At 39.6% G+C, this 128,733-nt stretch overlaps 1 protein-coding gene across 8 annotated transcripts; it reads right to left on the reverse strand.

Annotated features, from left to right (window-relative positions):
- Positions 1–7,467: 7,467 nt before the first annotated feature.
- On the reverse strand, positions 7,468–72,453 carry atp2b2 (ATPase plasma membrane Ca2+ transporting 2). Of its 8 annotated transcripts, none has more exons than XM_070903268.1 (22): positions 72,255–72,453; positions 51,142–51,342; positions 47,669–47,926; positions 46,576–46,701; positions 44,751–44,876; positions 44,259–44,288; positions 41,951–42,043; positions 39,343–39,384; positions 36,476–36,640; positions 34,910–35,124; positions 33,917–34,159; positions 24,184–24,425; positions 22,938–23,172; positions 16,609–16,788; positions 16,341–16,428; positions 15,978–16,084; positions 14,440–14,631; positions 13,740–13,953; positions 13,418–13,629; positions 13,217–13,324; positions 12,865–13,047; positions 7,468–7,779 (listed from the first exon to the last, which is right to left on the reverse strand). In XM_070903268.1, exons 1-22 carry the CDS (start codon positions 72,451–72,453, stop codon positions 7,468–7,470), a joined length of 3,771 nt encoding a protein of 1,256 aa, XP_070759369.1. The 8 variants fall into 8 exon arrangements, with proteins under 8 accessions (XP_070759369.1, XP_070759368.1, XP_070759371.1 ...); XM_070903267.1 differs by having other exon boundaries at positions 44,259–44,291; XM_070903270.1 differs by lacking the exons at positions 41,951–42,043; positions 44,259–44,288 and adding an exon at positions 10,841–10,933.
- Positions 72,454–128,733: the final 56,280 nt, after the last annotated feature.

A 128,733-nucleotide genomic window follows, 5' to 3' on the forward strand; every position in this document is an offset into this window, starting at 1 on the left:
TCATTTAATAATGTTTGTTTATATGTTGAAGGTAAGTGTCTGCTTCTATACATCTTACATAACTGGTTTAAAGGGTCAGGTCACCGCAATTACAAAAAAACATAGTAACGTTTGCTAGAGGGTTTCTTGAAAAGAGCTATTCAATTTGGAACTAACTGTAGGGAAATGGAGACAGTGTACAATCATCAAATTAAATTATTACAACCAAATTAACTAAATTACCATGTTTTTCAAAGCTGTGAGCACCACAAATAAAATACCATTTACCTCCATTGTACTGGGGTGGAAGTAAAAGTCTCAGAGTCTGGACAGATAGGAACATGTGAAGTAAGCCTTTTGAAGTAATGCTGAGTTAAGTTACAATTGTAACCAGCAAGCTAGCTGTACATGGTAACATTTGCTGCTTACATTACATTCGAGAAGACAAACATTCTTTGCTGTTTTAGGCTAAAAACAGACATCATCCTCCACACTCTTTAGATGCAGAGTATCACTCTCACTAGAGCCTCATGCAAACCACTTATGCATGTAAATGCAAAGCTTGACAGGCCTGCTGTGCAGAGTTGCAACTGCTAAGTTATGATTGCACAATCACTGTTCAGGAGAGGGGTGTAGCGAACATTCAGTGACTGAATGGCTCATAAGAACTTACTGACTGGGCTTTCTCTAATAAAGTGTGTTCCTCTGTCTGGCCGTTTCCTTTTCCTTCATTATTTATTTAAATCCTGTAGGATTTGAACATTTCTGACCCTGGTGACTCCTAGTGGTATAACCAAATAAGACACTGTGGCTAACTGCGATGCACACGTCACTTTTCACTTGGATTGTTTCAATTGTCTGCAAACAAAAATTTGTGCCACTGGAATAATTTTAAAGATGCTGAAATCACATAAAAATTCCACACATGGGGGCTTTAAATGACCAAACACTGACAGTACAAGCACACACAAACACGTGATGAGTGATAGTCATTGCCGTGTATCGACCTGCAAACAAACTCCATTCATTATAACTATTCACTGACCCTATGTCCTCTGCCTCATTAACAATGTTCTGAGCCTGGATCTATTTCTGCTCATTGGCGGTCGGTTAATAATCCTCATCTTATTTTGCACTAATAGCAATGGAACAAACAGCCTGCACCTTAATTATCAATTCATCAATACAGTTTCCTTCATTTGAAAACTAATATATGTTATATATAACACCCAGGACATGGTCAAACCAAACACCCCAGCCCGACCACTACGTTCTGCTACTGCCAACCGAATCACTCGCTACTTCCTTTACACATTTTCCGTCACAGACTGAAAACTGACTGCAGCTTGGCCCTTTCTTTATCGTTTTTATTGTTTCTAAATGTAGCACTTGATGAAGTTGATATACCTGCACAATTCTTGCAATTTTTGGATTGCATCCACATGGTTGAAATGCACTTCTTGTAAGTCGCTTTGGATAAAAACATCAGCTAAATAAATATAATTTGAAAGGGGTTGCTCGGCAACCCAGCAACAAATTTCAGACAGACATACTGAGCAGCTAGCTGGTGAACATAGCAGAACATTTAGAAGCTAAAAAGCCAGATATTTACCTCAGGAGTCGGTAAGCGCTGAAAAGAGAGTGAGTATTGGACTTACACACGACTTCAAATAAATGCTAATAAGCAGCTGTGTGCTAACACGTTCATGTTCACCAGAAAATCAATTAATGCAGATTTAATCATTTCAAATCTTATATAGTGCTTTGAATCTGAACCACAATGAAGTAAAAAGGGCAAAAGCATGAGGAGTGAGACTCCATTTTAGACCAATGTCTTGCCACTTCTTGTCTTGAACAACACTGATGTTCAACCTAATCAAGTCCTGGAGACTGAAATGATAAAAACAAAAAAAGACAAGTGAGAGGAAGGTGCTCAGGATTTCTTATTCCACGGCCTCTTCTGTTTCCTTTGCACCACTCACAAGAGACTGAATCATGATGATCTTTGTTTTGTAATTAAAGAACATTGATGCTGAAGAGACACTAAACAGAGATCTTTACATGGATGAACAGGAATGTATTAGTGTCTCCAGCTATCTCTGGTGAAATACTGCCCTCCAGTGGGTGTAGACATTTAGATAAAACATCTTCTATGACCTTTCTATTATACAAGCCCCATCTGTCCCTCAGATATTTAGTAATCATGTCCTCACTGACTAAACTGGGAGGAGTGTTGGGCTGGTGCTTGGTTTCCATCCATCTGTCCCTCGTGGGTAAACAGTTTGGGCTTGTCATCATTTTTGGAAGATACAGTCAACTCAACATGCTCAGCAGATTTGTGCAATGCTGCTCCATTTCAAACGGGTCTAAAACCAGACTGATACTGGCAGGCATAGTCCCATTTTAAATCAAATGGAAAGAAGATTAAGTCGGTGCTATGATGTTCTTCAGACGCCATCACCCATCCCCCCACAAATCATAAACTGGTTGAGATCAATCCTGCACAAAGCTACTTTAGCATGCTGCAGGCATCAGCAATTTTAAGTCATGAAGGAATTTGTCGATGTATTTAACCTCACTACAGCTCTTCAAAATCCCAGGAAAGCTTTCAAACACAGTGGATGACAAGCATTGTGTCGAATTTAACGACTTCAGGAGTGAAATGATCCCAACACATGAAATATAATCACAACAGTAACATATTAAAAGAACAGGGCTATTTCGGGCAGTGCTTCCCAACATGTGGGTCAGACAAATCAGGGCTTGACCCTCTCTCATTACCACTGCTGAAGTGCCTTTGAGCCACAGATCAGACTGTGGTTGTAACTTGAGTAAATGTGAATGGGATGTTCCTGACAAAGGAAGCATTGCTCTCAGAAAAACCTCCCTCAATAAATAAATGTGTAAACAAATATATTAATAATGTAAATCTCAGATGTTGTGAAATTATTAGAAGGGAGGAACATAAAATTATATATATGTTTTTCATCTGGCAATGTCGGCACTTTGGTCCAGACGGAAATATCTCAACAACTAACCAGGATGGATTGCCAAGAAATTCAGACATTCATGATCTCCAGAGGATGAATCCCATTGACTTTCATGATCTGACTTTTCATTTAGCGCCACCAGCTGGTCAAAATTTCAACTTGTCCAATACTTTGGTTTATCGCCTGGTTTATGACCTGCAACACTAATGGCATTCAGTCTCAGCTGTACAAAGACGGTGAACATGGTAAACATTATACCTGCTAAACATCAGCACATGAGAGCATGTTAGCATGTGCTGTTAGCATTTAGCTCAAAGCACCACTGTGTACAGCCTCACAGAGCCGTTAGCATGGCTGCCAACTTTAAGTCTTGTATCTATTAAATACTGGATAGTGTTCCCTCATCAGGCCTCTATGCTAACAATCTCAAATTCACTCTTTGCTGGAACTAAATGCAAAAAGACGTTGCTTTTTTTTTCTCTTTTTACTTTTGTATATCTGTATTGGAGAGTAGACAGTACAAACAGAGAGGAAAAGAGGGAGAGAGACGTGGATGAGACATGCAACAAAGGTCCGCCAGTTTTGAACCAGGAATGTTGCAATTACTGTACATGGTCATCGCCTTAGACCCCTTGGCCATCAGGATACCCCAACATTACCTCATTTCAAGGGGTCATAAAGTAAAAAGGTTTGACGTGTTTTACATCAAGAGCTTCTTTTGACAATCAAACTGAAAACCCCAAACATTCACTACAACCTTTTGCAACAAATCAATGAAAATGGAAAAACAATCAAAGTCAAAGTGGACACTGGTAGGTGAAGCAACAACGAATCAGAACAGGACATGTCACACGGGGCCAGGACACACCATGCTGGGTCATGCTGCTCTGGGAGATTTATTTAGTGATTTTTCGTTTTTTTGTTTTTATTGTTTTTCACTTGCGCTCCTGTCAGGAGAGTGGTAAATGGGACAGTCAAGCAGCAAGAGTCACAGTTCATCATCATCATCATCATCATTATCATCATCATCATCATCATCACTGTCACCACCATTATGATCAACCTCCTCCTCATGGTATCAATAATAATAATTTTCATCATCATTTAACTTTTTCCTCAAGCTAGAAAATAATTTACATCACATTGTTTTTTACTGACTTTTGAGACCACAAACATTCCAGCAACACACTCTAGGATTAAGGGTGGGTAACAATCAGAAAAGCATGACTTTTTGCATAGTATTAAATGAACAAAGACATTGAGTTCTTTATTTACAATTATTGTATAGATAAAAAAAATATCATAAAAACAAGATGAACACGTAAATCACTTACCCATAAATGGCTAAGTATGCCAAAAAGATATCTGTTGGCATTTCTCTTTTTCTTTGTTCCACAAACTGCATGCTGCTAAATACAGTACATCGAGGCAGGTGAGAGTATATTGCAAGAAGTATCATTGATATCATCATTATCATTATCATCAGCATCATCAGCATCATCATTGTCGGTGTCATCGTCAACATAATTATTGGTTGTTACATGTGTTATCATTTGGACGTAATCACGATGTTTCGAAGTGTTTCTGACAGGAGCAGTGATTGATTACATACAGCCAAACAGCTGCGTCGGCAGTATGACTCGTAGTGGTGCATGATGGTAGATGTAGTCAGGAAGTGTTTCCTGTTTTCACACCAGTCCGCATGGAGTTTCTGTCCTCAGTGGACTCATTGCTGTATTTACAAAGATTATTTTTAAACTTGTCGTCTTTGCGTCCTCTTAAAGCTGAATGTCCTCCTGGATGTAAAAGTGGTTCGAGAATGTTGGCTTAAGTCTCTTTTATTATTATCATTGAAAATGCTGTCGTTGCTGTTGTTACGTTTTGTTTATTGTTTTAAATTTTTTACAGACAAATAAACAAATAAATTGTCAAGTTAAAAATGTTGGAAAGGAAACAAAATAAATCAACAGCTTCTAAGCAGAATATCAGAATCCAGACTTGTTTTTTTTCCAACTTAAATAAGACAGATTTTATTCAAATGGTCCATGTTACTTTTACAACACGCCTGAGCTGACTGGTAAAGCTTGTGCACCCTCTCCAGATGGACGGATCGACTGGGAAATGACAGAGGAGGAGGATATAAAAAAAGAAAAAAGATAGAACTGCTCGGATAAATGATTGTATATACTGTAGTGTATAGGATTTTTTTTAAAGTAGAAAAATTGACAATTTTTTCAAGTTGCATAATGAGCCTATCACGTCATGCTTGCCAATGACTTCGGTTAGTAATAGAAATAACAATAGTACAGACTAGTTAAGTGGCCTTGTCCTTCTGAGTGCAATAAGACAGAGTAAATGTGCCTTCTGCATGTAACTTCTCTCTGGTAATGTCTGATTGGTCAAAGCACAATAAATAGTTTACAACTAGTGAGTACAGTTGAGATGCTAGAATACTGTATATTCTGTGACGGCAGGAAGACAAGCTTGGTTAAAACACACAAAAGCACATCTAGAATTACACCACAGAAGTTTTCATTCATAACCAGATAGTGCAGAAAAGGATCGTCTTTTTTATATATAGAAAAAGAGTCAAAGCAACATTCCATTTTTGTTGTAATTTGTTGTTTTTTTGTCAGTTTTTCCTTTTTTTTTCTTTTGATGTTAAAAATGCCAACAGCTTTGTGGGGCTGCGTGTGTCCCTCTGCTAGAGGAAAAGGAAATCGTTTGAACCAAAAAAAAAAAAAAATCTAAATTAAATAAAAACATAAAACACATTATATTCCAAATTTTAAGCAAAAACAAAAGAAAAAGTCTGATTTCCGTGCGGCACAGATAAGCCAAATATAACTTTGCAGATTTCTAATATGACTCGATTGCAGCCTTTTTGATGGTCACACATATTTTTAAAATATCAAGTCCTTTGAACAAACAGGTTTATCTAGAAGACAATTCACTGTAAAGGTCCTGATATCAGCCTTTGACTCGAGCCCTGACCCCAGGCCAGCGCTGAAGCACAGAAAAAAATAAAACACAATTAAAAAAAAAAGAGTTAAGAAGAAGAAGTAGTGAAAAAAGAATTAAATATTCCCCCTCTGTCACAAAAAGGAGGCCTCCGTTTAGAAAAGGCAAGCCACTCCAACTTGATCCCAACAATCATATAGAGTTATACTAAGATTCCACATTTACTACGTATTCCATTATATTTTGGTTTCTTTTTGTTTGTCAATCCTCTAAAAATATCTACAATATTTGAAAAGATAGCAGGCAAATTCCAGCACATGGTTTTTCAGTAATAACACACCAACACAGCTCTGGTCCTTCTGAGCTTCAGCCTCGCCTCTCTCCTTCTAGAAACCAGGAAGTTTATCTCTACGAGGTTGTAAACAAATTACATTCTCTTTAAGACATAAATAAGTCAAAGTATTTTGAGCCATTGAAGCAGGAACAAGGCAACATGCCGACAAACAAAGATAAACTCTCTCTAAATATATTTATATTTATAGAATATATCCCATAAATGCTATCATCATCATTATTATTTTGCGTTCCTCTTTTCCGACAGGTGCAAAACTACTGTGCAAGTTGAGCCCTACCACCTCGTTACACATTTCCGTTTATGGATGAAATAAATTTTTACAGTCGGGTACATGTTCATGCCACACAGAAGAGGGAACTTTGCAGGCCAGGAACTCATAGAAGCTGTCTTTAAAATAGTAGTCCGCCACCGGGCCTAGCCCATCAGAACGAAAGAACTCCAATAAAATTAAAACCCTTTTAAATAAAACTTGGGTAATGTACATTCATGCAGGAGCAACAATAATAATAACAATAATAATCAGAATGAGAATCAGAATAATAACAATGTTTTTCAATTTAATTTAAACTATTATCAGTATTGACAATGTTATTGTTGAGGAGAGGGAGTGTATGGGGAGTTTAGAGTCTGTCCTGTTTTGCAATTTTTACTCCTCAGCAGTGTCTCCCTCCTCATCATCGTCCTCCTCCCGGTGCCACTAAAGACACAGTTCATACACATGTGCAGTCAGCGACACGCTAATACAGTACATGCTAACACGCATATAGTCATACACACCACCGTCGCCGCCACCGTACACATACAACCACAAAAGCAGGATGGCTGTGTAGGTTTTGTGGCTTTGTTGCGCTTTTTTGATTGTATGTTAAGTATGTTTTTCTTTTCACCTTGCCATATTACTTTAGATTTTCTCCATTTCAAGAGGAGTGGAGAGCTTTAAGAGCTCAGGGTTAACAGGGAAGATGAAGATTTTAGCCACAGGACCTGTCCTGTGTAGGCGGTAAAAGGAGGTTGGGGGGAGTGGAGGGGCGGGGCCGTGAGATGAGAATTGGACTGGACTGGATGAAATATTGGGGGTGACAAGGTGTAAGGTTGCAGTTAAAGGTCTGGAGGAATTGGAGGAGCTGCCCCCAGACTGCAAGGAAACGACATTAGAGGTTAGAGCTGAGGTTAGGATCAGGGTTAGAGGCTGGTCTCCAAGCTGTGAAGAGGACTGGCGGGGCTGGAGGAAGCGGCTGATTTACTGGTGTCGATGGTGAGATTGATGCCACTGTCGATGGCGTTGTTATTCTTGTTGGGGGAAGAGGGCTGGCTGGAGTACTTCCCCCTCCTCCGAGCAGAATCATCGTCTGTGTCGTCGATGAGGGGGATGTTGGGCGTGGAGTCTTCTATCCTAAACTCGGGGTGTGTCATGAAGTTGTGGATGGATGATCTGGAGTCTGGTTTTTCCAGGCCTTCATAGAGGGAGCTACGGAATGCATTCACAACGCGGATCTGTCGTGAAAAAAAAGGAGGAAAGAGAAAGAAAAACGATGAGAGGTGATGCCAGAGACAAAATGGGAGGGCTGGAGGGACCCTCGGGATGAGAGGAAAGAGGGAGGTAGGACAGAGAAGGGACAGAGGGGAAGGAGAGAACCTCTCAATGGAGGATAAAGAGGTGAAGGTGAAGGAGCAACAAGAGAAAAGGCAACTGCAGTCTGTGTTCTGCTTTCACAAGATGACTACAGTTCACAAGTCACTCAATTTTGGCGTGCACTAAGAAAAGCCGTGAGGAACACAATCGTAAAAGAAAAAAACACAACAAAATCATACATTTCAAATACCAAAGCAACACAAACGCTCGTTGTAAGTATACGCTTTAGTCCAATGTGCTGTATACCTAGAAACAAGCCACGTTAATAAATGGAATGCTCACAGAAAAAATTAAAGGAGAATATCACATGCAGGTTTGAAGAAATCTGGTGGAGGAGGTCAGTAAGAAGGAAGGAGGTTAGATCTGAGAGATCCAATCAGGTGGTTTAAAAACTTCTGGAGGTACCAGAACACTGTCTGGGACAATAGCCACACAAGACTCTAAATGGGACACACAAACACACAAATATAGCACAGGGTGGGTAAAGCATGGTCCCAAACAGGGCAATGGAGAGAGTCGAACTCAAGCCTGCATGAGGAGGTTGGTTCGAATCGAGCATTGCGGTGTAAAACTCACAACAAAACGACACATCCAAAAAAAACAGTGGCATTTAGACAACGAGCAAACACAGCAGGTTAAGATATTATGAACACAGGAAGTAAACAAGAGGTAAAAACAAACAACATGCAACAAGACAACAGGACGGTGAAGAAGTGGACACCGGCACACAGACTGCTGACACAAAACACATGGAAGTGAATAATGAAAATAATAAGTTTACTGTCAGAGGTCTGACGGTCAAAGCATGTTTTCAACTCCATGCACGTCTAAATAAACACTCAAGTATACACCCCAAACAGCTATGTGAACCTTTAGTATCTGAATGTCAGTTCATTCAATTTGTGGATTTTTAGGAAAGTGTTGTTTTTACGTCACAAAATGACTTCGGCTGGATTATTTTGTGTTAATTCCATCTTGTTTTTAAGGATTTTTGTGAGCTGAAGCCATTAAAATGTTTATTATAGCAACATTTTAACCCAATGTTACTGAAATACATGGTCTAACAATTATTAAAATGTCAGTGAAAATAGTGAAAAAAGCTCCCACAATTTTAAAAATCTAGATGTGACGTCTTCAAAATGCTTGTTTTACCCAACCGACAATCCAAAACCCAAAAGCAATACATTTATATTAATATTAAACAGTAAATCCTCACACCTGCAAAGCTGTAACGAGGGAATGTCCCGTGTTTTTGGTTGATAAATGATTTAAACCATTTATCAATTATCACATTTTTTTTTCTCATCAATCATTTTAGCACTGAATATTTTGAATCCAAATTGCCTCTAAGTTGGCCCAAAATCTTATTATCTTATTATAAAATATCCCAACATTTTTTGTATAATATTATTATAGTTTTACTATTTTCCATGGGAAGTTGTACTAAAACAAATGCCACTTTGCACTCATATTATATATATAATTAATAAATAATAATAGGTTATGCACCCCAGTGTATTGTTGTACTTAAAATTACAAACATGTGTTTCATTAACAGTGCTGACAAAAGCCTCAAAGATATTAGGTTTTCAAATGTATGGGAATACTGTGAATAGTCTAACTGTAACTGTGGCAGAGAACGGTAGAAGGAGACAAAACAGATAAAGAAAAATAATAAGAGGAGGCCGTCTGGATGAGTGCATGTGACAGGATGTCTGACAAGTAACACTGATGGGGTGTCAGAAAAGGGTGGGGGGTTGAATTTACGTCGCTGGTGCTGCAGAGGATCTATGTCTGTAACTATGGCAACATGACAGTCAACTACACCGACAGTATGAAGCGACAAGACGGGATGAATTATTGGTGCAGTACTGCTTTATGGTGATTCTCCATTCCTGTCCACAGACCCTAAGCAGAATTTTACATCTGATTTTCATCAAGTAGATAAAGATTAGAGACAGTGTGCGTGAGTGTGTGTGTACAAGAGAAAGAAAGAAAGAAAGAAAGAAAGAGAAGATGGAGGTGGACAAAAACATTAAGTAGAGATAGTCCCTGACACTGACAGTTCCACCCTTGTGGGTAGATTTTAGTCGCACCATTTGGGGTCCCCATTTGAAAGAACATTTTGAAAGCTTGCAAAGTGGTTGCAAAGTGGCTATAGTTGGGTTTTTTAAAGTCTGCCACACAAACTGTAGCTTCCTTTGTGTTTTCTTGTCATTGAAGATGATGTGTCAGCTGGAGAATACATGAAATAGCAGGTAAAATTTGCTGCAGCTCAATTCAATGTGATTTCTCACAGATGAAATAAGACAACAGTGCGAGTTATACTTGAATGTTTACCCAGTCCCTTAGTGAGTTGATTGGAATTAGTTAATATTAATGTCTGTCAAGACATAACAATGGAAGGATTGGAGGATGGGATGTTTGGATGGGGGATGAGCAGAGGGAGACAAACTCACAACCTGAAATGTCACGCCGTGGGTATCACCCTTAGTCCTGCGCTCCTAGCACTCTGAGGAAACAAACACACATTCACCGATGAGAGGACAGTACACCCAAGCATGGGAGGAGATATCAAGATGAATTTGAAATCCAGTATGAACAGAAAAAAGAAGAGAGGAAATGAAAAAAGCAGATAGCAAGGAAGAACAAAAAAAAGACGAATCTTCAGAGATGCCAACCCCAAAAGGGAGATTGTCACAGTAATTTGTTTTCAGAATAATAAGCTGGACAATGTGCAGAGAAAAGTTACTTTTTGTTCACGACATGATGGCACCCCTGAAGTAAAGAGAGCAGAGAAGCAGACTGACAGAGTTCTGACTCACGGCCAGTAGTAGGAGGAGCAGTAGCAGCAGTAGTGCTTGTAGGAGAGGAAAGGGCATTGGACAAGGACACGTGACTAGGACTAGAAACATTGGTTACATCCTGGGTCTGGCTGGTGGTGGATGATTGGCGTCTCAGAGCCCCCGCCCCCTGAAAGGAGGTGCCACTCTTGAAGGTGTTGACTACATCAATCTGTGGGAGGAAAGCAGGACAGAAGAGGACAAATGGCTGCTCAGAGTGACAGAGACCAAATGACAACACAGGCTGACTGGTTGGGTGACTTTGGTGGTAAAGGGAGTACGAAGTGTCTCGATCATGACACAATGAGGGGGGGGGGGGGGGGGGGGGCAGCGAAAGGTCAGGGTGTAGTATCCCCTCAACGAAATGTTGAATTTGACTCACTCACAGTTCACCCAAATTACAAAAAAGCATCTCTTACCTCATCTCAAGATTTCTGCCACCACCCAAATATAAGGGCGGTGAATAGGTATTTCAGTTGTGTTGCTCACAGCATTCATAAATTACATTTAAAAACAGCAATGTGTCTTTCCAGACATAATGTCCTTCTCTCATTACTGTTTTTAATTGGATTACTTTGTACTGAGGAAATATAAAAACTACTGACAGTATATTGGGTGGATTATCCAGAGTAACAGGGACATTTTTAATGTTGTCAGCACCTCAGAAAAATGCCATTCACCTCCTTTGTATTGGGTGCCTGAAGACAGAAATCTCCAAACTTAAACAAAAACAAAACTATCTGCATGGCTAGATACCATAAGAGGTAAGGCAGAAAATTAGTTTGCTAATTTGGGTGAACCGACCCTTTAAAAAGACTTGCTAGTAGACGTATAGCATACAGATGCAGCCATTTACATCATTCAAGGTATTTTGTTTTGTAGTATCTCTGATCATTTTACTTCAGGAATCAGAGAAAAATGTTTATTACAACTTGGGTTTGATATTTTTGTAGCTCCGGCAATCGGTTCTATTGATTATGACAACATTGTACTCACTAAATAATAACTCAAATCTTGGAGTTAGACTAAAAAGCCAAAAAAATATTCCAACAGAGCAACAGGGGCAATGATTGGACAGGTTGTAAACAAGCTAAGTCAAACTGAGTGTACCCACTGTATTTGGTCGCAACAATCCGCCATTGAGTAGGAAAACCAGTGTTTACAGCTAGTTACAGCAAGTATAGTAGGTCAAAGATGAACCACTCTTTGCTCTGTAACCTCTGACGGATGTTTCAACAGTTTGTGTTGTAATTTTATAGTTTGCCTTCTTTTTCTCTTCCAAATAAATCTGCTTGTTGCCATGTTGGACTTTTTTTAGTGATGTCACTGCGATTCAAAATGTCAGCAAATAACTTGGCGAGTAACGAGTACAGTGTTATCACTACCGATCAAACCGATGGCTAAGCTCTGACACACAAAACCCAAGTTTTCATTTAATACTGAAGACCTGTATTTTTACTGTCTGTTAACCATGTTTGGCAGCCTCTGTAGGATGCTCGTGTCAAATTGTGGGATAGCTTCACCCTGGACCATTAGTGACACATCAGTGAGACTGACATCAAATCCAACACTCAGGCAGAACTGTCTTGAATATCACAGTGATAACGGTGTGCAGAGTTGGTCACAGTGAGAACAATTCAGTGAATATGTCCAGTTGTATTTAACCCCCGAGGTTTGACCGTCGATCTTCCACAGGTCCACTCTGGTGATTGCTTCAGTCCAGCGAGAGAAAGCTGCATCTTCATGTGCCTAAATAAATCATCTAGAGATAAAAATTACTTTAAGGCTGTTACTGACTAACATGAAGAACAAATAACATAGTCTAGCAGCTTTTTTCTTAGGGGTGAGCTTCTCAGGTAACGTCTGAAGTGGTGTGACTTCCTACTGAAAATTGATTATATGATAAAGACAAACACACAGTAAAACAAAAAGTCATGTTTTACATGTTGTTTATGCTTAACTGTCTAAACAAGTGTTTTTTTAGTTCAACCGTTTTAAATCAAAATTTGTTTCAGGTGGTATCAATCCAGCAAAATCTCTCTGTGAAGTGAAACAGCAAATTGCAACATGGGAATTGAACTTGTGTCCGTCTCGTGTCCTCACCTGGGTCTGAATGCGGTTGAGTCCTCTGAACCAGAGGATCTGTCCTCTCCTCAGCTCCCTCTCTGCATGGTCAATCTCTTCATTGTCTTCATTTACATCCTCCTCTGGTAACTCATCTTTCTGAGTTAACTGGCCTGCCCTCCGCAGGAAGCGCAACCTGCTGTTGGGTATGGTGGCTATCACCTAACCCATAGAAAAGACAGAGCACTGGGTCAAAAGGAAAGATGACAAGCATACAGTACAGTAGAGATACGCTGAGGAAGAATAAAACATGGTAAACTACAATAAAAGCAAGAAAACAAGCACAGCGGGAAAATAGAAAGACAGAGAAACAGATGAGTTTGCATGTTACCTGTCCCCAGACAAGCTCTCCCAGCCCGAGGAAAACACACCACATCCACTTTTCCAGGTCCAGCGGTTGACAGCTGAATGGCTTCCCTCCAAACTGCACAATCACAATCTACACAAAGCAAAGCATGAGCCATGAAAATACATAGAGAGGAAAAATAATGTAAATTTGACATGCAAAATCAAATTATTTGCATCTGCTTACCTGCATAGCAAAAGTGCCAAAAACAATAGAGCAGAAGATGGGGTTCCTGAAGATACCATCGAAGACGTTCCTCTCTCCGTGGATTTTGCGGGCATTTATCTCATTAAAGAGCTGCATCATGACGAAAGTGTTGAAGATGATGGTGTAGTGCTCAGATGGAGGAGAGTGGAGAGGAGCATTGCGCCCACTGTCAATGTCAAAGATCTGCTCACCTACAGGGGGAAAGAAAATAGACAATTACTATGATGTCATTGACCCATATTGTCTCATCATTGAGGTACAGAACCCCTGATGTACCGTAGAGCAAAATTATAGTCCGTACCAACAAAGAGCAGAGTGAAGATGATGATGAGCTGATAGACTCCGTGTCCGAGGATGTTCTTTGTCATGGTGCTGGAGATGAGAGGCTTGTTGCGACCGTATGGCTTCCTCTTCAGCAGAGACTCTGTGGGAGGCTCCGTCGCCAGGGCCAGAGATGCGAAAGTATCCATGATCAGGTTCACCCACAGCATCTGCACTGCCTTCAGGGGGGAATCCTGGGAAAATGCAACGGAAATAGCAATTAAGAACCAATAACTTCAGTACAACCAGGGGTAGAAAGTAACTAATAACCAGTACTACTATAATTGATCTGTATTTCACTATCTTCTAAAATAAGCAATATGCAAACTGGGGACGTGGCAGTTCATGGTTGGTGCCCCAACTCCAAGGCCACCAGGGAGCCCCGTGGCACTATCAGTCAGAACAGGTGCACCCCAACAAGCCATGACAATCTCAACAGCAGAGCACGAAAAGTAATTCCAGCCACAGATGGACATATTAACAAATCTTTGATTTAGTACCTGAGAAAATGTGACCCTGAGCAGTCTGCAAAAGAACTACTTTTCATGCCGTAGTATTTTCATTGTAGTAGATCTGTATTTACCTACAGAAAGGTGCTATTGCACAATTGCTCATGCAAAGTTGTTCATTTACTCCACCCCCAGATGCTACACATGCCCACACACACAAACCCCTCTGACCTGTGTGATGCAGGCACCAGTGAAAGCCACTATGACGGCCACAACGTTGACAGTAAGCTGGAACTGAAGAAACTTGGAGATGCTGTCGTAGACGTTCCGGCCCCACATTACTGCCTTGACAATGCTGCTGAAGTTATCATCAGTCAGAATGATATCAGACGCCTCCTTGGCCACATCTGTACCAGCAATACCCTGGAGGAGTGCAAAAAAAGGTGGTCAGATAGAAACTAGGGTTTTCTAGTAAACAACTCTGGTAATTCTAAATTTGCTGATCATCTATTGCATCATACTGCTCTATTCCTCAGCTTTCAACATAAAAAATTGAAAGAAATCTTTCAATTAGCCACTGGACACGACTCAGCTCTGATGATGGATAATAATGCTGACTAATTAAGGGGTCAGTGTGTGTGTGTATGTGTGTGTGTTGGTGGTTTGATGACGGGAGGCTCCATATTTATGGGAGGAACAGGACATCCTTTCTGATCATGTTTTATGTGTTATGGGATGAGTGGCAGGATGCAACACCCTCATAAACAGTAGTGAAATAAAAATTATGATTTGTGTTTAGGAAAATAAACATACAAATATGATTATAAAGTCTGAGGCTGATCTTTAGTACATTTATTGTCACAATAGCCAATTAAAGAGAGGAGTTTTCTTATAAACAAACAAAAGTTATGTTTACATTCAGTGTTTTTCACCAAAAGGCATTGTGTGTATCCTTGAGGTCTGACAATTGTGATAAATGCATTCCCTTCCTCATAAAACATTTACAAAGTTTGAAACCTGCATTGTTTACATTCATGTTTACTAGCTTGCAGACTTCTACTGTCTTTGCTGGCACATTGCTGGATTTCTTGGCGCATTACCACCACTGGTAAATCTGTAGAATAGTGTGACACCATCGGCAGGAATGTGCATCGTGTCACCCGTGTGCACCTGCGTGCGGATTTGCATCCTCATGTGCATGCGTAAGACAAATAAAATGGGACCCACTAATTTAAAAAACTGCTCCATAGTCCTATTAGAGGTCAAAAACTCAGGATAACTTAAACTACCAGCTACAACAGGCATAGGACATGCCTCCTTCAAACCTTAGTCGTAACAGAACTTGCTGTGATTGAGAGAGTATGAAAAGTAGTTAACAAAAAAGGTTGGGAACCACATCCTTATGTTATTGGACAGAGGAGGAAATGCTGCTCTGGATGAGCCAAATTATTTAATTTGTGAAGGGAGAAGAAATAGAGAAGGAATGGCCAAACAGCCAAATAATAAATAATACAAATACATACAAAACAGTGGGTTACACAACAGAATCAGTATTGTTTATTGTTTCCAGTAGTCTGTAGTCTGAAAAATATAATGTACTGCAGAGAAATTGTGTGATATGAGAAATCCACTAGGGGGAGCTCCTAATCTACACAGCCAGAGGCAGATTGCCTGAGAAGAAACCCCAAATACTGCAGAGGTGAGATCAATCTCTAAAGAAGGCAGGAAAGATACAAACAGAAAAAAATTGGAAAATTGGGTTCGCTCACCATGGCAAAGCCGACATCAGCTTTTTTTAGTGCAGGTCCATCATTGGTCCCATCTCCTGTCACAGCCACCACCTGCCTCTGGTCTACCATAGTACTGTCAATAATACCTGTCAAACGCACATAAACAAAGCAGCACATGCAGCAGTGCACATACATTAAATACAACAGCCCTAATGATAGTGTGTACTTACAACAACAATCTTGATCAGAAAAATATCAGTTATTTACTGCCTTTGCAAAACTCTGATAATTTCTATGCTTGGTAAAGTATGTGTGTGTTGATGAACTGATGAACAATGTAAAAACAAGGTGAGTTTCATCTTGATCAGCAGTAATTAATATGAAATAGTGCAACCGGCTCACCTTTGACGAGTGTGTGTTTGTCGGTTGGGGAAGATCTGGCCAGAACTCGGAGTTTTGGCCAAACCTTGTCAATACGCTCCTGTTCCACCTGGACACGCACACGTATGTCCATACACACACACACACACACACACACACACACACACACACACACAGAAAGAAAAGGACAGGTGGTTGTGTTTTAGGTCTAGGTTTAGAGAGGTATCTTTCTCTCTCCTGAGCTCAGCCTCTCTCACTCTCTGGCTCACTTGGACAGTAGTTACTGTACCTCTCCTTTCTCGTTGCGGATCCTCCTGTTGAACTCTTTGCCATCGATGCAGAGGAAGTCCTCTCCGGGGTGGATGATGCCACACTTGATGGCTATGGCCCTGGCTGTGTTTATGTTGTCTCCTGTCACCATGCGCACTGTGATGCCTGCACGCTGGCACTTCTGGATAGCATCGGGCACCTAAAGAGTTATACAGGAACACATGCGCAAAATGATTTGGAACAGCAGAAATATGTATAAGGATATGTATGTAGATAGTGCACACACACAAATAAACCTGCAATAACTGATGTGTTGGCCACTTGGGGGCAGCGGAAACAAGCTGTAAACACAACACTGACATATTATCATCTTCTAAATTGATTTGGTGAACTTGTTAGCAAACAGCTACTTATTTACACATCCAGTAGACATGGATTAGCATTCAGTTGCAGTTGTATTTCTAGCCACCTGGTGGTTTTGGTCTCCACTCATTCCTGAGACAAATATCTGGCTCTTGCTGCTAGAAGCTCCACTGTGTTCACCAGCTAGTCGCTTACTTTGTCAGTCTGCCATTTGGTGCTGGGTCGGTAACATACAGTCAGTTTTATCGCTGAAAAAAAAAGACAACGCTACAGTATGAGAGTGGTGAGATTGAATCGAAACTGTGGCTTCGAAAACCAAAACAATGAGCTGAAAAACGCTATAAAGTTCAGTAGATCTGAGAGGCACTGCAGAGCTGGGTGATAATTCTCTTTGTCACTTCGAGCAACCCCTTTCACATAAAAAGAAGAGGAAGAATTACTTTTATCAAACCACCTTGGGGGGCATTTCTTCACTCCATTTATTATTTTTTACACACACACACACAACACACACACACACACACAGGTCCGAAATACACACATGCACAAACAGGACCCATACACATGCTGTTAGGGAGAGATGTTAGAGTGATGGGGCTGCCACATAGTTAGACGCCTAGAGCAGTTTTGGGGTGTGGTGCCTTGCTCCAGCTGCCAGTCCACACTCTGCACCATGGACCGTGCTGGACTTGGACTGCCCACCCTCTCTACAGACTGAGCTATTGCTGCCCCTGAGCTACTGCTGCCCCAAGTAGTCATGTGATCCATTGTTCCAATAAAAATATTGATTAGAGCCACTTTAAGAACATACCAACAGCAACAATACTGCTATCTTTGACAGACAAAACACACACATACAGGTATACGTACAAAACAAATCTAATTCCATTATATAATTTTCTGCCACCTTTGTCCCTTTTTGTACTAACGAGATATGTAACGCATTTTATCTCCAGATAGTAGTCCAGTAGAATAACTGGGAGACATTACCGTATGGAGATTGATTTGTGGTGAAAGCAAAAGCAAAAGCAGAGTAATAATTCAGAAACACATCTTCTTCCTGACAAAGGTCAGTGTGGGCGAGCACTGCTCTCCAAACCCACACATAAACAAACGTGTGCACACATACAGTAACAGAAACTCACATCCATTTGCACATACACGCAGGCCTGGGATTCGCTTTATCTTTTTCTCTCTGACACACAAACTCGGAGGCAGGAGTATGCACACTTTCCACTTCACACTCACAGACACTTGGGCATATTGCACATACACATGGGAGCATGCTTGTACTCACAAATACACACACACACACACACACATGCAAAGTACAACATAGGATGGAAGAGTAAATGAATCCACCAACGCAATGTATAAACATATTGGACATTAAACTGCCGAATCAAGCTGCTCATGTGTGTAAAACAAGAAGGATTTAACTAATTTAAAGGGAGCGGATTACAAAGTAGATCTATACAGTGGAGGAGGGCAGGTCTTTAATGAGCTGGAAGTTAAACAAACAGAAACACATAATTTCATCCTACTTGTAATTTCACATGTTATCATTAAAAACACATGTTGTATGCCTCATCACAGATAGCTTTGATGTAACTTTTGATCGACAGCAGCCACATATGAAATGTATGATATCATTTTAAATACCAAAACCAACTATAAGCAATAGTGGATAAAAATGGAGAGTCTTAAAGTCAATTCGCTGACTCAGTAATGTCCGTTATACAATATGATTGCAATATTTACAACATTTGCTAACATTAGCCACCATAAGCTACCGGTCATACCAAACCAAATAAGGCTATAGCAGCAAAACTATTGACTGTACTGAAGGGAGCAAGGGTGTGTTTTATTGCTTCTAATTTCCACCTTTAATGGTCTCACCTTAAAGATTAGAAGTGCAATGCTTTAAAAAGTACTTCAAATTAATCAAACCAAATTAACTGCTTTAAACTATTCAAGTCTTCAATGGACACCAGTCAGATTATTTCAAGGACTTCAGACAAAAACAACCAAATATAATATATATTTAAAAAAAACCCAATGAAGGCAAGTTAGCTTTTCATCTTATCACTTACACAAAATAAAACACTAAATAAGAAATTTGAATCTAGCTATAATTTTGCACCAATTTCCCAATGAGGAGGAGGTCAAGGAGGTTGAAACTGACAACAATTTATTCAAAAATTATGCACTCAGAGGCCTATTAACACCAGTATTCAAACATGATGTGATGGAACAAAGAGCACAAGCTACATTATTTCATTAGTTGTTAGTTTTAAGTAATGTGATCTGACAAAATACAGAAGCTCCTGCAGTCAATATTGTGGCAAGTGGAGCAAGTTATTACATCCTGCTTTCTCTGCTCTCATCTGAAGTCATTGTTATCAAGATATCAAGTTCCTGTCTGCCTCTCTGTCATCCCTGCTGTCTTTTTTACTCTCCTTTTCCTTTGGATTCACACTGCTCTAGTTGACTGGTCACCCGAAAGAGGAGGTGGAGAGAAGAGGAGAGAAGAGTGGAGGCTTATTAAAAATACAATCTGGCCCGACAGAGGAAGAGGGTAGGAGGCTAGTAGGTGAGACTGAAAAACAAGCCTCTCGTGTCTCTAATACAGATCTGGTTACACTCTCGCTTTCCTCCGTCTCTCTCCTTACCCGTCTTCCTTCTCCTGCGGCCCATCATCCCTCTGACATGAATCCGATTTTGAATCTGTTTATCTTTCTCTGCCTCTATCTTTCCGTCTTCTCTTTCTTTTCCTCTTCTCTCTCTCTTGTCTCTCTGGGGGCAACCCTACAGAGCAGCCAGTTATTAAAAGAACATCGCATTCTGGAGGAAGAAATCTGAGACTAATAAACAAACCAAAAAACAAGTTTACCACTCTGTGTGACCTTTTTAGCAAAGCTGAGAGTCATCACATTTCCAGTATTAGCCAGTCTTACTAAGAGACCTGGCAAGATGTTACTGGAGTGCAGCGGTGTGCAGTGCACTGCTTTTCCACGCCAGTTATTGAAAATGTCAGATGTTAAGTGACTTCTGCGGTGGAAGAAAAGGGAAATGTCGCAAACTGCCAATTCTGGAGCGATGCAAAGGATTATATTACTGTAACACCTAAAGTGTGAATTACAAATCACAAATGTTGCAGCATTTGCAGAAATCTGCTTTGTTGCATGTCAAATATATGCAATATTTGGCTTTTTTACCTGCAGATTTCTTCAGTTTTTTTTTTTTTTCAGGACATAAAGAATAAAATTAAATAAAGAACATTAAATAACACTGTGATACAAAAGGAGTTTCTTGTTAGCTCGTCTATTTGTTCCAAATATTGTCTGCTTATGCACTTTGAGGACGATGGTTCCTGCTTTTCCTCTTCTTCTCTCTGTACTTATTTATTTTATGTAGGTCTGTTCAGATGCTTACATAACTCAGCTTCAGACAGGAAGAGAGAGCGAGAGAGAGAGAGCGAGAGAGAGAGAGAAAAACAGAGCAACCAGAGAAAGGTGAGATTCAAACCCTACAATATGGAGAGAGGTGGAAAGGAGAAAACATGATGGGAGAGGTTGAAAGAGAGACCTTGTTAGAGAGTGAGGGGGGGGTTGGAAAAAAAGATGAAAGGAAGAAGTTGAATAATGCAGTAGTCAGTTAGCTTCCTGCTTCCCTGTACCTGCACAGGAGCTGTCAAGTGAGGTCAGTTTTCCTACTGTACACCGATACCTCTTTCCATCCGACTTTCTTTCTCCCAAATACATCCCTCCTTTTCTTCAAGTGGAATTCATTTTAAGACTTCTACAGCTGAGGAAGCAGTTTCTTGATACATCACTTATTTTGTTAAATTTGTCTTCAACAGAGCTGAAAGAAGTGCTCAAAGTAAAAATAAGCAATAAGACAATGGGAAAAGTACTATTACTATGTGAATTAAGTGAATTAATGATGTCTTAACATACATACATTTTTTTATGTTGTCAATGGCTCGGGTGGAGTTTAAACTCTAGCAGTGCATCACATTGTCACTGTTATGAGCAAACTTAGGCTCCGAATTAGGACATTTTCAGATTACGTGCTCCACTGCAGAATGAGAGTATATTTTAACCTCTTACCCTTTCTAAAACTGTCTGTCATTGTTCCTTAAAGTTGACATTTTGGAGATGTTTTGTGATCTTATTTTATGCTCGATGTAAAATCTTCATCTGCAAACTGACTAGTAAACACAGCTGTCAAAAATGAAGCCTCCTTATGAACTACAGTAGAGTTAAAGTATACACTGGAAATACTCAAGTGATGTAGCAGCACCTTCACTGTAGTATAGTAAATGTGCTTAGTCACAAGGCTTTTTTGGGGTTTTGGTTTGAACAGGTCGACACTTTAATGTCTGGTACTGTCTAGTACTCTAGTAATCTCACTCGGCATCTGTGCAGTAATGTCCTCGAGCTGTGTCTCACCCAGAAATTGCACATTTGAGGACCCAATATAATAAATCAAAATATAAAAATATTTTCTAATAATACAGTATAAATTCACTATATGTAGCATTGTAACTGCAACACATATAAGTGGCAAGTGCATGTTATAAACTAATATGTAATATTGTGTATATACACAAACTGAGCAGCACATATTCAGTCCTAAATCAGCTAAAGTTGATTGGCCCAGTCTGAAGGGTGCATTTCATAAATCAATAATCATTTAGTGGAGCAATCATCAGTGAAGCAATTGATCATACAGACACCCAAATGTCACGTCTTTCAGATGACACATGAACCCTCTCTGTTAGCTCACTGTTCAGGCTGCTGCTTTGTTCACTCTTTGTCCCCACAGCTCCTCCTGTTTAGATCTGACATTATAATTTATGACATGAGATTGAGATTAAATGCTTCCTCACACAAGTCAACAGAAAAAAAATATTATAATAACATAACCATTAATAAATGTGCAACCATAAATAGGTGAGCTTTCTTAACTGAAATAACATCAAATTCAAATATTTCTGTTCCGTTCAGACATTTTGTAAAGTTTGATTTAAACAAAAGATTGATTACATGGAATGATCGCGATGTTTATGTGTCTTAATCTGGGTTTTCTAGGAAAAAACTGGATTAACTCTGCCGACTGAATAGAGGTTTATTAACAATCCCAGGATTCGAAATCGAGGGAAATTTAAGGAAAACTGCATTGAAGAGGTAATTGAGAGTCGATTCTGTTCCTATACTGTATATAGTTTGTGCAATTAAGTCTTCAAATACTGATTTAATTGTCCAATCTTCCATCACACACATTCTTTAGGAGGCTTACATAGAGTAATTAGGGGTCTATGCCGCCTCTTTCTATAAATACTTCCATCCAACTGTACTACATTAATAACACATGTACTTTTCTCCCAGTCTGAAGCAATTAATTATTTTCGTAAATGTTTCACCTCCTCAATAAATTTCATTCTGATATTTTGAGAAAGATATTAAATTATTATAAAATAATAATCTTTATCTATCTATATCTATACCCATTTCATGCCACACAATCTAGCTATGTAATATTAAACAGTTGTACAGTACGTCTGCTCTTGTAACAGCAAAATATTTTCTATGCCGTCACTCAAAAAAAGATTTTCTACTGACTTTTTCAAACACAGTGTTGACATACAGGATGCAATTGACTTTGCTGTGTATCATGTCTAGGTTGTGTCTTGGTCAAATGTCTCAGTTATTACAGAACTGTATGTAGAAAAGCCTAAATACCCTCACAAATACAGGTATGAAAACTGCAAGCATAGTAGAGAGAGTTGTTAGAGAACACTTGTTTGATGTATGATACTTAATTCGTTCCTGGTGCAGCGTACACAAGTAACACGGAAGAGATACTTGAAAAAAAATTGAATTTTTTTTATATTATAATATGTGTGAATGTATAAATATGCCCATTTGCCCAACATCCACTCCTCTCAGCATGCCACCAAAATGCCTCACGCTCTCCTACCTCTGGCCTGACTGGATCCTCTATCCCAACGACACAGATGGCTGTGAGGTCACTGAGGATGTTGTTTTCATCATCCCAGTTGGGCTCAGGATCACCGGAGAAGTCTCGGTACCCCACACAGATGGTCCTCAGGCCATCGCACGCCATGGGCTCGATCACCTTCTTCACCATCTCGTCCTTGTCCCGTGGACGGAAAACCCTCGGCTCACCCACCTCGTTCAGGACATGGCTACATCTGTAATTAAGGGTGGAGTGGTGGTTTAAAATCGTGTAATGTAACTTTGGTATTCTCAAAGAAGAATCCTGGCCTTTGCAGGATGATCATGACCAGTTAAAGGAATAGTTTCACATTCAATATGAAGCTACATCCAGCAGCCGGTTAGCTTAGCTTAGCATAAATACTAGAAACAGGGGGCAACAGCTAGCCTGCAGCTATATCCCTACAGCTTACTAATTAATGTTAAATCTAGCTTGTTTAATCTGCACAACAAAAGAATGTGTTCAAGTTAGTCTCGACAACATTTTCAACACATGGTTCAAATGGCTCAAGAGTGCCTGACTGGGCTAATTAATGGGAGAGGACCAAAGGCACCATGAAAATTACTATTGCTGCCAAAATACATTAACATGTGCCCTACAGTAAATGGATTTCTCATTAACTAAATAAATGAACATACAAATGGAAGATAAACATGTGAAATGCAATGAAGTGCATCACAAAGAGCTAGATCGAACTCGCCTGCTGTAAGCCATTTCAAAAAGCAAATGAACTGTAATTTGTGCAAAAGTCATTTTACAGAAATGTGTATAAATGTTCCAAGTAACCTAAAGTTAGCTATTTGTAGCTTTATCTGTATTCATGTTAAATGTGTTAAATCCACAGTGTAATGGCTAAGAAACCTACATTATTATTGATTTCAATTTGTTTCATTGTCTTTCATTGTCAAAAGAGAATTTCTGCTCCTTCCTTAAGTGGGTGGAGGAAGCTTCATAACTGAGTTACTCATTTGTTATTTGTTATTGTAATGTACTGTTAAGTGTCACAATTGTGTGACCTCCAGTGGAAACTCAGCCCACTCTCGATGCCTTGAGAATGTGCAACAGGTACAGTACATTATGCACTCAAAATGGATTTGCTATACATTTTACACACATTCAGCACTTGGTATCATATTACTGTACAACAAGGTCATGTGCTGCAATTATCATCAGAATCATCTCGTTTTAATCACAAAACCAGACTCACTTTTTGAGGACGATCTCAGAGGCTCCCTTGCTGTACATGCGGAAGCTCCCATCAGACAACTTGGTGACAGTGCTCATGGACTTCCTGACAGAGTTGAAGGTGTAGACTTTGTAAAGCTTCTCCTCTGGGATCTGGTTTCTTATTGGCTGGTAATCCCGCTTCAGGTCCAAGACCAATCCCAGCAGGCCGCACTCTGTCTTGTTGCCCACCTGCTTTGGCAGACCACCTTCCTTATCTGGGGGCTGGAGAGAGGGAGAGGAAGAGATTTTTCGGATTTTCAGTTCTATTTTCAGCCCAATATTTGCTGCATTATAGCTGTATACGTGATTATTTTCTTCCTGTGGCTGCTTTCCTCTTAACTTCTCATTATAAGTTTTGATTATTTAAAGGTATCTTATGATTGTTTCGTCCTCATGTTATACGCTTCCATACGTATAAGGTTTTATTCCATATATAGTTGTGTTTCCTCATATGGTAAATATAGAAAATCCTGGTATGGAAACTCTCAAGTCTTCAGTTGAACACATTTTGAGAACAAATAGTCAACCAATGTAAGGCTTGAAATAGCTGCTAGTGATAATTAACCAGCTAGCAGGTGAAGGGGCTGCTCTGTGTGGGAGGGCAGAAGAGCAGATAGATGGAATCAAATTTGAATGTTTTATTTCAGGCATACGGCTCAAACCATTGAAATCTGTGATTGTGCATTTGGAAACCGTCTGGTTCCTTAAACATTTCAGTATCCACATTTCTACATGACTACATGGATTGTGTGTGAACGACAGACACAGCTTGTGATGTGTTAAAATGAATGAAAATGAATAAAATATAGTTCTGATATTATCTTTTTTTTTATTACCAATTAATATGCAGATTATTTTCTTGATCGAGAAATTCATTGTTTGTTCTATGAAATATCAGAAAATTATAAAAAAAAAAAAAAAAAAGCCCAAAGTGACATCCTCGAATTTCTTGTTTTGTTCAACTTACAATCCAAAAAGACATTCAATTTACTGTCAGAGAAAACAAAGAAAAGCAGCAAATTCATAAAAGAAGAAGAATATTTGTCATTTTTTTGCTTGGAAAACAATCACTCAATTATCAAACATCGCTGCTGATTAAGTTGCTGATGATTGATTAATGCTTTTAGTCCGAGTGGCAGGGAAATGTTATACAGTATGTTATGTCAGACGAGCAATTTCTCTGCCTCTAAAAGCAGGAGTGGGTTTATTATCAGCCAACAGCCTTTTGCTGTAGATTACGTGTGTGTCTGTTCAAACCTGTGCATGTGGCTGTTCAGGTGCTACAGTATATGCGTGCAATTGCATACACACTTAGTGTATGTGCGAGAAGTGTGTGAGTGTGTGTGCATGTGGTCAGCTTGTGGAAGACTCAGCGTTGCCATGGTAACACTGGGCAAAGCACACTTGGAAGGAGAGACTTGGGAAAAAGAGAGGGTTTGCTCTCTCTTCGCCACTTGGGGATTTTTACTCTTTGGCTCTGATTCTCTTACAGGATTTTCACTCATCTCACTTTACACATGTCCTCGAATCTTTCTGTGTTTCCCTTTTCATCTTTTCCCAGTCCTTATTTATCAGTATTTCCCGAGCTTCACTACGTTTACTCGCTCTCCCTAAATCGTGAAATCACACAGAAATAAATAAATGAAATAAAGCATATTTCTTCTGACAATGCACTGTTTTCTATTGCTGCCACTGTGATAGAACAGTGAAAAAAAAGTGAAAATCCCATTATCATCAATATCCTACACACACACACACACACACACACACACACACACACACACACACACACACTGAGCATTGTAGTGACACTGAGGCTCATAAGTCCGGACACATCTGAGAGTGTGCAGTCCTTACTGTCATTATTAATAACATGCCTCTTCACATAACCACACACTCTGAAGCTGATATTCATTTTAGTTTGATAAAGGACAAATCCTCACATTTGGGGAGCTGGGAGTTTAGAGGCATTTGGCACGGAAATGTTTAATCAATTAGTAATTGATTAATAGTTCATAGTTTGACTGATTGTTTTGACTAATTGTTTCAGCTCTGAAGGAAACAAGCACAATTTGGGCAACATAAATCAAATGTGTTTTAAAACTGTAAATAATATCAAGTAAGTGTTGTTGTATGATGTTGTTAAACAGTACAGAACACAGTCCTGTTTGGTTACATTTGGTTCATTCGGATCCCTATTAGCTGGCACTGAGCTGAAAGCTAGTCTCCCTGAGGTCTTGCTATATAGTAACCACAGTGCACTTGACACCTACAGTCACAGCTAAAGAACAGGTACACACTCTTTCTCTAGCACACACACACACACACACACACACACACACACAACACAGCATGTCAAAAGCACACCGAACAGAATGCTTCTGACTTGCTGCTAAGCAGACACCTTCAGTCTGTGCTATTTGCCCCAAAATAGATTGACTGCAGGCTTGCTATTCTGCGTCTAAACAAGCCTCCAACCAAAGTTAGATTTAAAAGGATAGCTTGACATTTCGACGTTTTGAGTTTTACTTTCTTGCTGTTGTTTTCTTCATGCCGTACTTTGCCGAAAATGTGTTGAGAAAGATTCTGCAGTTAATCACATTAATGGCTTGTTGCAAATGGTGCATTCACTTCCTTGATCTAATGGCCGCTCTTGCCCACCTGCTAACGAGGTTTTGATAGAGAATGCTAATAAACTATTAATACGCATTTTTAAGGTGACTGACAAAGGCTAAAATATATTTCCATGCAGCAAGAAAATATTACTTAACTGCAATCAGTTTAATTAATCATCATTTATTTGTGCGTGGTGTAATTTCACTGTTGCTTTGTCTACTCTGTCTGCTCCTACATGCAACATATATCACATGTCTATCTGTACTGTAGGTCCTCTGTTGCTGTCTGTTAAAGGTTTTTTTTTTTAGGGGGGGGGGGGGGGGGGGGGTTCTTTTATGGTATGCTCCACAGATTGTAAAGCACTTTGAGGTATATTTTGTGATTTGGGGCAACATAATTTTAAATTGACTTGACTTGGATGAGATGTTAGGTTTCACTTTTCTGTGTGTTTTGTAGTTTTGGTTTCAGTAAATCCTAAACATAAAATGAAGCAAATACCACAGAAGGATTCCAACTAATCTGTGGAAATTTGGCTGGACAATACAAACCTGTTCAAAAGCTCAATTCATCTATTTAGTGAGTGATATAGTATCTGCTTTCAATGTTTGTTTAAGCAGCTCAATATTGTGAAACCACAATTTCCTCAGAAACAATGAATATTGATTAATTCAGACTCAGAAACATTTTACAATGTTTAGCTGCAGCTGCTGTGAGCCAGGGGTTCCAGCTGAGAGGGTTAGAGAGAAAGTCAGCTAAAATCTCATTAATCATTAAAACCCAATCAGACCGCTGGCCCATGTTCACCTAGTAATTGAACATTTCTGGTTAATGTTCAGCTGTGTGTCCCACAGACACAGACAAGAGTATAAATACTTTATACAGAGTTTGCGGTAAATAACTAAATTAATGCCTTTTCCTAATGACCAATGATTACATCAGGAAGACACTGCCTGTCATTGGCTAATGAGAGGACGGAACAAATGGCCTCATCTGCACTGTCTGCTAAGTGTCTGGGAGAATAGGCTCCCAGCAACAGGTAAACACCACAGCAAACAACTAAATGTAAATGACCAGCTGACAAACATACTGGATGTATTACAGTTTTAGATGATCATTTATACATAAAAACTTTAGTAAATAGGAGGTGTTTGCAAAAAAACATATCAAAATATGCTACTTCTAGAGGACAAATTTCATTTCAGAAAGCAAGTGTCAGTTATTTCACCTGTTTACTATGCGGTTTACCTTGCTTCATGACATTTATACAAATTAATTTGAATTTTGCGTTCTGAATTCATCCTGTGATTCGTATCTCCATTTTGGAAGACTGAATTTGTATTTGCCTATAGAAATTAAGGTTTTATGAAATGTGGCTTTAATTCCAATACACCTTTTAATTAGCTGTAATTCCAGCACTTTTGTCCCACATGTACTCTAAGACATTTGTTTTCTGGAAATTAGAGGATTTAGGGAAACATTTTACATTAAGGACAAGACATAAATGACATTACGTATTCACCATTCTCTATTTGTCTGTGTCTGACTGTCGATGTCTCTCTCTTTGGTTGTTGTAATGGAGAACAGCAGTAGTAATGAGGGAAAAAAAGTAGTTATCTGAATGTAATGTTATGGCTGCTTTCAAGAGGGTTGATTTTTTTAGACACTGAAAATAGAATTAGAAACACAGCAATAGTAAGCTATAGCTGCATATGTTTAGAATTGTATTCATGTACCATCATCTCATACTCTACTGAAGTGCTCCTGGAGCCACAACTCCTCAGCCTTCATTAAAATCTCAAAATGCAAAAAGGTACACACCACAGTGTTCAGTTTACTCATTATGAATTAGGAACACGTGACTGAAATTCATCTGGCTAGCGGCACAACTCCTGCCACTTTGTAGAGAAACACAGAGACAAACAAAACAAAGCAGGAAGAGCAAGGAATAAACAGAAAATAAACAAACAGCAGACAGCGACACCGCTGCCTTTTATTCTCAGAGATTCCGTTTAGGTTCAGCTTGACGTGGGTTTCTACGCACAAGGACAGTTGCTGGCATGGGATCCCCAACGTTGGCCTGACTGGGCTACGGTTGGCACGTCCTGGGCTGGACGTGGCTGAGGACCAGCTGCCCTCTCCCTGGTCCTTGGGTGCTCCCGCAGGCAAGGACATATGCCAGAGGGAGAGCTGGCAACTTTACTTCCTATTCCACCTGGGGCTCTCCTTAATCCATCCCTCCTGTTCCTTCCCTTTCTCTTCCATTTTCTTCCTCTTCTCTTCACACTCAACCGCACCCTTTTCTCCTCTGTCTTTCTCTTTATGTCCCTGATTTTATACTTTCCCTCTCTCATTCCCTTCTGGCCCCATCCTCCTTCCTCGCTCCTCTTCCTCACTATCAGTTTCCCCAGTGTCTTACAAGGCGCCGCCTCCGCCTTCCTTCTCGTTCCCTCTTTGCATGTAGGAGTGGATGATATTCTTGCTCTCCACATGACTGTACCAGCCAACTGGGCTAAGGCCTGGAGGCATGCTGGAGGGCAGTAAAACAGTCTTCCAGTCCATGATGAGGACACTTGTCACGCGAGTGTGGTTTCTCTCCTCTTCTAGCATAATTTTCCCATCTTCTTTCACTCCTTTTTTTACATTTATCCTTGCTTCGCTTCTCTTTCCCTCTTCGCTACATATTTCACCCTATTTGCTTTCAGCTTCCATCGCTGACCATTTATTTCCTTTATTTCTTCCTATTGTCTCATTGTGTTCTTTACGAGAAGCCCTTCTACTGCAGACATTATATTTTTTAAAAACAATAGGACAAGGCATAAGTCTCAATTTTAAATTCTCATGAAATATATTTGTACCATCGAATATGTGTGCATGTGTTCAACAGTATCTTGTAACAGGGACAATACTGTTAAAGCCTTCTTTGTATACCATTAGTTTTTACCTATATATTAATACCAATACACAATACAGTAACTACATTATTACCATTAGCACTAAGTCTGTGCTTGTCTCGTGTGCTGTTTTCCTCTGCACCGATGAGCGAGAGTTTCCATGTAGAACAGTGATCTCACCTATCCATGGTGCTAATAACAACAGGAATTTGTATCTAAATAGATTTTAATTCTGTTGCTGCTCTTGCCACCATCTAAGCTTTGCTGTGTCTTACTTTAACTTCATCATCTTTATATTTTGCTTTTGAACAGTTGCAAAGTCTATCGTCTCAGACATGCAAAGCTTTGCCCTGGGCATTGCATTTGATGTGTGACTGGCAGGTTATTAATTAGCTAGTTAGAGTGGAGAGAGAGTAGATTCATAACCTGTCTCATATCTTGTACTGACACCTCGTCAGCATTCAGCACTACTCAATTACATGCTGGGATTTATTATTGTGGGAGTTTTCAAGTTGTTTGCATTATTTACAGTATGTGGCCTTCTTAATTTTATTTACATCAAATAAAAACTCCCCCGCTATTCTGACATCTGTAACTTTCTACAAACTAGAAACACAGCCACTGAAAGCATAAAATCTATCATGTCATGTGTGTGAGGGAAAGGCAGGGAACCCATTAAGCCTCTGAAACATCAAAGCATTGTTATTCTAATGTGATGATGATGACGACCATCTCAGCAACACTGTCGAGTCTGTAAGCAAGTGTTGAACACAGAAAGAGAGAACCAGAGAAGAGAAGGACATTGTTCTGCTGAAGATGTCGCTGTCTCTGCTTCTCCCACTGATTCTCTGTCTCTTTCTCCTTCTCGGTGTCCAAAACTATTCCAAGGGAACACTGGGTGCTTCAAGCTAAAGGCATGCAAGACTCTCATCTCTCCTGCATGTTGTGCAAACAAGCACGCAATGTCCAGATGACAAAAGCACTCTGAGCCACAGCCAATTATATCATATCCTCACTACTCACTGCTGAACAAAAACGAGGCAGTTGATTTTAATTACAAACAATAAATTGCTCATTGTAGAGCGACATATTGAGTTTTTTCCTCTTAAACATGAACTGAATCTTCTTTTTCTATTATTTACGTTTCAAAATCAGACACATTCTGTTGAGTCTACTTGTTCAACCACATACTGAGCAACTGTCTTTCCTTTTCCCCAAGCATCTATCTCTCTAAATTGAAGCCATCTGTGTGTGTATAGGTGTGTGTGTGTATTATCTACCTCTCTAGTCCCTGACCGGAATAATGACCTGCGCAGGTGGTTGAAGCAACATGAGACTGAGCTCCCAGGACACTCACACAGCCATGCTAAACACATGCCACTGTGCTGCGAGAACATACACCTGTGATCTGAAAACCTCCTACAGTGTGAGTACGCCTGATATGACAGATGTGTGTCATGATGTATGATATCTGTGTGCAACTGTGTGTGCATCTGCGACTTCATTAGTTTTAAGCTACACTTATGATATTAAGATGGCAATATGTCACATACATAATGAAAAAAATAAGAACGTGAAGTGAAAGTTGAAAAAGAAAGAAAAGAATAAAAGTACAGCTAATTCTACGTTTGCTATGGGGCTCTTGCTACTGGCTATGACGCATGTTCCTTTGATATGACGTCAGTATATTGACGTCACTGAATGCCGTTCACAAATTGCCATGCAGCTTGCTTGACTTGTCATCAAAGGCAAACTGGTGAGCTAAGAATCTACTCTAGTGTGCTTATTCCTATGCATGAGTGCACGCATCCTTTTCAGAATATATGAATACGTGCACATGGATACAGTATCTGAGCATGTTCATGTATACTTTGAGTGCACATATACTGTATGTGTGCATGAATTCATTGTGTAAATGTGTGTGAATTCCTCCCTCGAGGATGAGGCTTCTCCACTACACCAGTCTGTATGTCCTGACAGAAGAAGCAGAGCTATACCACTGGCTGTATTATGAAGCCAGAGAGGCAGTAGAGGGACTGATATGGGTATCAAAGCCTGCCTCTTTGCCTTTGTGCCTTTGTGTGGTGGCCATCAAAGACTTCCATAGCCATTCTGGCATCCCACAGGATTGGCCTCTTACATAAGAACACCCCAGCCAGCATACTGCAGGGCTGGAGTGGCGCTGAGGGAGTGGGGGCGGTGTGGGGGGGGGGGGGGGGGGATGCACTAAATATTCCTCAGAAATTTCCCTTTTGCATCCTGCTTTTTGAGTTCACTTCACTCCTTAATTACATCCTTATCCGTCTTGCTTTCATTTTGTTCCTTTCCTTCATTCTAATAAGAGCTCTCAGTAAATAAATACATTCATGCCGACATGTACTATACCATCTACTATTCATGTACTTTATTTTGTGTTCTGTACTATATTTATTCATGTATGTACTGTGTATTTATGCATGCATGGATGAGCTGATATATGTATATGAATGAGTGGTTAGCAAACTACAGTACAGACTGTTGATGGAAGGTAACTAACAAGTATGCTGATATCATTTGAAGTTTACCCTAAGTTTAACTTCTACTTTGGTGCATGAGGTAACCTCTTTTATGAATGAAGAGATTATAAAACAGACTAAATGTGCCACTTAATCCACCAAGTCTAAGCTGCACTCTGCCGGTGCTTAATTCTGTTGAGCTAAGCAGCTATGGAGGTACAATAGTCTGATGTAATGCTGCAATACATTCCTCCAGGTTTTTAAAAAGGGATAACATCTTGTTAATGTAGCACGTCTTGGTAAAGAAATGTTGTGGGAAAAGGGAAACTGAGGCAACCTTATAGTTCCATCAACAATACAAAATCACCATTTGAACCATGTGGCTGTAGACAGCATTCACAGACTTTCAATAATGTTTAAGACTTATTAAATACGTTTCTACAGTAATTTGTTGCTACAGTTTGTCTCTTGTCTTGGCCACCACTCTCATTAAAATATTTTTAAAAATCACTGTGCTAACTGGCATAAAGCCTGGGAGAAACACAATTATGCTTCTTGTGCTGTAAGTAACGGCATCAAGTGCATCTACTGTAGAGAGACACAAATATGTAGCTCTCCATCTTAGATACCCAGTGACCAACACTCTGTTTTCACCAAGACTGTGATCGTGCCTTGAGGGGTAGGAAGTGAAATCTGTGGGATCCTTCTATCGCAGATGTCCCGCCTGCTCAGCTCATTCCCCATGCAAGTTCCATAAGGGCATTTGTCACTTGGTCAGCCATCAATGAATAGACTCTACAAGGCTTTACAAGAATAGTGACACACACAGGCACAAATGGTGTGTGTGGGTGTGCAGGTGAGTATACATGGTCATGCCAGAAAAATTATTACTCAGGCATGTTGCTCTAACAGTCTGAAGATCAGATCTTGGCAATCTTTGCTTTCAGTAAATTTTTGCCAAATGCTTTATTATGGAAATATTCAGACCTGTGGCCTGAAGGAATATCAGTGCAAACAGGTTTCAGATTCTGTGATTAGAACATGTAACAGTCTGTGTGTTAGTCTGTCTGTCTAAATATTTATATATCTATACATCTATTTCTTATTGTATACATGTCTAATTGGCTTAGAGAAAATCTCTCTCCACCGCATTCACTGTAAACAAGAGATCATCTCCAGCACTTAGACGGATTGGATTCAATTACAGTCTGGTATGCTCTGAATATCAGATAAGTCAAAATTACACAACCGTTCTAAAGGTGACAAGTTGAGTGAATGCCTGATGAATCTAAAGCAGCAGCCAAGGACACAGGCTGCCTGCTTCGCCAAGAAGAAAGCACCGCAGAGCTGTCTCACTGTTTCAGGGCTGCTCTCGTCATATGGTTTCATTGTCACACAGAGGGAGCTGAAATCTTTGCAGCTCACCCAAGATATTTAAGTCTTAACTAAATAGGCTTTAGTATAATAGAATATCTTAAATATAATGAGACAGGGTTCATAGAGAGTGTCACATATGATGTACACTAAAAAAATTGAAGGGGGTTTATAAGGTGTTTCAAATTCCATATGAAAGACCATTTTGTAAGAGATAAATAAATTAATGTGCTCAGATGCAGTAACATTATGTCCCTTTCGTTACATTCATGTTCAACCCCTAGAGGAAAGGCTTATGAAGTGACTTCAACAATGGTTACCATTACAGGTGACTTACCAATATCTTGGTGGTGTAGGCGCTGTTGATGGAGATGGCATTGACCAGTAAGTCCAGCGATTTGGGTGGCAGAGCTCCAGGATCTGGGATTTCTTTGTAGTGCATATCTCCAATGTAACACTGCACAGCTGTCATGCGGTTGGTGGTTAGCGTGCCTGTCTTGTCAGAGCAGATGGCTGTAGCATTGCCCATCGTTTCACAAGCATCCAGGTGACGCACCAGGTTGTTGTCTTTCATCATTTTCTGTCAGTAGGAAACAACATGATGATCATAATGTGTTCCCATGCACATCTGAAAATGCTTTAAAATATAAGATGGATGCCTGAATTAGCTTATCAGGCACTTGCGCTGCCTAAACTTGCCTGGTTATAATGGCTGCGCTGTAAACTGGTTATAATGGCTACAAATACGAAAAGAGGGATGCTTATGCTCATATTTTATGTTCAAATGCTTATTTAACTGACAGCAACAGAAACAAATATGCTTTCCGGACTTGGTCTTCATCAGAAATTGTTTGCTGCTGTGAATCAAATAAGCTTCAAACCTATGATGCATTTTACCTATGATGGAGATATACAGGACAATAACAACAAAAATAACCAAAGCAGACAAGTCAACAAATTATCACCACAAAGACGACACACACTGGGAGAATCAACTACCCAATCCTCATGTATTCATGCAAATCACATCTTTCACTCAGAGTGAGGTTCAGAAGTTTGCACAAGCAAAGTCAAATAATAACAACACAAACTACACAAAAATGAAAAATGTGTAATATCTGTCTTAAAAAAAAAAAAGCCAAAAAAAAAGCCAAAAACAAAACATATCTCAACATATTTTATGGTACACTGTAGTAAAGGTTAGAGAACAGACTTACAATGTATGAATGGACACACTTCTAAATGTGTACGATGTGTAAATGGACAGCCCTGGCAGCTGATGTACAGCAGTGCCTCAATGTAAGCACTGCATGCGTTTGTTCTTCCTCACCTTGACAGAGTAGGCCAGGGAGATGGTGACAGCCAGCGGCAGCCCCTCCGGCACGGCCACCACCAAGACAGTCACACCGATGATGAAGAACTTGACAAAGTACTGGATGTAGATGGGAGTGCACTCCGGCATCCAGGGGCGCTTCTGCATCACAAAGTTGTCAATGGCAAAGAACAGGACCAGGATGATGACTGTGATGGCCGACATGAGCAAACCTGAAAAGAGATACAAAAGTTTATCAGCTGAGCAACAAAATCTGAACATTATAACCTTCATGAATGGAGGATTTATTGCAGGGCAGTTGTATTAAACTGCATTAGTTTAACTTTGTGTTGGTCATTTCTACAAGGGACAAGTTTGTACAGACCCTAATCATAACCATTTGACACTCTTTCTTTCATTCATAAACGTCTATCATTCCACTTTGGTTGCATGACAATATGCAGCTCGAATTAGAAAAATAATGATAATTTTAAATGATCACAGATAAAGATAAGGGTATTCCTACAGAGGCTAGACAGTCCGTTGCTCTGATCAAAGATGGCGGGTAGATTTCTGCTGCACCTCTCCTGGCTGTGTTTGTGTATCTGTCACACAGTAGACTGTGTGACACTTGCTGCTTCAACAGAGGCTGATGCATTAAGATGTACAGTGTAAATGCAACACAGTCAAGTAAACTACACAAATGTCATCTTTCAAGTATATCTGGGGTCTTTATTCCTTCTCTGAAACCTAATGAGGCACACCTGGTGTCAGGTAGACACAGACCAGTGTGGCTTGTTAAGAGTATACAGACAGCAGATAAGCTCCAGTAAAACATGCAAGAGGGTCACAGGCCTTGAAGTCCAAAGATTTTCTGCTAGACCCACAAGAAGGCCATATGATCTTACAGTGCTGCTTGTATGCTAATCCATCCACTGTATTTCATTGTTCTGACACCAAGTCCTCATTCCATCACTCAGGCTAACAGTCTGATGTAACAGCACTGGTGTAAAAATTAGGACTTCTTTAAGGGATTCTCAGGAAATGAGAAACCCGCAACTTTTTACTAAAGAAAATAAGAAATTACTAACTTCCTAAACAGCCTTTAAGGAATATTTTGAGGATAATGTGATTTTGGTTTCAAGAATCCCAATTCCTCCAGAGTGCCCCAGAAACCATTGTATTTCTGCATGAAGTATATATTTAAGTATGTAATATTCATGGCTATCATCTGCTCAACAGTAATCCTACTGTGTTGCTGCTGGGAGGACACCCACAATGGCATGTGGGCATCTGTTACTAAAAATGCTTGCTGGTACAGACCCACTGCAAGTGTTTTAGACATCAACTCCTCTTTGCCATAAATTGCTTTAAATGATATTGCAGACAATTGATTATAATGTGGATTGTGAAATAGTTCCATAAGTCAGACACTTTAGAATTCTTCTGAACTGCTTTGATTGAGGAACCAGTTATCAGTGCAACACGTCGCTTTGATGGACAGGATGATGGTTCAGTACCTCGTTGTCCTTGATTTAACTGCCTGACTGAGTGATGGACTTGTCCGTGTGCAATTTGCTGTACCTGCTTTGCCAATCTGGACAGCCAGTTTGGTCAGCTTCCCTTGCAGCACAGACTTCTCTTTCTTTGGAACGGACACCTTCTTCTTCTCTTTCTCGTCTGACTCTCCACCTTCAGCACTCTTTAGAGGCTGCATCTCCATGGCAGCTGCTCCATCCTGCTTCTTTACTGTAAACACCACAAAAAAAACAGACAACAGCGGCAGCATTAGAAATGTAGATTAGACGAAGGGAGCGAAAAGGAACAGGGGACCAGGCTTCAACACCCAGGTGTTACTCTAGCTCCAGGACATTCAGTACAGACATACAGTTTAGATTTAAAACCAAGAAGAGATCATATGACGTCCCATTACAAGATGGGAACTAATTGGTATGTATAAGGCTGTCCCATACTATATCATAACAAGGATAGTTTATGTTTGTAAATGCATTGTCTTTGTGGTAAACTCAAAGAGACTGCGAACCTTGTTTCTGTATTCAATATTAAAACTAAACATTCATGATACTGTAGGTATGTAAGTATGGTAAACACTGTGTGTCTTATCATACATTCATCACAAGAACATATTTACAGTAATCCATGAATAACTCAATGGTACTACATCCAAGGTCCAGGCCACGTTCATAGGTTATTTTTGCAGAAAATGAGGAAAAGAAAACCTTTTATAATACATTTCACACACACACACACACACACACACACACACACACACACACACACACACACACACACACACACACCAGGAAAACTGTGCTTCAGAGAGAATAAACAAAATACAAAGAACCAGAAAAGAAATGAAAAGATTGAAAAGGGATACCGTGAAAAAAAAAGCAGAATTCAAAACAATAAAAATAAATTGAAGTGGAAAATATATCAGTTTTTAGTCCAAAATAGTCTCAAACCTTCTGAATGTTTGTTCTAATGTGTAGCATAATGTTCAAACATAATTTTTGCTTTTACTCTGGGAACACTTTTCAGACCAGTTTCGAATTATCTTGGGGTTGTAGAGGATTGAAATTCTGAAAGTAAGACAGAAATATATTTTAGCCTTAATCCATTGAGTGTTATAATGGATTAATAAGTATAGATCATGATGTATAGATGTAGAACTGAAGTGAAGAAAGCTTCTATTCTGGCAATAATATGATCACAGAATTGCATGAGAAACACACACATCACTTATGATTATAATAACTACAATAATGACAAGAAACTAATCATTGGAAATAGTAGAACCTTGTATACGAATGTGATCATACATGTTACCGAAACAAAACATCTCAGGGAGGAGGCTGGAACACACAAAACACAATACTGTATGCTGCAGACTGTTACATGCATTTGAAATGACTTTGCCTTTTGACTTTGACTTTGTCTTTGCCTTGCACAAAAAATAAAATTAAATAAAACTGCTTCCACTAGTCAAAAACTCCAACTCCAAACAGCTGTTAATGATCATTTTGCTAATATAAATAGTGATCTATGTATGTTACATCCATATAATCTATCTTCACACTTTCAGATTAATTAATATTTTATCTACTTTATACTGTAGGGACTGTTTTATGGTGTTGCAAAAACAAGATTTCACATTTTCTATAAAAAACACAGTTCAGGCTGTAAAACCAATCCTTAATTACCTCACTCTGTCTCCATCTCTCTCCCCCTCACACACACATACAGCACATTGCTTCTCTGTTAATGTAACCCATTGCCAAGAATCATTTCAGCCCAGTTTCCCAATAACAATGAGGCATGTGTTTGATGCTCACGAAAAACCTTTTAATGTTGAACATTTGTCATGGTGTTTGGTTGTGCATTTTGTTTTTCCACCCCCATGACACAAGACAGAAAGTGTCTGTATCCAACTGAACGCAGTGAAGAGCAAGATCAAACACTCGATATTAATACACGCTCAGGACAAAGGTTCATCTACTGAAAGCTGCATTTTGTTCTTTATTCTAACAATGCTGAACTAGACTGTAACCATCATACCATTTACCCTTTTGACCCATTGCTTTGGGGATGCTTTGTTTTTTTCAGCTTGTGTGTGTTATTATTGATTTAACTAAAATGTACCTTTAACGAAAGATGTATTCATCAAGGAAAAACAATACCAAACATTTGTTAAGGACAGCTCCTGAAATGTAAAAATGTGATTTTTTTCTGTTTTAGATTATTGAGAATTAATCACTTTTAGGTTTTAGGTCACTTTTTTACTTTTCACTTACTAATTTGATAGATTAACAATATTAAACATGAGCATTACTGTAGTTACAACCCTTAAGGATATCACAGTGTCCCTTTAATCCAAGACAATTTATTTCAGGTTGTGTGGGGCAAATTTCCTAAAACAGTGGAAAGGGGAAACCAGGATGACTTGGGGAGAGTACCAAGAGGACAGCATTGGGTGTTTTTGGTGGAAAAAGGGCAGATACAGTAGCTGAGGCACAGATTTTCTGTTCTCTCATAGAGAACAAAACAAGTCAACAACATGACAAGAACAACAACAGAACAACAGACCAGAGACGACACATCGTGACAAACAGAGTGAAGAGGAGGGATTTTCTACCCTAATATGACTGCAGGTAAAACCTGGGTCAAACATTTACATTCTCTGGGATGTCCCTTAGAATCTACGCTGAATTTAGCACTGCACAATAATTTCAGACTGAGGTATTAAGAGTGTGAAATATAATGTTGGCTGAAATAAATAAAGCAATGGAGAATCCTCCACCTGCATTTGACCCAGAGCTTACACTACTCACCATAGAAGGGAAAAGATGAGAAGAAGAAGAAGAAGAAGAAGAAGAGGGGAGGAGGAGGAGAGATGGCAGGGGAGGAGAGAGTGAAAGATATGGTTTGGTTACCTTTAATCTGGTTGCTCTCCATATTGCCATCTTGCATTTTACCTATGATGGAGACATACAGGACAATAACAACAAAAATAACCAAAGCAGACAAGTCAGACAAGTCAAATTATCACCACAGAGACGGCACACACAGTGAGAACCAAAAATCACAAACAGGGAGACAGGAAAATGACTTTTAATACAAAGTCTCCGTGACAGTCACATAGAAAGGCTTGTGATATGTAAGTGACGTAATGTAACTAGAAGCTACAGCTACTGGCAAGGGGTTAATATATTTAACTGAGAGTTATTCTAACACTAATCACAGACAAATACTGCAGTGTGCAGATTTTCTTCTATTAAGTGGGAGCACATTAGGTTTTAATAGACTTTATTTTATTGCATAAGCAAATAATCAGGTAATTAAAAATGCTTCATGGGCCTTTCTGAAACAGAAATATTTTGACATCAAAATAGATTGCGTGTGACAATATTTAGCTGAACATTTAAGAAACTGCCCACTTTCTGCTGAATTCTCTGTGTTTGAATATTATTCTGAATGACAATAGCACAGGTAATTCCACATACATTATCAAGGAGTCAAGTCGTCAGGGTATAAAATGAGATATCAAGACATATAGAGTAGATACAGCATTACATTGAACACTGACAGTGAGGCAGAGTACACCACAAACACACACACACACACACACACACACACACACACACACACACACACACACACACACACACACGTACAGCACACACAAACAAGAGACAGCATGCATAAGAAGAAAATTCAGAAAGTACATGCAAGATCACGCACTTAGAGGAAAGAAGACTGGAGATGTGAACAATACAGAGAGAGAGAGAGAGAGAGAGAGAGAGAGAGAGAGAGAGAGAGACAGAGAGAGAGAGACAGAGAGAGCCTGAAGGAAAAGCCTCCCACATGGTGAAGTTACATAAGAACAACTGGAGGAAAATCGAAATCTAAGTTCAGGGACAGTGAATTTATTATGCTGTTGGATTCTGCTTACACAAGGAGTGAACTTAATTTAAATGCGCGTTTCAATCAAACAACAACTTGCTGGCAGTGTAATAGAGCTGCTGAGAGCATTCTCAGAAATACACATGGAGAATATGTCATTTTCCAAGCTGGTGAAACATAAAACTAAAAGTTAGGACAAGATACTTGTGCTTTTAAACCAAATGTATACACAGTGTTTACAAAAAAAGACATTATAATTAAGAAAGCATTTATTATATACTGCAGTGTTGATCCCATTATCTACCAAGGCTATAATTACAGAGATATGCACTGTTTGTCTCAGTGGCAGGCAGGCTAGAAATTGCACAAAATCTGTCTTTTAGTGCTTTGTCTCAAATGTCACCATGAAAATGACTCAGGTAGAGCTGGAAGACCAGATTTTGTCAGAATCTTCGGCATATATAAATGGCTTGTTTCACCTTAGCTCCACATTAGCCAGTTCCCTGGAGTCACAATAAGGCTGAAGATGACAAATTGCTCTGTTCCAGCCCAGGACAGCACAAGGTCATCATTACAGTGCAACACACGCCCCTCCTGCCTTGAGAACAAACATTTAAGGTGCTGCTCTCCAAGGAGACAAAGATAAGAGAGAACCCAGTGCAACAATGAATGAAGTTAATCTTTTGCATCTTGTCCAGCTAACACAGAAATGGAGGATTTGCACTAAGTGATCTCAGAGGACACCCGACTACAGGAGATGGCCTTTCAGTAGGATTTTTGCCACCATTCTGCAGCTAGCGTCTTGTCTACTGTCAGAAATATGAATTAATACAACAATTCTTTTACTACAAAGCCAAAAAACAATTGCCTAACAGCACAATTTAAAGGAATATTATCTACATTCTGGGAAATATCTTTATTTACTTTAGATGAGAAGATTGATACCACTCTCATGTCTGTATGGTAATGTAACGTGTATGGTAAAGACTGAAATCAGGGGAAACAGAAAGCCTGGCTCTGTCTGACAGTAATGAAATCTGCCTACCAGCTCCTCTAAATCTCACTCCTTAACACATTATATCTCGTTTGTTGTGGTCTCTAAAAATGACAGTATGGGGGGGTTATGTGCCAGGCTATTTCTTGGCTGGGAGCAGTGGTATCCAATCTTCTCATCTCACACTCAGAAAGAAAAGGAATACGTCCCAAAATGTCTAACTATTCCTTAAAAGACACCCACTTCAAATGTTGCAATACTTCACAAATATTACATATCCTTGCTATCCTTCACAAATTTTTTTTGAATGAATATAAAAAGGTTAAAAAGGGTAAGCATCACAGAGACCGAATGAGGTTTATTTGGACCAAAAAAAATCCTACATCATCGCAAGACAGTGTGCAAGACAAAAGATAGTATAAAGAGAAGAAAAAGAAACACAAGACTAACTTCTACAACTAAAGAGGACATGCATTGACAGCATGGATACAAAAGGGTTCGACATAACTGAAAGAAAAGGTAGAGCAGAGCAGGAGGTGAGCTCCCATGATGGGAGGCAGTTGGAGAATGGAGAAGGTAGGAGGAGTCAAAAGTCACAGCAGAAAGAGGTCAGAGGTCAGAGATCAGAGGTTTTGTCAACCTACCATTAATTAGGCTGGCACTGCCAGGGGCATTAATGCCTGCAGCCCCATCCGTGGCTATAGTTGCGATGGGGTGGATAGGGGGATGGGAGCAGTCTAGCCAGTAACAATGAAGGCCGAACATGAATGAACAAAAACACGCGCACGCGCAAACGCACGTGCACACACAAGACAATGAACAGAAATAACATGGTTATAGCACATTTAAGAAATTCAGCATATGTAGATTGTATGTGAATACTAAGTCTAGTGTTGTGATCATTGTGGATTAAACATTTGTCATGTATTTACTATTTATGTAATCATATATATGTTACTGAAGTGTTTTACTAAATGTCATGTTATGTCAATACAGTGTAACATTGGACGGACATGAAACATGACATTCGAACATAACATATATGGAAAACAAGATAAAATGTGAAATCAGAGCTACAAAAAAAACAAACCTACTGTTGATTTTACATATATTTGTTACAACATACTCAATGTACTGTATATAGCCTAATCTTGTATGTATAGTAAACAATAGTGATTACATCTTATTATGTTATGTTATTTTATGTTTTGTCATATACTGCATTTATTGTCGTTATTGTTTTTGCTAATTCAAACTATAATGTAATATATGTATATGTATGTAATATCATTCAGTATCACAAAATCATAACTTGAGCAGAAAATCTGAAATAAAATAAGCCAATCTGAATTTTAACTCTCCTGCAAAGTAAACAAAACGTAAAAGGGCCCACGAATTAGCCAGGGAAATACACATGTGCCAACCAGTTAAGTGATGGGGCTAATGAACTTTACTAGTGTAAAAGTGAGAAGGTGTCTGAATGTTCTTTGTTATAGTTGTTGTTTTCAAAACCTGCGATGAATCAAGCAAGGATTTGTTTATGTCTTTTGACAGCAGTCACATAAACTATGATTACTGGAAAAAGGAAATTCAATGAAAGGCCAAGAATTGTTTTCATGTGTCGTTTTGGGTTCTGTGTCTGGAGTTCATTGTTAACAAAAACACAATGATTTATAGCAGTCTGGGAGTTCACAATTCTATATTTCATTTATTATCTCATTGAAAAGCAATTGCTTTTCTTAATGACACAGCACCCCAGTGATTTTACTGCAAACTAATGATGAGTTTGCAATCATGAGCAGTGTTTTGACAGCAAATCCATCTGAATGCGATGAAACCTGTGAAAAGGTTATATGTATGTAGCCTTAATACAACTTTAAATTAAGTTGTTTAAGTTGTACTAATTAGGCCAGCCATACGTGAAGAGTTGAGTGCATGATGTATGGTACAATTTGTTTTTGTAGGATATTAACGGAAATTTCTACCAGTGAAAAAATCTGTAACTTCAAATCAAGGATCAAGGATGTATTAACATGAAGGGCTTTTCAGTGAATGACAGTTTAAAGTGAATTTGGATAGTTCACTGACTGCTTCCCTTGGCCCAGATTATGTGTTACACTGCACTGTTTGATGTTGGTTGATCAGACACCTGAGATTACTTTTCCTGGTTTGATCAATATGATCAGATTGATTAAACCGGGGAAAATAATGCCTATTAGCACTGTGCTACAGCCAGATCAAAACAAGAACACATTTAGGATTTGTTAGTGTTCAGAACAGAAGTATTATCCACAGGAGATGACATGTCTTACTGTTACCTTGTATAATGTGACAATGCGGAGACAGCACAGAAGCAAAATGCTTCAAAACATATAGCATGCTATCCATTGCAAGCTAGTGGGGTATCTGCTTATTGAAACTAAAGAGCTGTCCGAAGAGACCCTGTTACCAGAGTGGCAACAAATCACTACTGATGGTAAAATATGTATATGTACATACATAAGATGACATAAATAGAAAATCTTACAAAAGCTTAAACTGTCTACTCTCTACTGCTGGTACATGTGCACCTGCGAGGCTGTCGCTCTCATGTCATTGTTCTGTATATACAGAAATGAGATGAGTCTGACAGGCTTTGTTTATTCATGGCATTCAATACGTCTATGAAACAGAACCGATGTTGAATACTAGCTAGTTAGTTTGATGAGTACAGTGTCTGTTATAAAGGGACAGGATTATGCATTGTGAAATGTGTCATCTGTCAACACTTAAAAAGATGCAGTGTTGTGATGATGAGGCTTCTCTTTTTAAGTGAGGCATTAAATCGGGGCAAGGGTGTTTGGCTACAGAAAAGGGGTGAAGAGTAACGGTGGTTTATTGGGGATCATTAGGGGTTAAAGGTCAAAAGGATCAAGTACCACTCCCAGGGGTCAGAGAAAGGTGATACTCTACCTGTATTCTGGTGTCCGTCTTCCACTGCCCCTCCTTCGAGGCGAATTTGGAAGGATAAGAGAGTAAGGACAATAATACACCTGAACCCACAGAACCTGGATACTGCAGCTCACAAGTGTACCACCAATACTCATTTTATACATTATTTATACACATTCAAAGACGAGGCTTACTGTCAGGTACTGTACTACAAATACCTACAAAAGGTTCATACAGTTCACATGAGTTAAACAGGTGGACTTTAGTTCATTTGTGCGTTTATTGTTTAAAACCCTTCTGATAACAAGGACATTTAAAAACAGTGATATTATGCAATGAGCGTACACAGTTAGACGTTCAGGACATAAGATAATGAAATGACAAAAGCTTTTTCAAGGGTACATTGCTGAGCAACACTGACAAAAAAACGAATTACCTCAGTTCTCCTGAAGCAACAGGAACATTTTACAGAGCATGTTTATAAAATATTACTTAATAATGTAATGATCTTACCTTTCTTTTCTTTCTTCTCTTCTTCCTCTGTGCCGGCCCCCAGCAGGGTGAAGATGATTCCAGTCTGAGAGTTGACACCGACAGCAGTAACCACCATGCGCCCTGACCCCTCCATCACATGGGTCCCTGGAGAAAGGGCAGCCAAGTGTTAAAAGATATTACAGCTAGATTACATATATCTTCAGTGTCTGCTTAAAAAAAAAAAAAAAAAGAGACATTCTTTGTGTTACTGCCATGATTGTCTGCATTTGTGTTAATGAAAGTTGAGCTCAACAGTGTTCTGACACTTCCATCTCAAGAGACTCTGATGGAACAGCGCCATAGAGATATGACCACACTAAATGAGATGAATTCATTGACATGTTTGTTCCCCATTCTTAAAAAATCTAAACTTGTCGTACGCATAATAGTGAAATTACACCAAATGGCAATTGTTAATTTCCTTATTTGGACAATTTCTTTCTAGACAGCTCGCTCCTATTGCAGCTATACCTCTGAGTGACTGAGGTGGTCAATCAATAACATTAGATTGTTTGCTCCAGAAAACATATTGGTTGCTTTGATTCTATATTGGTTCTATATTTAGGACCACTGTCCTGCTACAGTGACCTAAAATTGGGGGACGACTGTATGTGACAAAGGGCTACAATTCCAACACTTTGCCTTATAGTGCGAGTACCACAAACACCATTAAAGCCAAAAGTCGGGATTTTGTTGTCATTCTCTGTTTTATTTCAAATCCAAAGGGCTGGAGCAGAAAGCCAGAAGCAGCAAAAAGGTGTCACTGTGCAAAATACATGCAGACTGCACTTCATTTTGTGTATGTGCATATGTACAGTACACATACACAGAACATTATTAACCTTTGGGAGGGTAAGTCGATGTGGGTGAATATGAGGCTAATTAATGAAGGCAGCAAAAAGGCACACAGCTAATTATCCACAAAAATACTAAGATGTGAGATCAGATTAACCCACGTTTCTGTTATCAGTGATATTCTTCATTTCTAAGAATCCTACAGCTGCAAATTCTGGTGTCTCTGTTGCAGCAAATACTAAACCAATAAAGAGGGAAAGTAGATTAACAAAACAGTGTCTTCTGTATTGATATTCAGATTATAATCAACAACCTTTTGTCTTCTGTCTGAGGCAATGTTATGACTGTGATATATAATTAATTTTTTTCACAATACATTCTCTAAAAGGAGCTGGGCAGACCAAACCTAAACCTAATATGTAATGGCAGGCAAACCTCAGGCTTGTATGTCAGCCGTCAACATAGTGTTGCCTCTGAAGTAATTATAAGTCATGATTATTATGTAAATATTTATTATTTCTGTTTCTGTAACTTATTTCAAAGCAGTGGATGGAAAAGGTTGTGACATTAGGTTAGTGGGAGTAACAAACCAACCCACTTTATTTTCTCATGTTGAGTTCTGGTGCAGGATGACCAATTTGCAGCAGCCTACTGCGTGAAAAATGCTAAAGATTTAATTGTGAGCTTGTTTAAGAGATTCATTAATTCCAAAATGCATTCTATATTGTAAAGATGAAAAAGACACCTACATTTATTGCTTGAGATGCAGATCAATACATACACAATATTATTTTGCAGGATTTTTGAAGTTACTACCTTCAAACTGAGCAGTAAGCCATTTTGACAGAGGAGGTGAACATTGACATGTAAGAGGTGAAGTACAGAGTCCTCTTTCTCAAAGTCGAGTCCCCTCCTCTGTTTTTGTCCTTTTCCGGTTTAAACAACATTAAATGCAGGAAAACATCCCTGTGACATGCAGTATACACTCATACATCAACTGGCAACATACCAGACAACAGCATGGGGTCCTTTTCTGGAGCCTTCCTGACGTGGTCGGACTCTCCGGTCAGTGATGACTCATCAATCTTCACATCATTGCCCTGGATCAACACTCCATCAGCGGGAAGAAGATCACCTGCAACAATAGCAATGGCAGAGTTTCTATCTGCAGTGGATTTATTTACATTTCTGGAATTGCCTTACATAATGAAATATATAGATTTAATTTTTTTTTTGTTTAAAGTTTTAGTTTAATGTAAGGCAGCATAGATTGTGACTACTGTAGTATATTGTTGGTATGAGATGATGTGCGCGTGTTTCTCCGTGTATGCGTCTGTCTTCAGCTAATTAATTTCTCAACATTAACGTACTGTACCATAGCTGAAACATATTTAATTGCTTAAGGTAGACCTCATGACTTTAATCCGCCTCTGGAAATGAGGTGGAAATCTATTTTCAGCTACAGAACCATGAAAATGATTTTACACAGAACAATGGACAAGCCAATTGAGGCAGTAAGGGGGCACGTCGAACCACATCAAAATTCTCAAAATGCGCTAGGAAGTTTGGTCAATTTTGGTCAGTAATCATGTCACAGAAAAAGGAACAAATAACTATCAATCAAGGCCATGGTTGAAAGTCAAAAATGAGCAAGAAAAGGCAAGCTGGATAGCTGTCAATATGTTAAATATCAGCGTTAGCATGACTGAATACCTTGTACTTCCTACAAAATTATGTGGAATCTTTAAATTGCGAAATAGATGGTTACACCTTTTTTTTTTACCCCAGAAAAATATAGGTAAAATGTAGGAAACATTACTGATATCATATAACTAAATGTATTCATACAGAAGATCCACTCCTTCATTGATGACTTCAAAAAGATGTTTGTTAATATTTGTCAATCTGTGTTTTTTTAGACAGCAACGGAAGCATCTTGCAGCTTGTGAGCCATCTCTACCTTCCAGCTTTTCATGGATTCTGTTTCAAAGCTCTGTGAACTATGAATTTGCCATTTGAGTTTACTCCACTTATTGTATGTAATAAACTGAGTACGCTCTAACACACACACACACACAGTTTGACAATCTCGTCACACCTACCGTATTTGACCTGTGCGATATCCCCCACCACTATGTCAGCCACGGGCAGCTGTATGACCTGGCTACCGCGGACCACCTGGAATTTCTGCTCCTGCTCGATGCGGCTCTGCAGCCCACGGAACTGCTTTTCCTTCGACCAGTCGTTGAAGGCCGTCACCAGCACCACACACACTACAGACAACAAGATAGCTGCGCCCTCGATCCAACCGGCATCCGCCTCGCCCTCATCCTCCACCCCGCCTGCTGCCGAGCCACAGGCTACAGTTTGGTAACGGTGATGGGAAGGAGAAGAGGGAAATTGTTGAGATGTCAAACAAGCACAGTGTGTTTTCATACGTATATATAGACTGAAGTATTCTTACAACACACATTTACACACTGGATATCAACTCACTAATTCCATATGCACATATATATGCATATCGCTTATGTGCAGACACAAAGGAATGCAATCAAAGCCACACTCACACTGGGGACTGAAAAGCCGTGGACAAAGACAGCTGTGACTGTGTGGGTCATAAGTGTGTGTGTGTGTGCGTTTGTGTGGGTACAGTATAGTGTAAATACATACACGTGCAATTTGTCTGTCTATGTACAATATGTGCAATTTAAAAGACAACTATGAAATATAATGAACTCTGGCTGAAATGACCTTCAGAGAATTAACTTCTCCTCTTCTCTTCATTCATTTGCTCTACTTCAAATGAATGCCCAGCAGTCTACTGGCTGTGTGCTGGCAGACTGGGGTATATTTGGGAATGAAACAAGGCCGTATTCCCAGTCCTATTCGTGCAGCTTCATGTAATACTCTGGGAGCTATTGTGCCTTACGCTCCTGGCTAGCTGACTTCAAAAGCCCCCAGTGGGGGTGATTTGCTTTGGACAATAAAACACTTGCAGCTCACAAGGGAACTAGTGCAGACCCCATATTGTAGACATTACATATGCAGGGTCTGGTTTAAGCAAGAGCTAGACTCCAAGAAGCAATTTGGACTCTGCACTACAGAGGGGTTGCAATCAATATGATGTCCATTTAGACGTATATACAGTAACAGAACATACCCTCTTTGATCTAAGACTACCAGTAGCAATGCACACACATATGAACTCATGCATTCATGTAGGTTTTAGCAGAAAGAAAGACACATTTAAAAAAAATTCACATTTAATAATTTATTTCATATAATGGACTAAATATTGTCATTTTATTTCATAGGACATTTTCTTCAGTTAATCATGTTTTATCTGGGAAAATTAGTTCCTGATTTGACAAGTGACAGCTCAGTATTTATAGATTCAGAACTAATCTACCGCCTTCAAGATTATGCAACAGTATATTCAGACTGGCAAGGATGTGTTAAGAGAAGCAATCAAATCATTACCATTTATTTCTTACACAAGAGTGAAAACCATTTAAAATGATGAGTTCAGCCTGTCCTGCTTGGTCATTGCACATTAACAGTAATACAGTGGGTGTAGTAGCCGTTCATGGTTCTGACCGTACAGTGCAAATGTGTGCACAAACTGTGTTCTTGTCTCTCTCATAGAAACACACACACACAATCATGCAGCAAATGTGTAGCTGTCCATGGTGCTGAAGAGCCAACATTGTGCAGCCGGACACCCGAGCCAGAATAACATCATAACAAATGCAGCTGACTGAGAAACTTTTACGACTGGGTGGCCTGTAAATGAATAAATAAATGTCTATAAGCTTCAAAGGTAGTTTTTATTGCATGTTGTGTGTTTGATACAGACGCAATTAAGAGCCTCCTCATTCAACTGCAGCCAGGCTGTTTCATATGTAAATGAGAATTAAGTCATCCCACCACCTTCTATTTCTGGACCGTTGAGCTTTTTTTGGCCTATTAATAAACAAAACAGTAAATCAACAGTGAGAAATGTGTGCTTGTGTATGCCTGTAGATGCTGTGATATTTGCGATATAGAAATTTCAGCACATAAATGTCTTATAGGCTCCAATTTTATGTGTTTTTGATTGATATTTTTCTTCTACATGAATATCTTTATTGTTTTATTACCAAGAAAAAGCTTGAGTCGCGTCATCTCATTTTCAAGGGTGTCACAAGACCATAAAGTCAGCTGTAAAATACCTAGCCGTAGTACACATCTTAATAGCCAAATTTGAGAGATCATTGCCAGAAACATTTGATTATATTAAATATTTGTGTGAAATATTGGTCAATATATCATTATCATCCTTTTTTTTCTCTCAAGTTTTGTTACGGGTCTCAAAAATGACATTTGAGTTGGGCTCTTGTTTAGTGCCACTCTGAAAACTCCACATCTCAAAACACCCTTACATCCCTATGAACTTGTGTCCATCTTTCCTCTAATACACACACACGCACACACACACACATATCCATTTGGTGTTTTTCTGAATAAGGTGACTCAAAGTGTTATGCATTCATATCTTTCTGAATCGCTCTGCTGTTCACATCTATTCATATGTATTCATATCATTCAAATACGAGATGAGACTTGCGTATCGCCACCTTTTTTGCCTCGAGTTAAAGGGAAGCTTGATTATGTATCTGCAAATGGACTCAGTTATTAGCATAACGATTCCTTTGGCCTTTCTCTGCTTTATGAGGACTTGGTGATGCAGAGAGCTTTATTCCTGAAGCGACGAAGCTCAAAAGGTGGAAAGAAAAGAAGCAAACTATGAAGGAAAAGGTACTGGTCATAACTGATGATCAAATTCAAATTAACCAATCATTTTACTACCTAACTATTTGGCTGACTGTGTAAATAATTAATTTACTCACTCATTAATCCCCTCTTAATCTTAACCAACCACCTAAGAAATACATTAACTCAGAAATTATTTGATTAACTACCCACGCAAGTAAGACGGCGATAACTATTTCTTCTTTCTCTGGTATTTCTACCTTTTTAAACCCCTTAAAACGACAACAGGCCCTTCTTGCAGGGTAACTGAATTCCATTACTGCGATAATGCTGGAAGCAATGACTGATGTTGCTGACTCAGCACCTCGTTATGGTCTCTGTCTTCATTTCCTGTTTCACGGCTCACAGGGCTGATGTATGGGCACTGGGAGCTCAAGGTTATTTCTCTACTCAACACTTCATTAACGTTCCTGGTACCTTTTACCACACACACGCACATAAAAATGACCCCTATGCTCAATGAGTCACTTGATCTCTTGCGGCAGGTCACAAACCAAGTGTGACCTGCCTCACCAATTAAAAAGTGTGTGTGCATACATGTAGGTGTAAGTGTGCCAGAGAGTGCCAGTAATGTCAGAGGAAGTGATATCAGTGGGCCAGCACAATTATAGCCCTTTACTATCCTCAGCAAATATTATTGCCAATAGTAGAGATACCAGAGATAACTGTTGTGTGTGTGTGTTTGTGTGTGTGTCTCAAGACCTCGATAAGAATGACTAGAGAGCATTCTAAAAAGGAAGTGATGTCACAAGTCACTCACACTCTCCGTTACTCGCTCCGGGAGGGTGGTAGAAGGAGAGGCCCAGGGAGATCAGGGCAGCGATCTCCAGGATGATGAGGGTGACGTCCTGCAGGGCCTCCCATACCAGCTGCAGGAAGGTTTTTGGCTTCTTTGGAGGTATCAGGTTTCTACCAAATAGTTCTTTTCTCTTGTCCAGGTCAGGTTGGGCACCTGCAAGACCTGAGAGAGGAAGACACAGAAAGAGAAGGAGAGAGGGAGAAAGAGTTAGAGATATATTGGTGGTATTGTACATCACTGTAAAATGGTCATCAGTGTGTGTAGGATTTTCTACTGATGTACTGCAGTGAGTTTTATATTGTATATATTAACGGTTAACATTACAGTAACAAACAACAATCTGCTTTATTTCTACATTTAATCCAAGAAAATCCCTATTTTTATCCCCACGCACAAAAAGTATTTAAAAGCACAGCTGGAAGCTGCAGATGAAACTGCAATCTTTTACAGATATTTTTTACTTTCATTTTTCTTTCTGCCTTTCTTCTTCTCTCTTCCTCACTCTCACACCACACACAAACCATCTCTAATTACCAGTTTGAGTCATGGAGGGCCACGGCTCTACGTTCCTTATATAATTCTGCTCAAGAGACGAGGGCCATGTGCTTTGACCTCATCCACCTCCTCATACACCATGAACTACTGTACACAAATATCTTTGGCTCTTTTATCTGAAGAACTTCATACTGGCTTGAGGCACAGTTTTATTTTCAAATACTGTCCAGAAAAGTATTCTCGTGCTGTAGCTCATATAATGTGGCAAAAGGGTCAATTACATCGGATGTAATGCTTTCACTACAGCAGCGGTTGAATTTATTAATCCAAATAGCATTACCACAAATGAGTAGCTTTTTGTGTGCAAACATCCTTTTTTTCCAACTTTTCCTTTAACGATGCATTATGTAAGTTTTCAATGTGGATGATTTAGAATCACAGAACATTATCTTCTGTGTATGTGGTGCACTATATTCAACATCATGTTCAGTACGGACATAATTTAGTGGTTGACCCTGTATCTTTAATCTGCTTTCCAATCTCAACTAAAGGACCTTAAAACTGAGTCTACTTTGTCTAAACTATTGTTCTTTACATTAAGTCATGTTCATGTATCAAATCAGATTTATTACAGCTGCAAGACAATGTCGATTATTGCTGATTCTGTTTCTGATTAACTAATTAAACACTTGTCAGAAAATAGTGAAAATTTTCCCAGTGCCTGAGTGACATCTTTAAAGTGCTTGTTTTACGAGATCAACAGTCTAAAACCTAAAAGAAGTACAATTTCTAATGATATAAAACAGATAAAAGCAATTTGAGAAATTGAGATCAAATTACAACCATACTTGACATAATTGCACTGTGATGGATTGTACATATTTCATCTGCATTCCAATCTTACATAATGGGCTTTAAAATTGAGCATAACTTTTGTACTTTATATTAATAAATGTTAATATATTAAATCACATTTATTAGCTACAATAATAATCTGCACTGGTGTGTCAAACTGCTGTGAACTGTAAACTATATCTACATCAAACCGAGGTAGCATTGAGTGCAAATGTAGGCCCTGTATCTTTAGTTATAATAATTCATAAAAGATTTCTATCAAGCTACAATATTGGTTTCGATCTGGCTGCTTTTTTAGTGTAGTACCATTATCTGGTTGCTGAGCGCACACACACAAGCAGTGTGTATTCACCGTCTCTGTGTCTCTCTCCCTCACAACCACAGACATTACCACAGCATTATGTCATGCATGGTGCGTCACTGGGTCTCCCAGGAGTGGCCCTGGATTGCACCTGATAACATCGCTGCTGCATGACACTGTTTCACATGTGAATGCAGATGACTGCACGATGACTTATTAATATCTGCAGAAAATAACCGTCTGCATCTGATGTCGGAGAAAGAGAATGACAGAGTTGTGTGAGGAAGAAATGTTTAGATAATGCAAAAACGAGACGAAGTAGAGAAAATAGATCAATGTCACTTGTAAAAGAGACATAGAGCAACAGGGAGGGAGAAGGAGAGGACAGAAGGAGGGCAGGCTGAAAAGAGAACAATTCCCAGCTCCTACGTAGGAGAATGCCCTGGTTACAAATAGATCAGTCTATAAATAGCCTCATTATCCATTCTCTTTTAATTGTCTCTGTGAGAGGACCTAGCATGCTCTCCCATTGATCTCCACAGCACCCTGCATCGCATCACACACAAGCATGTCTGTTTGTGCGCGCATGTATGTGTGCATGGGGCTGTGAGTCGTGACCGCCTGCGCGTGCTTTGTGTACAAGGCTGGCCAAGCATGCCTACGGTTGCTTGCTCTATCACATGATAAAACTAGAGCTCATATAATCAGGATTTAGCCAGATCCAGTTGGACAGATGCACACACACACACAAAAAGCACACACAAGCGCAGATGCACATATTACCAATACTGCATCCACAGAATTTTCAAAAACAACAAACACATATGCTAATCCTCCTACTCCACATTTTCTGCATGTGTCCAGAGGCAGGGGAGCTAGTTATAGCACGCAAATGCACCATTCTGCATAAGGGCAGCAATTATTTCGCACTGAAATACAACATACTACATACTCTTAGCCATGTCTGCCATGTGATAGATACCTCTGTATATGAGGTGGTGCATCAGTTCAGCATGACATTTAACCTTGTTAAATGTTTTAACTGTGTCCTCCTTAAATGCCCTTGAGATGTGAGCTATGCTGTAATCAATCTCCCTGATCATTAAATACTCATTGCTTCCTGGAAAATCCTCCGCTACATTATCATTCCTTCCTGGATCGCTGATTGCAATGCTGCTTAAGATTCATTTGCCAGTTTATGAAATATTGAAGGCTAAATACTGTCAGCCCACCTAACTGCTCTGGCAGTAGATTTTGAGGAGGCAGTGAGAGGGCAGAAAAACTATGGCGATAACACGCATGAGTCATAACAATCTCACAGAGGATTAAGGGTGATAGCAAAGGAGACTTTGCGCAAGAGTTCATTTCCAAGTAGTGAAGTCTGAACAGATAGTAATGTACACGCAAACTACATACCAAATGTACATGAACAATAGATGGGAACTCCTGGTACTGTATAATGGGTAATTTATTTTATCAAAGCTCATTGTAATTGTTCTAATCAAGGCTCAAACAATAAAAGCCTTTTTGGGTCCACCTATGAAATATGAGATGAGAGATGATGCATTATCATTTGCGTTGGATTGCAGTTCCTTTTTACATCGTCAGCTGATCCTGGTGACTCAGCCGATTAAGTAAAAGCCATTTACTGTACCAGAAATGTATCTTGCGTTTTAATCTTATTTATGAATTTGGTTGCATGCCATCACATCACTCTTCCATATTTTCACTGAATACTAGCTAATTTAGCAGGCATGCATAATAATAAACCACATTTGGCCATACTTGATTATGAGCATTAGATGGCTACAGTTAGATTTTTCAATTCCCATTAGAAAACTTATGATTATGGCATTAATCATGAAAAGGACTGCAGCACAAACAGTATCAGTATGGGCTTCTTTGGCCGTCTGAGTTCAGGGCCAAGAAAAGCTGCCCCTGTGTCTGTAATTTAACAGACAAATTTACTCTGTAATGAGCCTCTCTGCTCTTAAATCATTTTAAAAACCTGACCATGAAGTTTGGCATAGTGACAACACTAATGTAATGATAATAAGATACTATATCATGAAAAATACAATGATTAGACTTGGGCTGCAACTAAGGATTGTTTTCTCTATCGATTCATCTGTGCCCTTTCTTTTCTGATTAATCATACATCATTAGTCTATAAAATGTCCCAAAAAAAAGTGAAAAAGTAGTGACATTTTTAAATTGTTTGTTTTGTGGGACTGACAATCCAAAACCTAAAGATATTTAGGTGAGATAAGATGATATAAAATAGAGAAAAGCAACAAATACTCACATTGAGAAGCTAGAACCAGCTAATATTTGATATACGACTTAAGTGATTTTCTCAACTCATTTCCTGTCAACTGATAAATTGTTTGACTAGATTACAGAGTTATTATTTACGACCAACGATTTACATTCTTTAAAACTCTCTAAAATTTCTCTCCTCCTGACTTCACTTACTCTGTAATTTATGGCTAATAATGCACTGATCTGTCAAACACAGCAGGATCTGTGACTCAAATCTGCTTTGACAAATGGCACCTGCCTAACTTCCTGTTTCCAAGACAGGGACATGAAATAAAAAACTAAACCAAAAACTTTATGCGGCCCTTTCTGCATGAGAGGAAATGGGATTTTTTTTTTCAGTCAGAGGGAACATGATGGCATATTTTAACAGTTGGCCCTTTTTTGTCGGTGGCTAAAAATAGATCTCCATGGAAACACTATGCATCCCACTCGTTGAGTGGAAATACCCGCGACTCTGAACCTTGGAGAATGTGTGAATATGTAAGTAAGTGTATGTGTGTGTGTTTTCTATGTGTGTTTTGTGTCCAAGAGCATGCATGCATGTGTATGTGTGCACATGTTCGTATGTTCCAGCAAAGAAAAGACTGTAAAGAATGAAATGACGTGATGACCTTCAAATGTCCTTGTGAAATAGGCACGTCATAGTGGAGCAGCAAACAAATTACATTTATATATAAAAAAAGAAATCTTCACATAACGGAGTGATCAATATTTTAACGTGTCTGGTGGGGTCCAAGCAGCCTCTGTTTCGCCCCTGTTTGGTTTTAAGTCTTCCAGCCTGCCTGTCTGAACTTTTTTCCCCCCCTCACAATACTGTGTGCCACAGTGTCCAAAACAAGTCGCCATGGCAACAGGGTTCTACGATGATGATGATGATCATCATCATCATAACGACGCAAAATATTGATGCTTTTTTTTTTCCAGCAGCGAATCAATAGCTTCAACATGTATTCTCAGCTTTCACCATTTTAAAAAGAGAGAGGGGGGGAATGAAGAGGGAAGACAGAGAGGGTTGAAGTGTGACTAAGAGAGCACAAGAGAGCGAGAAAACAGAGAGAAACAGAGAGTAGGCTGCATGTAGAGTAACTCTATGAATAATAACCCATCAGTGGCTAAAAGGTGGATAATTATCATGCTCTTATTAGAAGATGGAGTGATGGAGAAATGTGTCACAGTGTCCTTGAGAATGACCTCCATCATAATGACACCATTTTATGCCGTAAAAGAGGAGAGGTTTGTTACTGTGCATACAAAGGCAGAATATAGTAGAAATAGCTTCAAAGGGCAGATGTTCTTAAGGATGACATTAGAAAAATAATGTACAATGTTGTTTGTAAGTAAATGACATGGACAGGAGGAAGGAGTGGGATGGAGAGGAGTGTGAAAAGATTCAGACAATAACGGCAAGGTGCACACAAAGACAAGAAAAAAAGAAACATCCTTGCGTCATTCTATGAAGGTGGTGGGCTCGTGTCTGTTATGTAGGACAAGGTGGAAGATATTACAGTACTTCATACATTATTATTATGGTGTTAGTTCTGGGGAGGAAAGTACTGGCTGCTTTTACATCAGCCTTCTACATGTTGTCCTTGTTTTAGCTGCATGATTCTGTGCATCTTCCTGCACATTTGTTCTTGGTGCTCTACGTAAGCACATTGAGAGATACTGGAAAACCAGAGTTAAAGTCCTTACAAATACTTGGCTAAAAAAGTTGATTGTGTTTCCTTGTAATATATGTGTACAAACAGTGTTGAAAAACGGTTAATGGTTTACTCACAATGTTTAATATATATTTACTTGAGGTTTAGTTTCCAAGGTGATACATTTTTCCCGGCATATATACTTTCGAGGCATTTTAAAAATAGAGATAAAATGTATATATAAAATGAGAGAGAGATAGAAGTAGGTAAAAACCTGATTCATGCACAATCTTGTATACTGCAATGGTTTAGATCTGCTGACCCATGACCCAGCTAAGAGGACCCAGTGGGATTCACCCCGAATGGTATTTAAAGAAAGCCAGATAGTATGCAAACGTATCATACACGTGAACGAACACATGTATATCTATGACGTTTTATCAACCAGATGGGACAATGTCTGGAGAAACAAACAGCTTCTTTAGTTTACGACAAAAGTGGGTAATATACCAAACTTGAACAAATGTTTCCTGTGAGGGGGGCTACACCCAGCAGCACAGCAGGGCCACCCACTGTTAAATGAAGACATAATTAAAGAAAGGAAGTCCTTATTCTCTCTTAATCACGGTAGGGCTGGATGTTTTGGGGGAAACCTCAGGGGATTGATGTTAGTGCAGCACTTAAAAAACAGCAGGAAAGAAGTGACTCAACCTCTGTCCCATAGTCAGAGAGGGTTTATCTAGTTTGAAAACGTTTTGTTTTAGCACCGTCTCATTTGGTGTCGTCTTTGCTCAGCTTACAACGTGGTTCTGCGTGCTCTGATTCTTTGTACGCTCCGCAGCCTATCAGGACTGAGAGTGCAAGAGGGCAGGAGGCAGGCTCTCTCTGTGAGGATGAGTTGATGTGACATGTCTTCAGTGTAGCAAAACAGGCAAGCAGACATACTGAAGTGTATGTAAACAAACAACTGAGAAAATACATTCTCTCATTTCATGAGGAGTCACAGGGTCACGCACACACGCACACACACACACACACACACACACACACACACACACACACACACACACACACACACACACACACACACACACACAGATCTATCATTCATTCCCCTACGGACAGCCACATCTAAAAGGTAATGGACTGGAAAGTGACACTGAGCAATTTCTGACACCATGCCTTTCTCATCACACGTGTACTGTATGTGTATGTGTGTGTGTGTGTGTGTGTGTATGTTCATGTCTGCGATGCTCTACTACAACTTATTATGATATGTTTCTGCTTGTGCGGAAAAAATGACAGATCAGTCTAATATTGCAGATGCACTGTACCACACCTAAGAGAAACAAACTCCGGGAACAGGATCAGAGGCAGATTTTCTTGTTTATCAGGCAACAGAGGAGCTCAGAGGAGCTCAGAGGAGCTCTGGTCACAGTTGCTGCTTTTACAGGAATATAACTTAAAGTGTAACTTAAGTTCGGAAATATGCTTATTTGTGATATTGCTGAGAGTTAGATGAGAAGATTGATACCACTCTCATGTCTGTACCTGAGAGGGGGGCTACTATTTCTTGGCGGGGACCAGTTGCCAGGCAACCAGTGGGGACTCAAGGAAGTTACTGGTCCTGGCCAAGAAATTGTCTGGCACATAACCGCCCATAAAACTGCAAATTGTTTTCACTATTTGAGACACAGCGTGTTAATTAGTAAGATTTAGAGGTACTGGTAGGCGAATTTTGTCGCCCTTAGATGTGGCGCACGTCTTTCAAAGCTGAATCATGTTTGATTTTGACAATGCTACAAGCTGAGCAGTAAAAACTCCTGGTCTTGGTATCACAGGTCTTTCATTACTAAAGACAAGGAAGCCACTGCATCTGAACTTATTCTATGATGCCACAAAGGTTCAAACGCCAGGGCAGTTTTTAACAGTCTCCCTACAACTCAAATTAAATGTACGTTGCAAAATATGCAATTGTGTGTGAGTATGTGTGTGTGAGTTTGTGGGGGCAGCTGTACAAGTGGGTGAGTTTTGCTGTCACGCACTGTGCTCTATGAGTCTGACTCATGCGAGAGATGGCAGAGTGGAGTGAGAGAACACAGCTCACAGCTCTCTCTCTCTCTCTCACACACAGACACACACACACACACACACACACATATATATATATATATATATATATATATATATATACATATACATAGACATACACACACACACACACATATATGTATATATATTACTTAGTATTCCTACTTCATGGTATAAGGCTAGATGAAGACGGTTGTATAAACCAAGTCTTCAGGTTTAAAAGACTGAATAATGCGTCCCGTATTCATTTTATAAGCTATTATGTTCTGACCCAAAGGACACATGCTCTTTCGTTTCTATGACGATACTTCTTGCAGTTTTTTTATTTTATTTTATAATGTTGTGAAAAAAGCTGATTATGTAATGTTATGCAAGAAAAACAGGCCTCTACAATTACAAATAGATGTGGTTGGTGTGTGCTGCTCATATCACAGAATTTGAATACCCAAAGGTTTAATTTACAGCTCTTTTTTGGAGGCCTGGCAAGTAGCACAACAAGAGCAGCACGGAAGGGAACTGAAACAAGCTGACAGTGACTCGTGTAGGACAAAGGCTTCAGTGCATATGGTCCTTATCAAAATTCATGAAACAGTTCTTATTAATTCTGTGCATGGGTGAGGTCCAGCTCATATTATGGATCCCTGGTCTGTGTGGTCCCGTGTGCACGTGACCCATATTTAAAAAAAATCATGTGCATCAGGGCTGCACGATTAATTATATCAAGATCATGCCTCTTTGCGATTCAAATGTGACAACAATTCTGCCATGTTTGCTTTGGTGGGCATTGCATCAAACCAAACGCTCCCAATTTCTCCTTAAGCAAGGTTACTCTGTGGGGGAGAGGACATCGATGTATATAATAAATCTAACGTGTGAGAGAGGAGTGAAAATGTGGTGAAAGAAAAAGCTTTCTTAGGAAGAACAAAACTGTATCAGAATTGAGTTAATGCTGTACTTGTACTGGGAAAAAAAAAGTTGTGCAGTCTGCTGTGTGGGACCGCATTCGTACGATGATTAGAGTTAAAAGCACCTACATTAATTTGCAAGAAAATGTAGCAGAGCAAAAATTGTGCATCCACTCGAAAAGTCACCAGTTATCGGAAAATTCCTGTCACCTGAGCCTTGAAAAGAGACCACGTAGGCTCAGCTAAGACAAAGTGTATTGTAGTTCATATTTTTTCATTAAAAAATATGGTGTATCGTAAAAATTCGTGTGAGAATCATGATCTCATTTCTGAGTGGAATTGTGCAGACCAAGTGTGCAAGCATGCATTTGCGTGTACACATGTGCTTATTCAACCTGCTGAAAGTAGTCAAAAGTGAAAAACAATGGAAAAAATATGAGTGTCTTACTGAATTTATTAGTTATTTAGTTTATCTGTTCCACCATCTGAGCCTCAAACGCTGTAAGTAGTAGCTGGCCCGACTGCCCTAGATGTGGACACAACATTAATGAGACATCTGTTTATAGCCTCTGTGTGTGGGGAGGTACGTGTGTGTGTGTGTGTGCGTGTGTGTGTGGCAAAGACAGAGAAAGAGATAGTGAGAGTGTGCCAGCGTGTTTAGACACAACTACTTAGTGATAAGGGCAAAGTGTAATGGGGTCAGTTACCTCATCCTGTAATTCCAGACTGTTCAACCATTCATTCAATCAATCAATGCACCAATCCCTCCATTCTTCCTTCCATCCATCCATCATCAATCCATCTTTCATTCATCTATCCATCTATGAAATGATGAAATGTCATTGATATTGAATTCTTATTCACCTTATAGACACTGTGATAAATAATAAAGAGCTTCAGATGGAGGAAACACACCTGCTCCCTGCTCCTCTCATGTGTGACTGACAGTATGTTCATATAGAGACTGCTCTATGCACAACTGCAGCTTTATACCTTTAATACTACTAAAGATGTATAGCTTATAAATTACTGTACATTCCCATGTACAAATCATACAGTCTTAACCATAAGTTATTGGTTCATTTTAAATATTTCCCATGTGAACTAGGAGGACAGTAATGGTTTTCTATTGTACTGAATAGGAAAAAAAAGATTTGAAGAATGCTATTTAAAATAACCCTGACATAATTTTGGCTGTGTGGCTTTAGCAAACCATGCTGATCAAGAGCTGTTGTATTTTCCTTCATGCCCACACACAACCCCCCCCCCCCTCCTTGGGAGTGAAAAGGGAGAGCGTCCAGGGCCAAGAGGCTGAAAGGGAGAGTGACAGTGGTCTATCTGCTGTCTCCCATCTGGGTGTCAGTCTCTGGTTTCGCCCAGGGGCTCAGATAAGCTTGGGACACAATAGGGACAGCTATTAAAATTCAAACTACCAGAGAGAGTCATGAAATAGTCATGACAGGTAAGGGAAATCTACATACTAATGTGCCCCTTACTGTCTGTCTGCTTGGAACTGCAGGGAAAAATACACTGTTTGGGTTACAGCAACAGAGGTGCTCATGAATATGTAGGGCAAATACCAATTGAATTAAATATATACTAATAATTATAATAACTACTTGGCAGTATTTAATATAATTTGGTCAACATATTTGTAAATCAATTGGAGATATATTTTCAATGAATTAAAGCGTATAAGAATAATCTTTTAATCATCACAGTTTACAAACACTAACACAGTAGGGAAATTACAGTGGAGAGAAAGACTATTGATCTCTGCTTGTGCTATGCAGTAGCATTTTGATTGAACTGTAATGTGACTGAGCCCATGAAATCCCATCCAAAAAGTTCCATCTGCTGCACAAATGGATGCATCTCCTTTAATATTCCTGTTTTTGTTCCGTGTGTCACTAATGTAAGGCTGAGTATATGGTGTTGGCAGGGTCATATTTATGTACTGTAAAGAAATACTAAAATACTAGTACTAGTAGTAGAATAGACTAGAATACAGACTACTGTATATTACCAGAGAAAAGTGCTGCAACTGTTAAACTGATAAATTGTTTAGTCTATACATTTTTTGTCCGACCAGCTGTCTAAAATCTAAAGATATAATTGATTAATTGTTTCAATTAAGTCACAACTGTTTAAATGTTTCAATACTACTGCAAAAAATCACCTGTTACACTATGCAACAAAAAGTGCAGAAAAGATCTCCAACATCAGCATTTGCATCCAGAATTATAGGCTTTGCTTTTCATTCACTGCATACTGTACTTAAAATTTTTACAATTTGTAATTTTCTTCTTAGCAGCTATAGTTACTATTTGCTTTGAATATTCTAATTTTACACTGGAAACCTTTGATTAACTTATAAAATACAATTTGCACAATTGGTATAGATTGAACTAGCTAACAGTACAAAAATAAGTAAAAACTAGCTCTACCTCAACCAACTACAACAGTAAAATGCATATTTTTACTACTTTAAGTACATTTTGCTGATAATACGGCCGTACTTTTACTTACTTTACTTTACTTTTGTAAGATTTTGAATGTATGTGTGTGTATTTACTGGATAAAATTGGAATAGTTGAATAACACTGTCATGAGAGAAGGGGTAGATTAATGAACTGTAGAGGCTGAAATGATGTGTTTGCACATTAGGCGGTGCCTGATTTCGGTGCTTTGATCCTGTGCCTTTAGGTAAGTGTATATATGTCGGTGGCCGTATCCCTATACCCCTGGGCAAGACTAAACAGGCTGAGTTTCTGCTTTCTTTATGCCATTGGGTAAGGAATGGAAGGATACATTTTAAAGGTTGAGAAATGGTTAAATTCTAAGTTAGAGCAAGACAGTATCCGTGTTCCTGTTCCCCTTTTCTGCTGCTGCCGGGATGTTATGGATTATTCTCTACAGTATGTGTAAACTCAGAGTTGAGAGATAGCTGCTCTGTGCCCTTGAGCAAGGCAGAGCTGGATCTGGTCCAAGACTGGATCTGTTTATGTGCCCTTGAGAAGGAAATGCTGTCTGTCTAAGTTGGCAGCAGTGGTGCCACCCTTGTTCTGCCCCACAGTGGGAGAAGAGAGAGGAGAGAGGTCAACTCAGGAAAAGAGCTGACATGGAGAGAAACAAGCCGGTTATAGCCTGAGACTCTGCATATTCAGCTAAAAGCATCACCACGCCTGTCAACTCGCTATCCATACTCCTGGCTTCCAGCAGCCAGTTCAGATTCAGGACATTTCAGAGGACAAGAACTGGATTTAGATGTATGACAGCAACCTGGGACAGAGAAGCATTTGGGGATGTCAGTTTCCAGCACTGTATTTTTTAGAGATTCACTTATCTTTGGACTTTCCAGGCAGGCAGGAACTAAAGTAATGAGGTGGTGTGGTGGCCTGATGGTAGAAAACTTGCTGGAGGGGTCACAGATTCAACAGCCACCTGTCTTGTCCCTCAAGAGCAATTGAGCAAAACACTACCCCCCTACCTGTATACCTGTCATACATTGCAAGACTGTCAAATAAAATGTACAGTTTTAAATTTCAAGTATGAAAAACAAGGAGAGAGAATCTAACTACACTTTGAGGAAATATGAAAAGAATTGATTTAATTTCTTGCCCTGATAACAATGCTTCAGCATAACATCACCAATTATTTCAAAGCCAGGGTAGTCTGGCAGCAAAAAAAAAGAAAAGAAAAACAGGAAAACAAAATCGCAGCACTGCTTTGTCAATCAGTGTTCCGTCATGCTTAAAAAGATCAGATCATAATAAAAGATCAGATCAGATATGAAATAGCTAAACTGTCACAATAATCTGTAATATCATAGGTGATGTAAAATGATAACTAGATTAGAGATTTGTACCTTATCATGTCTTGTTGGAGGTAGATGCTTCTTCTACATTAGTTTCCCAGGGAAAGCTGACTCAGCACATACATTTTTTCAGAACTTTGTTTTTCATATTTTGAATATACCACGTGAATTGTTTACATTTTCAGTTTACTGAATACATCAATCTGTACACTATAGTATACACTCACACAGACAGACATACTGTATACTGTTGTGAGTCAGCACCAGGCTCCATGGGAGTAGGCCAATAGAGTCTGTTTTTTGGCATCTGTCCTCTTAATTCAGTCAGGCATCTCTTGGGACAGCTGACTTCACTGCCGGCCATGTCCAGCATCTGTATGTGTGTGTGTGTGTGTGTGCACACACGTATCTACATATCTGTCGATCTGACAGACCCTCTGACAAGACGGGATTTAATAGAAGAAAATTTTGACTGTCTCAATAAAACAACTACTATACAGTCAAACAATTATCATACTATATATTATCATATATATATATATATATCTTCCTGATACTCAGCTCATCTGATTCTTCTTCTATTGTAAGTGGTATATTTGTCATGAGGGAAATCTATATGGTATACTGGCTTTACAGGCTCAAGACAATTTGTACACTGAAGGCCACTTTCTCAAACAAATATTAGGCTTATTCTAGACTGGGGATGCATTTCAGTGGACATCTAATGGATATAAATTTTGTTTTAGTCCAAGACCTTGTTTAATCCCTGTCTGGGAAACCAGCCCACAGTGTACTTCTCCAGAGACGGTAATCAAACCCTTATATAAAAGCCTAAGCATGTGAGAAGTGATTGCACTCCACAACACGTCCCAGCGGAATTGTTAACATTTTTTTTTCCCCACACCTGCTCATCTCTTTGTATTATGCTGCATTAAAAAAAGGCAACACTTTCCAACAAGACATACTTTATATAATCATTGCATACCAAAACACTGAGATAAAGCAACTACACATACTGTTTGAACATGCAGAGTGCTACTGTATGGATTGCAGAAGAAGGTAAAAAGACAAAGCATGCAGAATAATCCTTATTTTACATTTGTGTGAACATCCTGGCAACATAAAATGTAAGTTATTTTCATTTGATTAGTGCTTATTGCTAATCTAAAAGCATCCACCATTAATAAAATCCAGCTTTTTTAAAGACATACCAAAGACATGTATTAGGTGAACTGCTACTTAATACTTCAGCACATTCCTTTTCCCAGTAAATCTTCTTAATATTGCATATAGAGTGCTATTGCAGAGTGACTGTGCCACAATACTGCTTAAGCCTGCCTCAAGGTCACTGCTACTACACTGCAGAAGAACACCTGTGTGAGTAGCGGTGTGTATTTGTGTGTGTGTGTGTGTGTGTGTGTGTGTGTGTGTGTGTCTGCCCACGATGTGGTTTTGCTCCCTCGCAGAGCAAAATGGCTGTGTATCATTTATAATCTGTCCTCTGAGAGCCATCTCTCTCTCTCTCGTCTTCACTGCCTCCTATTTCATTCTCTCTCTCATTTCCTACCTCTTCTATCCCCTTTACAGAGCCACTAGGGGAGGGGAGGAGAGGGGAGGGCAGAGAGAAGAGAAGGAGCGGAGGAGGAGAGGAGTTGCAGAGCAGGAGAAATTGTCCTTATTAAGGAGACGGCTGCTCCATGTGAGAGATCCCTTGTGGGACAGAGATTAAATAGACTGCGTCAGAGGGGAACGCGCTCGCGGTGCTGCGACTGGAGGACGTGATAAGTACGATCATCAGGGAGGGAGGGATGGAGGAAAAAAAAGAGAGCAAGGAGGAGATATGGGATGAGGGAGAAACAGACCAGAAGAATGGAGGAGAGGATGATCAACAGGGTTAAGATTAGAAGAGGAGAATATGCAGAAATGTAGGAGCGCCCAGGCTGAAGTGTGGACTTAATTTCAAGAGAGGGATGAAAAAAGAAAAATAACAGATTAGAAGGAAAACATGGAGAAGGTGGGTGTGAATGAAGGAAAATGAGAAAGAAAGGGTATGAAATGGGAGAACAGGAGAGGTGTTCCAACCAAACTGTGCAGTCTCAGAGAGGATAGAGGGAGAAGGAGAAGGTGAGAAGAGGTGGATGACAGATGCGTGGGGCAAACAGTTTCCTTAGTTATGTATAGAATTCATAAAGGCCTCGTCATGGGAGCAGCACAGAACACAGCCAGTGAGATATGTAGGAGGAATAAGAGGAGTAATAGTAGCACAGCACTGTCTTGATATCACAGAGGGAATCTACAATCCAGTGTACGGTACTAGATGGACAACTGTGTCTGCAAGAGGAGGTAACAGCAGAATAGAAAAAGATAAAGATAACGAGATAAAATAATGTTTTTTGACAATCCTTTATTTTGTCTTTCGTCTGCTACACCTACTTTTTTTTCATCGATGTCCTCTGTCTACATTTTCTGCCAACCACTCACATACACATCACTACATCTGTGTCCTTGATATCAAGGCAACGCCACTGACGAAAAATAGATGTAAACGTACAAATTATTGGTTACAGATCAATAGATTTGTACAGAATTTGAGACACTATGATGTGTTTGTTTTTATGTTTAAAAACATTTAGGGTCTGTAGGGTCTGGTATGTGTGTGTGCGTGTGTGTGTATGGTTTCAAATCACATTCGGATAAACAAGTGAAGTGTTCACCTCAGTGAGTGGACTGTTAACACATGAACCATCAACAACCTCATCCCATGAGAAATACAGGCACCGTGTATGATGTATCATCTGGCCTCTATCCACCACTGTCATTACTGACACAAAAAGCAATGCAGGGGCATTCCCCTCAGGGCTCTGCTATAAACACAACTGTCCTCAATCAACTGATTGTCACCTGCATCTCTCCAAGCCATTTTTTCCCCACTTGTCAGAGCCTACTGTGCTCTATGTTACCTGAGGTGAATCAGCTTAATGCCAAAATAATTGTAGTGTTATCTTTGTCAAAGTATTGTCTATATTTCAACATAACATATTTATTAGAATCAATCAAAAATCAAGTCGACATTTTGGTAATATATATTTTTAAACGGTTTAGGGACAAACAGAGGTTTAGAAATGGTGTGCTACTTTTCTAGCACTATTGAATTGTTACTAAGTCAGTAAAAGAAGTGAGAGTAGAAGAGAGAGATGATGAAGGTTATAGATGTAGAGCAGGTCTATTTAGGCTACGCTGTACACTGGCCCACTGGGATATCAGCGACCGACCAGCACACCGAAATAGAAATGGGAGCAGAGGAGAGAAAGAAAGGAGAAGAGGGAAGGTGTGGTGAGACAGAGGAGTGGGAGGTAGAGAGAGAGAGAGAGTAAGGGCAGGTGGAAGGGTTGATGAGGAAGAGGTCTGGAGGTTACAGAAAGGAGAGGTGGGGAGGGTACGTAGGAAGACGTAAGATGATTTAAATGAGAAGACATCTAGAATAGAGTTGCCAAGTGAAATATTTTTCCCATCTTCCATTTTAAGTTTTCTTTTAAAGGAAAACTTTTACATTTAAAAATCAACTACAGTACATTTTCTTTCTTGCCAAGAGTTAGATGAAAAGATCAATGCCATTTCCATTTCTACACGGTTTATATGTACGGAAGCTGGAGCCAGCGGCCAGTTAGCTTAGCGTAGCACAAAGACTTGAAATGGGGAAACAGCTAGTTTGGCTCTGTGCAAAAGTAACAAAATCCACCTACCAGCATCTCTAAAACTCACTAATTAGCATGTTAAATCTATTGAAAAATCAAAGTGTAAAAACGACTATTTGCTATTTGATTAGGTTTATGCATTTTTATGTCCAGGCTTGTGCCTTACACCTTTTTTCAACACAGTTGCTCATCTTTTGTATGTAAATAACTCGTCCCACTCAACAATCTATGGGGTGAAGAAGAGGAGAAAAAAAGATAGACATGATATTATTAACCTGCAGACATGGGCAACCATTGCCATCTTAGTCAGGATACAGATGGTTAGATGTAGAAATTGAAGGTATACATATTTGCAATAGGTTGGAGTTTTGGTGTGGTGAAGATATTGGTAAGCATCTGTTATGGACTTAATCAAAAACTGCTGGTGGACAACTGTCTCTGGAGGTTGGGGGAAGAAGATTCAGGGAGAGGGGAGATTTGTAGGTGGTGGAGGAAGGGTGTGTATGTGTAGTGGGAGTCAAATCAGGGGAACAGGAGGCCAAGGGGAGAGATGATGGAGGTAGTAAGAAGACTGAAATGAGGCGTGGTGATATTAGAGGGCAAAGAGAAAATATTAGACAGAAAAGAGATGAGGGTGAGGATATGAAATTGCAGTTGGTTGGAAATAAAATAGGTCAGTCCCTGGCTGGCGACAATATAAGTTATTTAAAAAGAAAAACTGCTGAATTTTATTATTGGATTGGATTCCTATTGCTTACTCAAAGTTCCTGCTGTATTAATTAGTATTTAGTGCTATCTCTCTTTAGCATGCATGAGATAGCACTTCATTCCATCACCTTGGTGTGTAAAGTCATATTGATGTACAGCTCTGCAGACAGTGAAGTTATAAAAAAGGTGACTATGACAGTCATGAGGCCGATCTTTCCTGGGTGCTGGTGGGTGTTCTGCTTTGATGATAATACAATTTGTTCACAGCTAAAAAGTCCCAGAACTGATTGGTAACATGTAGTGATGCTACATAATACTGATTTCTAGTATTATGTTATTTCATGCATGTTTGCAGTCACATCTACATTGCCTGAAAAGCTTACCACTGTAGTTTTGTGAGGTGAACACACTCCTTGTATATAAAGTGGTTTCCATATGTATCTATATTTACTCCTCCTTTCCCGCACGGTCTCGCTAAGTACCCTCCTACCCTCCCTTACTGAAAACATCAGAGACTATCGATGCCCTGAGCACCTCTTCATCCTCCCAACCCTCAAGGAACGGCTCTGCCCTGAGCACCCTCTCACAATTCCTTGCTCCCTAACCAGGAGGACCTACCGATGTGCTGCAGCCCTCTACAGTCCCTTGAGAAAATAGTTACACCGTGAAAACCCACCAACCGTCTTTTTCTCCTATCTCGAGAGAAGCAGGTCAAACCCAGAGCAGCTTCCTGCCATCCTTTCTCGGAAACTAAGCTGTAGCCTGACATCTCATCTGGCCCCTGAATGACTCATGCCGTTCCCCCGCTGGCTGCCTGAGGGAAACGCTAGCTTCTTCACCCCACAGTCACCTACAAGGCCACACATAGGTAACTACATCCTGGGTGCAGGTATACAGTACAAGGCTACTGAGAAAGTGAGGGGTAAGAAACAAAGAATCCAAGCATGCTATAGAATTACGTAGATGTGCCACTTAATCCCCATTAATTTCTTCACCATCGTCATCATCATTAAGTATCAAGTTATCTCGCAATTTTTATTTGAAAAAAAGGAATTTTACTTCCTGGGGATGTTTATGTTTCAACATCAGTTCAGGTATTACATTCTTCCTCTATGGGTTTAGATAATTGTTCATCCACTGGGGTCATGAATGCCTGAAGAAATGTGTTAAACGATGGTCTCTTTTACCTCCTGAAACGTTTAGAATGCTAACAACAGATATGTTGTTAAACCATTCTATTCTATTCTGCTTTCTTTATAGCTATTATCTGCATAATGTGTATCGTGTGTGGGAGCTATTGTAGCATTTCTCAATTTCTCATGCATTCTCCAACTACTCTGCTTGGAAATGCAGTGAGCACCATACTCTAACCCTCAGTCATATATAACTTAAATTTCTTATTAGATAAATAAATAAACAGCCCCTCGAATGTCACTATTTGTGCTTTTTATTCTCCTCTAAATTTTACAGTTTCATATACTGTAGCAGCATGACCACATGCATCTAAATGCATGTGGTCATGAGTGCAACCTCTTCACTGGTTGCATTTCTTTACTTACAGAGCCATTGTGCATTTATGCTGCATAATGGGCTATAGCCATTCATGAACTGTTTCATGTGAAAGGGCTGGTACAGGCTACAGTATATGGGGCTAATAGGTCAACCGTGCTCAGGGCCTCTTACCATCAAACGCAGGCCCCTGGGACACATACACATTACACACACCACACATCATGACAGCAAGCAATACAGAATACCTTCAAGGATGATTACCATGATCATATTTCTGGAGGTAACATATGTTCTGTGGAACGACCACACAGCACACAAGGGGCCCCACAGAGCATTAACATAGAAACACCTGGGATCACTAATGCAAATAGCACCAGATACCATTACTCAGTTTCCACTTAGTGAATGTTCCAGTGACGGATAAAATTATTCATTATAACAATTAATAACAATAACCAGGGATAATAGAAGAGGGAGCATCTTGCTTTTTAGCAAGCAGGAGCAAGATCTCATGCACGAAAAAAATATTGGGATTTGTTGAATGTGTGCACCCATTGAAAATGTGGACAAACTATGATATGAAAGCACCTCATTTACATAAACAGAGTACTGCACAAGATACATAATGTATTTTTGTAACTCCAATAAATAACAAAATAATGAACGGCGCACACACATTTGAGATTGTAGTGTTTTGAGTAATCCAGCCGACAGAGCATTGCATTTACATACATTCTGCTTTGCTCCTTAGAGACACATTTTTGTTTTATGTTCCTTTTCTTCTTTTAATGATTATTATTTTACCCACTGGACACATCAGCAAGGAGGAACTATAATTTTGCAAGGTGATCCAGAATAATGTTAGCGTGGAAGTCTTAAATTGAAGTATTTATTTTCAAATGAGCTGCATCATATAACTATGACTAAGAAAAAAACAACAACGGTAAATGTTGATGTACTATTTATTGCTTCTGCTATTATATAATGTTTCAAGATAATGAAGTGTATAATGTGCTTTCCCCCTCAGTGTCAGAGATAGTTTTGCACATACAGAGGCAACAAATCAGATTACCAGTAACAGAACGCATGTTAATAATTGCAATATTTCTGTTTCTATTTCATAAGTTTAATTACTTTAATTTTAGTTTTATTTCAAGTCTGCAGGCTGTGATCCTGGGTTACTGTTTAGCGCCCTGATGAAATGTAATGTTCGTGTATCTAATCAGGATGCTCATGAGAATGGGAAAATGAAATTATAATTTTATGTCTGTTATGATAATTTTATTGCTAGTTCAAATTCAGTTTCATTTCAGTATTGTTGTAACACTGCAGGCATTGTTTCTTACTGATGTTGCACATATAGTGAGTAATAGGCACCGCAGCCCCTATCTGAGTCAGGCTCGTCAGTGCTTTTATTCTCTTCCATCTCATTTTGAAGCTCTTTATTCACTCTTTATTCGACTCTGTGACTGAAGATTCTTTATCTAGTTTACTCTGCCATTGTCTTGCCGCAGGTATTACCATCAGCTGACCTAGAAGTGGTGCTATTGGATGAGAAGACCAGGGAACACAATCTTCTGTGACTATCAGCCTATAAGGTTACAGGTTACCTCTGATGTCACACAGGTGACACTACATGAATACTGATCAATGATCCCTCCATCAGGGGAGGTGGATGATTTCAACACATTATAAATATTCAATACACAGATGAAGCCATTAGAGAGGTCTGTTTTTTGTATGCTCGCTGCACTGCAGCTGGGGTTGAAGCAACAAACAAATCGTACTTTATGCAAGTTGTAGATAAAGTAAAGGTTTTGACGTTTTAACAGTAGATATCTGTATAAATATTTGAATAACCTAAAGTGGATATTATGACATAGCTTAGGTAGGTCTGTGATAAAATGAAGGTATTGTGTGGTGCCACATGCTATCAGTTCATGCAGTTTTCACGATTTTATTGATTATCTCCCCCATAAAAAAAAATAGTGTTATAATATACTTAAACTAACTTACACCTATTAGGAAATATCTGGCATTTGCACTGCAGAAAGGAAATGTTTACTGTGTTTTCCAATTGTTTAACAGAAACTAAATAAATTAGAAACAGGTGCCATACCTGTTTACTATCTATTCATTCTTATTGTTTTCTGTTCTTTGCTTTCTCATTACATTCATGCCCAGTCTACATTTGCAGACGCCACAGCACATCCCACGTGGTCAAAACCTCTACCGTGTTGCCCCAGAGACCTGCTCCTTAATAAGGCTTCGGCTGATTGGCTGAGAGGATGGGTGAATGACAAGGGAGGGTGGGGGGCTTGTGTGAGGGTGGGGGAGTGACGGGGGCTAAACTGTCCAGAGATTTCTATGCATACTAAACAGGTCTAACACTAGCTGGCTGAGAAGAATTTTCATTAGTCCCTTCAAACAGGACTCCCTCCCGTGTCTGCTGTTCTGATGCTGTGCTTACGCCTTTCTCCAGGTTCTTTACAAGGTTTGTGCATGTGTGTGCTTTTACCATTGATTTTTATATCAAATAAAGCAGGTATACCAAGAAAATAATGACCAACATCCACATTAACAGTAAATACAATGGAAATCTATCATCAATCTTATGATCGGCTCAACATACAGTAGAACACATTCCTGAAGATGAGATCCTTCATACAATACACATCAGTGTACATGTATTCACACACACCCAAGCACATTCACAGACAAGCACAGACTCACCTTCTGTGGGTGAGGTTTTCAGTCGTTTGCACAGTCCCTCTACGCCCCCGTAGTCCTCCTGGAGCTTGACCACCGCCTCTGTGCCACGCAGCTCCATCAACGAGCGGAGCTCCATGAGCGAGCAGCCGAAGGCTGCCGCATGGTTGTCCTCGTTTCTTTGGTTCTTGGCATAAAAATCGCTGTTGGACATGTCCCCCATGATGTCAGATAGTCAAGTCAGTTAGATTAAGTGTTTGTTATTGCTTATAGATCAATCAAAAAGCTTGCACAACAGATAGATGAGGTCAGTCTCATCCAAAAAAAATCCAAAATAGGTATCAAGCAGGCAACAACCAAAAAAGGGAAAAAAAGAATGCCACTTGTAGGTAAAGTAGGCAGATAGAGAGATGCAAAAGGGGGGGGGGTCCAAGGACAGCTTCTCTGTTTCAAGAGAGACTGTCAGATATCAGTAGACCAAAAACCATCAAAGAGAAGAAACAGAAGAAGAGGAGAAAGAGCAGCAGAGAACGAGGAGAGGAGGGGATGACGAAACACAAGTGGGGAGCATCCAGGTGAGCGTTGGACAGCCCCAGTGGTCAGGTCCTGAGAAGGGCAATGATGGTGGTTGCAAGTCCTGTAGCTCTCAGGCTCACCACGGCTGCAGTCCAGACTCGCTCCATGTGTGGTTTCCCATTGCTGCTATTCTGCTGTTGCCTCTGCTGCCTCTCTGTCTCTACATGGTGGTCTTCCCCATCACTGCTACAGGGAGAGAGACAGAGAGAGAGAGAGAGAGAGAGAGAGAGAAGGTTTTTCGAGAGATGAATTCAAAGAGGACAGAAGGTGAGGGAGGAGGAGGAGGAGAGACACAGAAAGAGAGCACAAGGATGAGCGTTGCGTTCTCAGGGCAGGGGTGAATGCAGCGGTAGATGGTGCACGGCTGAAGGACAGCCTCTCCTGGCTGCTGCAGTAACTGTGGCTCTGCTGTCTCTATCTACTGCTGCTGCTGCTGCTACTGGTGCTGCTAACCTCATTCTGAGGACACGCCGACTGACAGAGAGAGAGGGAGAGAGGATACGAAAGAGAGGGAGGGCGGAGAGAAGAGGATGCTCCTTTCTGGTGCAGAGCGGAGAGGAGTTGTGCGCGGGCGGGAGGCTGGGGCTGCTCTGACGACAAAGCGGAGAGGCAGCACGTAACGCTGCGCTGTCACAGGGAGGATGGGCTGAGCTGTGAAGCTGCTGCTGCTGTCTCTCCACTAGTTCTCTCTCATTCTACAGTAAGTGACCTCTCCTATGCAGTCGCTCTATCTCAGTGATCCATTCCTCTCTGCCTGTTGTCTTGTAATGCCTTGTATTAATGATTTCCGCACTCTCACCTTAGAACTACACTCAGCTCAGAGAGGGCACTTCTACGGTGTTACGGTGTTGCACTGCAATTTATTCTGTGACCAGTTTACATCAATTGAAAGTAAATTACCTTCATGGAACAAATTTCTAGGGGAAAGTAAAAGGATGAGGCTGGCACAAGTCTGTATTATCGTTGACAAATCCCATGAAAAGTCCAATTCCAACAGTTTGTTAGACCATCTTTCAATACTTTCAATGCTTCTCTTCCCTGTCTGTGGACCTCAGCCCCAAGCACATTAGTTTCTACTGAAGACGTAAATATTTAAAAACAGATCACATATACAGTTTCATTCAAGAAAGGTTAGGTAGTTTCCCAAAAACCGCTAGGCACTATGTTTATTAGTAAGTTACTCAAACAGCCGTGATTTTGTTCTAGTGACGAATAAGCAGCACAAGTAATACTTAATATGATCAATTCATTGTTGGTTGGTCTTTCCATAAAATTTGTTGACAAAGGAGGAAATACAGAATATTGACATCCTTTTCCTTTACGTAACCAGTTTCTCACAATCTACCCACCTACACACAAACACAAATACATAATAACACAATAAAATGCACAAAACACTATTAATCTGTCATCAATAATTTACCTGTGTAAACCCCCCCAACCCCCACCCCCACCCACTAGATGAATCGAAATAAGGTTCGTCATTAATATTATTATTCAAAGTAAACCTCTGGCTTATAGTTGCCCTTCATCACGACCCACCCACTCAGGGGGAGACCTGGAATCAAAGCGCCACTGTGTTGCATCATGCTGAACGCTACAGTAAATCAACACTAAAGCACAAACACTGGCTGGCTATACAGTGTCTACATCATCTGTAATGCACAGTATTAATACTGCCAAATAATTCCTCTATGATGTCCCCAAGGAGTCATAATGCGGCAGTAAAGCAGCTAAACAAATAAATGTGACAAGTGTACAGTGGTGGCCACCTGAAACTGAGATATTCAGTTAAAATCAGATAAAAAAGCAAAGTCAGCCAGAACTACAACACTGATAGCAAGGCTGGTCACTCCATTCATTAAACAAACTATATAATCATACAATGAGTGATGTGGTTATTGACTCTTTGGAGGTCATTAGGGTTGTAGTGTAGAGTCTGCCCTCGAGGGGAACATCTTTGCTTTACATCACACACCAAATTCCTACATGTAACAGGCATGTTTTACAGTATATACCACAACTAACTGAATCTACAATATAGCATCTTCATATGTAAAGGCAAGAGCAAGCAGCTACGTTGTTGTTGATTGTTTATGTTCCTTGTGACTGCTGCTGTGACTGCAAGTGCAATCTGTACCTTCCTCAGTTTATGTGTCGAAACTGCAGCAAAGATATTAAAGCTACCCAGTCTTGTGTTTCTGAAGGTGTTTCACCTTGTTGTTGGTATGCGGTAAAAACGTCCCAGAATGGCCAGGTAACATGAACATGAATATATGATTTATGTCTCTCCCAGCTAGGAGATGTTTTGTTGTAAAACAATTCCCAGAACCTGGAGGACACGTTGATGCTGGAACAGTTGGCACACTGAAATATGAGTTAACACGTTAAAATATGCAGTTTGTCTGCCCATTTGTTGCCTGTTTGGAAGTAGCAATGGGAATTTACATAAGTTCACTGAGCAGGAGATAAAACTCAGCAACACTGAGGTAGTGAGCACACTCAGGTTCTTGGTACTGATGGCACACACTGCTTAAGTCAAGCAGACTGACACAATCAGCAAGGCGTCCAGTCACAAATATCAAGTGTGACGATACAGATGGGACTAGTACCAGACACAATTGTGCACTCGGTAACAGCGGGGCGCCATCCTTGTCACAGCAGGGTGGCGAGAGACTGTGCCAACATGTGAATACACATCTGTAAGTCCACAGGAACCAGTCCTGTCTGTTAATGAGCTCCGGTCCTTACTGAGCTGATAAAGTTAGACACTGGCAACGTCACCTGGACAGGTGCAACCTAACCAACCTGCTAAACATTTCTGTAAAGCAGATTAAGACGGAGGTGGAAAGTAACTGAGAACATTAACCGAAGTACTGTAGATTTTTTTTTATTTTACTTGTGTATTTCCATTTTATGCTACTTTATACTTCTACTCCACTATAATTTGGAGTCAAATATTTCAGTTTTCTGACAGCTTTTGTTCCTAGTTACACTTTGACGATTTTAATTAATTAATTTAATCAAAATATAATCAACTAATAAATCAAGCTATCCAGCAGTATATAAAGTAGTTTAAACTAGCCGCACCTTCACCTGCAACATTTAAGTAATGCAAGTTAATGCATCCACAGTTATAATGTAATGATGATACAATGGGCCATTTTACATAATGAGGACTTTTGCTTTTGGTATTTTGAGTATATCTTGATGCTAAAAAGTATGTACTTTTACTTAAGAAAATTTTTGAAGGCAGAACTTCCAACTGTGGTATTATTACTTTTAATTAAGTAAGATCTGAGTACTTGTTCCACCACTGGAATAAGGAGAACATTTCCAACTAAGGCCCATGTTAATTTTTTTCCCCATCTACAGATTATTATAATAATGCCACATTAAATGAAATGCTTTACATATGGCAGCTTAGTTGGGTTTTGAATAATTTCTCCGATTATTAAACAAAAAAGGACAGCACAGGGCAGGACTGCATCTTCCTCTGTTTTTTCTCCAACCTTTTATGCTGTTCCCCCTTTCCTGCCGATCAGGTCCAATCAATGTTGGCGGTAGTCTTTGCATGCCAAGGCAGACATCTGTGCCGGCCAGATCCTCTAAAACCATCAAATGAAAGCAAACAAATGCTCTCCCAGGAAATTATATGTGTATGTGTGTGTATTTGTGTGTCTCAATGGTTGATCAAGTGGCTGGCTGAGGAGAAAACTACATCAGAGGTACACTGTCACCATTATCAGTTATATTGGTATACCTGTACTGAACCTCAGCAGCAAGAGTAATGCTGGTTTTCTATTCTACTAGCTTGTCTTTTGCAGCCAACCAGTTAATCAGATAACTGGGAAAAATGGAAACCAGCAGGGCTCCTGACCATTGACTTGACGGTTGTGATTTTTGAATATTTGAACTGGCATAGCAACCAAACCAATAATGTTGATGATCACAAAAGACCAAATTAAGAAAAATGCATAGATGCCAAGACCAGAGCAGTGATCATCATTATTCCAATTCTGTCCATTGTACCCTCCATAATATACAATGCAAAACGTAATAATAATAAATTCATTTAAATCATCAGCGAGCCACACTGTGTAATTCATGCTTGAGTTTGACTCAAGCTGTTATTTCCTTCTTCCATCCTTTCCAATATCCTTTCCAAAAGAAAAAAACATGTGAATAGAAATGCAGTATTTCATGACTAATTTAACACAGAATGTCAGTGCAGCTCCCTCCACTACATCTGTTCATTACCGACCATGTAAGGCTGTGTGTTTCCAGCTTCACATTATCATGTTGGTGATGTAAGTGACTGGCAGAGGTGGTGCTGGTGCTGGTGGTGTTATATTCTGCTGGTGTGCAGCTGCCTATCTTTAAATTACGATGACATGTGCAGGAGTGGGAGAGATTGAGATGTGGGAGGGAAATGAGGAAAATAGAGAGAGGAAGGGGGGTCAGGGAGAATGTAGATAGCAAAAGACAAAAGTTGAAAAATGGAGGAAGGCGGAGACGAAAGGAAGAGTAATACTGGAATAAATGAATGGAATAAACAGGGGAAGGCATAGAGAGAGCAAGGGGAAGGGGAAGATTGAGGTGAAGTGCACTGCTGAAGCCTGAGCTGAGTAACTTCAAAGCCAACAATGTTCTCCTTTTTATACAATGTAAACACACTAACATGCATACATGTACACACAAAATTGATTTCTTCTTTCCTTGGAAAAAGAGGGCAGCTGTAAGAAGAGCTATTGTTGGTGTTTTGTATGCATTCACAGATAAAACCATGGTGAAGGCAGTGTGTCAAAATGGTTCTTTCCTCGCTGTTAAATTATTTGAACATCAAAGGGCGATCAACTTTCTTATCCTAAAGTGTTGGTGATATGGAGCGCTTCACGTTTTTGTCCGTATACTGTCCCACCAATCTTTACATTGTCACCCTGCTTATCTATCTATCTGTAGCTGACACTAAAACACACCCCTGCTGTGTTATTCTTCTGTCTACCTACCTGCCTACTCTCCAGTCTGTCTGCATAATTGTTGGCATGCTCCCCATGGCTTGACAGTGACTAATGAGTAACATATGATCAAACAGTCAAGGAGAAAGTGTAGAGTTTGCAATAATTAACAGCTTTTTACCTAAGTGCGAGAACGGTTAATTGGACTTTATGAACTTGAACACCATATGGGATCCACATTAAAACATGAAGCTCCATGGCCAGATGCTACGACCATCTGACCACCATACTGTACAGTGTTTGCAGTACAACGAAACTACTGAAAAAAAACAACAATGTCTACTATAGCTATATATAAATATAGATATAAAAAGGGATATTAACATAAAGCCAATGTAGCAACAAGAACTTGGGGTTGTAGTGTTTTTGTGGTACTTTTTTGTTTTTTTGGTTAGACTTAAGTTATTTAACCGTCTATTAAAATTTTTGTCAGACTCAAATAATTGCTTTTTTCATTTAAGTAGCAAATAGTGTACATCACACAGAAAACAATGTGCTACAATGCCACTGAACAATCCTGCCGTACTTATTCTATTACAATGTTGTTGCGGGGGAACTGTACTTTCTTAAGTGCATCACATACAGGCAGCATAAGTCAATCATTTCTAAAAACAAAAGTATACACACTCAACTAATGTATTACTAAAATATGTTGTCTTGTCTTATCCATATTTTCCAATGGTTCACTTGTGTTGTTAAGCAAAAACAATCCCATCAGGCAACTTTATGTAATTGTGTCTTGATGACATCATCATCACAGTCTTTTTTTCTAGTAATCTTCAGGAGAGACTTGTTCAAATAATAATATTGGGCAATATAATATTGGGAATTCCATTTTAGCTTCAATTTTACCTGTAATTTTCATTGCTCTATGTATTGTGCCTCGTGAGTCGTCTGCTGGGTCTCTCTGTTCTGCTCTGTGACAATAAATAACAAGAGTTACTGATGAAATGGTGCTCTAGAATAATTGCTGCTTTCTCTTTGACGAAAAGTTCCTGGTCTGACGACCAGTGGGTAGTTCGCTGTCCTCCACAGTGAAACCATGCGCATTCTCTGTCTCAAAATGTCCTTGAGCACAGTGAGGCAGAGCTGAGGTAAGAGCTGTGCCCACTGCACCACCACCAGCAGCAGCACTGGCATACAGCCCCCCCTACCTGTGACAAAAAATAGTGCAGGGAACTTCACTGATGATAGAGCTGCTCTGCACACCTGCACGTCCGTAAATATCAAATTATAATTTCAGATGACAGGTTCACAAATGCTCGAGGGTTTGAATCACGATGTAAAGAGTTTCATTTCAAAACATGTTCAAAAGACCTCACGATGTGATGCAATCAATACACAACACCACCACAAACTACGTCCTCAGATATGACGAAGAGCTCACTCTCAAAAAACGTATTTAAAAAATGACAAGATTCACTAAAGGGAGTGTTTCCAGCATTGCTTTAGGATGTATTTGATTTTGAATATGCTGATAATAGTGTGTCCTGCTGATTGTGTATGTTAGTTACAGCACTCATTGGTTCTTAGTGTCACAATTCAGAAGGCAGAGATCATAAAAATGAATGTCTACCTTATGCACAACCTAATAAAAGTGGCTTCAAGCATATATGTGTTTCAGTGCTGCTTGGGAAGTCAAATAAACTCAATGAAAAGAAAGTAGCTTTACTGTGTAAACACATGTTGGGTATAACCTGCATGACACTGCCAGTTTCTGCAATTAATCATTTATGACATTTGATTTGTCTAAAGCTACAAAAAATGTGAAATAAAATAATAAATATCAGCTAAGCAGCAGAATGAGTTGCACAATAGTCAGGGAATCCCCAAACACACACATACACACATTAGATATAGCAGCTGCATGGCAACACTGCACTGCAATATCCAAGCGCACACACCCAAGAAGAGAGCAAGACACGTTAACTGACATTGTCTCTGAGGTGAATTGTTATATAACAACCACACGGAGAGCCTCCTTTCAGCCACCATCAGCGCTCTCTAATTGGGTTGAAAGCAGCTGTCATGCTAACTAAGCGCAGCAGACAGAGTCTAGCAAAGGTTATTTTGGAAACCAATGCAGGAGCTCAAAAAGGACTGCAGCTCCAACTCATATCTGGCTGAAGAGAAGATAAAGCGAGGGGGGGGGGAGTCAGAGAGAAGGGGAGAGAGAAAGAGAGACAAATACATACTTCCATGTGTATGTGTGTGCTTAGCCTTTGTCGACTTATAGATAGTGAGGGGGTTTTGAAGAAAAGCCAGACAACCTTGATAGCTGCAGGGGTTGCTGTGTGTCACTGCAGAGTGAGATTGAGAAGCAAGAAAGTGAGAAGTGGTGATGATATGTTATAGCTGTGAGATGACTGGGTTAGAGGACACAGGACGAGGCATTGAATGATATAAGCCTTTGGTCCAAATAGAATAATGGGCCCTGTCTTTCAAATATATGAAAAATCCTCTCCTAAAAAGGACAAGTAGTGCCTCAATAATATGTTGTCAAGTTGTGCCACTGTGGGCGACTCCATCTCTCCCTCACTCTCCTCCTAACTTCCACGTGCCTCCTTTGCGTTTCTTCTGCAGTGCACATGCCAAACCTGGCTGGTGAGCGGATGTCGCCTTTCCTCTCGCTGTGGTCCATGCTTTTTATTCAACTGCATGCTCGCTGTCACTCTCTCTCTTCTTTCAATGAAGTATCTTTTCATTAACATTGCTTAATTCTTTGATCATTTGCAACAAATAACTGTCTTGTTTGTCCTGTCTTTGTTGCTGTTCTAAGGAGTTCTACTGTATTCATGGCCACCTGAATACCTTGTCCTGGGTGTTCTTAGTGAGCAAACGGCATTATACAACGAAGCAACATTGTCAGGCTGTGGAGGGAGATACAAAGATGTAGAGTGTAATCCTGCCTGGAGCAGCGGCGTGGATGCACATTAACAACTGCAACCAAATAAAGACTGGCATTTTATTGCCAAGCATATTGAAATGTAACAAACAAATGTAGCATGAAGAAGTCATTATTATTGTAAAACTAGCTAGTCCAAATATTGTCAGAACATAATGATCAAATAATAAATAGTGGTGTGATGTTAAGCTTAATAGTGTTGAGGAAGCTCCGGTGCTTTAACAGGCTGTGGTTTTGCCTCTGTAGGAGATCATCTTGTAAATGAGGAGCAGTTTTGCTATCTGCTGATGAATTCTCCAATAAAACTAGACTCCCGGACCAAATCCCCTGGAGCATGGCATCTAGCTGTCAATCACCTTGTACAGGAACTCAGGAACTCAGGGGAGTGAGACCCTGGAGAATTATAAGATAGGGGGAGTGGAATGAAGTGATTTTTTAAGAGATACTGGTGTATATTATGTTAGAATGGCGTGAATACAAAGTGTAAATATCAGAAACAGAGAGAGAGGAATTAAAGTTGATATCAGAAAGTACAGGCTCAAGAATATCTAGCTATCTTTTCAGAAAAACTATCATTAACATTGATCTCATGTGCTTCTCCGGGGAGGAAATAGAAACATCCAACAAATACAAGCTGTGTTCAATTCTGGGTAGTCAGTATGGTATCACTCTGCTAGGCAAAGTGTTTCCTGTAACTCATGTAACTAGAGCCAAGGCTACTAGTACTGAAACGATCACACACACCAAACAGCACAGTTAAGCATTCGTGAATCAGAGCTAAGCACATGACAGATACAGGGAAACAAGATATTTAACGTTTGTTCAAAGAAAACTAAATGGATGTGACTACATTCTGTCACTGCTGTGGCGGTAGACTCTTAAGTTACAGGTTAAATTAAACTGCCACATATGCCTGCGGTACAATTTTATAACATTATTGTAGCAGCCTCCATAAACATTCCCAGAAAAAAATGCCTGGCAGACTGTTAAATCACTGTACAAAGAACAAGTACGATGTAGTAGGGTCTACCTTTTCACTTGTGTCCTTTGTAATGATTACAACTTTCACACCCTTTGAGCTCCAGCTTCAGTATCATAACCTTACCCACTTCTGAACGTAGCCGAATCTGGAATGAGTCTGTTTTAATCCGTTTCACCACCAGATTCACTACCTTCGGAGAATAATGCATCAAACAAGGGGATGACAAATGTGCTCATGGGGATTTTACTAATCCACACACAGTATGACACATGGTGCAGTCCACATGTAATATGGCTCACAGAATAGTAATGGCACTGAGTCTGACACTTGCTTAAGAAGGTTTCTAACCAAGAAAGGTCCAGCACAACATACTGAGTCATCATCTATTTCGTGGTTGAATGCTTAAAGCTTGTGTGTAATGAGGCTGTGAATTTAGACTCGTAAGTTCAGTTTTTGGTATACCTAAGGCTTTGAATACTCACATGAGCATGTGCATAGACAGATAGACTCTGAAATTCTGTATTCCTTAATCACTAATGCTACTAAAGCTTGGACTAAGCTGAGCATGTACAGGGGTTTATATGAAAAGTGGTTCATGTCAAACGAAGTTCATTTTGTTTCAATCTTGTTTCCTCTGTGTAGCTGGAAAAATGGTATTTCAGAAGAGGTTATCTACAGTATGTATTAATGAGAGGAGAGGGGAGAACTTCAACAATGCTGTCACCTCTATAAATGTCACCGAAAAAGAAATTGGCACAGTCGTACATGAGAGTACTGGCGTGCACCAGCCCGTATATTTGCATAGAAAACAAAACACACGTGTGTTTTCAGGCCACATGCATTAATTACTTTAATGTCAAGAGCCTGAGAATTATTCATCGTAATGATGATAACAATGACAAATAGGTATAACAAGATTGCTCATGATGGCTCTATCTACATGTATACTAATTAAAAGAACAATTATCTGTGTCAACAAGAACAAAATCCAGTTATTAAAAACTAAATGAGTTTGACCCCTGTCTTCTTCCATTTGTTTCCCTTTGGGCCAAGATCCTGACCTCAGATTACTCATCTGTTTCTAGATTTGTAAGCCTTTTTTAATGGAAGCATTCTGTTGCTTTTCAGCATGACAAGCAGCTTAATCTGTGTCCGTAAAACACCCAGGGATCAAAAAGCATGATACAGCTTCTTACAGAAGTCCTTCCTGTGCCACTAAATGGGCACGCACGGTCAAACAATATCTGAGGTGAACAGGAAGGCACTCGATTGCCTTGTCATTTCAAGGAACAGACTAGAATATAAGAGCATATCTATTTTTGACACAAAACAATGAGATTTGTTTTGCCTCAAGGTATCAGTGCACTAAGGTGCAGACCACCTAAATAAAATTGACTGAAAAACTGGATGACACACTTAAAATTTCATACTTTTTGACTGGCACTGGCACATTTTTAAGCTGTCAAACATGAGCAGACACAGCACACACTTGAGGATAAGTTTGATGTGGGGAGCATACATGTGATGACAAGGTGAAGATGGGGATTACACACCACTTGAGTTCTAACCCCTTCATCATCTCCTAAATCTCACAAAAACAAACTCTTGTGGAGCAGCTATAACACGCAACACAAACAAACATGGAGGTGAAACATCTTTCTGCTCTGTGTTTTTTTCCCTTTTCTTACATTCAGTTTTCCTTGACTGCTGCCAGCCAGTCTCCACTTGGATTTGATATCTTTAGTCATTACTTCAAGACATTTAGGACTTGCCCAGATTCAAGTTGTAAAAATGTGTTGTATGTATGTATGTTTGAAATCATATTGATGGTCTCAGATGGACTGGAAATCAAGTGAATAAATTCTCAAAATTACAAGTTAATTAATTTGTGCCAACTGTCTACTAATGCAGGCTCAGTCTGATCCTGAACAACAGTCATAATGACCAAAATGTGGCTGGAATTGGCCTAAAAAATCAGATAGCATTTACATTATTTGTGGGGTTTTTTTTGCTTGATGCTTTTGTAGCATTTTTGCCCATTGCTCGGTTTGTTTCCATCCCTCTCTTAATGTCCGTCTACAACAACTCTACATATGTTTTTATTTCTGCCACTTTCCCTACTTGCTTTGTAAATAAACAACCGCATCTGCCGGCCTGTTTTCACTTTGAACTTCTGCTTTCCCTGCCTGCCTCTTTGCCCGCCAGTGGTTCACTACAATGCCTTCCTACAGGCGGACATTGGAAGTCTGTTAGGATCCTATGCTGGGTGGGGGGTTGACGTGCGCACATGAGAAATTGGTATCTGTAAACAATCTGTCTGATGGTGCCACCGAGCATGTAGAACTAACCTCTAACAATAGCTAGCAAAACATCTGGCCATGGTGATGCAATTGTGCCATTGTTTTGGGAGAACAACTGTTGGTTCAGGCACAGGAAGAAAGGGACTGATACTGGTGTTCCAGGTTTCACTGAAAAATAGGACAACAGGCATAAGGCCAATAAAGATGGACTAGAAATAGAAAGAGTTGTTAATAATGTTAAGAATGTCATTCTGGCTTTGAAATCAGCCGTCTACAGGGAGACAAGGAGGAACTGAAACAGTGTAATATTGGCTGCAGTATGCAAGCAGAAGAGCACATCTATCTAACTGTTAATAGAACAAAAGCGAGGGCTTGTAAAAGATTCACCGGTAGCCATTTTAGTTCACCAGAACACATTTATCCCATTTGTATCCTGAATTAGCAGCAGCTGCGCTCTGTTATTTTTCAGATGTTTCTAACCAGAACTGAATAAGCATATTACAATGACAGATCGTTTTTGTACGTCTTAATCAAGATCACAAGTTAGACGTTCTGAAAACTGAAAGACAGCAAAACTTGGCTTTTTTATCTTTTGGGGGGATGGGGTTTACAAATAAGGGCTATAAATGATACTAAGTATTTTAGCCATACATACACTCATGCATTTATAATCATGTATTCATTAAACGATATCATACACCTCATGCTTTCCAATACACATGTATGTGCTGTGTGCACATTCCTATGCATGCCCCCACACACACATGCACACACATTAACTTCCTGCTGCAAGGTCACCGAAAGACAGAAAGAAAAAAAAAGACTGCTGTGGCCCTCTCCTTGCTCCAGATGAGCCTGTAGAAATCATGAGGGAGTTATTGGTCTAATTAAATTCAACGCATGCAAGCTAAGTGTGCTAGAAGGGGACTAAGGACAGAAGGAGAGGAGAGGAGAGAAATACCAAAAATAATTTAAGAAGAGTGAATGAGTAACAATAGTCCTTTGAATCTAGCCTTGTTGTGTATAACATGAAGATAGGAAACTCTGCAGAACAGGCTTAAGATTAATGGTAATGTAGCATAGAGAATGTACTGAGAATTTATCTACCTTTTTATCTGCAATTTTAGAAACATTAGGTAACATTTAAGACAGTTTGCCAATGACATAAACCAAAATCTCTACTACTTATCTGGATATACTGAATCCTAAGAAATACAAGTGTAGCTACAGTGTCACATGTCATATGTAATCAAAGTGTGAGCTGATATTAGAATTTTTATTGGATTTACCGTTTTACTATTGCTCCCTGCCCCTTTCTTTGATCAACAAGCTAATACTAGCAGAGCCAAATGCAAACAAATACACCACAACATACTATAGATATCGAAGTGCAGCATTGTCGATTAACAACAAATTGTGGGATTTGAACATTTCTGACTTTACCATGAGTATACTACCACAAGTGGTAGTATCAAAAAAGACACTATGGTAGACATCAACGCACGCTGCTAATCCTCAAACCCAACACTCCCTTAATCTCATTAACAATTGTATTTCATGTACATTTAAACGTTTACAGATGAAAAAATCATATTAGAGATAGATAGAGATGTGTGCACCTCCACCAAGTAAAGCCAAGGATACTACTCTTTGAAGATTTATTTGAGTGGTGGTCTGCAAGTGCAGTTTTATGATGAAAACGAGTATTAAAATTGTAGCATGCCATTTGATCTGCATAAACACAACCTCAGCTGTGACGCTCCAAAGACATCTGTGCAAGTTAGTATATTTTTTAAAATGATCAAAAATGCCTACATGGCTTGAAAAAAAAAAAAGCACTTGCTCAACAAGTGCCTAATAAGGTCTGGTCACCCATGGCTTGATTTGCCATTATGAAGAAGAGAATAGCAAATGTTTTGAATCAATTTACCCTCGCACGTTGAATAGTTTAAATATGGAACCTAACAGTGTGTGAAACAAGTCCGTCCTCACCAGGACACTTTCTAAAAAACCTCCTCATCTAATCATCAGGCAACACACCAAAAATATAATGACTGACAGGTCAGGTCCTCATCAGGAATAGAGATAGATAAAAGCTATTAGTCACTGTCTCTCACTGCGTCACACATACACATGTATGTGCACAAACACACTCCATGCTGTCAGGTTTTCGCATAATGGGTGTCTGGAACTCAAAGTCTTTTCACCTGGATAAGATTAATTAGGAAAACACAGATGCTTATGGCTGGACTCAGTGATGTGACATTACACTCAAAGCAAGTGGGTGTCAATGTCAAGTGACTGCCTGCAGCTGCCTTCACCCTGCCTTTCAACCCATCGTGTTTATCTGAGGTACATTTCATGAGGAAGTCTTAAATTAAATTTGAGCATTGAAAATCTTGCATTACATAACTTGGTGTTTGCTCTGCTCATGTAGCACAGTAAATCTAACACTGGTCCAGCTGACTCTGGAGGGAGCACAGCAATCCACTTTGTTATTTTGTTAATTTTTACTTAAAATTGCATCCACATTTTAGACAAAACTAGGTAAAGCAAGCAGGAAAATAATATAAAGAAAAGGTACGCATATAGGAAAATAAACATTTAAAGGACTATATTGGTAAGCACATGCCATGTTTTGAGTCAAGTCAACTTTATTTATATGGCCCAAAAACCCTAATTTTCCTCAAAGAGCTCTCTGTACAGCCTCCGACCACCCTCTGTCCTCAGACCGTCCCTTCTTTAATAAATAATTGATGCCTTCCTCATTGCATTTGAACATTAGGAAGCTTTAGGAGTAAGAATTGAATTTAAACTGTCCTCAAATAGCATGACAGCCTTCTCCCTCTCAGTCCCCCCCTTCCATCCTCTCCTCTGTTTACTAAGAATTCTTCCACTGGTAGACAAGCTCACAAAATCAAAATGAGCTATTTATAATGGTGCCAGGAATCATCTATCATTTCCTGTCATCTGTTATTACCAACAAGACAAGACGGAATAAATGAATACCTGTACCTGTCCTTGGCTCAAGCCTCTGATTTTTTTTGTGGAAAAATTACTGTCAGGTCTGCTTCAGCACTGTGTTTGTCGCTATGCTACACAGAGGTGATGATGACACAGCAAAATGTAATGCACTGCGACGCTAACAGATCCTCTCTTGACTATATGAGATATGACAGAGCAGAGCAAGGTATGGATTTTCTCTGTAGGCTGTTTGGTTTTCTTGTAGACATCTGTTGTTCTTCTTAATGACTCTTAAATCACATATAAAATATCATGACGAATTTCAGGAGCGTGAAGAAATACAACAAATATAAACGTACATTTTTATGACGGGTTGAAGTTCACTATACAGTATTTGTAAGCTTTACTTATGTGGAAATGGAAACTTCACATGGTGACTTTACTTTACATCTTTTTAGTCCTGTATCATCTTCCCTTAAGTTAAAGAGTAGTGGAATATGTCGCTGCATGCTTGCTGTGCTACCACTATCCTATAACGTCAGCAAATGTGTGATTTAGATATCTAAAATTGTGTTAAAGGGTATGAGGTTTCAGAAGACAATGAGAAAGCTGTTACATAATTTTTTTTCTTCTCACTTTGGCTCCAATTTTTCCTTCTTTCTTTCATTTTCACTTTGTGTGCACATTTGTGTGTACTTTTTTTCTATTCATGAAAGTCTCATCACCTGAACGGGACATAAAGAGTCAGAGTGAGGGAAAGAATGAGGGAGAAAGGGACACAAAGAGGACTGACACTCTGCTCCTGAGCTATCTGGCTGTCTTGGTGCAGTGGAGCTGATGGTTGAGGTCACACAGTCATCCCAGCCCCAACAGAGGCACAATCAATTTCCTATGGCAGCCTGTCTAACAGTGTTGACTGACTAAATGTATGACTGAACCACTGACTTGCTGACTGAATGAATGCATGAATGACTGAACTACTTGGTGGCTAGGCAAATGGCTGACTGGCTGTTTGACTGACTGCCTAGCTGTACTAAAGTTTCTCTGAATGGATTTCTTTTTTTTTGGTGCACACACTGACTAACTGGCTGTCTACTGAACTGACTGACAAGTCACCCAACCAGACAACAAGCCACTGACCCTGTCAGTCACTTGGTGTCATGAACAGTCAGTTGATCGGACAAGCATGAAAACATTCAACTAACCAGCCGGTGAAATTATCAATTCGTTGGCCACCGACTGTAATCAGCCACAGAGCCAGCCAGACAACCAGCAATCCAGAAAAGCAGACAGCCAACAAATCAAAGAGGAGAGGTGATAATGTTCCCTATTAATCCAGTCACCATGCCAAGTAGTCAGTTATCTAATGCAGGGAAGACAGCTAGGCAGCAAACACACATGATCAGTTACGGCAGCGAAGCCTGCTGCTATGACAGAACCAGTCAGTAAGTGTGACAGAGAAGAGAGACTGCAGACTTCATGTTGCCAACAGATGGCCTGACAGAGTGAAGAGGTGTGCAATAAAACATCTTCAGCTAGAGGAATAAATTACAAGACGGGGGATTTGATTTCTTCAAAAAATCAGTGTGTGACAGACAGCATAGACCTACACAACATGCATGATATATAGGTTTATGTATATATATATATATATATATATATATATATATATATATATCATGCACATTTAGATAGATGCACACAGATCTCTAAATTAATCCATTTTGCAGGAGAATTATTTTTACCACTGATCTTCCTCATCTGTCCTCTCTAACAGACCTCCTGCTTCTTAACTACCTTGCCTACTGATGCAGGGCTACAGTATTATCCATGTTCTGCATACCCATAAAACAGACACACATGGAACAAGTCATATTCACACATTACAGCCTCCCGACATGCAGATGATTTACGCCAACAGAATTAAAAGCAACTAATGAAACCAGCAAACATAGATGAGCTGTTCATTCATTCACATTTGACACAAGGAAAATATATACTCACATGGCAGCAAGGTTATCACCACCATCACCGTGACGTGAAAATCCTTCCACCTAGAAATGATATTGCAACGGCACATGCAGCAACGGACTAACCACCACAGCGGTGTGCAGTATGTGTGTGTGTATGTGTGTGTGAGTGAGTGAGTGAGTGAGTGTAGGTGTGCGTGTGTGTGTGGAGACTCGCTAAGCTGCACACTCACTGCTACTGCCTCAGCTGGGGCTGTCTCAATGCACAGCCTGTACCATGTCGGCAGGCGGCAGGGGTGGGCGTGTGTGTGTATGTATCGTTATGTATGTGTGTGTGTGTGAACAGTGCTGCATAGCAGAGAGGTTACTCTTCACTTCACAAAGCTTTTCCCTGACTGGGTAGAGGGATCAATATAGATAGATGGAAAGATAAATTGATAGATGGATTGGTGAGGATGGAGAGGGATGAAAGGTTGGCAGCATGGAGAAAGAAAAAAAAGAAGGGAACAGATGTGATATTCTCTACATCCCTCTTTCTCTGTGGCTCTCTCTCTTACTCCCTCTGTGTGACATTTTGCCCTCAGAGCAGAGCAGGAGGTCCACTGTAGACATGCACGCAACTTCATTTCAGAAATGACTGGAGAAGCAAGAGAGATGGAGAAAAAAGGAGGAGGGGGGCAGAGAGAGAGAGAGAATAGAGAGATGATGTAGAAGAGGATGAGAGAAAGAGAAGCACTGGAGCAAGAAAGATGAAAGGAGCAAGAGAAGGAGGCATAGAAAGAGAGGTCAGAAAATAAAGTGAAGGAAAAGAAAACTGGGCAGTAAAGGCAGAAACAAGAATGAAAGATGTTGAGGTAAAGAAGGAGCGAGTGCATGAGGGGAAAAAAACAGAGATGGAGGAGAGGAGGAGGAGGAGGGGAGGGTAACTTTCAAGGACATGGATCGTTGGCAGGCTCATTCTTGTCCTCTGCAGATCGGGATACCCATACAACACATGCAGACTTGCATACAGCTCACCCCGGTGGACATGATGGCTGCAGGACACAATGCTTTTGTGCATCTGACTCTTCCACGACACACACAAACACACCTGTTCTGCCCCAGCCAGTCATCTGGCTATCCAGCAAGCCACCACGACAGGAGAGGATAACAGCTTTGTGTCATGTTGCCGTCACGTCACGATCCCACATCTCATCCTGTCACAGCTTGCAGAGAGAGAAGGGGAGGAGGAGGGGAGCGAGAGCCTTACTGTGTCAAACTACTGCCCACCCACCCCCCCTCTTATTTGTCTTCTGTTTTTTTTCTCTCTGTTTTGTCAGTGTCTGTTTTTTCCAGGTCTTTCTCTAAATGTGTAACTCTCTCTCTCTCCTGTTGTGTCACAGGTGTATTATGTAAATATCAGATGTTGGACAGCACCAGCATCACTAGCAGCATTCCCCCACTTTAGGTTATTCCCACTAGGAATACATGTTAAATAGAGCTGAGCTGTGCACATCCAGGCTGGGCTGGGACAGCTGATACAATACATAGCATGTACTGCCATACCTACAGTATTGTAGAGGTCTCAGTTTTCGCATGCTGCACAGTAGCACAACTGCTGCACAATTGTTCCACTTGAAAAGAAGTACATCCTCTGTTATCTGACAAGTTTTGAGTCACAAAATGAAGTGTTCAGCACAATGTTTGCAACAAAGGGGAAAAGGGGCTACTGTGTGGCTGTTCAAAGAAAAACTGTATTCCATCATGGTTAATGTCAAGCTATCAGGATAGCTTGCTTGCTAAGCAAGCCTGAACTACAGCAAACATCCCCTTGTGGCTGGCATTAATTGTAGACACCATGTCTTGCACTGAACCTTTACTGCAGATGATCACTTTAAAGAAACTCACACTTCAACCAGCTTACCAGAGTTGTTCATTTTAAGCAGCTTGCCCACTGTTGATGATGATTTTTGGATGTTTAGCTTACAGTTAAATCTGGTATATATTCTGTATGTATGCTGTGTAGGTGAAAAAAAGGACACTGCACACATTTCTGATCTAATCTGATGAGATAAAAATCCAGATCAATTTAGGGAAGCTGGATCAAAGCAACACCTTCACTCAAGCATTGCCAGGAGGGAGTTGCCACCATAGCTGCAGCAATGCAGGTGAAGGCAGGTGGAATAGAATAGAATAGAATAGAATAGAAGTGCAGGTGTTTGGCAGGCCTGAAACAGCCCTTTACGTTGTGGTGACTGGATAACTTTTTTCTAACTTTGAGCATATTAGTTCATATATATAGTGAGTTTGTTTAGTGAAGAAGCCTATGGTGGAGTTTGGACAATATAAGTTAAAGAACAACTGTTAAGATCATTTATCTTGGATAGGGCAGGAAAAGAGAGAGAGAGAGTATCTGAAGGAGGGAGCCATACACAGAGAGAGAGAGAGAGAGAGAGCAGTGATGAGGATCAGAAACAGGCCCTGAATATCAATGCAGCATGTCTGAGAGAATTCAGGGCTGCAGTGCACCAAAACCTGGGAGAAAGAGCACGAGAGGACAATAGCATCACAGGCACCCAGAGCTGGAGGTGCAAGTCCTGCACAGCCAAGACCACCCATACAAAATCACCACCCTGCTCCACCCATATGAATCATAACACATCATGACATTCCCCTCATGTGGATTTCCAATTTGACTTCACATGTAAAACTATCCCTGCGATTGTAAATCTAGGTTTAAAAGATAGTTTAGGCACTTAGATGCTCAGAGGTATACTGCTGTACAGCTTCCCTGCTAAAATATACAATGCCACAGCTCTTTTTTAGTGGAAATAAACTGGAAATAGCACTTGTCTCGTTAATATGAAAGTCAGCTTCTCCCCACCCAAATCCTGCAGGTAGGCCAATTTTAAAAAGATGCTGCAGGCACGCCTTTGCACTAAAGAAAACACACACACATACATGTATTTAGCTAAAGAGAAATTTATGGTATCCATCTTAATTAAATGACAGTCATTCAAGAAACCTATTAGACACATTTGTATAAGGCTCCTCATCCTCTTTGTCCTTCTCTCTATAAATGGCCTCTTCCCTCCCTCCCATAAAAGCTCCATTTCCTTCCAGAAGGGATCTGTTAACCCATAAAGTGCCACGTTTACCTCGGGTCAACGAGACATGTCACATCCTGGTCACCAGCCACCAGCCAATAACTATTAGCCTTATTAATTGCGAAAGCCTTAGACCATCTCCTGAGTGCTGTAGTAAAATAAGACCATGCACCATGTCTGTGTGTGGGCACGCACACAAGCATGCCGTTAATGAGATGACTCCCAAAGGTCTCTAACCTTTCTGTATGAGAGGTCACCATCAAACACACTCTCTCTTACCTTATATATTACTCACAGTTATGAAGAGTGAAAGCCCAGTGCCAATTCTACAGCCGTGTGTTAAGAGTCTGGGGCCTGTTTCACCAAATCTGCAACACGCAAGCTGCCAATTGCAACATGACATCATTTTCTTTCACATTAATTTTGACGTCTCACTATTCAAAACAAATCATACCAGTGACCTATGCATGAGCATCTAAGAGCTGTAGAACACGTACAGTTACCTACAATTTGAAAAAAGAGCCTCTGAAACACAAGAATGTTTAAAATAATTCGAAATTACTGCATTTTCCATGCACACCAGTATCGCACTACTAGTTTTTGTAGTATCCCAGTTATATGTTGCGCATGTGCTGCCTGGAGTACTCTAACAGCAACTAGGATACAGGGTACAGAGCATAGTGGTTGAGATGGTGAGAAATCAAGACACAACTGCACACAGATTATCAGAGACCTGGATGCTGTTAGAATTATGTATACAGGGATATGAATAACCAGGTTGCTAATCTTAGTTGTGCAGTACACTCCCTCGAAACATAAAGCTGATCCAAATTATCTTCGTCACCAAGAATTCCCACTGCCTAAAGTTTAGGATACAAACTGCATAGTGTGTATGTGATTTATCGCATCTCCATTTTGTAAATCTATAATCCAATCATATTTTTTGCTACTCTCCAACTGGCATGATGACATTAGTTTGATCTGTGCTCCACAATCAGCCATTCTCCACTACGCCCTTTGTTGAGCTATATACTGCACAGAGAATAATAATGATTACATAATAATATAATAATATAATGATGAATAAAAAAAATATGAGTAACCTGTTAATTGTTGATCAAAGATTGTATACTTTATGGCACTGTACCATCATACTCCACTTCAAGGTTTGGGCTGCAACTAATGATTATTTTCATTATTGATTAATCTATCAATTATTTTCTCAATTAATCAATTAGTCACTTGATCAATAAAATGTCAGAAAATGCAGACATAATAATGTCCATCACAATATCACAGAGCCCAAGGTGACATCTTCAGATTGGTTGTTTTGTCCAACCAACAGTCAAAAACCCAAAGGTATTCAGTTTATTCATCATATACAAGAAATAAAAGCAACACATCTGCACATTTGAGAAGGTGAGACCTGACCCATTGCTTTGAAGCAGAGAAAATAAACAAGAAACTCTGGGTATTTAATGTGTGGGCAATTATACTGTGACTCATATAATCACAACCAGCATGGCAGGCAATACATTACTATAAGGGCCTCATCATCCCATCCCATTTTCCTCTCTTATACCTCTCTCTACTCTGCTATGTCCCTTTCTCTTCTCTCAGTCCTTGTTCCAAGAGTGATGGAGAGCTTCATCTAACTCCCCAAGGACAGCCATAAGACTAATGGAAACACACACACACAAACGCACAAGAACTCAGACACCTACATCCGCGTACACACACACCCACACGCAGAGCCGGCAGACAGGGAGACATCGTCCGACAGTTGGGGTGAACTCAGTCAAATTCTCTTTAGCTAAGCTTCCTGCATACCAAAACCAGAGGCAAGGGTAGGCAGAGGAGAAGGGGACATTACAAAATGACGGATAGCGCAGGCAGTACATAAAACAGCAGCAAACACTCGCCCTACCTTTTTCAACTGAGGCTGTAGCCGTGTCAAATATAGTCTATAATATAGTTTTGTCAGAAAGATGAAGTGAGAATTTGTCTGTTCATGTGTGCCAGCGATTTCTGCCACATAGCACAGTATCCCTGGTACGAGTCCTATATGGGACTGTTTTCATACCATTCCTCTTTCCCCATGTTTCTGGTTGCTCTTTATTGTTAATTAATTTCCTCAAACTAGTATAGCAACAGCAAAATACCCTCTAATGAGTTAATTAATTAAGCTAAACAATGCATTAATTATTACAGATATTCATGTCAAATTATTTGTATTCATAACACACAATTAGTTCTGACACAAACTCAGTATTTAAAAAGCAATAGGTAGTCGCCGTAGGGATTGTTGTTTACATTAATATGAAAATGAATGCAGCAAGACGCTCCAAAATATAAACAGTGTTATACAGTTTTAAAGTATTCAAACAATTTGTGTCCCTGCAAACATACATGTAGATACTATGAGTACTACTATGAAATACTTTGGGTATTAAATGATAATAACTGGAGACAATCTTGGCAAACTGACATTTATCCATTGGCCCACACTATTTACATTATGTGATATGCCAAATATATAATGGGTGAGAAAAAAAATCTGACTAGTACAGAATGTATTGTATTATTAAGCTACTTTTAAAGCTTTGATTGATCATTGTTAAAAATACAAAATACATGATTATTTACTATATTCTTTACAGATTCAATGAAGTCATATAGTATTTCTTCCTGGCCCACTATTAGTATGAAATAAAGTAAATTAAATCTTAATAAAATGTTTCACATATCTACTTTTATCACACAGGATACAGCAGCTTGGATAGATTTCTGAGTATCGCTGACAGCCAGAACTCAACCATCGCCAGGCTAATGTAGCTATTCAAAAGCAATAATTACCTAATCCTTACTTCACTGGATTCAGTAAGGGCACCTTATTTTATCTCATCAGTATGTCCCTTGTTAAAGCTGAACAAAATGTTCACAGGCTGAATGGCAGTGCAGAGAGGTTGGTGGCTCAGCACTTGTGGTGGTGCTGAAATATTAATGAATGACCACATGGTCCATTCTTAACACCTAACAACAAGTGCAAACGCAGAGGTTTTAAAAGGTTGTAAAGAGTCTGGTGAGGAGCAATTGTATGTGTGGGTGGAGGACTAAGACTCGCTGTTGAGACATCCACGTCAAACAGAGCTTTTACTTTTCCTCCTCTCCATATCGGTAATTGAGTCTTGCACATGGAAGGTGTGATTAGATTAGCTAGCTCTCTACTCTACTCTACTGGCAAGTGTAACAAAAGAGAAAATTGATAAGTCTTTTTGGTTTTTGGATTGGTCACAAGTTATTGCTAAAGTAATTAAATAATAATTAATTTGTTTGCACTTAATCAAAGTAGACTAATAAAGTAGTCATATGGAGATCCACTTGTTTCAGGAGGATTTTAATTTTATTTTTTCAAACCATCTCCATATGTATAGTGGGTTTACATGGAATACTAATTTCAGCGCCCCCAATTCATGCAGGGGAAACCCATCAACCTTGCTGATGGGGGTCTTTGTTCCTGATTGGCTGACCCCTGAGCGCAGAGCTAATTCTTAAAAAACACATTGTTGTACTGATAATCTAACAAAGCTGCCTGCCTCTGAAATCTGTTCAGCTGGTAGGGGATTCAGTGAGGTACAGACAAGAAAAGCTGGGTGTCCAAAGCCATTAATCTACCCCAGCTTCCTCGTTTTTTTTCTTTTCCATTTATCTCCTCTCCCTCTCGACACATACACTCCCTCCTAAATAGCCATATATTCAGTTCTTATTCCCCCCATTTCCAGGGGAAATTAATGCCTGGTTGAGGTGAGGTGTGAGGATTAAGCTGTGGCAGAGGATTAATCAGTCTTGCATGTCTGTAAGCTGGACAATTCCAGATAGTTTATAAAAAGACTGGAACACGCATATGAATAGATACAGCCAATTGTGTAGTTCATTCTCAGTTGAATACAATAGTCTTCCCAGCAAGACCGGACAATGTGTATTATGTTTTAAATACTTTTTTTGTTGCAGCGCTTTTGTACATTATTTTTGTTATATGGAGTAATTACATAATTTCCTTGTTAAATTAACATTAAAACAGATAAGGATATCAACACTGCACGCCTATTAGTGGTAAAGACAAATAGTAGTAAAGTAAATCTGATTATGACTCTTGGAAAAACAGTCATGTCAGAAGTCTTTTCTTGAGGAAAAATAAACAGTTATCAATTAAAGGCATCAGGTTCAAGGTGCTGCCCCTCTACATTACTGTATACAACACAGCTCTGTCGCGGCTGGAGGGGAAATAGGAGGAATCGGATTATGATTATCAGTCAATATTGCTGTCAAAAGGGCTGTCAGCTTTGCTGGAGGCAAGGGAGGGAGGAATTTACTTTGCAAATATGCGACAAAGTAAATTCTAAGAAGTCACTTCATAGGTAAAATAAACCCCAAGCTAAGAATGTGTAACTCACTAAAATGAAAGCAAACACTACAATTGAAACCCACAATATATCGCTGAGAGCTCTACCTTCATCAGTTCGTCTTTCACCCTTGAGTGAATGCCATACTGTCCTTCAAGTGCAAACCAGGGTTCAATCCATACACCTACAGTACAGCCATCTGCAGTAAATATCTACCAACTTCTGTTTCAGATTCATGCAACCAAATGTGCACTCTGACCTCCTTTTCTGGTAGAGGAGAGAAAACATCATTGAACTTTCATTAAACTGCAAGTCTTCCATACGTAGCCTGAATAACGACTGTAGAATCTACAGTAGGCCACCATATTCTTTCTCAGTATCTCAGTGAGCTGTTCACTACATCAGTGCATTGAGTGATAGTTCTCACAGCACGTGAGGTTCCTTTAATTGCCATTTTTAGCAACACTAGCAGTGTGTCTCTGGGAATGTCGCTCCACTACTTTGGTCCAGACTGAAATATCTCAACAACTATTGGATGGATTGCCATGAAGTTTGGTTCAGATGCCCTTGGTTCAGATGCCCTTCCCATACAATGCATCCTAATGACTTTGATGATCCCCTGACTTTTCCCTGGGTAAAAAACAAATGTACATTTTGGAACAGACATTCACCCAGACTTTGCCTGAAGAAAAAATACCCACATATCCAAAAGATTCAGCCTAGTGCGAATTAGCAAATGTTAGTATGCAAACAATGCGAATAAGCATGCTGACGTTATCATTTGGCTCAAAACAGAGCTGTGCAGCTTCACAGAGCTGCTAACATGGCTGTAGACTTTTAGTCCTATTGCAATTAAAACAAAAAATACTGATGTAATACTATTAAGTATATAAAAAATATAGTGAAAGATCAGCTGAGCCTTCACATGGACCTTTAACCATAAGCTAACTTCTTGAGTTGAGACTACAAAAACGTAAACAGTATGAGTCCACTTGTTTGATAGTTTCAATTGCTGAGATACACTTTGGCTTAATTTTGTCATCTGTAAAATTAACAATCTCATTCCCCCGAGTTGGGAACCAGGCCAATGGGAGACAATTGCTTTGTGTAAACACATGCTTTATTTACGAGGTGGTGTGTTTTGAATATGATGCTGGATGCATTTTAGTCAGACGCCCTTGTTTAACTGACACCAGAGTGGTTGGGGTTTATTTAAATAGGGAACAGCCTTTTGTAACTCATCTCAAGAGTGCCCTAATGCTACACACAGTTGACAGCGAGGAGGTTTGAAAGAGTATGTTCACTACACTTTCAGAGTACACTTCCAGAGTACAACACTTTGGAATTGCCTCAACCTCACTATCCAATACTGTAAGAAAAACAATTAACAGAACTATCCACGAATAAACACTAACGCATTTTTCACACTTCAAAGTCTGTCTAAAATTAGCTGCTTTAAAGTGAGGGGAAGTTTTCACGGACAATGTTTTTTTTTCTTTTTTTTTAAACAGCCAATTAATTAGAGCCAAGTTGTTACACTGAACGATTAACAGCTCTCTCTATCGCAGGACATGACAGCAGAGACAGAGAGTTATCACACAGAGTTATAGACAAAATGATCTGAGTCCAACACATCCAATGCCTGTCTATGGTGCCTACAGTACTGTCTATTGTTTATTGCTTGCAGTCCATCTCTGTGCCTGAGCCATTATAACATTACAGTCAGAGACCATCTGCATGTTAGTCAAATCTTTCGGCCATCTATCAGCCTTCCAAAGTGTGAATTGATGTCGAGACCAATGTGTTACAACATAAGTAGGACAAATAAATATACAGTATATATATGATTTACCCAGCAGCTCTCATGAAGTAAACATTTTTTAACCATTTAAACATTAAGCATTTGGATCTGATCAGCTGTATCCAATATATTGAGCATGACATATAAACAATTACACAAACGTCGCAATGCCCCCTTAGGCCAATCAGTGTAATATAGAGACTGCCAGAAAAGAAAAATTATGTGCATTATTCCCTAGAGATGGTTTAAAATTTGATTTCCAACATGACAGCTTTGTGTGTGACAGATTGATGTGCGTCTATAGTCCCTCCCCCAATTTTAATGTTGGTTCAACCAGGTTCTACTGCTGTATCAGTAACGTGGTGTGCCTTGGTAACACAATTAGTGGAAAATGGTTGAAAACCTACAGTAAAACTGTACACAACATGTCAAAAAGCTTTGAAACATATGACTCCCATTAAAATAAACAGGCTCCAAAGACCAACAGCAAATTTACAGCCACATAAAACAGTGTGCAATACATCATTGCAACATAGTGCCTCTCTTATTGATCAAATGACTGATGTGTGAAACTATGCCAGTGCAGATTATGACCATGCTACATTACCTACAGTATGAAACTATCAGAGGTATACTGCCAGCAATGCACCCAGTCACTGCACTGGGTATCTTCATCTGCAGGCTACAATGAGAAGGACTAGTGCAGTTTGAGTTGAGTTACAATTTGGCCAGAAAAAAAGAGAGAAACCAGTAAGGAATAGGAAATAAGGAAAAACCTTTTTCGGGGTTTGTGTTTGAAGCCATGTATTGCATTCGGTTTCTTTTTTGTTATCTGTCAATCTCCATCCAAGTAAAAGCCAATATTCCCCCTCAACCATTTTCTCAAAATATGCCTATTTCTCATCATATATATCCATAAACAGTGTTTTATTTGAAATCAAATTCTATGACTCATGGCTTTAAATAACAGCTCTGGTGCAGAGGTAGCAGAGTATAGAGGAGACAGCTCTATTTAGGCCACTGTGCTGCAACCAGCCACTGACAAGAGAGACTTGAGACTTGACAATGTGACAACATTCCTCACCCATCACTCATTTGAATTTAAATTAAATATCTCAGTAAAGTGGACGTACATTACAGAGCCAACACAAACATTTGGTACAAGGAACAATCACGGTAAAGGCGTAAAATACTAGATATAGCCTTTAAAAGATTGAGAATACTGGTTTGAAAGAAAGCAGAGGTATGAAAACAATGGAGTGAGATGGAAATTATTTTTAAAAGTCTTAATTCTCAGATCAAATGATTGAGTCCTACTTCAAACTTCAATGATGGGAAAAAAATCAGCCAGGCATTTTAACATCCTGACAATGAATAATTTAGTCCAAAGTTAACTGATATATGATATATGATTAGAATTTGCTCGTGAATAGAGGAAGAAAGAAACAGAAATACAAAACAGCCAGTGAGAAATTATTAACGAAAAACAGCAACACTAACTCACAACGCCTTACAGAAAGAATTACTTGTAACAGAAATATAGAAGCTGTAACAACACAACATAGAAACACATATAATATAAGGTGGCTTGAGTTTATTGGTGACCAAGTGTCACATTAACAGGCAACAATGTCAGCAAGCTGTTCTAAAATTTCAGTTACAATACATTAAATGTTGAACCAGTGATGAATTGGAGGGGGATAAAGTTACTAAGCAACCGCCAGCTGGTAACGGCAAATTAAATGCCGGCGGGGTGATCAAGACCCCAAAGTGGAAGCCCTGTTTGATACAAAGTAGCCAATATACAGTATGACTACATAAAATATAGACACTTTATGACCATGTTCTGTGTAAGAGTACCGCGCACACCTAGCATAAAAAATATAAATACAAGACTGACCTATTTTTACGCTTGTGGAGTGGATCTCCGCGGTGCACACGTCCTCACACCTGGTATAGCCAGTGGAAGCGTAGTGTTGCAGCATCCGCTCCGAATACGTTACGTGTTCAATGTAGCCCGCCTTTAAGACTTGAGGACCTGTTTCTTTTATTGTTACCACACTTCGCAGCTGCCGGGAACACCCATTTTGAGAAGCCTCAATGGCAGTGATGGAGATAAGCCTCCAGTGCCGAGTCATTTTTATTGTAACCACACCGGATATGCAAAGGTTTTTTTTCACACCCTGCTAAAGGCCCCAAGCACAACCATGCTAATGAAACACAGGCCAGTATGTGAGAATCCCTGCAGTTGGTCAATCTCACTAATAAACAGCAAACACATGAGAATATGAGGAGGATTTACAGTAGGAAAGAGGGAGGTAATCTACGGCAAGAAGCAACTGGATTCTGCTTTGACCTCTGGCACCATTCAAAACGCACACGCGCGCACACACACACACACACTGCATGCAAACACGCAAGCACTGCTGTGTACGCACTCCACCGCGTCATTAATGCCACTTCTTACTGCAGTCACTTCTGCAGCTTTACAGAACATCACTTTAATACAGCAACTTTTCAGCGTTTGACTTCCAATACACTATTCTGTACATGACAATGACAATAAAACATTTTGCCTACAACCTAGTGAATGTTGAAAATTATTTTGAAAACTGTTGTGTTCAGGTTTCTTTCAAATAGATGAATGTTCTGTGTGTTTTGCAGGCTGCTGTATCAGCTTGTCTAACCAGTCAGCAAACATGCGGTTCTGTAGTCCACACCACTGTTTCATCTTATTCTGCTGTATTATAATTTATTTCCATAGATAAATATTAGATTTCCTTCGAATACAATCCATATGCTTTAGGTCATTTTTTTTAAACTTGGATATGGAAATTTTGGGGTATGCACAGTTTGTATCTCTCTTTCCATTTTTACTGTTCTTGTGCTTGACACATTCCACTGGTGAAAGATTTCCTGCCCTCAAAAAGTTCTTGTTGCTATGCAACTGATCTGCCTGGCACTGAGAATAATGCTAGCTCACACAGGCTACACAAAGTACAACCCTACACACACACACACACACACACACACACAAACAAAGCAGCTCTTAGCCTACATCCTGTGCTTGTTAAAAAAGATTGGGCTAATAAGCTAGCATGACCAAAACATCTTTAATCTGTATTGTTTTTGACTAAATAAGCCTTTTTGCATTACAGCTATTTTCATTCTTGTCTGCTAAATGCTCTAATGTTTAGACAAGCTAGAGCAAATACAAACAAGAATGTGTTGCTTCAAATAATAAATACACAACTGTTGTACACAAAGTGATTGCTGGAGTCACATTACAAGTTACAATTTGTAATCATTAACTATAATGAAGCTAGATATTTGTTTACAAAATGATGAAATGTAGGGTCCTCAGTGTTCAAACTCAGATGACATTTATCTCCAAAATGGACATATTTTATAGAACATGAGAATCAAACACTTAATTTCAAACAATAACAGGTTTGACTATGCTAATCCATTTGGCTAAACTCCTTACAGCACAACAATGAAGTTTAAATGCTTTCATGTATAACAGATTTCTAACTGGAACCATGCTAATCATTGTTCCTCGTGGTCACTGGGTTACGACACAGTCTTGGACGGAGCAAAGAGAAGCACACAGAGTGGGAAAGTGAGAGAGAGAGACTAATCTTGAATGACACCTTCAAGGAAGTAATCAGACAAGAGCCTCAATCCTTTTAAGTAATAAAATTTATCACTCTGTCATTAGCCATTTCAATTCAAATGGAAGTCCTCAGGATGAGACTTGAATACTTACTTTGGCTTAAGACTGCAGTTGAAGACGACTGCCCCTAATATACCGTCTTAATACAATCTATGTTCCCTTTTCAGTGCCAGTTGCCAGTTAAAAAAAAAGTCCTTGTAATATCCTTTGCCATCTAGATTCTGCCATTTTGATACTGCATTACTTTATGGGTCAGAACTGGCCTTAAATCCTTTCAAGTAGACATGGACTCAATGAAGTGAAGCGGTGTTGGTGAGCAACACAATAAAGTGTCAGTAAATGGAAAAGAGAAAAAGGAAAAAGAAACCTTTCCCATGAACTCCCTTCATCGGAAGGAGAAGAAGAGAGTCAGATTAGGTGATCAGGACGCATGTGACGAAGAGTGATGGAGGAAAGAAGATCGACAGGGCTGATTTGGGAATGTGAGCTTCAGATACAGATAGCCTGGGCTGCATGTTAACCAGACCTGCCTCGTTGAGTTGCATTACGAAAATAACGCTGACTGGTGCTGTGCAGGACACACACAAACACAGGCTGTGCTTCTTTCACTCTCCATTTCTTATCATCCGAATACACACACACGCACAGTGCAACTTGCTCACTCACTGGCTTGCTACTGCAGAGCTTTAGCCCATCTCTTTCACGGTCACACCAAGGGCATCCACTCCCTTGAAACAGTACAGCACAGCTCATCACAGGAGAGAAGAGGAGAGGAGAGGAGGTGGTCCCTTTAATGACGATAATCACATGCATAGGGAAAAGAATGAGTACTATAAAAAGACAGAGGGGCGAAATGGCAGGTGTGTGTAAAAATGAACACTGTATTAAAAAAAATATGCAAACATTGAAAATTAGAAGAAGAGTGGCAAAAATGGTGCAGGTGAAGGAAAGAAGAAGAGGAGAAAACAGAAGGTGGTAAAAAGCAGAGGAAGAAGGCAGGACGTTGCTGGGTAATGGAGATGAGATGTTAATGTGCCTGCTAGTGATGCACTGCAGCAAACTGAGGGAAGAAGTAGAAGAAAAATGAAGAGGAGCTGGTAGAGGATAGGGAGATTAGAGGAAGAAGGGAGCGAGAAAGAAAAGAGGGAGAAGAGGGGACGGAGAAAAAATAAAGAAGGAGACAAAAATTGTAAAAGGAGGGGAACAGACAGGGAGGAAGAGGAAAGAAAAAGGGAAGAGAAAGAAGTTGAGATCTGAACTTTGATGAGGCTGATGATGCAGCAAGATGAGGCTTGAATAAACTGATACTGATGTCTCTGGTGAATCTATAATGATGTTATTAGGACTGGATTTCAAGGCCAGCTCTATATTTCTAACCAAAGCAACTTGGATTTTCACACAACACTGAATTACAGACTATTGCGTTTGTCTTCTGGCCATACTTAAACTGTTTGAAGAGGCTCCTATGCGGTCACATTCACATATCTATCTGTTGAATCATTTCCATAATTTATTCGAACTCCTTACACGCACAATGGAAATTGTGCTCCTGTTCATAACGAATGTATGAGGTATGACTCAAATGGCCTGCTTCCCAGCCACATGCCATGTACTTGCAACATTGTCAGCATGACTCCAGCCAGTAAACCATGTTTCCTTCTCCCATCACAACTGCTCGCTGTCCTAACTATACAAAAATGCTCAAACAATCTTCAAAAAAAGCTTGACACAGAGCTTCCTACATGAAGGCATCTTTGATGTTACAGTTTTACCACTGCTGAACCTGCAAAGCGAGCAAATCATCATACACGAGGCCTCTCTCTAAAGACTGACAAACCAGAGACAAAGCAGTTTCATTAAAAGATGGAGCTAAGAAAAAAGCCGATCAGAAGGAAAATGAAAAACAGAACCACCACCGTGAGGCAAAACACATCTAAAGAAACTACCATGTTCCAGCTAAACTCCGACACACCGAGACAAAAACACACAACACATAAATGGCACAGCTTCTCAATAGTATGCATAATCCCAAGAAAGCAACTTAGTGTCATAAACTGTTTGATGAAGGAGTCAGCATGCAGCCTAGCCCTCTGTTCAGTGAGTTACTGTGTTACTCTGTGTATTTAAAAAGTATTATGAAATATCCAACTAAGCTGAAACTAGAATAAAGCCTCCACAAACATCAGAAGTAAACTGTGTACTTTGTTAGTGGCAATATAGTCCTGATAGCTACAGGTACCTCTGTAGAGGCTCTGAAATGCAGCTTTCAAAGGAATTTATTTTTGAAATGTTGTCTTAAGTGGTTTTTAGTTTTCTTACGGATAATTTTAAGGCTATATACTTACACACAAATTAGCTAGATCGATGGTGCATTTTTAGTTGTTTAGCTTTGGATTTCACAATATCACAATCAACCAACAGGCTTTCCATAGCAATCCCTTTAATTTCACTATCTACATCACACACAAAAGAGGACTTTTAAGCATCTTTTTCTTAAGCGCAAAGGCCCTATAGCTTTGATTCAATGGTACTTGTCAAAGTGTTAAAGTCCAGCAAAATGAAGACAGCACGATTCAAAATATAAATTATTTAAATGCCATGAGTGTCCCATTGCGTGACACATCTTTCATGACCTCGTAAAATCAGAACATCATCTCATACTCCAACGAGCAGCTCCCACGTAATGCCAATACTATTAAAGGAATGCACACCAGCATGCCTTTAACATCAAGGCTATATTTAGCTTTAGCACTATTACGAAGCACAGTGCAGAAGATATGCGGCACATTTATCATATTATGAAGGATGTAAGTCTGGCCTAAAGCGAGCCAGCCTTTTCATTCACAGCTTTTTGTGTGACTATGACATAAGAAGTAAGGTCTTAGTAGTATGGACCTTTCACATAAAACATGAATGACTAACATCTGAACATGCCTTAGGCTGTAATGTTTTCTTTATATGTTAAATGTTACTCTTACACACGGTGCGTCAAGGTCAAAGAAAAATGGCTGGTATCTCACTTCAGAGGACATCCGTTAATGCTTTTTTTGTGAAAAACATAATTGCAAATGGCCGCTGTCTAGGTGGGGTCCAACAAGGAGAGGCCCTGTGGCCTGGGATAAAGCCTGTCACATTCATCAACCAGCCACCACAGATGCACAAAATGTATAAAAAAGAGATAAAGCAAAAAAAGCATGTTAAACACCAATAAGGTCTGAACAGGAAAACTGAAGAGGATAAAATTAATTCACCATTCTGTGGCAGCACCAGAGGGAGGGAGTTTCAAAGTAGAGAGAAAACCTGATTAAAACTGTATGTAAGAACCATGTTTGCTTTTGCTCTTAGTGAGGATGTTGCAATCATCTGTCACTGCTTTTTCTACCTTCATCAGAACCAAGGAGGTTGTGTTTGTTTTTATTCCCACGAAGCACAAATGTCTGGTTGGTTGATGGCTGCTCTATTCTTATATCAATTTTCTTATGTAAATGTGGGTAAGATGGCAGACAAGCATGTTTCCAAGATAGTTGAAGTGGTCCTTTAATAAGAGGATGTTCATTGTTTCCATTGGCACCTAGCTACATAAACACAAACACTTCAAACTCCCTTGGAACTGAGGCACTGCATCATATCACATCATATACCACACATCACATTAGGTCTGGCAGTGCCTTTTGTCTGATTTCAATAGCATGCATTTCATCTTTCCGTGTATGTTTGATCTTCAACATCATGTCAAACACACTTATACCATGCTCCAGGTGATTCTTGAGGGAGAGGAGGTTCGAAGACAAAAAGGAAAAGAGGAATGAACAGGGAGGGAGGGAGATGATGGTAGGAGATGGTGAGGGAGAAACATAAAGAAATAAGATAAAAAGGAGGGAATGATGAATGAGTGAGAACAAGTCTTATATAAGACAGAGGAATATAAGAAGGGTAGGTAGGTAGAGGCTATGTGTGCCACATTACATCCCTACATATACGCAAGTGAGGAAAGAAAACAACACGATAAAATATGAAGCATGATAGAAAAGCTGGAGAGAGAAATGGATGAGAGGGTGGGATCACAGAGGTGAAGGAATCAATGAATGGAGGAACAGATAAGAAGGAATGGACATAAGATGAATGGCTGAAGGGAGGTACAGAGAGAGGGTGTTTCTGTTTCTAGTCTTGCATTTTTACATCAAAAGGATTTCTTAAAGTTCCAGAGGCTGTTCTGCTGTATACAGTACTCACAGTGCAACTGGAGTACTTCTACACAAAAGTTACTGGAGTAGCATCAAGTGTTTTGAAATGAGACACTTTGTTACTAAAGCCGCTTTTACCTGGAAAATCTTGTGAAGAAAATCTAGAAAGGGCAACAATCACTCTCACAAAAGGTTATTTCACTGGTTTGCAGGAAGATTTTGGGTAATTCAAGATAAATGGCTACGATACCTAATTATTGTGTTCATGTTAGCTGATTTCTTTTTGGTGGGTGGGCTTATTTTGGGTTTTGTTTTGCTTTAACCGAGTGTAGCAATAGACATATCCATCCCACCAACATTATTTTCAGTTGACACTGAAACTAGGTGGCTGCTTGCAGCAGTTAACGTTTTTCAAAATGACCAAAGAAATAATCAAGAGTTGTTTCAGTAAGCGGATTTATAATGCTGTGTCCATCTCTTCCCAAATTTTTTGTCACTATTCTTCATGGATGTAGCTAAGTACCTAGCTAGCTATGTTGGAGGATGACGTCCAAGTTCTTAATCCTGCCTACAAAGCTCTGATTGGTTGACCGTTTCTCCAGTCGCTAAAAGCACAACATCAGACCTATTAGAGTCACTGAACAAATTGGAGATGTGGCCAGTGATTCAGAGGACTGGAACCAGGCTAGCATTACGGTAATGCTCACAGGCCCTATCCTACACTGATACTGTAAGTGTGACAGTGGATCATCCATGAAAAATAATTCATCTCAAATTTCTCATTAGGGTAAGAGAGAAAATCAGTATTCTTAACTTAATGGAAATGGGATTACCAGCAAGTATGTGTGTGTAAGTTATAGCCCCTCCACCACAGAGTTTCAACAATGGTGCATGAAGAAACTGGGCAGCCATCCAGTATTACCTCTGCGGCAGAACAGGGTGATACATAACCCTCTCTCATTCTGTTTCTCTCTCACAAACACATCAAACTCACGCTATGTTCAAGTATAAATGGCACACCCTGCTAAGCACATTCAAATGAATATAGCCCGAGAGCACAATGCATGGAGACTGGATTTTGGTAATGCTACAGTATGACCACAGGTGTACAGCAGTTTGAAAAGGGGTCAGATTAGGAGAAATACATCAGTATGTGTGATCAGTATGGTGCCCTGGCAACTTGATGCTAGAAGAGAACAGGAGGAAACCCACGTCCTTGTGTCAGAATCACCACAAGAGACTATTCAGTACCATAAATAAGCTGCAGAGGGCAAATGATGTTGAACTTAGCACATTAAGCAAATGTGTGTTACTTTGCAGGACCAGGTTTGGTGACTCTCATGACTTACATTTAGATATAATTGATTGATTGATTGACTGATTAATTTAATAAGTGAATAAAAGGAACAAAGCAAATGTATCTAGAAACATGTAAACTAATTCATTTTACGTTACTGACTTGCTTTAATGTCACCTTAGAATACATTTTTGTGAAGCAGATTTTTCCTCAGGGGCATGGTCCAATTCATTGACACTCAATATTCAAATGATGTTAGGTCCCAATTAATTGCAGGGTGCATTTGGGAATATGGACCTGCAGTATCTCTGAAAGGCCCTTTTTACTGTACACTGGCTTCTGCCACAGATATTAGTTAGGATGTTTTCTCTACTGCCACAATGTCAACTCAGTGTGGGGTACAGTTACTCCATGAAGAAATTAGACTGAAAAGCTTGTCAGAAACAGTGCTTGTTCCTGCAGCTTTATATTTTCTGCTTCAACAAGCTCTTATTTATTACATTTAGGTTCTAGTATAGATTGTTTGTGAGGCAGGAACAGGGAGACATGCATGCATTAGATGTCTTTTAAACTGTCATGTTATATTGTTAATTATTTTTAATCCCTCTTTACATTTCTTTACAATGAATTACCGCCACAAAAACCTGCCCAGCAGTTTACCCCATGTCACAAACAGAGGGTTTTGCAAAAGCTGGCAAGATTTTCACTGTTATACAAGAGAGATTAATTGGGTTCTCAAGGTTTACAGGGAGGTTTTGGGTAATTCAACATGAATGTACAGATACCTTATTATATAGACTAGATTTAACTCTTTTCTGTAGCAAAAACAACTAATCACAACTAATGTATTTTCAACAAAGGTCAAAGTTCACTTTTGGCCTGCAAATTAGCATAGCTGGTCAATAGAAACAATGTTGTCTTGTGTTTGAAAAATGGAATCATTGATTTTAGTGGTGCATCATCAGTCTTTTTTGTACTACACAACCAGACCGCACACTGCAGCATTATTGCCATAGATTGTTTACAGGTTGTGAGCATTCTGCTCAAAAATGCCCCAAACTGCGATGTGTGCATCCTTTGTCGGAGCTCAGTTCACTTTATTTCTAGCCATGCATCTGATGACTCTAAGAGAAATAAAATCCATCGCCCTTTTACTTTAGTCCACCAAATTTCAGTGTCTTTAACCCCCAACTTTCTTATACTAGTTGGGCAGGTAGCGCACACTCTACTGGTCTGCGCTCGTTTGCTTGAATTGGTGGTCCAATCTTAGTCCCTGGGCACATCATAAAGTGGCGGCAAATTCATTCATGTTAATGGGATAAAATTTACAAAACTAAAAAAGGCACAGCCACGTAGTTTACAAGAGAAATTGGCTCTCACATCAGAGCCAATTAACAACCCCAGTGTTAAAAAGGTTAGAGGCAATGGGTGTGGATAATGGATAATTGGGGCTTATTTGAGTAGGGTGAGTCCTGTCGAGGAAACAAATATTTGAACATCAGCCTATTTTTAATTAATTTTGTTTGTCTTGATTTACCAATTCAAATTGTATTTTGGAGTATTTATGGATGTAGTACACAGAAAGTATACAAACACTTTCTTAAAAGCAGGGACGGAAACTGGTGGCTTTAAAAGCAACAATTTGTATCTACACCACTAGCTAGACTGAGAGACAAACGTTACATTTTTAAATGCTGTCAATTGAGGTGGATGTATGTCAGCAGATATATAGTAAGGGACACCCACATCCAGGTCAGGAAGGTCAGAGAAAATACAAGTTGAGACAAGTGGATTGTTTAAACAGGTTTGTTAAAGCACCGTTAGTCCTTATCAGGCACAACAGTTTGGACCTCAGGCTGTTGTCAAAGGCACGAGCTAAGTGGTCACCTGAACGAGCTCTACATGCAGTACTGATACAGACCTCAGACTAAAAAAAGGTTCTAGCTTCTCAAACATGAATATTATCCTCCTAAGACCCGGCAATTCATTTTTGTCCTCTGTAGGGGACATGACTCTGAGACCTCTAAGTCAAGCATCATTTATAGAATCTATCTGAATCATACTGTCCCTTTTAAGAGGACACTATGGGCTCTCATTTGATGGCCCAGTTGTGGGGGTGGGGCCAACACAGCACATGCACTGTCTTTTCAAAATGACAGGAATTTCAACTTCCACATTTTATGCCAACAAGAGAGGTAAATCATCAATTTTTTCCAGATATCATGTTTCTGTTGCTAAAAATCAAGTTGTTTCTTTCAAATAAAAGTCTTGGCTTCCATTTAGTAAGATTTTTAAAAAGTCACAGTAATTTTAACCCTTTCATAACACAACTTTTATTCAATGTCCTTTGTAGTGGACATCAGGACTTACTAACCTCCATTTGTAATACATCAGGGAGCAGAGGGCAAAGTGAGGTAGAGAGGATTTTGTTAAGAATTGTGGAAGGAGATTCTGATTTAGAGCTGCCTAAAGATGAGGTAAAGGAGGGCCAGAGAGAGGAGGAAGATGAAAGCTCAGAGGAGGATACTGCAGCTGTTGAGGAGCCTGAGCCCAAGCCAGGGAAAAGTGATGATACACATCGTGTGTTATGGATCAGGAGCAATGTGTAAGCTAGGGTTTTGAAGTTTATTGCTATTACAGTGTGTAGAAAGGGAAATGAGAGCAGTTTTAGTTCACACTGTTGATCACACACACACACACACACACTCACACACACAGTACACGATCAGTTAAAAATTTGACTTGGAAAATTATTGACCCTGTTGATTTACATATTTAATAATACATCTGCTAAAAGTGCATTAAATTTATACCTCTCCTTTCTTTATCACTTAAGTTTCAACCCTGTTGTTGAAGAGGGTTAGGGTTAGGGTTACATTTGTGTTCAAATGTTTATTGTGCGAGGCACCAGTAAGGATATTCCAGTAACTACTTGAACTTAGCCAAATATATTTTTGTTTTGGCATCATGTTTAACTAACCCTGTTTGGTAGATTGAAGAGTTTGAATGTCAGAATTTCATTTACTTTAATGTTCACGACATGAAAAGAATTTTTAAAAGAAATCCACTCAAAAATGAATTCAGTATCATAAAATTACATCATTACATTCTGTATGAAGCAAGTCCCGATGTCCACTACAAGGGACAGTCAATAAAAAATCAATAAACAATATTTTTGAAAAAAAAATTGTTGCAACATGTTTCTTTAAACCACAATACTTAAATTATCATAAAAAATCAAAAAAGCAAAACCTTTTTTCCTCTGGGTCTCAGGAGATATAAATGTACATAATATTTTCTATGATAGTAAACTGAGTTTTGGATTGTTGGTTGGACATATCAAGGGCTCTTATAAACTATGAGGAACATTTTTTACTATTTTCTGACATTTCACAGACCAAACGATGAATCAATTAATCAAGAAAATGATCTTCAGATTAATCAATAAATTGATTTGGTGAAGCCCTTGTGGATATAATGACCGAACAGGTACTGGCACTCATTGCTTATTTCACCCTGCAAGTACAGTCATATACGTTCAGAAATTGTGTAATTTAGTAGCATTAATCCTTTATTAGATGCTTTTACTAATGTAATTAATGATGTGGTTTTAGAAGTTCATTGAATCTTTAAAAGGCGGGGTCACATGCACACAGAGCCACGGCTGGAAAGCAACTCCACAACAAATGCACAAATATAACGTGAGGACTTCTATGGTGGCTAATAATGTAGCTGGTATGTAAAAGTACAAAAAAAACGACATAATCATTAGTTGTGGGCCATTTGAGTATGATGATGTCTATTTAAATAATTAAAAAGAGAAGGACAATAATGTATGTCTTTGAAGTGAGAATTACAGCATGTTTATGACAGGAAATGTTGTGAAATTTGTACACATGAACATTTCAGAAGGTTTCCCAGCTCTGCTCCTCCCTAACCTCCTCTCTCTTTCTCCACCAGGCCTTCATACCATTCTTTTTTACATATCTCCTCTTTCTCCTTCGAGCTGCAATCATTACAAGAAGCTAATTAACTAAGACCGATGACTGAACTGAGTAACCCCACAAGCAGACTGGGACAGCTGGCTATTTTAGGAAAAGTTTGCTGTTAAGGCAGTACAGAGATACTCTGCATAGAAAGGACACAATCCCTGAGCCCCATCAGAAACAAGGACAACTGGCAGAAAGGAATATCTGTGTCCCTGTATTTCTGTAGAGCAGGAACTCTGTGTGAGCGCGAGCATGCAGGTAGCTCCTCGCTATGCTCCGTTCTTTGGTGCACTGAGTGCGTGGGTTCATTGATTGTATCTCTCTTCTGGCACTTTAATGGTCGTGGTACGCTCGTCTCTGGACCCAGCATTAGCATGGTCAAGTTATTTCCTCTCAGGGCCTATTTCCACTGACCGAACAGGATTTTTCCGTTCACTCCTTCAAACTTGTGTAAGAAAACGGCAAGCAGTGTTTTTCCATTATTTCCTATACACTGCCTGGTGATACAGGGGGCAAGAAGTGACTGTGCTTTGATGTATTCATTGGTAACATAATAGGCTGTTGCGCTTTAACTCTGAAAAAGTGGGCTCTTCCAAATTCTTATCATTGAAGCAGTAAACCCACTACTTGGTCACCTACACACAGTCGCACACACTGTAATGTAGCTCACATACAGTATATGTTCCCAAGAGTGAAACTGGTAAAGATTTACACAAGTCAATCTAGATACAAGTCACAAGTCTCTATATGCCTTGATTATGAAACAATTTTCTGTGAACTGTACTTTATCACTGAGTGTTTAACCCAGATTGTGCGGTGAGCAGTGATGCATACATTCAAGCACAATTTGGTATTGGCTATTATATATGTACTGTATAAGATTTCAGCCACTTCCCATAGCATTATATAATGAATATAACAATGAAGGCCACGAGATGAGGTTGAAAGATCTGGAAAATTTCCAGTGAGTGGACCTTGGGATAAGAGTTTTTAGTCAAACTACAACAGTACAAAGTACAAGGTCAACAATGAACCTTCTTGCTCACTGTTATCATTCTTACTGCACTTTCATTCCAGCATATTTACAGCATATGAAGGCAATGCTAATACCATTTTGTGAGATGACTACACATGGGGGGAAGAAAAGTAAAAAGAAAAAAGACTCAAAGCTGAGAAGAAGCTGGGAGCGAGGGTAAGTGAGAACGGAGAAACAGGAAGAAAAAGATGAAGAGAGCTCCATCACGCAGCTTTTCCCCCTGCAGTAAAGGACGAGGGGATGACTTACTTGGGCTAATTCGACACACATGCACACACAAACACACACTCTCTACTGCAGGTAATTGGTGTCATGAAAACTAGCCTGTCAGTCCACCAGAAGGTAGTAGTGCTCTCTTACACCCCGACTCTGCACCTCACCCCATCATCTTCCTGCCCTCCACCCCCATCCCTCGGGTGTATTCGGTGCTGCACTTTTTGAGCTTGCTCAGTCCTTATACTGCACAAATCTGTCCATAACCGGTGACTCTTCATAGCACTTAATAACAAAGGACGAGAATCCTAGAAATAGCTTCTATTACTTAAAGAATACCAGATAAAACACATTTGCAATAGATGCAATTAATTACATTTTGATTAAAGGTAACTCCTGTTGCCGGATCCCCCCTGCAGTATATCACTGGATTACAGTATAAAACTGCAGTATGCCATTGGATTAAAAAGCCTTTAAACAGAACATATAGCCACATGATGTCTCCTTAAAAGGCCACAGTAGAGCGCAGCAGGTGAGCTGTGTAGAACATTGTGCAGGCACTGGCAATAAATGAAGCCCCATATTGCCAAACAAATTGCAACGGCCAATATGAGGGCAATATGAGGCTGTTGCACAAATTTTGTGCCACATTTAACACCTTGAATAGTGTCAAGACATAAATAAAAAGGCACTTATGTAACTTAAAATGGCCAAAATAAAGTCCATTGGCCATAGACTCAGCTCATCTCCATTAGTCCATGTATTCACATTATCATCCACCTCTGGTGTGTATTTAGACATGTAAGCACGTGTGTGACTGTGTGAGAGTGTGTGTTAAAGCCTCTCTCAGGAGACTTTCCAGTCCCTTCATGTTGTCACAGGGTTTGGCACTGGTCTTGTTTCTCCAGATGTTCCCACCATCCTGTCTCTCTCTCTCTCTCTTTTTTTTTTTTACGTCTGCCTTCTCTCTCACTTTCCATTTTCAGGGATGAGAAACTCACTTTTAAACTTTCCATGTCTTGCTGTCTGCTTCCTCTGTCATATGCAAGCACAACCATGGCCCAAATTCCAGCCCCCTCCCTTCCCTCTGTAACTGATGAGAAATGTTTCCCTGCAGACAAATATGTACCTAACTGTAGCATTTCCCTATTTAAACACATTGCAAAGATGGTGTGTTGGCAAAACAAAAACTGTCAAGAATGAGGATTAAAAAGACGAGTGCACTAAAACTAAAAATGCCACATTGGATTTTTTTTACACCACGGTCTCAATTAGCATGTTGGTAATAAGTGGTTGTGTTTTAAACAAAAGCTACAAAGCTGAACTCGATGTTTGTACAGACACAAGACTTAATCTTGACTATACATTGACCACGTCATAATAGTATTAATATTATTGCTCTATATACACTTCCACAATGTCACTTACAAGCCAGTCTCTTCTCATTGCTTTTGAACAAAAACAAATAACTAATATACTATTCAAGCACGTTTCTTTCCACACCACGGCCTAGAGCAGTGCTGATTATTGAGCCCATTTCGAAGGCAGCCTGATACATTGAAACATACAGTGAAGTTGACCGTTACCACAGTAGTCACAGGAAATATCAAGTGGAACCACATTAAAAGATTACAAAAACTGAAGTACTTCACTACATGTCAAGTGTAGTGTAACTGCTTCCAACTAATCCCTTTGTGCTCTCTCTCCATAGAGGCAAAACCAGTCTCAACTTCAACAGAAATGCCATTGTTTTAAAAGGATTTACTTACAGTGAAACAGCAGAGAGGTGGCGGTGCTAGGAACAGTTTCCCCAGATATCCCTTTTGGTGCTGATGATAGTTGTAGAAGAAGGGTGGCCTGTCCAAGACTAAATATAACCTAGAGAGCTGGTAGCAGGAGCAGACAGCAGGCAGAATCGGGCTTTTCCACGTCGCATGGTCAATGTATTTGAAATAAGCAAACACATTCTGACCGGCTGGAAAGCTGCACACCACGGGAAAGTACAAGAACAAGAAGCTTCACACTAGGGCTCTGTCCCTAGAACAAATGAAGGGAGGGAGGGAGGGAGGAAGGGAGACAGGGAGGGAGAGATGAAGGAAGAGAGAGAGAGGGAGGCAGGGAGGGACAGAGCTGGTGTCGTGTATATATAGGACCTGCTAGCATGACCTCTTGTAATGAGAGCACACACTGACACACAGCCAGAGCCTTCAGTCAATCTTGAGAAAACTTTTCTGATGAATTGACAGCCTTCAACTTTGCAGTCAAAGGGGTTCCTCTAACTCTGCAGAAGAGTATATGCTTGGTTTGCATTCTCTCTGGTGTCTTTTGTCTTTTTAATAAATGCTGACACAAAAATAAAAGTAAACTGCACATGTAAATCATCTTTAATGGCACTTAGACACTAAGTGCAGAATTGTGTTTCTCATAATTAAGACCACAGTTACCATTCAGCTCATTGCTTCAAAATTATGTTACTACCTGTCCTCCTTCCTGTTCCTGTCGTGTAATGTTTTCAACACCCACAGGTTTTTGAGTGAGAGTTTGGCTTTATCACTGACTACAATTTATCACCTTTCCCAGGGAAATCTGAATGTGGACAAAGGGGTGGAGCCTTGTTAAAGCTAAATGGTGCAAGCAAACAGTAACCCCCACAGCAGTATGTAATAGTAACTGTCAGGACCTGTCAGTCAAGTTAAGTTAAACAAGATCTCAGACAATCCCCCTCTTTCAGTTTTAATATCGTCATAATTGAACAAAAAGCTTCAAAATTGCCACCAATCACACAATTACATTGAATCTATAGAAAATAATTCCACAGAAAAATCACAATTAGATATTCTTCAAATAGTTCAATAATACAGTTACGCTGCAGACAGAGTACATATAAGTGAAAAAGTAAAACTAAACAGAAATTTAATTTTGTCCTTATTTCAGTGCAGTTACGTTCTAAATAAAAAATACTCTCAAATATTAATCATTTTCATGAAGACGGGACTAGTTACAGAGGCGGCTGCCCTCTTGGAAAGAGTAGAGCTCCAACCTCCTCACAGCAGGGTGGCGACAGTCCCTGCCAAAATGTGTTTTCTTGTAATTTGCATTTGGGAATGTGTTTGGAACCAGTCCCATCTGTTAATGGGCACCCGCTCTTACACCCTATTTAGACTGACACAGTAATGCTGGTAAAACCCGCATTGGCGGTCTATCTGAATGGCCCAACGTCAGATAACACCATGTCATACGCGCTTCTCCTGTATGAAAGGGGTACTGGAGGACCTGCCATCTTAAGGCACTTCAGCACTGTCTGTATCACTGTGCCACAGTGGTTGCTGCTTGGTTGCAACAGAGCAGTAGGAAAGGAGTGCATTGCCAGATTATTTCTGTCTGTACCACAGCACAATTTTGTATGTATCACAAATAATTGACTGAAATTAGGCCTACTTGTATTAATAATTTGTTATTCATTTAAGTGATTCATCTAATAAAAATACAAAAGATTGGCTTTTTACAGCTTCGCAAATTTGAGGATTTGATTGTTTTTTAAATTATTTCTTACAACTTAAACACAATTGAGTCATAGTGGCATACTGGTAGTACAATTAGATGTGAAAGGCTTACTAGCCTGTTTAGGCTCCCTTGAGCATAGCAGGTAAACCATAACTGCTACCATGAGGAAGCCTAGTGGCCAACAGTAGAAAAGTGTTGACAGCTGACAGCTGAAGATGCTGAAAGAGCCTCAAATACAACTTCATTAATTCTACAGAATGGCGGGGAGTCCCAGGCATTTAAAGGCCCAGTGAAACAGTACAGCGTCTTTAACTTCTATAAGTAAAAGTAAAATATGTGGGCAGGTATTATTTTGAGAGGGATTATTTTCATAATCAGTGAAGAATCACACAAAATGCAGATGTTTCATCTACTCATGCTCAACTCAATTATTTTATTACAGTGTGAGCGTGAAAGTTAATTTTAGAAAGTTAATTGGAAATAGTAATTTGATAAAAAATAATCTTAACTCAAGGTCCACTTACCAGCCTTTTCTGGAGCTTTCAACTACATCTTATCATACTAAGACAACTCCATGACAACTACGCGAACTACATCCTCTGATGAAGACTGTGAGATGCAGTTGAAAGATCTGCACAAAGCCAGGAAGGGGACATCGCATTAAAATTATTTTGTGTGTACTGGTCAAAAAGATTACTGAGTGGTAGATTAAGGACTTGCAGGCTGATGTAAATTTGGAAATACCCCAACATATTTATTTTAGTGAAGTAAACTAGGTATTGAAATATTCTTCAATTCAAAAGTAAAATAAAGTCAAATAGAAGTTTGTTTCTCCATTTGTTTTCTTTTTTCCTACCTCTCTCTCTCTCCCCTCTGAAAATAATGAAACCACTATCAGTGGAAGAGAAAGTATTTGGCCTTGTAAACAACCAGCTGTGGGGGGAGCCACAAGGATAATCTTGTTAGACAATTCCCCCTGAACAATTGTGTGTGTGTATGGACATGCAACAGTGTCATATTCTTTTACTTATGCACTGAGACTATTTTCAGTAACTGTGACACAACACAGAGTGCGCGCACCCACGAACACGCGCACGCACACACACACACACACACACACACACACATTAAAGTCCTAACAGAAAAGGATGACACATAAGGCAGAGTGGAGGTCTTCCCATGCCCCCCTGCCCTTTCTGTTGGACTTGGACATCTCCCACAGGCTGAGCTGTAAATAGACAGTACCCCCAAAACCCTCACACACACACAAACACATATGCGTGCACACACACAGAACTATACTTAGATGCCTACTCTGGCCTGCCACCACATACTCAAACTGCCTCTCCCCACAGTGAGATGGGGCACATCAGCTTGACTCTTTAAACAGAAGTGAAGCTATATCTTTCCTCTCGCTACAGGCAGATTGCATTTGTTAAATGTCTAAAGTGAAATAGTACAATTTAACCAAAGTTCTGCACACACTGGCCTGCTTGTGTTTGATAAAGTACAGTAGCACAGAGGATTTCATCACATGCAGCACAGCTTCCAGCCTCACTGGCAAGCTCATGGAACATCTGTAACCGTTAATGTCCAAACAGTTCACAGTAATAGTTTATGATATGTCGGGTGGGGTCTAATAGCCATACCACAGAAAAGAAACAAGGTTTTATTGAACTATTTGTCAGGAGCGAGCCACTTCAAAGATTGCACAGTAAATTACTGTCTTAAAACACTGTGATGGGAACCTACAGTGAATTACAGTAAATTAATATAGTCTGAGATATTGCTCTTCGGGGGGGGGGGGGGGGGGGGGGGTGTAATTGTTACCAGTGGCTGTAGAATAGGTATTGTGGTAAGATGTGAACACATGCAAACACACTAACTAACACAGACACTGAGATGTCTTAACATATGATCAGATCCCTGCAGTCAAGAAGCACTCCTAAAATATTTAGTCCATTAGTTTATCAGCAATCATTGCAGCCTATTTCCAAGTGAACTTAGAACAAGGCGCTTGTAAATACAAAGCCAAACCATCAAACCACTGATTGACAATCTACTATAATATTTCTGTCATTTGTTATTTGAAAAGACTGTGAGGCTTCTACTGTGTGCCTATCGAGTAGCCTTGTATGTATGTTTAGGATTATTATCCTGCTGAATTTCATTAAAATGGAGGAAAACACCTTAACAATAATTTTCTGTCCTTTAACACAATAACCAGGTGCATTACCACCACCCTCTGGACTGGATGTGCATGTAGCCCACGAAAACCAAGACGGACTGCAATCAGGTCTCTGATCTGGCCAACGAAAATGCATATATGTGGCTAAGTGTACACATTATGGTTTTATACAAAACACTTCAAATAACAAGTTAAATGGGGCCATTGTTTAATTTAAAATCCAATATGCTGGAGTACAAAATAAAAATGTAGCTACCAACTAGGGATGCACCAATTGCGAAATTCTGGGCTGATACCGATATGTTGTTTCATTCTGGACTCTTATCGCTGATATTTTTGCAAGAGATCAAGGTTTTTCACACCTCCAGAGCTACTAAACAGCTTTTAATATGTTAACCCCATGACCTGCAGCATAACACTGACCCAAAACAATTTCATATATGTCTATACTGCCAATGCCATATAAAATCCCATATCCCCATCCCAGTTCATATTGCAGGTATAAATGACCTCTGTGTTCAGTTACCAATAACAGCGTCAACAGCTGTCCCCAACGTATGAACATGAAGTGGGGACGAATGACCTCCATCTATAACATACTGGACAACAGAGAGTAAATCCTCCAACCTTGCTCTCAATGCATCAATGCAAGATTAAAAATACCATATGAAGCCAACATACAGGCGTGGAAATTCTGACAGCCCATTCAGCCCAGTACAGATGTTTAGTCTACCCATGGTAGCACAGCAGACCAATTCTTAAGCAACCATGCGAAACTCACCAGAAAAATGCACCAGAAATGTTCAATGTGCCATACACACAAAAAGTTCACTTATGTTGAAGGAGACAAGTTTTCCGAAGTACATTGGTAAACATAGAACATTCATTAATTGGGATCAAGCTTTCGTTCTGAACTTCTTCTTCTTTATCTACTGTGTAATTATTTACTTAGATTGTGTATACCAAATTTGCATGCCTGCAATTAGGCTAACTGCAATTGCTGCCAAACAGTTACAGCAATTGTGTTTAATTTCTTAAAAAGTCATTTATTCGTTTAGCCATACACCAAAGAGTGCCCAGCCCACGTAGCATTACATTAGGGGTTCTTCTTCGACGTGGTTAAAATAATAACTTCCTGGTTAAGGCTGGGGAACGATCATGGTCATGGTTAAAAGAAAGCAACATTAACTGTTAGTAGAAAACAGGAAGCAAACAATGGTCTCCCGTGTCCGACATTTTCTTCACCCATACTACCACAATGACCTCGTCCCTCTGCAGACTTTGTGGCTCTATAGTGTCATCATTCTGCTGCCTGCTGAGAGAGAAAGAAACCGCAGATTCAAGCCAAATCGCCAAGAGCAACATTACACTATTTCCTCTTTTGCTCCCAAAGGACACAAGTCGTACAGTAATTCATACGGCTGCTTTGTCACTTGAACATAAACATATGTTGTGTTTGGGTATTTCCTTAAAAGACTGACACTGTCATTTTTCTTGGGAGGACAGTTTTGGCTTACAAGACACAACCTTACATTACAAACATAGCATATCAAATACAACCTAAACAAATTGAACATACAACACTTTAATTTTGCTCATCTGCCAACCGGCCAGATGTTTACAAATAATAGTAAAGTCTCACTGAGAAAGAGTTTGTTTCTTGGATAATGTTTGGATAATGTTTGGGACTTTGGATTATATTATGTTATTACACCAAACACAGGGAACCATACTATTCTCAATGCAGACACTAAGAATATTATACAGAATGGGAAACAGCCTGGGTGATTTCAGTTCATTAACTAGTTTATCAATACATGTTACTAGTCTCACTCTACTTCCTCTTCTGTGATACTGAAATTTACAGTAACCACTGACTGCGGGCATATGCATCCTGCTGCATGTTGACCCCCATAGTTGTCTTGAGCTCAACTATCCCAGCAAGAAAAATGTCATCCCGCACAAATCAACAGTTACTACCAGAAAATAAACAAAAATCAGTTTCCCAACTTTTCAGAATACAACCAGAAAATTCATCTTCCAACACCAGCTCACATGAACTGGTTTCTTTATTCTTTTCTGAGCCTAATTTGTACTCAAAAATAACGATGCAATGTTTGTTTGCAGATGTTCTATTTTGAGAGATTAATTTTGTTCCTGCCACTGAGCATTTAGCAATTAGCTATCCCTTTCACATGATGTGCACTCCCACCATGCAACTTAAAAAAACTCCCACTCTTTTCTAATGCCACACAGACATGCACAGTGAATTCTGGGGGAGTGTAACACAGAACAGCAAGTCAGCAGGAAGGAACTTAGGTGACCACTCAGGAGGTACCTGCTGTGCCTCATACGTGGCAGGAATTTTAAGCCAAGGAGGTAGGAGTATGAAAGAAAAAAAATCCTAAAAACAATGCATGTATAACACATATACAGAAAGACAAGATATGAGCACTTCTAATAGTAATGTATACACCAATTTATATTCTATTAGAAGTTAGTTTTCTTCAAGTTTGTCACTTACATTGCTGTAATGCGTAATTCCTCGAAAATGAAATCCTGCAAGTTCCTTTAGTCTCACTGGAGGCTTTGTTGAGCAAAAGGTTTGACCTGAATGCACCCAATACAAACAGCCCACTGTAAGCCCTCTAATGTGCGGTTTACCCTGGAGTCTAGATTATTTAACTGCAAGTGCTGAAAGTCCACTTTCGCCAAGACTCAGAAATCAGGCAAGTTGACACAGCATGGCCAACAATAGCATAATTAGACATTCCTTACATAATAAGGTAAACAGTAGCGCAAAGCTGAATTAGGTAATAAAAACTAATAAGAAATGTGGCTGCTTATTTAATTGTATAGTGCAATCTGGTAGCTAGAATTGGCACAATGAAACACAGCTAAGTATTTGAAGGGCACTGTTGGCAAGCAGGCATATCAGTTTTTCTAGATGACTATTAGCATAACAGCAGTTGGTTTACAGGTCAAACAGCCAAGTGTTTTAGAGGCAGCAGTGCTAACATCAAACTGGTGGTACAAACACATAACAGTTGTTCGGCTTAGGTGTTTTGTTAATTTAAAAAATGTGTCCTTCACAGGAGAATGGCTTCATTCATCCAGTGAACGCTGTGCCTCACTGTATGTGTGAAAATCCTGGCCACATTATTGACACAGATTCAACTGAAGAAGGCCTAAGTTAATGTCACATTTTACAAATAGAATAACATACACAAGCTGCCTCAGTGTAAACAATTTTAATTGACCATCCAGTGCTATAAAGATGATTTTTAAAGAGGAAAGTGGTCTGCAAACCTTACTAATATAAAAGCGAACACTAAAAAGATTTAGAAACGGATATGAAAAAGCTGTGATCTCGAGTTTTTAATTGGCACATCTGGACAACCAAAACAACAATCCCATTTATCACTATGAGATTACACCATGGACGACATGCATTCAATCAAGCTACTGTACCGAGCGGGATGGAGAGAGGAGGAGGGAGGAAAGGGAGAACAGAGAGAAAGCACACAAGAAACATAATCAGAGGCTGATTTTTCCTCCATCTGTCCAGAGATTCTGTGAGGACCATAATGCCTGCAATAGTGTTTTTGATTGTTGCAGTGGGAATTGGTCATGGTTAAATTAATTCTAACACTGAGCCATGATATGCAAATGACAAACAGAGGGAACACTGAATGTAACAGCAGTAATTAACCGTCCTGAATGGCTCATTAGAATTCATGATTTTCATGAGATAACCATGTATTTTATGTGCGGATGCTTGTGTAAACATAATAAAATTTAAAAAAAATTCAGATTTACCTAAATGCTGAGAGTCTATTGCTGTTCAATTTGTACTGTTTTAGCCAAATTTCTGCAGATGGATCAATCGGTCAACCAACCTTCATTTTATACGTACACTACCTTTATAAAGACATTCATAATTGTAGCCGAGGTGTTTGCCCCCTCCCTCTGCGTTATAGTATTGGAAAGCTGTCCAGCATGCAACAATCTCCCCAGCCCCTTAGATTTCACACACACAATAAGATGTCAGCTCTTTCTACATTGCAAACACAAACAGTTATTATGTATGCATTATGCAGTATGTATGCTGTTTTGAAGAAGATTAATGGGGATTGAACTTAGATTTATATATCCCCTTTACTTAAAGGGGGATAGCATTTTCTTTTCTTGTTGTCATAGTTTTGGCCAATACTCCTGCTGGGTATTATAGGATTTTACTCACTAGTTTCACTGCTGAAATCTGGGAACATGGCAACACTGGTAGCCACAGCTTTACAATGGAGACAAACAAAACAGGCATCAAATACATATTTGGAAGTGAACCTAAAGTGAAAACACCTGAAATGTTCAATACAATTGGCCACTTGATGACTGTAAAATTACAGCTGGCGCAGAAAGTCAAAGTTGAATTACAGTATGAAGTAACTATGCAAGGTTAAACAGTTGTTTACAGCAGATAGTTTAGAAATAACCACTTTCCTTTTCACTTCAAAATAAGTGGTTTAAATAGCGTGATGTGGTTAAGCAACTGGCTTGTCAGATTGTTCCTGGCGTTGCCCAACACCCTCCACTGTAAAACTGTGTCTAGCGTAGGTTCTGTGTCTCCAAATCTCTGGAGAATATTTCCACCGGAACTAATAAAAATTGACAAAACAACAAAAGGAAAGTGGTCTACCACCCTACCATAACTACCATACACTTTGTTGAAGTTAAATATATTGTCTGTTCTCCAGGTCACCTCAGTAGAGTTTGTTAAATACCTGCCAGGAATCAAGGCTATTTGCTCAGAAAAAGTGAGGAGCAAAACAAATACTTGAGACCTTAAAGGTGTATTTTTAGTGGGGAATCATGATTTTAAAATTGAACAGTGTAACATCTTAAATATCAGTGTGCAATCTACTGCAACTAGAAGGAGGAGAGGAAGAGGCTGTTTCTAATATTGATTCGCAGTGGTTCACCTTGGACACTATGACTGCTGACGAATGTAACAGTAAACCTCGCACACAGCAAACAACACAAATACTGATCAACAACTGGTGACAACAGTTACACCTACAGTATAAAAATAACATCAGGGGCTCTATTACTCACAGTGGTGCGAAGTTGGCTATCATCAGAGAGTCTTCCAACAGTTAGTTTCATTTTTGGAAAGAAACATCAATATTACCAATATAACTGATAATAATATTTAACATTTTGGTTAACATTGTACAAATTGAGCAAAGGCACATAAAATTTCTAGCAACCATCTTTGATCAGCTATAAGTAAAACAGGGTAATCTTTTCTTTCGTGCAACAGATGGAATATTTTTTCACCCAGACGATTACAAAAGTTTTTGAGGATTCAGCAAATGCTTTCAAAAGAGCAGCACGTGTCCAACAATCAGATGCTTAGCTCTGTGATTCAAATGTAATGGTGACACATAAGAGGAACAAACTGGGGCTACTTTGAGTCGCACACCTCTCAGTGGAAAGTATCAAGAACAGAAAATAGGTCGCCTTACTATATCATCGACCAATCATTGTGTCTTCAAAGTGTATAACGTGAAGAAATAAGATGCACCATGTTGCATGTGCAGCATACATGCGCAAAAACATAACAGGAATATAAGAAACTAATTGGTTGCATCCATCGGCTCTGTTCCACTGCATACCTGCGGCACAGTGCACGTTTCTGTGTCAACGACAGCAGACAGAATGGGTAGCAACAGCGTGTCATCCCTGCCGACGCATTTCACTACGGATGCCAGGGCATCTCCTATTATCGCCGTCCCGGTCTCCTAACAACCATGACATGGACAAACTAAAACGGGAGCGCAAAAACTAGAATGTAAAAAAAACAAAACAAAACAAAAAAAAAAACTATCTCCCACCTCCACCCCCACTAACTGGATATGTGGGTGATATTTTCCAAGTCGGAAGCGTGTCCTACCTGTTTCTGCTGTTCCTGGAGGGAGAGGAGGAGGAGGAGGAGGAGCAGGCGCATCAGGATGAAGATAGATGCCGCATTTAGAAGATCAGGAGATAACGGAAATCGAGCTGTAGCAGGGACGCGGAGGTGCTCCCCCGTTCAGTCACGACACACGTCCCGAGACTTTGCGCTTAGCAGTTACTTTTGGCGCACTGCCTCTCGAATAAGCAGGCGAGGAGCCCAATATTATCTGAACTGAATATGAGGCTTTATTGCCAATTCAGAGAAGCTTCTAACCTTGACAACTGACTGTAACTTAGGTGCTAGGTTTCTAAGTCAGCCTTATAAACAATTAAACGGAGAGTGGTTGAATTAAGATTGGTGACTTTTACGTCAAACGTTACTCCTCTACCTCCCAGCTGTACGTGTTCAAGTACAATTTTGCAAATAATTTCCTGCTACAAATGCTACAAACAGGTAGCTAACACTTACGTTAGCATCACTTGCAGTGCAGGTGTTTGCTTTGAGGCCCAACCTTATCCACTCACATGCACTTTAACAGCCATAATAATAAACATACTTCTTTTTCAAATCCCTTATCTGCCGTTTACCTACTTGCTTGTCCTGGTTTGTGTGTCATGTAAGTTAAGCATCGTTTTAACACTTGAGACTTAAGTTGTAATTAGCTAACAGTGCATTTATTTGAGAAGTAGTGCTAGCTTGCTAGAACTTGGTTTTCTCACCAATAAACTCCAAGCCAAACTTACTCAAACAACACTTACCGAAGCTTTGAAGACATTTCTAGATTCCTCAGACTCTCCTATCCCAGTGGAATGAAATATATTCCGTCTTCTGCTCAATGAATATGAAAACATCTTTGCAGAAGTGAGACTCCGGTTGCTTAAACATGATAAAGATGGCTGCCGGAAGACGCATAATAAAATTAAACATCATAAGAAGACATATCTTCTTGCTGGTTGTGTATGAGACAATACAAAAATAAAAACATTAGAAGATTTATAAAGATAAATTAACCTGATAACAAAGCTTAAAATTTTTAGCCTGAATGATTGTTGAGGTTGTTGAAATTAAACAAATATAATGAGCCTTATATTCAGGGCCTTAACTTCTGTGGAGAACACTGAGATCATTTGTATATTTTTACAGTAATTTGGGGATTTTAGCAACTTAGGGTAGTTACATTCAAAACACTTTACAATAATAAATAAATACTTAAAACATTGTGGATACTTTAATGGCTGATTTCAGTATTTTTAACCTCAACATATTTAATTTTGACAACTTCTAACCCCACAAAAAGAAAAAAGATGCAGTATTTCGCCACAAGAGTTATATTCCTGAAAGTGTGGAGGAGGCTTTGAAGGAGCATTTAGACTGTCATGTTGGGGGGAAAAAACATACAGAAAACATGATTAAACACTGAAAAAGTTTTCATAGTGCATTTGGGTAAACTTGGACTCATAAGGTCAGTATTTCTAAAAAATCCTAGCTATATAGCCGGGATACATTGCTTTTACAGTTGAAAAAGAAACTTTATTTTTACTTTACCAATATATCTGCAATACATTTTTATTGGCCTGCCCAATTTATCGGTCAGCCTCTGATGTGTAGTACGAAATAAAGCTATGATATGTCATTTTTGGCATTACGTTAGTTGCATCCAGTAATGCCAGATTTTTATTTATGAAATCATACTAATGTATGTGGCACAGAGGTCACATTATGTGGGTCCCTGCTCATACAGTCATTCTGGGCAATGTGGACATAATGGCCAAACAAGCTGTTAAAAGAGAAAATTAACTGTAGATGTCAATACTGAACAGCGGGATCGGGTATTATGTAGATTGGAAGACAATAAACTGCACAGTATTAGGTGTCAGATCACACACCTACAGCCAAAATCACAAACACGCCTCATTTTTTTTCATCCTCTTACCTATTGTACTTGCTTGTTTGAGGTTGTATTTGCTGCTGTCATTCTGCAGTGGGCAACATGCAGGGCGCTGAAAATTGATTTACTGGCAGAGATTTAGATTTTTCCATTACGCAGCACACGTGTTGCCAGGGTGAGTTGGTTGCAAACAGCCCCTATTGGCCTATATGTATTCTTGAAAACACACCTGTCTTTGCCCTGCACTGTGGCAAAACTTTCTTTGCTGACTGCCACTGCAGCACATTGTAATGAGTTTTGTTGTCCATCATTAGAATTAGATGACAGGGGTCATGTTCACTTCACCCATGCAGCATACTGTATTTCTGTGATGTCTATCAGCAGATGGGTCGCTGACCTGCTCTCTTACCCGGGCCGGGGTGTGCAGAGGCACAAATGGAGCAGCAGGAGCAGATGGGAGCGAGACGGATGAGAGGAGGATGAGACGGAGCTGTGTGCTTAATATTTAACCAGTGAAGCAGCATGCTGCTCACACTGGTCACACTGAAGTGACACTGATTATAGAGATGTTGGAATTCACAGGCAGAAAGTAAAGTACTGCACTATACTCCTCACATTTTGAGGTGGTACTTTTTCTCAAGTGTTGAGGAGACTTCACACTTTTATAGTATTGTACTTTTGAGAATTCTTAAAAACCTACTTTCAGCCAAGTGCTTTTAAGACTTTGTCTAAAGTATTTTAGAGAATTTACTCAAACTGTAAATCTATCTTTCTGTTCTATTTTTTCTTCATCCCCTCCTGCCATCCTTCTTTCTTTGTCCTTCATTCCCTCTTCAGCTCATCTGACATGCATGCATCAACATGAAAATCTCGTAATAAAATAGATGACGATGAAAGTGTGTGTACTGTCAGACATTTTGCCATACCGTTTATACGGTGGTGCAGTAACTATTCTGGATGTATAAGAGAAAGGATGCATTGGGCGGCATGGTGAGCACTGGCACTGTTGCACGAGAGGTAGAGCAGGATGGGGGTTCAATCCCCCATCATGTTGAAGTGTCTTTGAGCAAGACACTGAACCCTGGCAGCTCAGTGTGCGACTGACCATTTATAAGGACAAAATTGCATTATGGCTTTTTTGCATCAATGCTGAAGGTCTTTTCAACTTTACTGTATTACAATTATAACACCACAATATGAAACTAATTGAACTGTCGACGTACAATACAATATAAAGCCAATACTTTCTATTTTAAATCTTAATCCAAGTAAATGTCTGAACTCAAGTACAGATAACTGAGTACTCTACAAAAGAGTATTGTATTCATTGTGTTAACTAAAGTGAAGGATTTGAGTACTTCTTTCACATCAGTGTGTAATCCATTTTGCATATTCTGGGTAAAATATCACACAGATCACATAGATACAGATGAGCTGGTTCTTTTCTGATTCTTGATTCAGGGTTAATTGTGCTTTACAATTTTTTTAGGGGAGAAGTGGTGTAGTATACTGTGCTGGTGCTAATGATGTAGCAGCCTGCAGTGAGCTAATGTTTATTAACATTAATAGTATACTTTCAGATTAATAGTGTATTTATGCATTTCATTTGGATGCAAATTAGTAGATAATTTACAGTATGATGTTGTAAAGATCACAAGGAGTAAAGCGGTTCTGCAGCAGCGCCCCCAGCTGAGAGTTACCTGAACTGCCAACAAGCAGTGGCCCCTTTATTAAACACACACACACACTTCTCACTATATTGGCTGCAGACCAGTGGGAACCAGGTTTCACAGACACAAATTAACACCATGCCTGTGGACGTCAGTATCCTATAAACGTCCCCTGGAAAGCCAAGTCAGCCTAACACTAAGTCCTCAACAGTCAAACCAGACCTCAAGGTCACCCATGTTATTAGAGAATAATATAATGCTCAACTTTGAGTCTTATTAACTGTCTTTTTTAAAGTTTCAAACAGAGCTCCCATACCTCTATATTCTTACACATCTCTATAGTTACAAGTCGCAAAATATATATCATATCTACAATGAATCCCTCATTCAGACTGGCTGCTAGAATTAAAAACAAGGACTGAAACGTCCTTAGAATAACAAATGGAGCTCGCAGGATGACCCAGTGGAACATTAATATCTTTCCATGGACAGCAACTTACTAGGTCACCTGTAGCCAGAACATATGAGACACTAGCTCTTCATCACTCAAACCTGAAACTAGAGTGCCGTGCCCATTTATGATACTGTTAGTTGACCCGGTTAAAATCAAGAATCTTCAGGTCGCTTAGAATCAGATCATCAGAATAGCAACCATGCCCCTAGTTAGAGAGTATGGTACCATCACATGGTAGTATTTCTAGCCAGGGGAGCCCAATATTTCACATTGGGTTTCTGTCAAGTCTAGACAGTGATGGAGTAACAGATTGGCGGCTTTGTTGAAGTTGATTTAAGATTTTATTAGAAACCAGGAAAAACTAGACACAGGATATCCTTCCGCTGTCAAGTGGCCTCATTTTCACCAGTAAACCACAATTTATCTCCCCATGTCAGCCATTT

Source organism: Enoplosus armatus, chromosome 3 (genome assembly GCF_043641665.1).
Source record: "Enoplosus armatus isolate fEnoArm2 chromosome 3, fEnoArm2.hap1, whole genome shotgun sequence".
Classification (NCBI taxonomy): domain Eukaryota; kingdom Metazoa; phylum Chordata; class Actinopteri; order Centrarchiformes; family Enoplosidae; genus Enoplosus; species Enoplosus armatus.

Coding starts and splice junctions, on each gene's coding strand:
- atp2b2 (XM_070903267.1), bottom strand. CDS start 72,453: ATGGGGGACATGTCCAACAGCGATTTTTATGCCAAGAACCAAAGAAAC. Junction 44,292..44,750: donor AGAGAAGAAAGAAAAGAAAG/GTAAGATCATTA, acceptor TTCGCCTCGAAG/GAGGGGCAGTGGAAGACGGA. Junction 16,789..22,937: donor AGGATCCAGTCAGGCCAGAG/GTAGGAGAGCGT, acceptor ATAACTCTTTAG/GTGCCCGATGCTATCCAGAA.